The 102,694-nt window shown below is 29.4% G+C and overlaps 10 protein-coding genes across 22 annotated transcripts; 5 read left to right on the top strand and 5 right to left on the bottom strand.

The window, feature by feature from the left end:
• Positions 1-6,535: 6,535 nt before the first annotated feature.
• LOC113872379 (fructose-bisphosphate aldolase 6, cytosolic-like) lies at positions 6,536-9,101 on the bottom strand. Its single transcript, XM_027509891.1, has 3 exons — positions 9,007-9,101; positions 7,703-7,930; positions 6,536-7,453 (listed from the first exon to the last, which is right to left on the bottom strand). The coding sequence occupies exons 1-3, from the start codon at positions 9,032-9,034 to the stop codon at positions 6,633-6,635; spliced, it is 1,077 nt and encodes a 358-aa protein (XP_027365692.1). The 5' UTR covers positions 9,035-9,101; the 3' UTR covers positions 6,536-6,632.
• A 3,156-nt stretch (positions 9,102-12,257) lies between these two features.
• Positions 12,258-15,261, bottom strand: LOC113873051 (peptidyl-prolyl cis-trans isomerase FKBP17-1, chloroplastic). 2 transcript variants are annotated; one of them, XM_027511015.1, is made up of 4 exons: positions 14,842-15,261; positions 13,947-14,069; positions 13,323-13,439; positions 12,258-12,586 (listed from the first exon to the last, which is right to left on the bottom strand). In XM_027511015.1, exons 1-4 carry the CDS (start codon positions 15,133-15,135, stop codon positions 12,464-12,466), a joined length of 657 nt encoding a protein of 218 aa, XP_027366816.1. In that variant the 5' UTR covers positions 15,136-15,261; the 3' UTR covers positions 12,258-12,463. The 2 variants fall into 2 exon arrangements, with proteins under 2 accessions (XP_027366816.1, XP_027366817.1); XM_027511016.1 differs by having other exon boundaries at positions 12,291-12,575; positions 14,842-15,232.
• A 4,479-nt stretch (positions 15,262-19,740) lies between these two features.
• Positions 19,741-20,483, top strand: LOC113873694 (putative phytosulfokines 6). The gene is made up of 3 exons (XM_027511945.1): positions 19,741-19,840; positions 19,938-20,011; positions 20,345-20,483. The coding sequence occupies exons 1-3, from the start codon at positions 19,741-19,743 to the stop codon at positions 20,450-20,452; spliced, it is 282 nt and encodes a 93-aa protein (XP_027367746.1). The 3' UTR covers positions 20,453-20,483.
• A 4,801-nt stretch (positions 20,484-25,284) lies between these two features.
• On the top strand, positions 25,285-27,298 carry LOC113873142 (ribosome production factor 2 homolog). The gene is made up of 6 exons (XM_027511139.1): positions 25,285-25,482; positions 25,569-25,772; positions 26,025-26,270; positions 26,371-26,613; positions 26,701-26,766; positions 26,904-27,298. The coding sequence occupies exons 1-6, from the start codon at positions 25,414-25,416 to the stop codon at positions 27,018-27,020; spliced, it is 945 nt and encodes a 314-aa protein (XP_027366940.1). The 5' UTR covers positions 25,285-25,413; the 3' UTR covers positions 27,021-27,298.
• Positions 27,299-31,437: 4,139 nt separating this feature from the next.
• LOC113872392 (dolichyl-diphosphooligosaccharide--protein glycosyltransferase subunit DAD1) lies at positions 31,438-35,021 on the top strand. The gene is made up of 5 exons (XM_027509914.1): positions 31,438-31,639; positions 31,720-31,767; positions 32,554-32,641; positions 32,850-32,893; positions 33,160-35,021. Exons 1-5 carry the CDS (start codon positions 31,556-31,558, stop codon positions 33,241-33,243), a joined length of 348 nt encoding a protein of 115 aa, XP_027365715.1. The 5' UTR covers positions 31,438-31,555; the 3' UTR covers positions 33,244-35,021.
• Positions 35,022-35,775: 754 nt separating this feature from the next.
• LOC113872690 (heat stress transcription factor A-3-like) lies at positions 35,776-38,169 on the bottom strand. The gene is made up of 2 exons (XM_027510439.1): positions 37,833-38,169; positions 35,776-37,106 (listed from the first exon to the last, which is right to left on the bottom strand). Exons 1-2 carry the CDS (start codon positions 38,136-38,138, stop codon positions 35,994-35,996), a joined length of 1,419 nt encoding a protein of 472 aa, XP_027366240.1. The 5' UTR covers positions 38,139-38,169; the 3' UTR covers positions 35,776-35,993.
• A 113-nt stretch (positions 38,170-38,282) lies between these two features.
• On the bottom strand, positions 38,283-61,414 carry LOC113872689 (serine/threonine-protein kinase CTR1-like). 12 transcript variants are annotated; one of them, XM_027510433.1, is made up of 18 exons: positions 61,379-61,414; positions 50,252-50,930; positions 48,956-49,257; positions 48,728-48,872; positions 48,485-48,588; positions 48,051-48,259; positions 47,784-47,792; positions 46,012-46,425; positions 44,879-44,919; positions 44,102-44,170; positions 43,887-43,987; positions 43,703-43,787; positions 43,494-43,592; positions 42,847-42,915; positions 42,617-42,748; positions 41,086-41,180; positions 40,802-41,004; positions 40,131-40,493 (listed from the first exon to the last, which is right to left on the bottom strand). In XM_027510433.1, the coding sequence occupies exons 2-17, from the start codon at positions 50,840-50,842 to the stop codon at positions 40,902-40,904; spliced, it is 2,568 nt and encodes an 855-aa protein (XP_027366234.1). In that variant the 5' UTR covers positions 50,843-50,930; positions 61,379-61,414; the 3' UTR covers positions 40,131-40,493; positions 40,802-40,901. The 12 variants fall into 12 exon arrangements, with proteins under 12 accessions (XP_027366228.1, XP_027366234.1, XP_027366230.1 ...); XM_027510429.1 differs by lacking the exon at positions 47,784-47,792 and having other exon boundaries at positions 46,012-46,404; XM_027510431.1 differs by lacking the exon at positions 47,784-47,792 and having other exon boundaries at positions 46,012-46,404; positions 50,252-50,909; positions 61,379-61,401.
• Positions 61,415-71,726: 10,312 nt separating this feature from the next.
• Positions 71,727-82,494, top strand: LOC113870890 (protein ROS1-like). The gene is made up of 20 exons (XM_027507417.1): positions 71,727-72,068; positions 72,188-72,779; positions 73,267-76,188; positions 76,265-76,663; positions 76,862-76,952; positions 77,035-78,361; positions 78,449-78,528; positions 78,668-78,752; positions 78,824-78,915; positions 78,992-79,060; positions 79,199-79,235; positions 79,315-79,397; positions 79,756-80,229; positions 80,469-80,505; positions 80,598-80,655; positions 80,826-80,965; positions 81,317-81,382; positions 81,478-81,592; positions 81,680-81,718; positions 82,018-82,494. The coding sequence occupies exons 2-20, from the start codon at positions 72,365-72,367 to the stop codon at positions 82,227-82,229; spliced, it is 6,741 nt and encodes a 2,246-aa protein (XP_027363218.1). The 5' UTR covers positions 71,727-72,068; positions 72,188-72,364; the 3' UTR covers positions 82,230-82,494.
• A 2,969-nt stretch (positions 82,495-85,463) lies between these two features.
• LOC113872806 (delta(14)-sterol reductase) lies at positions 85,464-94,121 on the bottom strand. The gene is made up of 13 exons (XM_027510634.1): positions 94,051-94,121; positions 93,842-93,959; positions 93,528-93,598; positions 93,298-93,354; positions 92,445-92,536; positions 91,766-91,813; positions 90,539-90,659; positions 90,405-90,451; positions 87,189-87,270; positions 86,338-86,414; positions 86,036-86,155; positions 85,724-85,798; positions 85,464-85,617 (listed from the first exon to the last, which is right to left on the bottom strand). Exons 1-13 carry the CDS (start codon positions 94,096-94,098, stop codon positions 85,464-85,466), a joined length of 1,110 nt encoding a protein of 369 aa, XP_027366435.1. The 5' UTR covers positions 94,099-94,121.
• A 1,193-nt stretch (positions 94,122-95,314) lies between these two features.
• LOC113870889 (delta(14)-sterol reductase-like) lies at positions 95,315-99,197 on the top strand. Its single transcript, XM_027507416.1, has 8 exons — positions 95,315-95,504; positions 95,593-95,721; positions 96,016-96,087; positions 96,260-96,315; positions 97,064-97,155; positions 97,787-97,834; positions 98,941-99,060; positions 99,146-99,197. Exons 1-8 carry the CDS (start codon positions 95,315-95,317, stop codon positions 99,195-99,197), a joined length of 759 nt encoding a protein of 252 aa, XP_027363217.1.
• The last annotated feature ends 3,497 nt before the right edge of the window (positions 99,198-102,694 follow it).

The following is a 102,694-nucleotide window of genomic DNA, read 5'->3' as shown; positions in this document are numbered from 1 at the left end:
TTTATTAAAACAATTTAAATACTTAAAAAAATAAAAAGTTCCATGTTAGCAATGCAATAAATATATATTTTTAATAAAGACATCTGGCTTTCATTTTCTTATAACTATTATCTTAAAGATTAAGGATAACAGTTAAGCTTTTGCCTAATTAATATATGCATATTTTTATTATAAAATATTTTTGAAAGAATAAGTACTTTTTGAATTAATGATTTCTAAAAATAATAATTATTTTTTTCTAAAAAAAGTTAAATTAAACAGACACATATTCTTAGTGATGAATAGCCCGGAGCCTATATATTGACACATAAGTGGGATTCTGACTTCTTATACATCCTGGGTATGGCATAAATATGTGAATCCACCATTGATCCATTACAAAGTCATGAAAGCGAAATCCCACCAAAAGCCAACAATGAGAAATAAATAAATAAAAGTTAAATTATTAATTTTTTCAAATAATAGAGAGAGAGAGAGAGAGAGAGAGAGAGAGAGAGAAGAGTAGCAGGACAAAGTGGGTTTTTTGTGCAGTGCAATCTTTTCTTGTATTATAAGGCTGAGTATACTGCAAAAGGGCACACCAGTGACAGCACCACCATCACCACTACTACTACTATGCAATGCATTTGCAATTTGCATGTATCTTACACTTCTGGACAGCCAGTGTCCGTACCTGGGAAAGAGTAAAGAAGCTTCCTGCAAAAGTGAACCACAGCCCACTGGGCCTTTCGGACACATATTGGCACCATTATCATCTTCACACACCTTTCCTTCCTTCCTTGTCTCTACGTTACATTTAATTAATTAGCCAATCAAGGAACCCAAATCACTTTCGAATATAAATTCTTTTCAATATGTCCAATCTAATACTAGTATTTCTCATTAATAGGATCCCTCTTTTTCAAATTGAGTACTCTTCTTTAGGCCTATTAACTCGTTCAACTTATACCTTACGTTTTTTCTGTTAATATTTTTATAATATTCACTAATTCGTTAGTTTATGTTATGCTAAATTTACTTTATAATTATGCTCTGATACTAAGGTTTATTCGTAAAATTAGAGTACTCACCTTTACCATATAAAATAAATAAAATTGATCTAGTGAGCGTTTGGATATAGGAGGTTCGGCTAGATCAAAGAATATATTAAAATAATGGATTTGCTTTATTATTTTTCTCTCTAAAAGAATCAAATAATTTATTTAAGGTTTAAATAATTATTGTCCTATAAATATTTTGATATTTTGAATAGACAAAAATATCTTAGAATATGATTTTTTATATATTTAAAATTTTGAATTTAATTTAGAACCCCCCCCCCCAAATCTTTCAAATTAAAAGTAAACCTGGTCCTTAATTTTAAATAAAATTTACTACCGAAACTGATTAATTAATAATGGTCCAACCTCAAAAGTATCTTATTTATCACTGTACTGTTGTCTTACATATGCATTTTAATCCTTATAAATATCTTAAGAATTTGGTGGTGCATGTGATTCTTTTAAAAGAATAATTTTACTGTTACTATCAAGTGATGTATGTTCAATGTTCGTTAACAATGATACAAAACACTATTAACAATTATATCTTAATAGAATTTAGTTCGATTCCTAAATTTAAGGTTCAACTCTAGTTTATTTACTTTATGCAATATTTTTAAAACCATGATCTAGTTTGCTTAAAAGTTTGGGTTGGCATAAATTTATATTTAAAAGCTTATTTTATGGTAATGTTTTTAAAATATATTAGAAAAACACCTCTAATTATGCTAATTAACCTAAATTTATATGTACCTTTAAATAGATCAATAAATATATAATATCAAAAATTGAATTAAAATTTTAATATATTGTAACAATAATAAAGATTAATATAAATGATATTTAACTTTTTATCAAAATAAATTTGTATTAATTTAATCATAAGTTACAAAATTTTACATAATTTAAAAACTAATTAATAATTAATTGTTAGGTCATATTTTAACAATTAATATTTTATTGATTATAAATATATAGATATTACTAGATTATGTATTTATGATTGTCTAAATTATATAAAGATTTCTATACATTATCTTTATCACAATATTAAAAGAATCAATAATTAAAATAATAAAAATTTCTTGTGTTAACAATATATTAAATATGTTATTTCTGTTAAGCTTGACATATTAGTAGGATAAAAAATAACTTTTAATATTAATTAAAAATAAAATTTTTATTTGATTAAAGAATTGATGTATATACAACCGATATTATAAGTCTAGACTCATTATTAGAATATGCTTAAGATGATTTTTTCTACGCTTAAAATGAACACGTCTTTATTTCTCGGACAATATAGAAGTTAAAGCTAAAAAAAAAAATTAAAAAGGAAAAGAGAAAATTAAAATTGCAATATAAAATAATTTATAAAGTCATAAAGAATAATAAAAACAATTTACACAAGATTGTAGTATACGCAGAGTGTAGAAGCTCATCACACTTAGAATACAAATTGAAGGTCAAGAATGCAAATTTTGTTATAACTTTTTTTTATCATCTTTGAATTTGAAAATGAAGAATAGACAAATATAATGTCACCGTACCAAAATATTTATGGGTTAAGAAAGAAGAAAATATAAAATGAAGTGAAATATTTATTATTGACGTACTTAAACCAAAATAAAATTAGAAGCTAAAAATGTAAGGAAGTTTATCATCTTTGATTTATGTTGTTTCATTTAAATATTATATTTTAAATTATTTAGAAAATAATTTTATAAATTGAATAAAAATATAATTAATTTAAAAGTTACATTTAAATTATTTTTTATATTATTTATAAAAGAATTAATATAAAAAGTATAACAATATAAAAATATTTTTTATATTGATTATTTAGTAATTAATTTAATTTTTTTTATGACTCAATTTTTGCAATTTTTAGTTTTTATAATCATAAATTTTGAATATATAACTTTTTACATATAATTTCAATTTATATAAATTATGTGTTCGTTTTATATAACTTTTTTAAATTTATTCAACCAAACGCTTAAATGAAGTTTGATACAAAAATTTTAAAAAATTAACTCATTTAAAAAAATATAAATTTTACATCTATTTAAATTTAAATAAATATAAAAAGTAGTTTTTATATCCATTCTTTTAACCACCAATCTTAAAAAGATTTTGTTTACATTTTTTCAAATTAATTAAATATTAATCGATAGAGAAAGTCAATATAACCTGTGCATGAAATCGTTTGATCTTTATATATTATAATTATAAATACAAGTTATATATTTAATAATATTTTACTAAATATTTTAACTTAAAACTAGTTGTTGAATTAAAAGTTTCTATCATATAAATTTTTTTAATAAAATTTTAAATAATTAAAAATTTAATACATCATTTATATATATATATAATTTGGCAGGTAAGATAACACCTGAACATGTTTAAGGGAAAACTATTTATTTAATATGCTAAAATTTAATTTGTTTTAGGTTTTATCATAGTTATTTAAATCAACTACTAACCCATGTAATGTAATGCATCAGCTTCAAAAGTCTCAATTTTACTCTTTTTGAAAGGCTGATAGTTATTTTTCATTAATTTCTTCAGAGGATTGCCATTGCCATAGAACAAAACTGTTGCGGGAATATTCACTTCGATTAATAGAAGTATATTTGGTAGCACCCGATTCTACTCAAAGCCATGTTGCAGTTCTGGATTCAAGTTATTTTGCCCCTTTACTGCTACCTCCACCCAGGTTGTACTCTTTCCCAGCAAAACATTAGAGTATTTAACAAAGAATGGTAATTGAATATAGAATAATTGACGACTATTTGAAGAAAAGATCATGGCAGAAATGACAAACCCAAAATAGTAGGATCATAATTCAATTTTGACGTTTATGCTAACTGGTGCTTTATGAGAATCATGAAGTGACTTAATTAATGAATAAATCTTAGCTTTGAATGAGAGAAAAATTTTGAAACTTGATATCAATTAATCTTATTCCTTTTCAATGTGTTTGAATTGCATTATTTTATGTTAAAGAACTATTACCTTTTTAATTTTAATCGAAACTAAAAGTGTTGTTAACTCAATTGAGGTCAGGGGAAAAAAAATTTATTGTACCCAGAATCCAGAAGGGAAACATTCTGGCTTCTGCAACTAGCTTTAAATATTGTTGGCCGTAAAAGGGAACCATTTTTCGTCACAACTCACCCAATAATGAAATTCTGCAATCAGGTTCTGAGTGGCAGGGAAGAGGAAAGGGAGAGAGAGGGACTTTTCCTTATGGTACTGTCTACTGTCTACTGTCTAGGAAAAGGTGATCGCTTACATTTGCGAATTTAGAAAATAAAAAATTGGGATGATGAAATTTTTCTTTTTTCTTTGATTAAAGAGTAAAGTAGAGAAAAAGAAAAATGAAAAAATACTTTTGATAGCAAAAACAATAGCCCCAAAAATGTTTCTGGGCCGTCTTCGAAAAACACTGGGCTTATTTGGGACACGGGACCCCAAGATTATCAATCAATTGAACGCTTCACTGTTAATGGTTTTTTTATTTGTCAACAATTTTCCAGCAGTTTTTGGTCAACTTTTCCAGTACTAACTACTTGAAGAGCCACTGGTGATTTTTCTTGACCCAGAAAAAGGGTAAGAAGAGGGTTTGGATTTTTGGACCCCCAGTTTTGTTAAACTATCTTTTGTTGTCCACAATAGTGGGCTAAAACCCAACTTAACTGGCTACCAATTTGAAAATCTAGAATGAATATTCATTTTAATATGGACAAAAATATTCTTCTAATTATTCAAAAATTACAAATACATTAAAGAGAGCAGTGAATTAAATTTATTTCATAAAAACAAAATCGATAGCAACATTGTTTATTAAATGACTAGTTTGATGTAATTTATATATATATAAAAAAAACATTAATGTGATGTAGAGTATAATGAAGAAACTTGTGTGGTCACAAAGGATAAATCTGATGTAATGAACACACTCAATAGTACTATCACAGATCATTAAAATTTCAGAACTTATATAAAATACAAGAAATTTGTATTCCCAATTTCTTCATTGTCTCGTAGCCCATTTTTCTCTCTCCTGTTACAAACTTTCGCGGGCTACACTCCCTATTCTTCTAGTTCCATGTTTCTTGCTCATTTTCATTTTTTTTAATTCTAAGTTTGTTTTTATCATATTTCTTTCGTAGAGTTCGGATTAAAATATATAAGTTATATAATATTAAAAAAATTATACTTTTTTAAAAATTATCATTTAACTTTTCAAATCTTATAATCATGCTTATTCATGTATATTTGTATGATTTAAATTTATACATTTCACTTCTATATAAAAAAAAGCTCATCACATTGGATATTATATATATAATCCATCCAACATCTTTTTTTAAACTATTGGGTCATTGACAAATAAAAATCATTAGTTTATACATAATAAAATATAGTTTCAGCACTCAAGCATTGGAACTAGCGAGTACAACTTTTGATTTCCTGTTTTCATTGCGGATCATTCTTAACTTTTCCTAATTCAACATTTCGTTTAAACGTGATCATAATGAGACTATTTTTTCGAACAACTTTTGATTAATGACCGACCTTTTTGCTCTCTTAATTTATAGAGAAGCAGCCAAATTGATGGACAGAAAGAGAGACTCAGAGACGTTATAAAAAAAGAGAGAGACGAGAATTAAAAGAGAGCAAAAAATTTAGCGAGAGAGAGAGATAGAGAAATTATCGAGAGAAATTTTGGAAAGGGATTTTCAATTATATACATCAAAATAAAAATAGTATTAAATGGACTTTGATTTCCAGCCATGTATAAAATTGATTAATGAATTAATGAGTTAGATGATTTTAATTAAATGTATCGTGAAGGGATTGATTTTTTAAATACAATTTTAATGTATTATTAATGCATTAATGAACTATTTTTAATTATCTATCATAATCAAACTCCATATTTATTCAAACCATCTATATTACGCCTAAAAACTACAGAAGAAATACATTGTTACATTTTTCAACGTTTTCGAGACATTTTGCTAGCTTACTTATTTTTAAAAAATAAAGGAAGAAAACATATAACTATGTATCCTAAACATATAACTTTTGTTAACTCTCGTTTAAGTTATCAACACTAAACCAATTTAGATCTTTTATTTCCATTAGGAAAAAATAATCTTATAACCATCCTAAATTTTGTATCTTCTTCGAATAAACATTTTAAGTTTTCATCCTTCATTTTGATAAATTCTCAATAAAGGTGAATATAACGGTATATTGTAACAATAGTAGGATTTAAGCATTAATGAAACACAATTTAGAATGATAGTTTAAGACAGAGAGAGAGAGAGATAAAGAGGAGGTGGGAAGCCAAGAGAGACAATTAAGGTGTATTGAGAAGTGTATTTCTCTTGTTTTATTACCAAAAACATATTGAAAAAATAAACGCCCATGAAGGCATTGCAGCAGAGGCCCATTATTCTTTCTTTATCATGGATCCTCCAATGACTAAATAAATAAACAAACTAACAAAAGAGCACCATAGCCTCAATGCCAAAGTGCAAATGAACGACTCCAAAACAAGTTAATAAAAGCTTCTCAGTACTTGTAATCCTTAACATGGAGAGACTCAGAGGCACCCTCACCAAGTTTAGCATCACCTTTGTAAGTCCCAAGAGTAGCTTCTGAGTTAGCCTTGCACCTAGTGAGCAACGCAGCTTGAGCCTTTGGAATATTCTCATTCTTCCCAGCCCAGGCCTTGATAGTGCTCTGTTGAAGTGCCCTTCCATAAGAGAAAGTAAGAGACCAAGGCTTCTTCCCATTAAGCTTGTTCATAGCATTAAGATTAACCGTTGCTTCCTCCTCACTTTGCCCACCAGACAAGAACACTATAGCAGGAACAGCAGGAGGAACGGTTCTCAACAAAGCCCTAACAGTGTGTTCAGCAATGACCTCTGGGCCAACCCTTGCTGAGTCAGCACCAGGTGTCACCATGTTGGGCTTCAAAAGGGTACCCTCAAGAAGAACATGATGGTCATTCAAGGCCTTGTAGCATGCCGCAAGAACACGCTCGGTTACATCAGCACACTTGTTTATGTCATGAGATCCATCTGAGAGAATTTCAGGCTCCACAATGGGGACTAAGCCGTTTTCTTGGCATATTGCAGCGTAACGTGCTAAACCGTTTGCGTTTTCGTGAATGGCCAGTGGAGATGGCTCGTTTGCACCAATCTTTAAGACTGCACGCCATTTGGCAAAACGTGCACCTGCTTCGTAGTACTTCTTGCAGCGCTGTCCAAGATCATCCAAACCCTGTGTTGTGGTTTCCCCGTTTGTTCCAGCCAGCTCGATGGTGCCCTTGTCAACCTTTATGCCCGGAAGAACACCACCTTTCTTTAGCACGTCCACAAAAGGTACTCCTATACAAGACAAGAAAAATAAATGTTTAGAGTTCATGTCATGAAAGACAAAATTTAAGTATTATTCTTTTGAATTTATTTTATCTTAATTAAAAGTTGATAGTCTATTAAGATAAATTTTAATTTTGATAAATTTTGTTAAATATTTATAAATTAGAGTTAGTTTGATAAAAATGAATAAATGATGTATTGAAGTTAAATTTTGAGCAGCTAGAAACTAAATAAATTAGCTAGGGAAATTGTGAATACCTGCAGCAGTTTTTTGGTAGAGGGTTTCCTCAAACAAGATGACACCACTGAGGAATTGAAGACAACCAGGAGCAGTGAATAGGAGCTCACGAAGAATGCGTCTGTTTGTTTCAACATTCTCCACATTGATGCTGGCTAGACGCTTCCCAATTGTACCCGTTGACTCATCAGCAGCAAGGATACCCTTTCCAGGGGTCCCAATATATGCAGCATTGGCAATCAGCTCATCTGCATTCCATTCCATTTTCTTTTTAATCATTTACTAATTCGACATATACAATTTTAATCCTTCCTTATTACCACACCACAATTGTCTCAATTCAACTTCAAACCAAAGACAGGACAAAACAAACTAAACTAACTAACTGGTTTCAACAATTTTACTTTTTTTATACACAAATTAATATTTTAAAATATTAGTTTTTTAAAAGTGTGTTGAAGGACATATACATAAAAAAAAAAAATTATAATACTTTTTAAAAATTATTCCATTTAATATATTAATGTTATGATATCTTATTATTTCTAAGAAAACATGCTATATATGTTTGGACACTCAATAAAAAACAGTTGAAATACTTTTCCAACTTGCATGTTACATATCTTTTGAACAAGTTTGTGCAACGTGTTTACTCAACAACACATATCTGAGTCGTGTAACAGATTGGTTCTCATCGCCGCACGTGTCACCAAGATCAAACTATTACTGAATCTTTTGCTTAACATAGAGAAAGTTTATGATTTTACATTTTCGGTTCCTAGAAAGTTGATCTTGTTCATTCATATTTACATAGATAATCCCATCCAAAAGGCATAAAGTGAATTTAGTATCATGAACGAAAAAAAGGAAAGAAGAAAGTTTTCAAGGGGATACAGATACACCCATAAAAAGATATTAAATTGACATGTTTTGCGTGTGAAGAAAACTCACAAATAGTTCTCCAATCAGAAAACACAGTTAGGAACAAAAGTTCAATGTTTCCATTCCAAAATTCTTAAAACGAAGATCTAGATCATGTCTACACAAGTTTCTCCCTCCATCTGGTATCATCAAATGGTGTACCCGGATTCAACGGATAACAAAACAACCATCCCCAGAAGAAAAAAAAAATCAAATTTTTACGTAGAAACCGCACACCCAGATGAATTCCACACTAAGAAAAAGTTCCATGGAAAGGAAGAGAAAAAACGATTCAAAAACCATGAACGCATGTCTTATAAGGAGTAACCGGAGAATATAATATAACATGTAACGAAGAAGAATATTGTGGAAATGAAAACGCAGAAGATGAGCGAATATTAACCTTGGTACTTGCTCTTGAAGGAAGACATGGTGGCTTGTGAGATCACGAAGGAAAAAGAAGGCCTTGTTTGTGTGTGTTGTTTCGAAAGCGGAGAAGACAAGTGAAAAAAAGAGGAGAAGTTAGAAGATTTATAAAGCAGTGTTTGAATATTTAAAAATAAATAAATGGAAAAGTAAAAAACAATGGGCAAATATAGACCATAGATGTGGAAGAAAACAGAAAAGTAAAAGTGGAGAAAAGGAGGCTAAACAATCGCTAGAAGCTAGAAAATGGCGTGAGGAGGCTTTGGTTTTGAGGTCTTTGATTGAATTTGAACATTGTGAAGTCCGTAAAACAAGTTGGACCTTTGCATCTGTCTGCAATTCACGTCCCACCCGTGGTTCCCACTTTACTAACTCTCATTTCGTTGTCAAATTTTCAATTTCCACTTTTTTTTTCAGAATAAAGGAATAATTTTTTTTTCCTGAAAATATATCATTGATCATTAATTCGAAGAATTATAGAAAGGGATGAAAGTGATTAATGATAATATATATATATATATACACGTTCATTTTCTAGCATTTTTATGTCTTTTTTTTTATCACACCATCAATCTTCTTCTTCTTCTTCTTTTTTTTACCTTTTTTAATTTTTCTCTTTCTGTCACTCACTGCACACCCAAAAATGGCCTATTTAAACTAACTTTTCTTACATGCTTTTATAAAGTGTTTTCTTTAGGAATCTTAAGTTAAAATTGTTAGATTGCATGTTGGGTTTGAATATTTTAAAAAATATTTCAAGAAATAATATTTTTTTTGAAAAAAAGTAAATTTTTCATTAAAATATTCTCATAAAAGGAATAAAAAATCCTATAAAAATGAAAAAATTATAATATAAAAATGCAACTGTATCTTTTAATATTTTAAAATTTAAACTTATTTTTAAATTTTTTTTTACATCTTATGGTCCTATCTAAAACCTTTATTTATATCTCTATTGCAGTAAAAAAGAATATTTGAAGAGTTAGTTATAATTGAAATTTCGTAATTTTCACTGCTTGTGAGATAACTTAACTAGGCTTGTGTGATATTAATTTTTTTTTCAAACTTTTTTATGTATATAAATAATGAATTTGATTATTTATATAATTTTTTCACACAAACATATACATGCACACACTTCTCAATTATAAATGTGTTGTATTTTTTTATTTTTAAAATTTTAAATAAACATACATTTAATTAGTAATATAAATCAAATTATGAATTGCAATAATAAAAAATAAAGATATGTTTTAAAAAAAGGAGCTTTTTTTTAAAGAAACACTAATATTTCTAGAAAGTAATATTTAAATTTCAAACTACATAAAGATAGAAATATTTCCAAAATAAAATATTGTATAATTTTTTAAAAATACTTTAAACAATTTTAAAATAAAATTCTCAAAAAATTGAAAATAATTATGTTAACCAAATATCTCCTTAATGATATTGCTCTCACACAAGGCATATGCATGAGGACTGGAACGTCATTACACACTTTCAATGTTTCTGGAATTTTTTGCTTCAACTTATAATGTCAATCATTGACTTAAAATATATTTAATATATTCAATACTGATGACGGATTAAGACACGCCTAATCAACTTATTAATAATAATCATCAATGCATGCATCAATGGTCAATAATGATGACATGACAACCAAATACACATTCAAGGGGAGATAACAACTATTTGTTCTGTCTAGAACAAGTATATAAAGTATGACCTTCGTTCTTCATTTTTAATATATTAATATCAACATTATACTATATATATATATGCTTTTGTCACTGTAACATGAAAGAAGCATTCGTTAATTATTAGACAAATTACAAATAAATTAAAATAATATGAAGTCGTAATCGTCATTCATCACCATCTGACGCTCTGTTCCATGCCATGATACGAACTTGTAAACTGAATCTGCAATTTAGATTGGTTAATTTTTACGAGCAAAAGTCATCTAAAATAAATTAAATATTTTTTAATTATATTTTTACTTCCTTGCAAAATTTTCATTTTCTAATAACATTTTGGGCGAATTTGATTTTTTAATTTGATATTTTTAAAATGTTGTTATGATTGTTTTATTTTTAGGTCTAACTCCTGTATTTTATAAGACATTATTAACATTATCTTTATCAAGGCCGCGTATTCTTTTTTAAATGCATAGGTTATTTTATTTTAATATAGAAATAATATTTTTTAGTTAACTCGTAGGTTGAGACCAAGCAATCTTAATATTTCACAAATTTTTATAAATATGTTATGTTTATAAATATTCATTGAGGACTTGTTTAAAAAATCTATAAACAAATTATAAAAAATATTATTTTATAATTTGTATAAGTTGTTAAAATAAACTTTTATACATACATACATATATAATTTACTAAAATAAGTTATTTTTAATTTATTTTAATAAAACTTATTATTAAATAAAAAAATAATTAAATAATATTCTCTAGCATAGCCAATTCTATGTAATATTAAAGAATTTGATAATTTGTTGATATTTTATTTGCATAAGATGCCAAGATACCGTTAGAAATGACAGTAGGTTTTTTTTACATATATATAATGATTAAGTTTATTTAGGTGCTATAATATCGATCCTTATATATACATTTAAATAAATATTTTGAAAAAATATATTCCTCTAGACTGTAGCAACTAGCAAATCTAGACTAACATGTTTAATCATTACAAAATTCACATATAGGAAAGTAAGCAATCATTCAACAAAAAGAATTAACAGTCAAATGCAACTTTAACAAATCAAGTTCAATTTATCATGCCAAGGATTTCCTTCCACCCTTCTTCAAAAACCCCATGCCACTCGTATAACAGAAAAAGCATCTCTCGAAACAGCTATGATCACGCATTGCCATGTGAATGGTACGAGTAAAAGTGAAAAGGTTATTGATGTGAATTTGACAAGGGTGGTCGTCATATAAGTCTAAATAACATCTCATTTTCACCAATCAATTTTCCACTTTTCCATTTTCTCCCTTACGAAGTATTACCCAAACAATAATTCAAAATAGGGAGTTTGAGAGACTATGCGGTTCATCTCTTCAAAACTAGATCCGTAAATTACCCATGATTGAAAGGGGCATTGTTTATTTTGAGCAAAAAATCAAAGCAAATTACTAAGCAAACCTCATGATATAACCACATAAACTATAACAGATCAAAACTAATATGATAATGCAAAAATCAAGCAACATGGAAATCAGGATTATTCTTATCATTGGCAGAGATAAAAACTGATCTTAGCATTGCATAATCAAGTTCATGCATGGGGATTCATGAGTAATACCCTGTTATTTACAAACAGGTAAATGCTGGCTCATTTAGACTATTGTAATATTCTCTAGGAAAAAAAAAACTATTTTTGTCTTCTGGATGTTTGATCATATTTGCTGACTTCACAGATGCCAGAGGCTAACCAGTTCAATATCAAATATAAGTGTCCCTAAAGTGGAGCCTTCTCCATTTGCAAGGCGGGTTGGATTAAAAATTGTAGTGAACAGCCTCTGCCTGTCAAAGAACTGGTTTTTGTTTTTGAGGAGAAAGGTTGAAGGAACATGACAAAAATTAGTACTATAAGAACAAAAGAGATAGATAATGTAATAATATCCTATCCATTTGCAAATTTCTCATCACACAAAAAGGGAGAAAGAAAAATGGATCACAACTTCATCCAAAATGAAAAACAGTTAAATGGGCTAACATTTGTTTACTTTGTATATAACTAGTACTAATTACTAAGTACCAACTACCCCTTCATTTAACATTTATAACTTCTCAATGTAAGGAAACATAATCACAAGATATAACATGACATTTTTTACATTCTATAATCTTTTTGTTAGATAAGCTTGATCCTTCTAATATCAGTCCAGTGTCCCTTTATTCTGTTGTTTCTTCTGTGAAAATATTGTAAACAAGCACAAACATACAACCACTGGATATATGTTATTTTTAAATTTCCATCTAATTTGTAATGTTGAAAAAAGTGTGCGTATATCAATAATTATAATCCATGCTGAAGCTGGCTTGGTTTTACAGTTTACAAAGAAAGAGCATTCTTTCTAGATAGTAGATACATAAGAACCTTAGAAAAACAACAATGAAGTGGAATATTAATCAAAGCTTTACCACAAGTTAAGCACAACTTTCTTTCTAGATAGTAGATACATAAGAACTTTTTTAGAACAACAACAATGAAGTGGAAAATTAATCAAAGCTTTACCACGACTCTGAAGCAGAAAAAAGGTTTCTTACATTAGGTGGGATGGGCTCTTGTGATGTGTTTTGATACCCAAGTGATGGAGGTATGATGACTCTACGAATACCACCTACTTTCATTGATCTCACTGCCACGTCAATTCCAGCAATAACCTGAACATAACATTATTCCCATATGATTATCTTTCTTAAAATGACATACAATGAAAGCCTAGGAAATAATTTCATAAAAATATCATATGAAGTTTGACATTCTGACAATCCATCTACGAAAAAACATAAATGGCAGTTTTATAAAACATAAAAGTTTGATTACAAAATTTAGGTTGTAGAAACATTGTTTTTTATAAGAGCAAAATTAGAATGACAGATAAAACTTCAGTCCATAATTTATACAATCAGATCATATCACATTTAAATCTGTCCATATAGGACTAAACAGTGAGAGATATAGATTGCGGTGAGCTAGAGGTAATGGAAGGTACAAATGTTACGACTGAACAATTCTCACAAGTGCGTACAACCAATCAAAAGTTTAATTCATTAAAATGATAATAATTCCATGCTAACATTTGTACTGAAAATATTTTAACATTTTGTACTATTCTAAACTTTTGATTGGCACTTCACTCAAGCAAGAATTGTTGTATCGAGGCTTACCTTGCCAGACCCAAGGACAAAGACAAATGGATTAGGATCACCATTGTCATCTTTGTGGTCATAAGTTGAGTCAAAGCGCCATCCCTGTTTTGCTGCCAGTCTACCATAGTAGTGTATTGCAACCTTAAAAAATAAGAACCTATATTTATAATGATAACCAAGCCATAATGAATAAAATAAAATGAAAAACTTTAGCAGCTACACGTTAAATTATTCTATAAGAGAACCACTACTGATTGATGATCTACCACACTCTTTCAATTATATTTTTATTATTAATTAAAATTGATTAAAAATCACAATAATAATGTGAATTTTATTCCTAATTTAATGATTCACACTTGTAGTTTTATAATTTTTAGTAAATTTCAGCTAATAATTAAAAGTATGTTAGAAAAAATATGTTAAACTCATTCTATACAAGGTTTCGCTAACCGGTGTCTAAAAAGCATTGGTTAAGGAATGGATAAATAATAAATTTCTATTGAAAAATATATTCAAATGTATACAAAATAATGAAAGTGATTTTTTTTTTCAGTAAAATATTTCTATTTTTAATTCTTTAATCATTGTCTAGCACTTGTTAGCATTTTCCTTCTATCAATAGAAGACTTTATAATGTCTTAATAGGGCATAAGTTTTTATATTGCCATTGAATCACGAATTATCATGTCATTAAAATTGGTTAATTTTAATAATTATGACTGTAAAAATCATATCTTATTTATGATACTCACCCGGTTAATAATATAAATATCTTTTCAACTCTACGTTAAAATTAAACTCTAAATATAATCGTACAAGGCTACTAAATCTCGAACTCTATTAACAAAACAAAAAAAAAAAGAAATCCATGGAAGATTGGGGATTGTTATTATTTAAAGGAGAGAAATACCTGGTCCCCATCTGCGGGAACTTCACCGGAGCCATCAAGGAGATCCAAAGCCTTAACTCCACCGGAATTGGGGATAACAAAGAATTCTGATACGGGGAATTTTGAAGAAGGAGAGAGAAAAGAAGAGGAAGAAGGAGGAGGAAGTGAGAAGATGAATGCGGAGAAACTAGTTGAGACGAGAGACAGGGATAAAGGTCTTCTTGTTATTGCTGAACAAGTAGCGAACATGTTGTTGTTACATGGATAGACACGTGTTGCACTTGCAGGGACACAGCATTCTATTATCATCTTCATTTTCCAAGTTGTCGTTAAAACTCCCAAACATGTTCTCTTAACAACAACTTCCGTCGTAGATTACCTTCAATCCTTATGTTCCTTCTCTGCCCCCTTTTTAAGATCAGAAATGCCGTTTTAGTTAAATAAAAAAGAAAAAGCAGCAAAACGTGTGTGTCTTATTTCATTCGATATTTCAGTAACAAAATTATATAATGTTATCTTGTAATGCATAAAAAATTGATAATAAAACATCAGTAACAAATTTACTCAAAATTCAAAAAAACAAAAAATCTGCTGCAAAAGAAGGGGTGTTTAGCCCAAATTTACGAATATACATGAAGCCCAATCATAATGGGTTAAATAAAATGGCCCATGATTAGAAGAAAAACATTGACCAGAGTAAAAGGTCTAATATTTAGTCCTTTACAGTTTTTTAAAGTCAATTATTTTTATTTAAAAATTAAATAAATTTGCTATCTACATTGATTTTCTTCTATCTATGACATTGAAAATATCCGTTTTTGTTTAAATATCTATATGTCTTTACGATGAATTTGGGATATAAAATGATTTTTAAAAAAGCAAAAAATTAATAAAAATTTGAGGGTTGAAATAAAATTCACAATAGTACTAAATAAATTTGTTTAATTTAAAAAATAACTCAAGGAAAAATTGATAGATCGAAATTTAATTATAATCTAAATTAAAGTGAAGAAAAATACAATTAATTTAAAAGAATGGAATACAGCATATCCTCATGAGACAATTTCCGATTCATATGTAAACTTTAAATAAAAAAAAAGAGTGTCAGTTGTATTGCCAATCTCTCTGATTTTAGCATGGCAGCTTTGAGAGAAAATATATATTGAATTCAAATTTATTATCTCATTCGATCAGGCACTTGATCCTTTCACCTCGAGTATTTGGCAAGGTAATTAACACCAGTTCTAGTACTGAAAAAAAAATGAGTATGTTTCCATCGGTCCAGTGACAATCAAGTATATATATGGATAGAATATTAAATTTGTTTAATTCTTAAAATATTATATATAAATTTATTATTATTTTAATTAAAAGTATTAAAGATAATTTGGTATTATATTTTTTTTCTGTGAAGAGATATGTGATCTAACTACCTGTTAATATTATTTTATATCTTAATTTATAATTATTAAAGGGTTTAGTTTTTCTTTCTTAGTGATGTTATATATACATAAAGTAATTATCTTTTTTATGTAATATTCTAATTTTTTATTCTTTTTTTTTTATTTAACACTCATTGTGAGAGTCATTTATGTTTGATTTTGAATACACAAGTTCGAGTGTATTATTGTGTTGATTTAAAAAAGTAAAATCAACAACTAAATTGTACTAAAAGTCTATTAAAATTTTACTTTTAAGATATTAGTTGTAGTTAGGGTACAATTACTTTTCTATTCATTTTCAATAATTTGAAAGCAAAACTCAAACTAATTATGACCATAGATCAATATAAGTACTGTAGTCAAAAGATAATTTGGTAAGAAACACAATTATGTATGAAGTTTATGAAAGGATTAAACCTTTGATATTTTTATTATGCTTGATTGCCATTCTATATAAGTATTTTATGTGTGTATTCTTTTATTTATTAATTTATTAAATTTGAGTTCTATGGAAAAAAAAAACTTGATCAATAATATATTAATCTTGTTGCTAATAAATAAATGACAAAATACAATCAGTTTAATTTCATTATAAACAAACTGTAAAAATAGTTCATGACTTCTTTAAGTTCTCTTTAATTTACTTTAATATGTTTCTTGATATAATTCATTAAAAGAAGTTATTTAAACTTGTCTTGATATATATATTTTTATTATACTTATCATACAATTAACTACTTAAAAAATATTAAATAAGTGCTTGATTAAATTTTGTATCTAAATACATTCTTGATAGCTTTTCTATTTTTGAAAGTTCAGTCATTTTGTAACTTTATATTTTTTTTCGAATTATGTCTATATAAATAATTAATTAAAAAATTAGAATAAAGTGAAACTCGGAGAAATGAAATAATTAGAATAATATAAATAAAATAATCATCAATTATATAAAAGTGCACATTAATAAAGTCGCTATAAAATCTATCAATATTCATTTGTAAACTTGTTATATTGATTGGATTTCAAAATTAATCTATTTCTTTTTTTTAAAATCAAGTTTTAAATTTAAACTTGGTTCAAGCTATCATGCTATGTACGTATTATTATTTATTGAGAAATTTTACTTGCTTTTCATTTTTCTGCTTTTTCTTTTTAACCTTTTCCCTTTATTAGTTTTGGTTCTCACATTCAATTTTTAAAATTTGGATTTACAAAATCAATCCAATCAGACATATTGAACTAAAAAATCATTTAATAATAATTTAATTTTTTAAAATTAATTTCACTTTATCATAGATTAGACCTTCATGACTAGATTTTTTGTTCAGTACTAATTACGATTAAATGCCATGATTAATTACAATCAATTGATCATTTCTACAATTGATGAACATAGAAGAACCATACGTATCATAAACATACAAATATAGAAGATTCTTATCTATTCACATCGAAGATTACTTTTTTGCTATTTTAAAATATCATTTCATTGTTTTTACCCTTTCTTATCAAATTTTAAAAAAATAAAAATATTGTAAGATTGTGTAGTTCTTTAATAAAAGCATGAAATAAAAAGAGCAATGTTTTATTCAATTCACTTTTGCTTTCCACTCCATTTAAGTCTTAAGAAAATGTTAAGTTACTTAACAGTAACGGGGATGAAAGTGAAAAATGAAAAGAAAAAAAATAAAAATCAGAACTCCTATTAACCGTACCTTACATGCATGTTATGCTTTATTATAATGGGCTGTACTCAACTTTACATATATATTTTTTTAATCTGAGATTCGAACGAAAATAATTGGTACCTTAGCTATTGAGTTCATATCTGAATGATTAGAGCCAACAAGGACCCCCATCCCCTCTTTGGTTGTTTATATTATTTGTAAATATTCATTAAAAAAAAAACTAAATAGTTAATGATCAGATGTTATTTTTTTTACTTAAGAATGGTATTTAACATTTGAAGCAGAGAAATTTATATTTCTTTGCTTTTTTATTAAATGCCAGTAATATTTAGCTAATCAGAATTATTGTGAACATAATATTTTTCTCTTACATCTTTTATAGGGCTTAAAAGCTTGATTTCTACATAAACTCACATATTTATAAAAACTTGTAAAATTAAAAATTGATGATATACAATTTTTTTTGGGAAATTAATGTACATTGCTCATGATGCATCTCATCGCAGGTTTCACATGATTTTACAGCCTTATCGATAGATAGGACTAAAGTATAAAGCTTACACTACTTTTACGTGGGAATAAGAATACAACTTTACTAAAGGGAAACACTCCCTAATTGAACACTTAATCAGCGGTCCAGCATGCCATCCATCTACTAAGTTTTGTTTAACTTATTTTATATTTTTCGTACTACTTGTAGTTTGGTCACAAATTTCATATCATTGGGTAGATGCTGTCTGATTCCTGCTAAAGACTTGTTTGGGACACAGAAAATCGAAATGTCATGTATGTTGATCATGAAAAGGATTCAGTGCATAAAGGTTTGCTTTCTTCATATTGCTATAGCACTATTGATACCATAGATATATTTTAAAAAATTATTAATGCTCTCTGATTTGTTTGAAATGTTTATGTGTGTGTTAATTTGTATACAGTGGAGATTAAATTGCTTAAATTACATTACGTTAATTTAAATTTATGGAGATTAAAATTAAATAAAAATTAAAGTTAAATGAAAGTTAAAAGTCAAAATAATATTAACAATACACCATCTAATAAAGTCTTTATTATCAGTTAAAATTTATTATAAATCATAACAAAAAATATATAAATATTTATATGTATTAACAAAATATATTTCTTACACTGCCAAAAATATGAAAAATGAAAAACAATAGGAAAACAGATGTCGGCAGACCATAGATGGAATCATAGTAAAATTTGACGTTCACTAGAAGCGTAATATATATAAGTATGTGTGATCTCATTGTTTTCACACTAGCTAGATTTTTCATTTTTCTATTTTAAAGATCGGATGAAGAAAGAGGGTGTAGAACCGTATGAGTAACTCATCTTTCATTGTTGACCATGTTCACTTTAATTCATTTTGTTTTTTGCTCCGTTTTGGACCACTATGAAAACGACAACCCTTTTTCTTTTGTGTCTTCATACTCAGATAAATTGGAGTTCGGTACATGGAAATGATGCGATGCTCTTATCACATGAAGAATGAAGAGGCTACGTACATCACCAATGTTGGTGCCATTGTTGGGCTTAAGTTAAAGACAAAGATTGTAAATGGGTAGGGCCAATGAAGGTGCTTCCAAGTTGTGGACTATTTGGGTCTCCACGTGACTCAAACCCCCCCTTGGAGCAGCTTTATGCAAAGCTCTATTGGCTCTTTCATTTATTTATTCCATTCTTCCACCTCCTTAGATGCATGTTTGCTAAGTGTTTTTTTTTTTTGCTTTGGTTCCTCTCTTGCGATCTCTCGTTCCCTTAATGAACCAATGAAGCAACAATTTGTTTTGCTTTTATCTATTCTCCTTCTTTCCTTTTTCTTATCTTCTTCACGTTTCCTTGAATTACCGAAAGGTCCAACAAGACAAGGTATAACTACGTGACATGGTATTATGATTTTTATATATTATGATTCTTTTTAATATTTGTCTTTGTTCACCTCTGAGCTTGGAACAACTTGATATAGGTGAGAAGGAAGTGAAGGTCAATGATAACTCCATGGTTCAGTCATCCGCTGAGCTAAAAGTTGACATGGAAGAAGTAAGATTACACATAATAGTGTTTACCCCATCTCTATTTGCATGTTATTTTCTCACATTTAAGGGTGTATCAAAACACAAGTTAAACGTTTATTTAATAAACCTTTCCTACATGAATGTTTATCTTGTAAATTTGACTGTAAATTGTTTTAAAATAAGTTTAAAAAAACTTAGGAAAGCTATAAGTTATTTTTATAAATTTTGGTTTGATTTTTCTAAACGCTCCTTAAAACTAAAATAAAATTGTTTCCCTGATTGGTTTCTTCAGTTTATATGTTGTTTTTTTCTTCTCTCCCTCTCATTCTCCCACCTAAGTGGATGCTATGTCATATAGTTGATGGGATCAGAGGAGTGCTGTGAAAAGGATGAAGAATGCTCTAGCAGGAGGATGATGGCGGAGGCCCACTTGGATTACATCTACACCCAACACCATAAGCCTTGAATTAATTCAACTTTTCAAAGGCAGAGTACTAAGCGTGGATATATATAGAGAGAGACAAGTAAGATAAATCTAAAAATTCTTATATTAAATTTTAATTTTTTATTTAATTTATATTTAACGTGTTATAATTTATTATTTTATTAATCGTTAAATATAAATTAAATAAAAAATTTAAATTAGATATAAGAGTTTATATATATATATAAATAAGAGGTTGTGATCGTGTTCTGTTTTTCCGAATTCGAGTTTTGTGCCTGTCATCAGCTAGGGAAAGGTGTTGATATCACCATCACATAAGGTTTCGAGATATATGTAAACTATGATCAGGTATATTTACAAATGATATTATTAATTTAGCCTTAATCAATCTTTTTATCCCTTAAAAATATATGATTTTTTTAATTTTTTAATTGGGTCCTTTGTAAAATGTTTTTGCTACAAGATGACCATTTCTATTTATTTTTTCATTTAGTTTCTTCAAATAGAGTTTTTTTATTAATACATATACGAATTAAATAAAAATTATAGTACCTAAAAGAATTAAATGAAAAGCTTTGTAATATTTAGAAAGATAAAACCACAAAACCCCTATTTAATAAAAATATATTATAAAATATTTTAAAAAATAGAACTAAAAAAATCAAATAAAAAATTATCATCAAATACATAAATTAATTGATAAAAATTATTATAATTTAACTTATAATGTAAATTCGAGACTTAATAAATGTAATTATATATTAAATATTCAGTTCTCAAATTTCCCACTAAATAAAAGTATTTTCGAAGTTAGCACCGTCATGGCCATGGGACTGTGCTACTTCCAATTTTGTGCTTAAGAACACAGTGAATGAATGTTCAACTAGGTAATAGCTTGTTTAGGCAAATGTGAAACCTCCTTAACCCGTTAACCGTGAATTTATTTCAAGTACAGTATCTCATTAAAACAGAGTTTAGCGTGAGTTTATAAGCATTTCAAACACGCACGATAAGACCATTCATGCGTTGTTTACATGAAATATTGTGCAATTCTGAATCTTATCACCTTCATATAACACGGTTTGGTCCGCAAAATGTAACATTATATGTTAATATACAAAGATAGGGGTTTAAGTAGAACACAATAGTTGATTATTTTCTTTTGTCGTGAGTGATACATAATTAAGACAACTACTTATCGCTCACCAAAAATAAACTGACAAAGAAATTTGTCTCTTAGAACTCATCCAACCCATCTTCCACGATGTTTAATTATTGGACCATGGGAAAATTTTAGCACTCATTCTGTCGCTCATGATCAACGAGTTGATGTTACACCTGATCATACAGTCACCTAGTTTAACGTAATGGGATAAACACTACTCTCTCTCTCGCTCTATATATATATATTTATACATTCTACTAAATATATTTTTTATATTGACTGAAATGTATTATATAAACTTCATTTCTAATTTAACAAACATCACTTATATTTTTATAAATTTTTAAAAAAATTTAGATAATAATTAAAATTATTAAAAAAATATATGGTGCTAATACTCTTTATATAATTGGAGATAAAAAAAAAAAATATGCTGCCAAAGTCGAAAAAGGCCATCCCAATCCTTGAAATAACAAAAAGGTTGTTATCCAAGTACCTACGACAACAAAATTTAGATGGGAAGTGAGTTGGGGTTTATTTTTTTATATGAAAATTTAAAATTATATATATTAAAATATGGTGTTTTTTATAAAAAAAATATATAAAAATAATAACAAACCTTTAAAGTATAAAAAAAATTATTATTAATGATTTTTTAAAATTTTCAAAAATATCATATTTGCGCAAAATAAGTCCAGTTGAATCAAACCAAACGACTGGACAAAAAGTTTAAAGGCAAAAATTAACTTTCCTTAACTTATGCAAAGACAATTTGATCGTTCCTATTTTTAGTATTTTGTAAATGAAGTTTTATTATTGTTGTGAATTTTTTTTATAAGCTTGTTGTGAAATTTAAATTTTGAAATGTAATTTTAGGATAATTTTGTAAGATATCAAATACACACTTAAGCAAGATGGAGACGTAACTGTTAATTAAGAAAATACATCATTGCGACTCTTGATAAAATAAAAACAAAAAGTGTCAATAAATTTTCACATTTTTTAAAATAATAAAATTTATTCTTTAGGCGTTGTCAATATTATTTACTAATTAAAATTATAAATTTAATAAAATAATTATATTTAATTTTATTATAAATTATTAACATAGAACTTAAATTTTAATTAATAAACATATTGAAAAAAAATCTACTTAATTATTCTTTCAAAGATAAGTATACTGCAAGTCAGAATTATTTTCATGTCTTGCTTTTACTTTTATTTTCTGGAACACCCAAAACTTATAATAACAACAAGAACATGCCTGATTAAATTAATAACGGCTAAGGAAAATAACTATACATGAACACTAATTATAATATCCGCGCATTGGATGAATTTACTTTAATTTAAAAAAATTAACTTTAATATATAAAATATGTTAAATGAAATTATTATATATTATAAAATAAAATACTTAAAATTAATAAATTTATATTTAATAATTAAAATAAAAGTATGATCTTATAATTTTATAAGAAATATAAAATTATTATTTTTTTGTTAAACATCAATATTTTATTAAGGATAAATTCAGAGTATAAATAATATTTCAACCCGTTATAACTCTAGAGGGAATTAACAATACATGTTAAAGGATTATCAATTTAATTCATATACATAATAAGGAATTGTCAATCTACATTTAGTTAAATTTTTTCGCACTATAATTGCATTAAGTAGCAATCATCAAACGAATACTATACTACCTTTTGCAGCTCTAAACCGCTGTTTACAGTAACGAAATGATAAATGTAGTAATAAGTAAATTGCATATTATATTTCTTATTACTATCACACTTCTACATCAGCATATCGTTCACATTTTCTCTCGACTTATTATCCTCTATAGTCTCTCACAATTGCTATTGTAAATTTTTCTCTCATAAAAATAATGTCTTTTTTAAGGAAATTTTCACACCTATTGACCAATCTTAAATTGTTCATTATTTATCACTCACGCCTCTTTATAGCTATTGCTGAAAACAGCCTTGAGTATGTTATTTGAAATAATTTTATAAAAATACCCCAATTAGGAAATAGGTTTATACTCACTTACCTTCTGGGGATTTTTTGTCTTCAGAATGAGAATTACAAAATAAGAGAATAAGCTACATTCATATTAAATTCCACAAGTATCTGCATTATTTCATCTCTTACTAAGTCCCAAAATGATTTTACAAATATGAAATTGAATTTGTCGAAATCTAGACTCTTATCGTACTCGACATCTCTTCTACAATAAAAGTCTTCTCTAATTCTTTTTTATGTTCATTCGATATGGATGATATATTAATATTGTTAATTGTTGATCTGTCTCATTCACGAGTAAGAAAGTCGTAAAAAAAGAAAAAGAATATATGATTTTACCTCGTTTATACCTTCAAGCCACTTACCTCCCATCTTCTAGTGTTAGTATCTAATAAATTTAAAAGTTATTATTAATAAAAAAATTGTGATAAATTTAATTTTATCACAATTTTAAAATAGTTTACAATTAATTATTTAAAAATTGTGTATTTAATCATGTTATAAAAATGATTATAATATTATTAAAGTATATATAATATTTATTGAACAAAGATTTTACTATTAAAATGCAATAGATTTTATATATAGATATTGATAGGTATATATAAAAATTAAATTTATTATAATAAAAAAAGAAAAAAGTATGTTGAATTAAAAAAATGTTAACGTTGAATGGTTAAATATAAAAAATTAAAATTATATTACATTTTATATGCAATATAATTATATATTTTAATTTATAGTTAGTTGATATATTATTTGATACTGTAATATAATTAATTATTAATAATTTATTGTGAATAAAGTGTAAATTATAATTTTTATATTACAATAATTTTTTCATATTTTTATTAATTTTGTTATAAAATTTTAAAAATTTAATTTATTTAATTTTTTATTATCTTATACAAATTTTATATTTTTATAAATATTTATTCCTAAATTTATAATTATTTTTTATTCTATTATTTTAAAATTTAAAACTTAATTCTGTAAATTTTATCTTTTAAATTTGTAATAATTCTTATATATTGATTATTGATATTTAATTAAATTTTTTACATTATATAATATAATTATTATTTTAAAACAGGTTTTTTAATTATATATTATATATTATATTTAAAATAAAATATAAGTGCATTACCCAAGTTAGAAAACTAATATATCTAAATTATTAATTAGTAAAAATGTGTCTATTTGATTTAATTTACAAAAGCAATTACTTATTGTATTAAAAAAATTAAAATAAAATAATAACTGTTTTTTCAAAAATTTTAAAATATAAAATCATATTTATTTTTTAAATAATTTAACTAAAATATATTGACAACATATTATTTACATTATTAATTTAATCATGAATTATCGTACTGACAAAAAATAACTAAATTTAGTAATAATTAATTAAAAATAGTATTCGTTGTAAAAAAACGTTTATGTACATTAAAATTAAAATTTTTAATATATATTCTTTAACAATTGTTAAAAAGTTAAAACAAATTATATTATAAATATATTTTAAATAATGCATTGTATTTATAAATATAAAAAATATATTTATAAATACATAATAAAAAACCAAATTATATTTCTTTAAAAGAAATCGAAAAGAGTGGAACATAAAGGTGGCAATTTACTCAATAATAAAGGGAACAGAACAAAACCCCTCTTTCCCTCCTCCACGGATTAGTCAAAACCCTAAAACTCGAAAACTCGAAGGTAGAGAAAAACACACACACTACACTGCTGCAGTATACGCAGTTTGTGTTTTCGTTTCGTTGCGATGTTGGAAATTAAAACCGCTAAGACCCGCAAGGGCAAACGGGAGCTCGAGAAGCGTGCCCCCCGACTCGTTAGTATCCATCCCTTTGTTTCCCCAGAAAATTAACAGTTCAATTTTTTGGGAAATTTTTCTCACCGCTGGTTTCGTTTTCGCAGGTCGAATCGGGGAAGAAGACGTTGATTCTGCACGGCACGAAGACCAGTGGCGTATTGAACGCAGTGCTCACTCAGATTTATCACCTGAAGAAGGACAGCGCCATCAAGTTCAGCCGCAAGAATGAAAATGTTAAGCCCTTCGAAACTGGCGGCGAAACATCTCTCGAGTTCTTCTCTCTCAAAACGGATTGCAGCATCTTTGTGGTAATTACTCATCTACTCTTCGTTGTGCTAGATTACTGAAAAACGAAACATGGATATGGTACCGTTTATTATTGTTCTCTAATCACATTAGGTGTTTTATTGATGATAGCAGTTATTATTGATGGTAAGTAATACAAGGCATTTTTTTTTAATTATAGAGAAAGTGTTTTACTGTGATTACAATTGATATTTGAGAGTCTTAATATGTTTCATTCCAAGCAATGTCTTTAAGGGTTTTGTATTTTTTTGCAGTATGGATCTCACTCGAAGAAGCGACCTGATAACCTTGTTATAGGGAGGACTTATGATCATCATATATATGATTTAGTAGAGGTTGGGGTTGAGAATTTTAAACCCATGGAATCTTTTAGTTATGATAAGAAGTTAGCTCCTAAGGAAGGGTCGAAGCCTTTTATTGTTTTCATTGGAGAAGGGTTTGAGGCCGTGGAAGAGCTAAAGCATTTGAAGGAAGTTTTACTTGATCTTCTTCGTGGTGAGGTGTGTAGCTAGTGCTTCTTGTAGTCTTGCAGTGTGATTTTTGTTGTTGGTTGGGATTATATATTTACATCAACAGAATTGATGCGCTTGAACTGTGCAGGTTGTGGAGAATTTAAATCTTGCTGGAGTGGACCGTGCATACGTGTGTTCTGCTATCTCTCCAAATCGGGTGTTATTTACACACTGTGCATTGCGGCTGAAAAAGTCAGGCACTGTTGTGCCAAGGATGGAATTAGTAGAAGTTGGCCCTTCAATGGATCTGGTTTTTCGTCGGCATCGTTCTCCTAATGAAAGTTTGAGGAAGGAAGCCATGAAAACTACGAGGGAGAAGCCAAAGAAAAAGGTTGGCAACCCTAGATCTCTCTGTTTTATCTGTTAACGTAAAATGAAGATGTATGTCTAAATTGTGTACATGTTCTGTTGCTCACAGGAGAAAAATGTTAAAAAGGATGAATTACAGGGAAAGATTGGAAGTATTTATATTCCAGATCAGAAGGTAAGACTGACTATTTTCATGCATCAACTGTTTGAGTTAGCTTCTTTCACTAAAACTACATGGCCTGTGCATATGTTACTTTCCTTTTTCAGTCCTCTGAAGGATATTTAACCAGTTATAACAATTTGATTGTTTAGATCGGAGAAATGGCTTTACCTAATAAAGCAAAAGGAGTGAAGAGGGAGCGCCGAGAAGCCAAGCGGAAAAATGAGAGCGATGAACATGCGTCAAAACGGAAGAAGGAAGATTCTTAATATATTATAAATTTACACATGCCTATCCCCGGCTTTTGATTATGAAGTGATCCTTGTAGATCAAATTATACTAAACTGCATGTTATTTAGGTTGACATGAATATTCTTGATTTTCCCGTGTGGGGGGTTTTGTCATCATTTTATTTTTAGTATAATTTTTCTTCTTCAAATTTTGCCATATCAAAATGACCTGTATCAACTAGTTCCATGAACCATGAGTCGTAATTTCTGTTAGTAAATTACTTTATGTTCAAAATTTAGATGGATTTCTCCCGTTTCTAATTAGGTAGTGTTATATTATAGCATTTTATTGTTTGCAGCGCCTATCTCCAATTTAACTTATGTTATTTTAAAATTTGGATGTTTTCATACGGACCCAGATACACTGGACCTTAACCCATTCTCCCGCAGTTTTGCATAGTGGAACAGTTTCCCACTTAACGTTCTACTTATATTCTGATTCCTCTGGGGAAACCATATATGTTTTGGATTATATTCAAGGTGTAAGAAAATAGGTTGGAAAAGAAAGGGGGCTGTAGTGAAGTAATGAACGTTTGAATCAATATCACTTTTTAAATCTCCATTCAGGTTTCTTGTATGTTTGTACTAAAAATCATCCACTCTCCTTTCCGTATATATGAGTACCAAGTTTGGAATCGCATATAAATGTTTTAATATCACGTTAATGCAGAAGCTATTAGCCCATACAAAAGCAGATTTTATTATCTGAAGACGTTGTGATTGAAGTGCACTGTCAAAGATGCAACTCAGTAATACCAGTTTCAAGATAATGAAATGCATATAAACATTACCTGAAGTAGGATGTTTAGATTATACAAAGCCAAATACTTGAGAGCTTAATTTGTGTCATATATGTTCGTAGATGACTATCAATTGATTGTTAAAAGTATTCCTGACCAATATGTCTTAAAAGTCATGGCAAAGTAGTTGGTTTGTACAACCAACAAATTATTCCGATAATCTATAAGAAGATAAAAAAAATTGAAATTAAGATAAAAAATTATATATAAAAAATATTAAAATATCCTTTAAGGCTCATTTGGTGCATGAAATAAGAATTGATATTCGTAATTTCAATTCCAATTCTATCGGAATTATAAATTTTTCAGAATCACAATTCTACGTTTGGTATACTCAAAGAATTAAAATATATAATTAAAATTCTAAGTTGAAATCAAATTCTATAGTGTAGGTAAGATCTAAATTTTTAAAAAGTAATTCAATTTTTAATTAATTTTTTTTAAAATAACTTTTTCAAAAATAATGTTAATTAAAAATATAAAATGATTATTAAATAAATTGTTAAAGATGATAACTTAATATTTTTTTTCAAAAATCATAACACGATAAATTTATTTTTTATGTTTAATTTATCATTAAAATTTAATATTATGTTATAAACTATCTTTTTCATAAATTAAATGAAAGTATACGAATAGTTACAAATATAATTTAATTCTCAAAATTAAAAATAGAAATTGAATATAAGTGTTCTTTATAACTTTCGTTTTGAGGTTATGAGCTAAAATAAGTAGAAACAATGCAATTAGAGATGAAAATAGACTAGACTTTGCATAAATAGACTTAACTTATTTAATAATTTTAAAGTTTGAAGCTAACTTATTACTTGTTATAAGCTTTTTATGAAGCCTAACTTGACTTTTTTAAAAGTCTGATTTGGCCTATTAGCCTATTTAAAGGCCTACTTGGTATTGAAATATTTAATAAATCATTAAGCTTCCTTATAAACAGGTTATTAAATTATCTAAATAGATATGTCTTTTAAAAATTATAAGGCTTATATCTAAATGAACTATTAAAAAAAAATTTAATACCTTGAACACGTATAATAAAATTACATATTTTTATTTATCACTTTCAAATCACATATTTAATTTAAATAAGTAAATCACTACACATACAAAAAAATAAAATAAAATGAATATTAATTTATAAATCATTAAACAAATCTAGTAGCATAAAGTCTTACACATTAAATCAACAAACATAATATAATTAAATAAATTTTAGACTTAAAATTTAGCAAATACAACAAATTAAAATATAATTTAAAGGATTAGAGTTTTTAATTTAAGATTTAATTATTTTAAAATTTAATTGATTTAATTATTATTATATTATAATTTTTATATGAAAGTATTTAATATATTATTATAAATTTTAAATAGGCCATCATGACAGGTCTAATAGGTTTTTTCTTAAGCTCAAGTCTAGCCTATTAATTAAATAGGCTAGATTGTAGGCTCTTCTTAAACGGCCTGACTTATTTTTATCCCTAATTACAATAGATTTTTCCACGCTTACATGGAAAATAAGTAATTTTTTATAACAATTTTTATCAGTCTCATGGTATAATTACCTCAAAAATATACTTTTTACTGTGTCTTTAACACTCTCTTGCATCTAGCACTATTTTTTTCTTTTTTGTTTCTTTTGTACTCTCAATAGTTCTTGAATTAATTTCAAATATTTACTGAGATCTAACAATTTAAAAAAATTATTAAACAATTTATTATACAATTAATATAAATAATATATTTTGCGGCAAGTGTAAAATATGTAAAATAGCAATATAATATAATTTGCAATATAAAATAGCAATACAATATTGTAAGATAAACATATTAAACATGTAACAAATATAAAAAAAGAAGACTTAAAAGAAAAATAGGAAAAACAAGAGGAAGAGAAATAAAAAAAATCTCTTTTATTAATAATTAATGTAAAACGAGAAAGAAGAGAATAAAAAAAAAATAATACAGTAAAAGAAGTAGCATTAATAAGTAACGTAAATATGGAGTTAATTAAAAAATTTAATATTTCTATTGCAAGAATTATAAATATTTATAAACATCTAAATATTTTTATAGAATTTATAGCCAGATAATTAAAAAAAATAGAGTTTTGTTTTGTAAAGTAATAAAAAAAAATATTAAATCAACTGAACAAGCATATATAAAAAGTGTGCAAGTACAAATTATATAACCGATTGATGGAAAAGAAATTGCCCGTATCAAAATGAAGAATTGCACTTTCAATTTCTCTCGTTACAATTCATGAAAGCATGCTTGTTAGATCTTCACTTTTGGCAACATTTTTGGGTTTTGATATGTTTAATTTTCTAAGAGATTCCAAAACATTTGAGCAAGTCAAAACAAAAATCTAATATTGCCTTTGACATCTTTAACGGGATCAAATTAGGAGTACCAGGATTGTAGTTTTTTTTGTCATAAAAAAACTAACAGAATCATTTATAGAACATGGTCCTTTTATTTTTCCCAATATGAACCGATGTGACATGAGCTATGGGAACAAAAGCAAGAAAGAAGAGATCAAAACATGGTTAAGGATTATTACTTTAACATTCAACACTGCCATCAACTTTATTCACAGCATATATGGGCAAAACCAAAGCCAAAATACTCCGAATCTCATCGTTAAAAAAAAAAAAATACAAAAAAGAACAAAAAAGGCAAAACCCATGTCTTGCTGTGTCTGCAGGTATAACACTCCAAAGTCAACTTATGATTTCCTGCTGCCTTATACTAGTGTGGGAAAATTATTAGATATTCTGAGACAATATGATATCGGTCACTCATATTGTATCATATGTTAATTTTATAATTTATGAAAAAAATGCATACGTGTCACCCACATAAGTGATTGAGACCATATAATCTTAGACCAAAAAAAATTTCTCCTTTTTTGTGGTTCTAAATTGTGCAGAGAAAAATCTCTTTTTTAAACTTCTTTCACAATGTTAGAAGGCTGAAACACGAGACACAAAATCACTAAAAAAACTAACATAAGTGAAAAATAGAGTTCAACTTATCTACCTAATCCAAAATGCCAAATTCACATTGCCTTAATTTCAACTGAATAAACACAAATAGGAGTGAATCACTAAATTTGTCCCTAATATTTACCAAACACTTCAAGTTCATCCTTATCATAATAAAAATTAGTTATGAGTACAAAGACATCATTCAAGTTCATTATTGATATCAACTTATCTCCATTTTTTTTTAACAAGTACGTATGATACATTAACGTTCACGAAAGAAATTGATAATTGATGTTTCAATTTTACCACCAAAATGTTTGGCAATTAGATGAAATCAATTGAGATCAACGTTGGAATAGAACTTTGTTTTAGATATAGTTATACAAGAAGAATTAAAGTTACTTTTTAAAAAATTCAATAAAGTAATTAGTGTTTTTTTTGTCCAAAAACAATAACTAAGGTTAAGAAAAGAGTTTTGGGCATCTATTTGCCTCTCCAAGTTTATATAGCCTCTGGGCCTCTTGCCTTTTGGGCTTTTATATACTTTAGATCCTACCAAAAAAAATTGTTGCTGATGTGTTGAAGACTTGAAGACCAGTTAAAGATCTTGACAAAAGCAAAATAGAAGACGAGTTGAAGCTGAAAAGGGTGTAGAACGGAATAGAGGAAAAGAGGGTTTGTAAATTGGGAAATTAAGATCTGACAGAGAATGGGTCGATCTAGCAGCAAGGATGCCCATGACCTCTTCCGTGCACTTTGGTCTGCATATTCTGCAACCCCAACAAATCTCAAGGTCCCTTCTCTCTTTCATTCCTTCTCTTTTTCTCCAAATTTCTTCTCTTTTTCTTAACCCCACTTTTACTCTTCTTTCAGATCATTGATATCTACGTCGTTTACGCTGTCTTCACCGCTCTCATTCAGGTATTTTCGCTGCATTTCTCTTTTTACCTCTAAATTGCATATTCTAATGTCAATTTTCAGTTAGTTACCAACCCTTTGTTTGTTTCAATGGATTGTTTATCGATTGTACAAGTGCAATGGTCTGGATTTGAGCTTTATGCTGTTATTGGGCATGTTATCTTGATATTTGGAAACAACTAGTGTTTTCAAGGGAAAACCCTTGAATTCAGAACTCAGAAAATCTGATGTCTCTAAAACCCTATACTCTCTATTGATTTTTGGGAAGTATTGTTTTATTGGAACTGTTTTTGTGATTTCTATTTGGTTATTTCTTGATCTGCTTAATGGTAGAATGAGGTTGGGAATTTGGTTACCTTTGACCTGTGTTTACTGAATATAGAAGCAGAATTTGATTGCCTATAGGAATACAAGATCTCAAATGTGTTGTTGTCACAAAATTTTCATATTTTGTAACCTTTTAGATGAGGATTGCCTTTGTTTTGGTCTCGTGTGTGCAGCTTAGAGGATGGACTAAAACCCCCCACTAAAACAGATTGATATAAGCCAGTTCTTGCCTTAGCTATTCTAGCACAGCTGTTTAGTGATAGAAACAGAGTTAGAATCAAGGAAGTGCCTCCAGAAATTTGTAATATTGTTTATTGAATATTCTTTCAGTTTCTAGTTTAATGATCTCCTTGTTCAAAGTTAAAATAAAAATGTACGAGCGAATTTTTTTCTTAAGGTTCTTGGTTGCTGAGACACGTGTGTTAAAGTTTCTTGCTTTTGCTGATACTTTTTAATGAACAGGTAGTTTACATGGCTTTGGTGGGATCATTTCCTTTTAACTCTTTCCTGTCGGGAGTGCTTTCTTGTGTAGGAACTGCAGTTCTGGCTGGTAAGTATGCAAAGGTCAATTACATTTTGCAGGCAAACTAGTTATGCATATTTATATACTCATATGAATATATATCAGTACACTATGAGACTTCTAAGCCTTCTAGATTTATATGCATGGTATGAGACATCTAAACCTGATAGGTAGTTAAGCATAAATCTTGTTCTTGTCTTTCTTATCATTGTTATCCTCCTTCATTTTGGACCAGTTTGTCTCCGGATCCAAGTGAATAAAGAGAATAAGGAATTCAAGGTAAAATTCTTTTCTCATCTCTTTTTTTATCTTTGATTTGATTTATGAAATTGAAACCTGCAATTAACCCATGTGAGTTGCAGCCGATAATATATTTAGTTTTGCATTTTTTGTTTTATTCTCATGTTATTTCAACAATCTAGCAAGATTTAGTTTCAAACTTAGATCACTGCATTTATACCCTGACAAAACAAAGCAAGAAGGAAATGAATTTACAAGTTATCTGTATATTGGTTTCTCACTTTTGACTTTCCATCCTGCTGCAGGATCTTGCACCCGAGCGTGCTTTTGCAGATTTTGTTCTCTGCAATCTGGTGCTTCATTTGGTGATCATGAACTTCCTTGGTTAAATTGGGTTTGTGCGGCTTTTGTTTTTCCAATTTGTATCCTTGGATAATAAAATGGATAATAGTATTATAACTGGAGTTTTGCAATAGTATTTATAGACAGTCATGTTGATTTTGCCCCTTCCCCCCTCCTCGTTTTGGGTCCGTGTTTTGAACATAGAGATGCTAGATATTTACTTTGTCAACTTTTAAGCCTCATATGGATGATTAATCACCCAAGGCTTTCACATGGATATCTGAATATGATTCCCCCAAAGCTCGTAAAAATTACAAGATGTAGTCTTATTTTGAAAAGAAAAAAAGTTATGATCTCATAATACTGCTTGTTTGCCCAGGTCTTGATCACAAGAAATTTAAAATTTTAGTTCAAATTTCTGACGTGACAGAAGACCTAGGAGTAAAAGATTCCAAAGGGGGAGAATAGGCGGGTATGGTAATGTGTTGTGGTTGATTCCATGCTGATGCCTCCAAAAGAGTAACAAAGAGCTGTTTGTAGGCTGTAGCATATGGCATGGCATGAATACCAATGAAAATGAAAACAAGTCTCATGTGGGTGTACTGCCCGCCCGCGTGGCCATGAATCAGTATCTATGATATATTTACTTTTTTTCAACAAAATGCATGTAATTATTTCTATCCTTTATCAGTTCATCCTTCCTTGCCCTAACTTATTGCGTCTCCAACATATCATTTATTGATTCAACCATTGGCTTCTCCACCTTCTGTTTCTTCCCCAAAGCTGAACCTTCTTGCTATGGAGTCTCTATGACGAAGAGGACGTCATGAAAAGAATGTGTAGTTAAGGAATTAATAAATTATCAAAAAATACTTCGATGTGTGTGCATTTAAAATTATGGTGAGAATATATCAATACTTATGCTAAATTAGTTGATTGCTCTTTTAACTTTTGCTCAGTTCTCATGATTAAGGCATGTTTCTTTAACACCGCTAAAAAAATTAGGATTTGGGAGTTGAACCCGGACGAGCATCACTTGTAATATATGAAAACGTGAAATGTATTGAGGACATGTATTCTAAACGCGGCACAACTAATACCTAACTACTTACCCTCTACCGAAGATTTGACACGTTACAAGGCAAAGAGACTTGCCATCAACAACATATAGCAGTGATGATTACAGAGACGGAAATTACAAAAGAAAGCGCCTTCTATCAACAAATGTCAAGAAATATTGGGAAGAGGGAACGAACCAAAAGCCTAAAGTTAGAAACAGAATCTCCAGACGGATACCAACGGAAGATTTCATTCAACAAGTTCTCGTGTCCCAGATCTTGAACTAGATTATTACATTTCTAGTATCTTCTATAGGTGACTTGACCAACTTGAGACTTTTCTTGAGAAAAATCCATTATGTACCCCATAAACTAATACTCATCGGTGATTTTATATGAATTTTGCGCCTTTACCTTTTGCTCCTTAAATTCTTGGTAAGAACGTATCTGAGCTTTCAATTTATCCTGATTTTTTTTTTTTTGCCAAGAAATCAAGTTTCTAACGAAACATATTGATTTTAACATTAAAAGTTCTATTTGGGTAATTTTCGAATGTTAGTGTGCATGATTGAGAGAATCATACATTTTTAATTTTTCCAATAAGTAAAATTGATTAGTCTTAAGTGTATTTTTAATCCTTCCATTTTAGTAATTTTTTTGTTTTTATCCTAAAGTATTTTTGTTTATATTTTTATTAATTTTCTATTTTAGTCCCTATCGTTGATGTAATCTAACAACAAATTGATGCATAGCTTCTTAATAGAAACTGAAAAAAAAAATAAAAAAATTGTTGAAATAAAAAATAAAAAGGTTTAAGGGGACTAAAATTAAATATTTACTAAAAATCCAAATATATTTAAACTTTTATTATATGAATTTGTTTGTTAGGGTGGTGAAACTAAATCAGTCGCCGCAAAAATTCTTATTGCCATTAGATTTGTCGCGCAATCCATGCCACAAATAATGTGTGCCATTAATTTTTGTCTCGCAATTCATATTATATTGGTCAAAATGATATCCAAACAAGTACTATAAAATTTCTAACAGGCATACATCTACTAATAAAAAATGACTCTATCATATTTTTTTTAAAAAAAAGTCTTCCAAATGCTTTTATAATTTCATTATCGTTTTTTAACATAAATTACTTCAAATCATTTCTATCAACATCAATATTATAAAAAACTCAGCTAAACAGACTCCTTATAATCGTGTGTAGAATATTAGTACAATAAAACAAATAAGAGTATAATGATAAACAGAGGAAGCATAAACAAACAACCTCTTACATAAAACATACGCGTAGAGAAGGGAAAAAAAAGAGAGATTAGCCAATTAATTTAAACAGCACAGCTTACCACTTACATCAGCAATTGAGGATTATTTGCAACAGAGGGCATTTCAGAGAAAAACAAGTTCAAAACAGTTGTTTAATGATACTTACCTTGTTTGGTACAGACCTGTGAATGTTTACTTAAATCATTCATCAGGCGAAAGGAAAAATATAATTTACATGAATGGAAGTTGCCAATAATTACACGATTACAATTTACAAAGAAAAATATGGACAATCATTGAATTAATCCAAAAGAATAAAAAAATTGGGAAGTGAAGTGAACAAACAATGAAAGCAGGTGAATGAATACTGTTTATAAATTAAATTATGCATAATATAACCCCTAGGAACCACAAACATAGCAAGTACCCAAGGGCAACAAGTGGAGGAGCAGATGAAGCCCCTATGGATCAACATTCTTAGGCCTATCATCTTTTGGTTGACCAGCTTGACCATCTGTTTCACCAAGAGAAGGTTCATCAGCTGGCCATGCATCAATACCCCAACTTCCTGAGCCAATATCCCACATGTCTGACTCACACATATCACTTGTGACTCCAAATTCTGGAGCTTCATAATTGATAGGATTGCACCACATCTCATTCCCAGAGCATGAAGCAGCACCACTAACATTGAAGCCAGGGTTCCATATATCTTCTTGATTGACAATGCCTTCAGTTCCAAGGGCAGAAAACTCAAGAAAGCCTTTTTCCTTAGTCAAAACCTCAGGGAAGGAAGCAAAATATTCTGAAGGAATTTCAAGATTTGGGCTCACAACACTTTTCCCTCTGAAAAGGGTGTCTTCAGGTCCAAGGCTAGATGATACTTCTCCAATGATTTCTGGAGACGACATGATCCCGTGCACTGCAGCAAAATCATCTGATACAATGTTCTCAATCTCAGCAGTAAAATCTTCTGCCCCTACACTCATTTCTCCTGCCAAACCCTGTGAAAGGTAGTTAGGGGACTGCTCAATGGAAACTGGACTTGGTTCTTGAGTTTCAGAAGACATGGCTATATTTCTCCAATCAGGTTGGTACCTCACTATCTGCCCATCATTGGAAGTTTCAGCTGTTCCTGTTTCATGTTGTTGCTGCTTGACAAACTTTCTTATCACTCTTGGAGAATCTATTTCTCTCGGATCCTTCTTATGCTTAAGGCGCGCTAAAAAGGCTGGGTTTTGGAACAACTTAGCCAAGAAAGAAACCATTTGTTTCTGCCTTTGTTCTGCAGATTGGAGCCTTTGATTCACTTCTCCTGCATGGTGAACCGTTTTTCGCTGTTGTTGCTGCAAATCAACCACCTCTTGCATTAACATACTTCTCTCCTTCCTAAGCTTTTCTATCTCAACCTCAACTCCAGACTTCCCAGCATCAGTAGAAAATCCAATGTAGCTTCCAACCTGCTGGGATTGAGTTGACCTGCGCCGTTGGATGTTCTTCAGTAAGTGCTTCTTCCCTCTCTGAAAAGCTTCATTAAAAAACTCCCACTTGTCGGCGTCAATCTTGCGGAATCCCTGGAGACAAAGACCAAGTTACCTGAGAATGAATGGAGCATAAAAACAAGGCCCCAAGGCAAGGACAACGAGGAGGAAAAGGGGAAGAAATATTAGCAAAGCAAAACAAGATATGGTTTAGGTACCCCAATTAGTTCTATGGGAGAATGCAATCAATGAATCCAAAACAAACTTTTTCACAGACACAAGTAAAAGTCAAGATGACACAAACACCACTCAGAACCCTGAGTACTACCTGGGGAAGATGAAATCCCTTCTATTGGAGGGGGGAATATTCCTCCTGTTGCCAGTTCCAGTAGTAGTAGTCTCTCATGTCTCAACCCTAACTACAAGCAATCAACAAACACCTGAACCATATTCTTATTACTCAACTACATTAGTAATAGGCCTAACAAAAAAAAAAAAAAAAAAAAAAAAAAAAAAACAGGACACAAACAATACACCTAAAGATATCAAATTAGCAATTACAATATGATGATTCAACTAAGTATACACCAGCAAAATGCCTCAAATTTTCAAACACTCCCATTAGATACATCAAATTGTTCAATCAAAATACAGACATTAACAAACCCGCTCTCCACCAAACTAAATTACAAAAACATCCAACCAAAAAAAAAAAAAACCCTTACATATGTACAGACCCAAAAAATACACAAATAAAGTTACATAAAGATGAAAGGAGCCATGAAGGGCAGCGTGAAAGCAAAGCAAAGCAATACCCACATAAGTATTAAGCTGGCGAACGAAGCTGGAGAAATTGTTGTGCTTGAAATGGCGAGGCAAAACGAGTCTCGAAAACTCAAGAGGGTCCCACACCACGAAGCTCCCACCATTGGAGCCCCACGAGATAATCGGATCGAGAAACGGGTCATCCACCAAGTCGAAAGTCTTGGTCAGAAACGGCGGAACAGGGCTCATTTGCAAAATCTCCAGTGGCTGCGGCGCCATTGACGACCCTTCAAGCTCCGTGGGAGCGGAATCATTGAAGGGTGATGAGAGTTTGGGAGAGTTATCATCGTTTGGGTTCATTGTGAGAAACAAAGGTTTGGATTTTGGAGGGTAAGAGGATGGGGTAAGGTAGTGGAAGCTGTGAGAATTGTGATATTAAAAGGGTGGAAGGGCGGTGGAGGGTTGAGACTATTGAACGATGGCGGTGGCAGAGAAGGGCCATTGGTGGGGTTGCACAGTGAGTGCTTCAAGTGCCGACTTTGATTTGAGGTTGTTTCCTGGCAGTTACGTTGGTTGGTTTGCAAGTTGCAACTGGGGCTGGTTAATTTCATGGTTGTTTGGGACCACGTGTGAGCTTAGATATTTTTTGTCACACAAACTGTTCTGTTGGGTTGGATTTTCTAGTTTGTCGCGAGATTGAGTGTGACTTGTTCTGTTTTCTCTTGTGGCCAAGTCTAAATACTTAGTGGCCAAGGTAAGTATGCCATCCAATCACGAACCAGTAAACTTGCTTTTCGTTTTCGGTTTTGAGTTGTCTTGTCTTTTTCTGAGGATTTTCGTGGGCCTAAGAGATTTTAATTTATTAGAAAATAATTATTATGGTCACAAAATAAATTAGAAAGTAGCGATTTTTTAGGGTTTATTCTTTGGACATAAAGTACTGTTAAGCAGATTTTTTGTTTTGTTTTTGTAACACTCCTTGTGCGGGTGGGTTTTTCCTTTTTCTTAGTATCTTACATCAACTGATTGAAGAATTTAGAGAAGAGTTTATTAAAGTATCTCAGTACATAAAATGACAATATAAGCGACAAAAAAATCGTTTTATGATTTTTAAAACTCTATTGCGTGGTTTTTTTTTTTTCAAAGTAAAAAGAAGTTCGTTTGATGAATGACATTCCTAACGAGAATACAAACAGGATTTAAGATTTACCAATGGAAAATTCGATCCAACATATTCCTCATTCTGTAGAGCAAAATTTAAAATCACACCACATTCTTTGCTGTATTTAGCTGCTGCGTCGATTTTTTAAAATTTTGTTAACGTGCAAGATTTACATAAATGTGAATTTGTTCAAATCCAATGTAAAGAAGGTTGTGGATTAAAATACAAACAACTTTAATTGTCAAACTGGGTCATAGGTAGTGAGTTAATTCAGTATGCGGTGAGTTTTAGATGCATGAGTTTGTACTCGAATTTTATTTTTACTCAGCTCACCTAACTCACCTGTTATACTGGTCAGCCTACGCTAAGTCAACTTGTGAATTTTAATTTAAATTACTATTTTATTATCAATATAACTCTAAAAGATTAAGATATTTATCCAAATCAAATTAGTCTATTGTGTTTAAATCTCTATTTCAATCATTTATTATTATTATTACTTGGTGCTGGGTTGATGAATTAAACCGAGTTAGCATTTTTATAGCTCAATTCAAAAGTGAGTTATGTTAAGTTGATTCACTATTGAACTCGATCTGTTATAAGCCAACTTGGGTGAACTGAGTTAACGTATTTTGATAGTTATATCAACAACAAAACATTTAAAAAGTAACTCTAGGCCAAATGTTGTACTTTTTCATCAATATTTTATCTCCGGTGTATCTATCACTTTGACTTTTTTTTTAAAAAAAATTTGAAAATCGTTTTTTTTTTTTTATATGTTCATAATATTTCGAATAAGTCACTCAAGGGATGGGTAATCAGTGTCGGATTTGAGAACAAGCACGTGAGTGTCTATGCCTACCCTTCCATTGCTGATCTTTTGCTTCAAGCTGTTCAACTGATCTATATTCTATTCCCCACCCCCTACTGTTTAAGTTGTTTGGGCTTCGTCCATCTCATGTACCTAACGAAAAATGAAATAAACATTAGCTGCATATTAGCAAATATTTTCTTTATGCATCACTTTAGTGTAAAATGAATTTTATTTAAAATTATTACACTATATGGGGATTTAATTTCAATATTATAAAATGACAACCGTTAATTGGGAGTACTTTGTAGTGTCAACAAAATAGCTTTTAGCCTTTTATCTAAAAACAAATGTCAGATGTTGGGGGGGGGGGGGGGACCATTTGGTTTGAAGGGATTTTATCAATTATGGAATGGTTGATTCAGATGTAAACAATCTCTAAAAGGCAGCGAATGAAAGCGTCACCGTGAAACTCAATTGACTAATGGAATCAACGAATCCAAGCAGGCAGAAAAATACAGGATGTACACCGCCGGTAAAGCTGCTTATCATTTACTGAATGTAATTACAATGGGAATGATTTTTACATACAAAATTATGAAAGAAAAATAAAACATTTCTTGGTGAAATTACAAGATCGCCTAATCAAACAATTTTGTTGGAACAACAAAGATGAAGTATCCTTGCTCTGCGTCGGAAATCAGTATTCTTAAACCTGAATTAAAGAAATATACAATTGACTCTGCAGCCAAAAAACATGAAGCAGCATTAGTTTGACCAAAAGAGGATAGATATGCAATAAGCCACAATCATCAGGGACACAATAATGAAAACATGTAACACATTAAAGCTTTTACTGAGTTGTAACTGCGATTCAAGCAGATTATAACTTATTTTAACCAAAGCTTGGGTACGTTCCAACCTCCAGTTATAATAATGCGAAGATCAAATCTCCGCTAGAAAATAAAAGACAAAAAAAAAAGTGAGAAATACTACGCCCAAGCTAGATCTAGTGCTGGCAAGAAGACTATTATGGAATTTGGCACGTACCTAGTGCAACTAAAACAGTGTAATCCTGTTAGACATCAAGACCAATAAAATCCTGTCATATGTGCATGAATAACAACTTGGTGTTCCAGCCATTCAGGTCTCACAGTGGCATGTTTGGACGACCAGGTTGAGGTGTAGGGGGTTTGAGCAATGACCTCAAAGAATCCATAATATTTGCAAAAGAAGGGCGTTTCCAGGGCTCACTGTAACAGACCAAGTACATCAACAAAATTTTATGACACAATATGGAAGCGAAATACATCAACAAAATTTTATGAACTCACTTGGCCCAGCAAGCATCAATTAATGCAGCAACTTGGGGATTTATATCATGTGGGATCTCAAGCCTTTTTCCCTTAAATCCAACAGCAGCCACAACCTACAGGACAACGTGCATTTTTGAATATTAAGTAAAATAAATAAATGTGGTAGAAACTTAGTGTGTGAAAAGAAAATGTAGTCTACCTCCTTACAAAAGAGGAGCCTTAATTGCACTGAAAATCAGAAGAAAAATAAAATCCCCCCCCCTCACCCGGGACCTCAAGTGCCTCTCTCCTTTCCTTCTGTCACTTTATTTTTCCTCTTCTTTCTCTTTAGGTGTGATACCAGAATTCTTTTAGGCTAACACCACTTTTGATCCCTTTAGTCTAGGCTGCGTGCAATTTCAGTCTCTAAAGTTTTTTTTGAGTGAAATAAGTTTTTCTATTTTTAAACTTAAGAAATGTGGTCCTGCCATCAATTTCTTGCTACTTAAAACCCCCCTCACATTATTATTTTCTATCTGAACATTTGGGATATGAAAGAATTTTAAAAGTTTAGAAATCAGAAATTTATGGTTTATTTCAAAGGTGGAAAGAAAATAAAGAAGACATAAAACACACATAATGAGACATTTTCTCTTGTTTGGTTGAAGAGAAAAAAATAAAAGAGAAAAATGAGAGAGAAGTTGACTTTCAGGAATAAAAATTCAAAATTTTCTCTTCTTTTCTCTTCAATTTAAATTTCAGAATTCTCTTTTCCCTCGTTTTTTATTTCCTTTATTCCAAACATAGTTAGTAAAAATTTGATAAATTTGAAAGATTTTATAGTATGTAAAAATTAGGACTTGCGGGAAAATTTTGAGATTTTTATTTGGATAAAATTTGATGTTTTGGTTAGTATGTTTTGAGCATTAGGTCTATAATAGTTTAATCAGTTCAATTTGTAAACATTTTGAGTAGAGAATGAAACTTCAAAGTAAAAGAAAAGTGCTGGTAGGACCAAATTACTTTAATTTTAAAAATAAAGACTACCTAATTATTCTCTTATTCAGTCCTAGTATAACAGCTGGTCACAACTTTCTCTTCTCTAACAGAATCTACCCCTTATTTCCTCCTTTCATGCACCTGCAGCCCATTAGACCCCTTCCTCTTTTAGAATAAACTTGGGCCAAAGGTCTAACTATATTATGCATGAAAATTTAACCAAAGTAACCATGATAAGTCAATGATAGATCAAAGCGATAAAGAATACCACTCAGTCAAAAATACTCAGCCACAACCTTAAACCTTCAACCATATACCCATTATCACTGGTTTGTTAGACACATGCTTTGACCAATATACATTTCTTGCATACATACATATATAGGTTCTTGCAATCATTTTCAGATTTATATCACCAGCTGCATGCTACTTTAATTTCATACTATATTCTATATTCTTATGATCATTAGTTTCATATCATAAATCTCATAAAGCTGAAATAATATAATTACAATAAAAACCTTAAGCATAAATATAAAGCAATATCCTGTATCACAGGTATACAACAAACCTGTGCTGGATTTAAATTAATCCATGGCTGTTGCAACGTTGCAAGCTCCCATAAGATTACACCAAAGCTGTACACATCAGACTTCTCATTTGATGGCTCATCACGCAGAACTTCTGGAGCCATCCACTCAGGCTAAGGAAGGAAAAGGAAAAAATTTAAATATGTAGTTATAAAACCTCTGAAACATAAGAAGTACAAAACGGAAATATCTGCAGTCAATATAAACTTACAGTCCCAGCAGCTGACTTGGACGAGAGAAATGTATTGGCCTTCAGACGTGAAAGCCCAAAATCACAAACCTAAAAGGCATTATTTTATGGGTGAAAAACTCCATTAATGTCCAAGAAAACAGATTACCAGCCCCTTCCCAACCCAAAAAAAAAGTGTGTTACTAACACTTTGGAAATGTTATTTTCATGTTAAATGGCTTTCCAACAACATTCCAAAACAAACACAGCTAATCAGCAGAAAGCTGAAAATTTTATCAATGTAGACAGTAGAGCAAGTTTTGCAATAACCTCAAATAGTTCCATATCCAATAAAACTACAAATCATTACTTAAATGTACCATTAAAAAGTATCAATTACTGTTTAAAGAAAAATCAATTAAATCAATAGTTTATTCATTTAGCTTCACCTTTCTAGACAAGCCAGAAAGAACTTTCATATTATATAACAGCCTACAACTTTAAAGCCATGCTAGAACAAAAAGGAGGTGAATCTTGGTTTATAGGCTTGTATCAGTACAAGGCTATTATTTGCAAGAGCTAGAAATGAAAAATGAAGTGAAATCCTACAGCCATGGGTGACAAATGACCTTTATAAATATATGAAACTCCTAAGACTAGTCAGCATACTAGAGAATCTTTATATTTACCTTCACCGTATATTTCTTGTCAACGAGAAGGTTTGGAGATTTTAGATCTCTATGGACAATGGGGGGATTGCGTTTATGAAGATAATTCATCCCCTTTGCCTGCAATTGATAAAATGACATTTGGTTGATCAAAGAATACCAAGATTTTGACATCACAAATTCAAAAAATACAAACAAGAAGCAATAATGTTTATTTTCCAAATACATACCACATCATAAGCCATACCAAGCCTACGCCTCTCATCCAACCCCTCTTTGGCACCAGATCTATGCAACAACCTATATAAGCTACCCCTGCACTTAGTCAAAGAACTCTTAATATCTAATATCAAATAACCTTGAAAAACTGCCCTCTTTTAGGGGTAAATAGTGAAACAGGTAGAGGAGGACAACCTTGATAAGTATTCCGTGACAATTGATAAGTTAGGAGGCTGAGTGACTGCCCCCATAAACAATACAATATTTGGATGCCGCAAACGTTTCATTATTGCAACCTTGCAAGAGAAGTGAAAATACAGCTCAAATAAACAGCACACAAATATCTAAAAAGCAATTGGTACTTTCTCTGCTTTCTCTGCATAAAACATGGTTAGAACTTTTGAGCTTACCTCCCTCAAGAATTCCTTGAAGCGTTCGGCATGAAAATCTTGTTCCATCAAAATTTTCACAGCAACATCCTGCAATTATCAAAGGATGTAAAAGCAGAAAAATAAATGCGCGCGTGTATGAAGCACTATTTCTGTTTTAAACTGAAGAAATCCCGAAGTTTCACAATCCTCTCAGAAGATGTATATGCCACAACATTGCATTCCAAATGATAAGACAACTACAGCTTAAAAAACTTGAAAACACAGAATTGGAGAAACATAAATGCCTTAAAGATATGCCAATTTTGTAACATTAAGGCTCCATTTGTTTACAGAAAAAAAAAATGTTTGATGGAAATGGTTCAATCAAATATCTACTCTCGTGGAGGATGAAAACTTTCAAATATACTCCTGGTATCCAATTGTAATGCAGTCATCATTGTAAATCAGTGTAACAATAACCGGGTTTGGATTTACATTGAGCTGCGCTTATTAGGATTATTATTAGTAATGTTATGTTAGGGGTAACATTGGGCTAGACTTGTCCACTTGTATAGTTATACTACAGTTGTCGTTGGCATAAAGTATTGGTATAAATAGGAGTCAAGTATTGGCATAAATAGGAGTCAAGGGTCAGAGCTTCATATCACAATTTATCAACTATTCAACATCTCATTACGCTCTTCTCATTTTCCATTCATTCAATAAAATTTCAACAGAAACAATTCAAACAACCATAAGTTGATCAATTTAGACAGAATAAATTTGAAAAATAATTAAAGAAAAGGATTGGCTTACCGAGCCATTCCACTCAGCACGATGTACAGTTCCAAAAGAACCTGAAATATGACAGGTTATTTTTTGTTAATGACTACCAAAACTAATTACACAAATCATATGCCACTAGAAGAAGATTGAGTTAGGTAACAGATTAATTAAATAATTAGGATCAGATTTTATTGCACAACTTTAGAGGGCATGGTAGAAGCAAGCAAAATTTTACCATGGTGAGGTATTTTTCCAGTGGTATATGTGATTGGATGTAAAATTTTATGATTTCGCTTTGGTGCTCCAACCATGAATTCTTTAATGAAACCTCCCTGTCTAGGCTGACTGTTCACATGTCAGTTCAATTTGAGTTTAGGGTAAATTAAAATCCAAACCGATCAATTTTAACTGGGTTGGGTTGGTTTGGTTTGGTTCAGTTTTTTTAAATCTTTTCAGCTAATCAGAACCAATTGGTCCAGGTCATCCGTTAGGGTTAAAAATAAATTATTATAATTTAGTTTTTACTCTCGTGTATTGTTTATTATGTGAAATTTTAAATTTAAGATTACTATAAAATAAAAAGATTTTTCATTCTTCAATAACTTTAGACAACAATTAAATCAACTTCAAACATTAATATTATTTTCAATTAATATATAACTTTTTGCACAATTATAATTTTATATATCTAGATCATTACTCTTCATTGCCTAGAATATCATAAAGAAGTTGGATAATAAACATGACAAAAGACATTTAATAATATTAGATAAGAAAGTCAAAAGAAAGTGGGAGAAGGCAAAACTAAAGGAAAAGTCTATATATACTAAAGCCTAAAATTATATATTTAAATATTTAAAAAAGAAAAGTTGATCGGGTGATTGGGTTGATTCTGGTTGGAAAAAAGAAAAATCTGATAAATAAACTTATTGCAATTAATTGTGTTCAGGTTTGAACACAACTCTGTCATGTGCATATGGATTAGGAATATTTATTGGCACTAACAAGCTGGCTTCGTTTTCTTGTTCTCTTCTTTCCTACTATCATTACTAAGGACAACATCCGTTTTAATTTTAATCTATTCTCTCTTTGATAGTATGTCTCTTTTTGTCCCCCAAGACTTTTTCCAATAAATTGCAATTAATAAAGGAGGAGATATATACCTGACCCTATTTTCTCTCTTAAAATAAGATCACTCCATGGTATGTCCAAATCCTCCATGTCAAGGGCAAGCTCTCGCGTAGATTTGTTAGGAATCAGTTGACTTCCTTCAACAAACCTCCTGCCCTCAATAATGTCGTCATTGGAACTTGTAAGTGCTAATGGGGTTTGTATACCAACAGGACGCTTATGCTTTATTGGTGGTGGATACTTTCCCACAGTTGTCATGTCTCCAATGTTCTGAGGAGGGTTACATGATACATATGCTTCAGAACCTTGATCTTGTGTGCTTGAATGAGAATCTTGGGGATGCAGAGGAAGGTGAGAAACTCTATTGCTGTCGGTAGAAATTGGCCTAGGGTTAATCCTGTCTTTGCACTTCCCATCAAACAGTTCTGAAATGGAGAACCCAGAATCTCCATTAGCAACAGCACATGTGATACAAAATTTAGCTTAACCTATACTTGCAACTAGTTAAACTTAAATAATAAATAACCATGCATCCATAATTGCATACCGTATTACAAGATCACATTCAAAACTACTAATGTCCAACATACAACAGGAACATCTACAAAAAGAACATGCTTTTGGAATTATTCCAGAGTTGACCTACTTAAAAATTTAACAAACATCAAATTAAATATAATAGCCGCTCAAATTTCATTCTGTAAACAGACTAAATTATATTAAACCCCTGTTCACCCCAATACTTCAAGAATTTGATACTCGACCAAGTATGTGGAACTGTTGACTGTTCTCCCAATTCCATAATACAGAGCACAACTTAATCATCCACAATAATCAACATGGAAGACATATTATAGCAAAACCATCACAGTGAAGAATCACGCTCTTTTTTTTTATTCTAATAGGCAACCAAATTCTTGCAATTTTCAAGTTTAGATAAATCGACAACTAATTAGAATGAATATATGAAAGAGAAAAGAAAATAGATGCCTGCTATGTAACCTCATCCTAGTGCTTATGAAAACAACAAATGGATAGTTCAATTAAAATAAGAAAGCTGCAAAAAACATTTTATGACCATATCAAGTTTGGTAGATAACCAAATTAATCATTAACACATCCCACACTGGCTAGGAATATGACCAAAACTCCCGTTATAAAGTATGGGCAACTCTCTTCCCCTGTGCTAGCTTTTGGAAGTGAGTAATTGGAAGTGAGTAATGCGTGGCCAGTTTCTAATATAATTTGGTCAAGTCTGGGATGCGCAGTCCACTAAGCCAAAATATCACTGAAGCCTGACTATTGGAGGAGCTCATATGATATTTGAAAGGATTTATTTATAACAAACATAAAGCTTAACTAACTTTACCTTGATGGAGAGTGATGGCATAGTTCCTAATAACAATATTATATCATAGAATTATTTAAATATAGATTGTATCCTAGAATATTTTCTTATTTTTTTACTTTCCATATTCCTAATATCTCATGATTTGTTTCTATAATTTAACTAGCACTAGTAGTATAAATAGAAGATAGTGCATTATGTTTTATATCATTACAACATATCAATTGTAATACTACACAAGTAAATATATTCAAAGTCTCTCTTCTCCCTCGCTCTATACCTGGAAAAACCTCATAATTTCAACATTAATTATAGTGTTAGGAACCAGAGATTAAACACCAGAAATTGATAGTTTTATTCTCCCCCCAATCCAGGATATATACCAGTACACAACTAACTCTTCCAACTTGGATAACCTCAGGACGCACTTTTGTCTTCCTAAATTCCAGTATAAACCTTCCAAATCTAGAGCCCCTTTGGGTCCAAGTCCAATACATGGTCCTGCTCTGGGCCCTCAACCCCGTCAGAGAGTAACTAGCTTAAAGCCAAAAAATATCCTCGTTCATTAAAGAATGGAAACAAAAACATGTTTGAAACACTTGGATCTTAAATTCCAAAGAAATGCAAAAATAGGCCTTAACATATTCTTCACAATATGTGAAAACAACACCACTGCAAACCCAGATTTAAAATATCATAAATTAAAAGAAATATGAATATCACCTGCAGAACTGTTGTCAAAGACAAGCTCAAGAGACATACAATCCGAGAAATACTGTTTGGCCAGTGACCTGAAATCAATGGTAGGTTCAGCTGGTTTAAGTCGTGGAAAGCGCAAGGGTGAAGAAAATGAGATGGAAGATGGACCATTGAGCAAGGAATCAGGCTCGGATAAGTTTCCTGGCTTTCCAATTAAATCAACAAGATATTCCCTGTATCAGGAATATTATTATTAAGAACATTTATTTAAAATGTCCCCATACAAAATGTTCACAGAATGTAAACCAATGGCTTAATGTCCTTTTACAATTTTGCATTTCCACGACCAACATAGCTCATTGAAACTAATCATTAGATTGCAGCTCCGCTAGAGTTGCAATCTAAGTTATAGACCAAAAAGCATATGTAATTTGCAATAAAAAGTTAAAAACATATACCTCTCAAGCCCAAATCGAACAACACAAGATGTTGCATCATCCCTCTTGCAATATTTACATCCCTTTGCAATTCGACAAGGTAAATCAATGGCATCAGCTAGTACCTGAAATATTGAAAATAAAATAAGTCATTTCAAAAACAGCTCAAATACAATCCCATTCACTAAACCAGCAAGCAAAAACAAATCAATTTTACCAACATGGAAAATCATAACCTTAACCCCCCACAGAATAGAGCCTTACTTTGAATAATATAGCACGATGCCTGCAGAGGCCAAGAGATAGACTACCTATAGGAATAACAACAGATCCTAAGCAATCTTTCAGATCATTACTGCAATCCCTCCAGATGGAGACAAAGTCATCTTCCCCAACAGAAGCTGAACCCCTTGTTATAGCAATAAAACACAGTTAGACTGACATGGCCAGACAAAAAACATAGGTCAAGCAAGGAATGCCAAGTAGGCTCACCCCATTCGGTTGCAAACCAGCTTGGAAAGATGATCTACAACATCTGTTGGTGTTATGCTGCTACAAGAAATGCCATGAACTCTATTTTGAAGTTCTCTTAAGCTGGGGTCACTGCATCGATCCACCAAAACTACTTCGAGTGACGAAACTATGCATGGATTCACAGACTTTAGTATGTCAACTGATGGAATTCGGCCACTTTCCTGCAGATCAGTGCAAACTGTCCAGACATAGGAATCCATCCCATGAATTAGGTAAAAGCCATCTGGAATTTTATCGGAGTATGATACGCAGCCATTCACCTGGTGCACATTATTAACAAGACACAATCAACAATTGCATACCTACCAATAAGTGCAAGAAGTCTATAACATTCAAGAACTTCCAGTGTAAAATAGAGAAAAAAATTTAAAAAGAAAAATGAAGTAGAATAAAGACGGGAGGAATATTTTTTCCTCTAAAACTGAATTCATGCAACACTCGAGAATCAGGCTTCATCTTCATCTCTCAAGAAATTATAATTATACCTCCTGGTGACAATTTCCTCAAGTACAACCAAGCACATTGCCCTCACACACAATAATACCAAAATATAAATTTCACATTTTGAAGCTCCTAATAACATTATATTTTCCAATACTGAATTGTTATGCAGTGCAACAAAGAGAAACGTAACTCCAGAATTAGCAATATGGAAATAACATGTAAACCTGCAATTTTCCCAGGGAGCAGACGCTAAAAGGGGGGGGGGGGGAGAGGAAAAATGTAAAACGGAACTCTGATATCCGGATTACTCCCTACTAGACTTGTCCTTTGGAAGAAACAAAACACAAGGTTTCTGTACTAATGCAAATTCCTTGATTCAAGTCAAACTACACTTCTCCAATCACCCATAGCAAAGAACCAAACAGTCTATGACTCTGAATGAACTTCTAAAAGTTTGTCTACAAAATTTGCCATCATCAACCACAATTAGATCTTCCTATTGATGCAGACTAGAAGCCACACAAACGTATATAAATTCAATATTTTATAAGAAAAACACATCAATCACAGAAACGCAGCTGCTACACCTCATGCAAACATTACATTGCACTTAATCTGACTTATCAACAAGTAATCACAACACCACAGTCAAAGCACACCTATCTCCATCCGCACGCTCCGTAACTATTTATACCACTAAGTCATTAACACTCGATTCAAAAAAACACCTTGCAATGAAAGCCGTCACCAGAATTCGCAATCATAATCCAATCCAAGGCACTCAAACGAAAGGCACGACGATCAACATACCCAGAATCTATGGGAAACCGCCTCCGCCGTGGACGACCGCCTCAGAGCGGAATCGTCCGGCAACGGATCCAGGAAATTAGGATCATCAGCGCACGTGGCGTCCGACGAGAGCCTCAGCGCCAGCGCCAGCTGCAACTGGTAACTCTCCTCCGTCTGCTGTGCCCAGCTTTTCCCGGAGGAGCTGGCAGTCCTCGGCGGAGCCTCGGAAAACTTGCTCCTCACCTCGCTAATCTTGAATCCCTCGTCATGCAGGTATCCGAAGGCATCGACCTCGCTCGCAGCCGCCGTGGACAGCGTCGGAGCGTAGTACTCGCCGCCGCCGGAGAGCGAGCTTTCGCCATAGCTGCTCCCGCTGGACTGCCTCTGCAAGCCGATCGAAGAGTACAAGTTTCCGATCCGATTGTTCCCCTGCTGAGCCGCTCTGTGATCGGCGACGAGGTCCCAATCGAAGGCTCGGTCCAACTTGCCTGGTCGGCCGGTTTTACCGTCGCCGGAGGAGGAGGGAGGCGGAGGACCGATGGAGCCGGAAAACTGGTCGTCGGGAATTTGGCTGAGAAGCGAGTAGTTGGATCTTCTGGCAGGCATTTCCATCGCACTCTGTTCACAAAACCCTAAAACTCGCCATTGCTTTTTGGGGGTTTCTGTTGTGCTATTCTCTCTCTTCTCTCTCTCTCTCTCACTAGAACTACAAACAGGTCACCGTGAGTGTGAATGGTTGAATGAATCTTCCCTCTCTCTCTCTCTCTCTCTCTCGAATTGGATTGTCGGAGAGAGAGAGAGATCAAATACCCAACTTTTTTTTTTTAATCGGTGGCGCAATCGTAATTACATTCTTTAAAAATTAATTAGTTTGGTTTTCTTAGTGGGAAAAAAAAAACCGGTTCTTGGTTCACACGTTTAGTCAGCCGGTTGCAGATGTCATGCTTTTCTCTCCAATTTTTTATTTGCAGGCATTTCTTTACTTTGTTATTTGAATAATAAAATAAAAATATATATTCAGTGTATACTCGTATGCTCTATTTATTTTCTAAGTAAAAAGTATAGAATAATATTAATATGAAAATAATAAAGTTTTTATCTATACTGCCAACCTATGCTTATCTTTATTTCTCAACATCTTAATATACTCTATTTGTTGAGTGCATATAGTAATTTACATTGAAATATTATAAAATTATGATTAATTTTTTATAACATAATTTTGTATAAAATTTTAATGTTTAATTATTCTTGATTAAAATTAATTTTATTTTTAATTTTACATTTAAATTAATACGATAAATTGTAACTTTTGTATTTATACTAAGTTTTATTACATTTTTTAAAAAAATTACAAATACAAATTACATCATTTTAAAAAAAATTATTCTTATAAAATTATACTCATTCGAACACTTTCAATTGGCAGCTGAAACTGAAACTCCATGCAGGCATAGGCTATTTGAGATATGGATATAATTGTTAGAGAGATTGAGCATATCTTGCATGGTTTATTTCAACTTTCGCATGTGACCTTGGGGATGTAAAAATTGTATCTAAGATTGGTGTTGGATGAATAAATTTAATACAATTGTTTTAAGTATCTCTCGTATGCGTTAATAAATGTAAGCAACTCAATGTAAATTTTAGTTGTATTTAAATTTTAAATCGCATTAAAATTGTCATTAAAAATTATATTGATTTCTAAGTTGAATGTTAGATTTTTATTTTCTTGACAAGTCTAGTATTTCTCATAATGTTATTGGATGTTCATAGGAATACAAATAGTGTTGCATACAATTTTTTTTTATATTGCATTTTTCAATTAGTGTATTTTTGTTCTCTCTTTGTATTAAGTAGACAAAGTGAAAAAATATATTAGCTTGTGATGTTTTATATATAACATTGTCTATGACAAACTTTTATATAAAATTTATATTATCATCTATTAATTATTTAGTTCGGAATTTTATATATATTTTTTAGCTCTTATCTTACGTTCTCATGTTTCCCGAGCGATTTCTGGATAATATCACTTCATAATAGCATAATTTTTAAACTGAATATATAGATTTAATTTTAATTTCCGGTTTGAAAGTCACGGTATAACAAAATAGGATTTAAATCAATTTGTAATAATAAATAAGGGTCATACATTTAAAATCAAAATTGAATTAATTCCTTACAAAATCCAACTAAATATGAGCGAGTGTCTAAACGCATATAGATTATATTAAATGGTTAAAAAATACAGTTAATTTTTATTTTAATACATTCCAGACAATGGATTTTATGTAAAAAGTAAACCAAATTTTGAACTGAATTATTGTAAAGCACACTAAAATAATGAAATTGCTGTAAAGTAAACCTACACAGATAACCTAATAGTGGAGTTGCTCTAATAATGAAATTTGTAACTTTGAAATCAGTTTAACAATGGAATACTGTTTTACTAGTAATTAATTGACAAGTATCTAGTTATACTTAATATCAATAGAAGAAATTTAAACATCAATTGAATAAAGTGAATAAACAACTAGATAAAAAAAATATAAAGTTAACTTTATATCTTGCAACTAGTGTAACAAAACAAGAAAAACAAGCATATTTAACTAGGAATGGGAGTGGGAGTGGGGAATGAAGTCACCTCACCGCTTAATAATAAGAGCATGAATTTGTGAAATACAAAATTAAACCCATTCATTTCTTATTTCACCGTTAGTAACTTGGATTAGTAAAAACATTGATCAAGTTTATTTGGTTACAGTGTGTATGGAAAAGATTAATAAAAACATTGAAAGACAAACCTATCTTTGGGTAGTTAAAATATATCTTAGCAGCCTTACAAGTAGCATATATTTTATGTTTTAGGCCTGCATTATGCCTGGGAGACATACCAAATTGGGCAATTATATTTTTCTCGGTATGGTCCCCAAAGCTGAGCCAGTCAATATTCGCATCAAATTGATACATTAAAGATACCCACTATGCTTTTCATAGTTCATTACAGAGAGCCAATCAACGCCCTTAAGCACAGCATGCCCCAATGGTACCCAAGAACACAAATAGTAACATCTAATAATCAAAGTGGCTTTACAAGTGGGAGTTGTATGGTTGAAGAAGTTTGGAGCTTCCATCACACCCCTTTTGATTTTCTGAAAATTCTTAACTAAAACAAGTCCATTTCTCACTGAAATAAATAAATAAATCATGCACATCAGCTTTCACAAGTATATCATCTTTTTTAAATGAAAATATCAGCTTGAAGATATATAAAAATAATATAAGATTTTTTTTAAACATTAATATTTTATTAAAAATAAATAGATTTTGTTAACTTCAATTTTAAAGTCAAATTTAAACATCCACAAATAATTTTTTTATAAAAAAATACATAATTATTATATTAAAATTATAAAAATATAATAAATAATTTTTTAATAAAATTTTATTATTATTAACTGTTTATTTTCAGTCTTGAAAGATAAGATTAACAAAATTTAAAATACAAAAAATACTTTAATTTGTTATAATTTAAAAAAAGTTTAATAATATATGTTAAGAATTATTAATATAATTTTCATGCACAATCGATGAATAATATAAGATTGATTACACTTAAATAAAAAATAATATAAATTTGAAACAATTATTCTGTAATTGTGTACAGATAAACATAATTTAAAAAATATAGTCTCTTTCTTTTCTGAAGTCACGCAAAGGGGGGTTTGAGTATTAATTTTAAAAATAACAGAAAGGGGGTCGCGTTCTATGAATCTGAAAGTGTACTTGTCATGGATGTGATTACTCTTGAATTCTTAGTATTTATTAATATTATTTTAATATGGGATTACGCTTTCATATAATAAAACCAAAAAGTAAGATTAGACCGAAGCATCTGGTCCGCAACCAAAAATATGTTGTTGGAATGATGAGTGATCCAGTGACCAGTCGGTGAACCCCAATCTACTTCAAGTGACAAAATTTAAGCAAAAAAAACCAGATTTCAATCTTTGAAAATGAAGCGTAAGGAGGTGGCAATCTTTTCATTGGATTATAGATTTCACCGGTTAGGATGTATATTACATATTGTCTGAATATTTTAAATATATCTTCTTCGTTCAAAAATTATAAAATAATGATTTACTCAAAGAAAAAATTATTAACAATAAAATAAAATATAAAAGCACGTAATTACCAAAAATATATAAATTTATTTTTATAAATGTTAAATAAAATAGTTAATATTAGTTATAATGATTTTAAATATATTTTAAAATAAAGATTTAACTGTAAAATACTAATTTAATTAAATATAAAAATTTGAAACACATAATTTACCGGAAACAAAAAGAGAAAAAAGAAAGAAAAATCAGAGTGAATTTGTGCAGTGCATTTGCACTGTGTTAGTTTTATCATTACATTTGTCTCCAAAATCCCATGCTTTTGATGAGATTTTAGATTTTCATAGGTTTACGATGTATCTTTTATACTGTATGAATATTTTATATATAAAATTTTCATTTAAAATTATAAATAATGATTTAGTTAAAGAAAAAATATTAATAGTAAAAATGAAATATAAAAGCATCTAATTACAAAAAATTATTAATTTATTTTGATTAGTATTAATAATTTAATATAAATAATTTAAAATATATTTTAAAATAAAGAATTAATCGTAAAATATTAATTTAATTAAATATAAAAATCCAAAAAAAAATCATTATTTAATTAACTATAATTTTATCATTACATTTGTCTCCAAAATCCCAATCTTTTACAGAAAAGTTTATATATAATTTTTTTTACAATACCTTTTTCAATACAGGTTTTTCTTTATTTCTCTTCATTGCATCATATATCTTCTCTCCCTCTTCTATTTATCATCCCTTTTGTAAAAATTATTATATAAAAATTAAGTATAACTATTATTTCTTCATCCAAATCCATCAAAGTTGTTGGCAATATGTGTTCAATACTCAATATTCTCTACTTTGATATATGTTATAAGAATATCTGATGAGAATTTTTTATTTAACTTAAATTTAACTGTAAGTAAAATAATAAATTAAAATTTAAAAAATTTAAATTAAATATAAAAGTTTTTAGATTATATATATATAATTAAAATTAAAAATTAATGCACATGATTTTTTAGAATTATAAATTTATGCATACCCATAATCCCAACATTTTATTAATGATCACATGCTTTAATTTATCACACAAAAGCAACTTTTTTTTTTTCCAAAGCAACTAAAAGTTCAACAAAGTAACTTGGGCTTTCACCCAGAAAATACAAAAAATGAATGAAACCCATCCTAGCTTGAATAGAACACCATAAGTGTATATCAAACTAAGTTAAAATTAAGGTTTTAAAATTTCTTTACTTTACACAAAAATAGGACTGTTCAGTTTATTTTTATTTAAGTGAATTAAGATTTATTTAAATAAAAATGTTTTCAGCTCAAATAAATGAAAAAAATAATTAATTATTTAATTTATTTCAAGAAAAATGTCATTTTCCCTCTTCTAACGGAGACGTTTTCTTTTTTATAACTTCAATACTCTTTTTTACATTGGAGTTCTCTTATGTAGTGATGTAGTTTGTCTATCTTAAGCACACAAAAAAAAAAAAAAAAAACCCACATATAATTGACTAAGACAAATGATGCTCAACCCATGGTAAAGAAGTCTATTAATATTTCAAAATGATAGAGAAGAAAATAGGTCCAAAAACTCAAAATAGTATTATTTGGTTGGATTAGATTTGCAAACAATAGTTCCAATAATCAAAAGCAAACAATTAGATTTAAAAGAATCTCCCTTTTCCTCTCTATTTCTCGTTAATACACTGTATTAGACTATCATAAATAAGGAAGAATAAGAATAACAATATAAGTAATCATCAAAATGGGTAGCATGAAACAAGTAACATGTGACTGCATTTACATGAATTTGACATGCCAAATTCTACTCTTTTCTCAGTTATTTGAGTGAAGGACATTTTTACTTAAAATGATCTCAATTTACTCAAATAATAATAAATTAGATAATCAAATTTTTTTTTCAACTATTTGAGCATTTTTATTTAAGTGATTTTTATTTTACTTAAGTCAAAATAAAATTAGATGATCTTATTTTCGAATAAACTAGAGATGATATGAATTCTTAATTGTTGGTCCTCTTTGAAATATGGATCATCTCCCATTGTGATGGGAACTAGACCTTCCAATTCTATTTTTGCTTAAATAAATTTGAAACATAAACATTAGAGTTTATGTATTTATTTTTATTAAGTAAAATTGAGTTAGCTTAAGCAAAAGTAGCAACCACGCAAGGTCCATATCTATAGAGGATAGACTGATTTTACTTGTGAAGAATCTTTTCTATGATCAGACTCGATCGTATCCTGTATGAACAGGCTCCGTAACATCCAATAAAAAAAGTGATATAGGATAATCTGAATTATATTTTATCTATTTCACTGAAATTAATAGTATAGGAATGCATTCATATCCTATACATTGACTCGATTTATGATACTATTAGAGTAAACCAAGTGGATCTAAAGAAAACAGGAGTTAGATTATATTAGTAACAAGTAAATCATCTGTACATAAAAAGTTTCAAGATATTTTTCAATAGAGGGTGTTTTTCTAACTATTCCACAATATCAATAATTGGCCTTTAGCATAAAAGTGGGTCATTTCCATTATGTGTCTATTGCTCCTCCCATGTTGATTCAAAGTTCAACATTTTTTAAATGAAAATTTTAAAAGAATTCTCCTAATCCTTCCACCAACACCAAGGTATTCTCAAAAGCACAATACAACTCTTGTGCTTTATCTTAAAGCAACTTGAGTTGAGAGTTCTTATGTTTATCAATAAGCACCACTTTCATAAAAATCTTGCTTGGTTCAATATTTTTAAGCATTGTTAAAGTCAATATCTTTCTACTTTCTTTCATGTCATTTACATCACCTGCAAATAGAAATTCATCCCTAATATGTTATAAAATTCATTAGATATATTAACTATGTATGACAAAGTACCATAGAAAACTACAAATTCAAAGTGCAATTTCTATGAATTTGAGAAGAGGTGTTTATATACAATAATTAAAAATAAGACGCTGATTTGACAAATGGGAGGTTAGATATTAAGGAATAGAAATAGGTAGAGGCAAATGTTATTGTGTGAGGTGTGGTTGAGTGGATGATTGTGATGTTAGTTGTAGTTTTAGCAGCATAAAGATATGATTATATTCTTATAATTATCATTGGACTAGAAGTGTGATAAGATTATTCAAGTTTAAATGATGAAAAGGAAGATTATATATATGATGTTATAATAAAAGCAAATAATTTTCTTATTTTAATTCCTTAAATTACTATTGTTATTGTCATTGTTATTATTATTATTTATTAAATTTTTGTTTTTTACATTCATTTGAAAATATATTTTTTAGAAAACATATTTTTTTTAATAATGCATCAACCATTTTTCAAAACAAAATAATGCTTTTGTAGAATTCTTTCTTTTTTTATTTTTCTAAAAAAAGGATAAGAAGTCGCATAGGATTTAATTTTGACTTTCTATTTTTTTTACATTGCTCAATTATGTAGCTTTACCTGTGGTAGTTGAGTAACGAGTGTGTTAGAAACTTTAAAATTTAAAAATGAGATAATATAATACTTTAACAATTAAGATAACTTTTGTTTGATATATTTTTTTTTTGTTATCTTAAGCGATTCATAGGTTGAACATGTTATAAATTTAGTGAGTGAATTCAAATAAGTGTAAGTTAAAATTTGACTTAACTTATTTTTTAACTATATTTAAAATGGTTTTCACTATTGATAAAGTAAAAATCAAAGCACACACAAAGAACAATGAAAGAAATAAAGATTTGTTAAAATTAAGTATGTGTGAAGAAATTTTATATTAAGTAAAGAATAAAAAAATTGAACATTATATAAATAACAAAGATCAACAACTAAATAGCTTTAAGATTTTTGGGTTGAGTGTAATGTTTAAATTTGCTTGTATGGTTACTCATGGCCCATTAATGGAGATTTTCCCAATGTTTAAACCCTTTTATATATCCAAATAAGGATTGCTTGTAAAGTAAAAAAATACGATGAAGGAAGGAATTGTTGAGTTATTCATCCAAGTCCAACATTGACAAACTTGAAGAAAGAAGTAGAAGAAAATTATTTTAATACAAGATTTTATTTTATATTTACTCACCACAACAATATGTACTCAAGGCTTGGTTAGTTGTGTGTGGATGTAGTCATGTAGGTAAGAGATGTCAAATAGCTTTAAAGTAATATGTGTACTTTTTTTCTTCCTTTTATGGGATGTGTTTTCAGAGATAAAGAATGTAAATGACTCATCTTTTTTCTCCTTCAACAAGACTAGAGAAAAAGAGAAGTGAGAAAATAATAAACATCATAGGAGATAAAAAATCATTAAAAATACAATATTTGATCGACATTATTTTTTGTTAGAATATTATACAATACTAAATAAGTCAATTTAACTTGTATTCCTAAAAACAACAATCTTAAACTAAGTATCATACACACAATAAATTTAGATTGACAATAATTAAAAGAAAGGTTGAAGGTTGATTAATTATTAATTAAAATGGCGAACAAAATAAATGAATTGAAGTTATGACTAATATATTAACTATTCATTCAATTTATTAAAGAAGTTATCATAAGCTACTAATTATTAAATTTAAAATATATTTTTACTCTTAAGATTTAAGATGATTAATTAAACATTAATTATGTTAGAAAATATTTCTACTGTAAATCACACACAGAATATTCATTAACCTTAAGTTAGACAATCAAATATTTTTTAATTATTATTCAGTTCTCATCGATCAAAATTTATTTAAATTCATACATAAAGTTAAAACAACACAAATATGATTCTTTTAATTCTAATTTAATATATAAAATTAAGTATTATTGTGATTAACTTTTTTTGTTAATTATATATTAAGGGTTAGAATGAAATTTAAATATCATAAAGTATGTGCATTAAAAAAATTATACAAAATCTAAGAATAGAATTGAAAATAAGCGATCAAACATATTCACATTTAATTAACAACAAAACTTCAAATATAAAAAGATGAAATATAAAAGGAGAGTACAAATAAAATGTATAGAAACAAGATTTTTTTAAAAAAAAAATTCAAACCCTGATTCTAAACACAGCCAACAAAATTCAAAACATAAGTGAAATGTATAAAAAGAGAAAAATTAAATTATTTATAATAATCCTAATTAAGTATCTGATTAATACAAAATCAAAATGTAATAATTTTTCAATAAAATAAAAAATAATCATTTTCATTATTCGTTCCTTCAATCAATAATTATTTTTAGGCTCCAAAATTTCTAGACACGACCCTGAGGTATGAACCAAAACTAAATACCTATTTGTAAAGTTGCAGATGAACACACACCCGATGGCCAATAATAGTTAAAACTTAATGGACGTGTGAGTGCATTAATATTATCCTTATATATTTTTTCAGCAGTAGTAAAAAGTCTCTCTCAAGAATTAATAGACTCTTTTGGATCAAGACCAAGAATCAAAACTGGCAAGATAAAATATGTACAACCTAGGCAAGAAAAATTTAGTTGATCGGGAGAAACTAGTCCATGCTGGGAGAATAGATCTTGGCTTTCTTTTATGGTTGACAGAGAGTCTGAAATTCAGGTTCTAATTAATTCCTAGGTTTAGACAACGGTGAATAAATATGAATGGGTGGTGGCTTAATCATGCAACTGCAATTTTATCACAATTAAACTAGTAAACCATGAACTAATACTTTCATATCAGTTCAATAATTAATCTAATTTTAAAAACATTACTTTTTCCATGTAAAAATGTGAATTTTCTCGACAAGACTAAAAAGTTAATTGTTATTAGAAACAGAAAAAAAAAAGCCATTCTGGAGCAGAAAAGAATAAAAAAGAAGATCTTGGTGTGAAATAAAGCTATTAGGAATACCATGCTGGCTGCAAACCACGTTAACAAACAAATTGAGTAGTTGTAATTGCTATAAGATGTGAAGAAAAAGGCATAAAATGCATGACCTTAGAAAAGTATGTTAGAAATTTTTGAATTTAGACTTCACTGATAAATTTGTGTTTATGAAAAATGGGTTGTTTGTGGGTTGTGGTTCCATTTGTTGACAAGTTAAGAATGGGGCCGTACAAGTTGTGAACTTGTGAATTGTGATATCCTTTTTCTTGTGGTCCCACACAAAGTTTGATAGGGTTTTTCTTAGAGTTAGAAATCAAAATAGTTCCAAAAGAGTTTTTAGCCAGAAACATAGAATTAGTTTGTCGTAAAATTTTGAAGTTATTAAGAATAAAAACGTTGGAATTCATCACTTTACCATATAATTAAAAAATATTTTTCGTCTCAAATCTTATTTTGACACTTAAATCAATCACTCCACCATCAATTTTAAATATATGTGATCACTTTACATTAATGTCTCACGCATTTAATTCACTCACTCATTTCGTATTAACGAATTAATGTTGTACTTGATAATTTTTTCAAAAGTAGCTAAGTCTTTAAAATATTAAATTCTTTGATTCATTTTAACGTCGCACTGTCTCTTAATAAAGTGGTTATATAACTTGTTTAAATTTCAATGTTTTATATATTTTAGTATAAACTTTAAAATATTATGTCCCATAATAATACTTTATATATATAAAGAGGATAACTTGCATCAGCATATGAGATATCTCACTCTTACTTTTATATCACTTAATAACTTTTTACTTAATAATTTAATTGTGAAATAAAATATTAAATTAAAAATTTCAATCACATTTATTATGTATATATAATTTGAAATTGATTTAAAATAATTTAATACTTTATTTATATACATCAAGATTAATATAATATATGCTTTTAAAATTTATGAAAATAAAAAATATTTGATTATAATTTTGTAGATGTTCAATTTTGATAAAATTTAATATAGATAATCTAGGTAACATATAATTACAATTCAATGGTTAGATTGATAAAAATTAATTTTTAGATTAAATTATTAATGATGTAAGAGTAAGTGTAATTTAATTCAACCTCCTCTCTCTCTCTCTCTCTCTCTCTCTTTCTATATATATATATATATATATATATATATATATATTCTAAATTTTTTATCTTCACAAATATTTTTCTCAAACTTAATATATTTAAGTTTATATTTTTAAAAAAAATTCTATTGAGTATTTCTCAATTCTATGTTGTATTCATTCAATCTTTCTTATCATATAATGTAAATCGGTTTAACTACATGAAAATAATAGATAAATTAATAAAAATATTTATATGTATAAATGGTATGAAAGTTTGTTCATTTTTATTGTTATCGGTCAATTAGTTGATGATTTCAAGATGAATGATTGATAAATAGATAATTTAATAATTTTATTGATGTTGATTTATAAGATGATATGAACACAATGCTCCATATAGGAATGACCAATCCACCTTATTTTTATGCTCGATCACTTCAAAGAGTAAGCACATTTTTTATTATATTCATCCTCTATTTTGCATGTACCGTACTACCAATCCTGTATGTGAATGATTCTATCGACTGCAAGTCATAAAATTTATTCATAAAAGATCACACCATTCTTGATTTGCACATTGGTTTGACGAAGTGTTTACATATTCAATTAAAATCCTAGAACTTAGATGGCACAACTCTTGATCACCTCGTTACTTTAGCACCAAGTGTTTACTATTTTTAATCTTGGGTTTGAGAGGATATGATTTTACTTTTTTTTGTGTTTTAGATTTAAAAGGATATTGTATCCTTTACTGTGCTATGGTTTCTTTTTTCTTTTGTAAATAGATTATTGTAAAGAGATCGATCGTAAGATCCATTTATTGAGAAAGCTAATAATGGTTGATGAATTACATCATTCTACATGCTCCATCTACCATATGTATGTTTATGATTGTTTGTGAGAATATAGCAAATAAATCATGCAAATACTGTCCTCCCGTTACCTTATTTAAGCCTTATTTTATTATGATTATCATTAGTTATACTTTAATTAAACATTAAAATTGTTCTCTTATTAAGTAAATAACAGGTTTCTTTATGTATTCTTTAAAATATTACAAAAACTATCTTACAAATACATGACTTTTAATATAACTTGTATATTATTTTATAAATAATAAAAGGCTTAAATAATTTTTTAAATTTCTATAAATGTTGTTTGTTAACTAGTTTCTATATAAAGAAAATTGTTAATATTTAGTCTCTAGTATACACTAACAATTTTTTTTTATAAAAAATTAATTCAGAAAATAACACATTTACAGAAATGAAAACTTATTTAAGCCAATAATATAATATCCAATGTGACAACATGAATATTAGCTAGCTTTTAGAATATAGTCATGTTTGATAACATTTACTTTTTATGATTTTTTTGCAGAATTGGTAAAAAAAAAAAATTATCTAAGATATTCTAAATTAAATACATGTTAAAATATTAGTTTAACTAAAATTTTTATAAATTTTTTTAGCTATATGTTTACTATATAATATTAAATTATATTAGGAAAGTAAATTTTAAAACAATTAATGAAAATTTTAATTAAGAGGATATTGTTGTTCTAAACGGAATTTGATTCGCATGTGTACAATATATATAAAATATGGCTAGTCCAAAGTAAAATATAACATGGGTTAATCTATGGTGCATTTGATTTTCTTATAAAATTTCACCTCTTTCATTGATCAATCAAGTATTTTTATTTTATTTATATATAAGATTTTCTTGTTTTAAATAAATAAGAAAAGAAGAAAAAAACTACAAAATATGTAAAGTATTTAGAACTATAAATTTAAAAACTATATTTAGAAAATCATCTAAAAAGTACAAGAGATTTTTGACATAAATTATTATACATCTCTTACTGCTTTAATTACTGATTATTAATCATTACCTCTTATAATTTAAATTCAAACTTAAAATTTATACTATATCAATACTTGTGACTTAATTTGTCATTCTTATTTTTTATTTATATTTTCAGTTTATTTTCCTTTTCTTTTTCTTCTTCGCCTCATGAACAAAATCATTTGTTCCTTATTTTTGTATTTTTTTTAATCTTTTTTAATAATCGACACAGCATGTTTTCTTCTTTTACTAATTTTTTTTTCACATCTTTTAACACAATGTTCTCTTCTACAATTTTTTTTTCATGTTTTCCCTTCATCATATGAAATGGTGCCGTGAATAGTACAAGGCAAATAAAAAGGGTAATTGAAAGGGTTTTCATTTGCAATCATTTTATTGCTTTGTTTTCTTCAAATTATGAGCTTATTATGGTAGTTTGAATTATATATAGTAGCGAACAAGTTTTGAAAGAGTGAGAGGAGCAGAGAATTGTTGATTGAAGTAACGTGACTTCGTCTTCAAAAGATTCAAGTCAGACATCACTTCTCTTCATAAATGTCTTGAAAAGCTTAAAAAGTTGTTTGCTTAAACTTTCATCGACAATTATTCTTTTGATGAAGGTAGGTAATGAATTTCACCACAAAAGGCTTCCCAATGATTTTTCTGAATTTAAAATGCACATAAGAGGTAGAGAGGTGATTTCGAACCTTAAGTCTTGCTTTGTAAATTTTGCTGTAAGTTTCAAGGTCTTAAATCTTTTAAAGATTAAAAATGGTTGAATAAATTTTTTGACCTATTTCATGAAGTATTGTTATGTATGCTTTCATTTCTTTTGCATTTCTTTTTAATTTGCAGTGAAAGAATGAATTTCTTTATCAAGGACGTAAATTGAAGATTCTACACTTAGATCTCTATTCTTGAAGAATGTTAGTGAATTTAATAACTTCATACTCTTTTCACCCTTAACTTTTCTAATGCACATAAGTTTGCCAAAAGTCATTATTACTTTAAATATTTTTATTTAATTTGCTTTTCCTTGACGAATAAGTTAAGAATACCTATCCAATTCCTTTACTGTTTTTAGTTAATTTTTTTATAATAGTCTCTTAATTATTTGTTTTACTACATTGAAGTGATCAGATGTTTTGGATTTAATAAGCTTCTTCTTTGATAAAATATGATCTTCATTTCAGCTAGTATTCTTTCTTTTCACTTTTAAGGGTGAATAAACCTATCACAGTCCTGTCATGTAATTGTTGATATTTGGAGACTACAATAAATTGTAAAATGCAAATTAAAAAAAACCCAACTATTAAGATATCAAACTAAAAATTGAAATTGAAAATATTAACAATATGTATTTAAACTTTAATTTTATAGTAATATGTTCTATTATTTGCGGTAGTATATATTCATTTTTCTATTTCTGTACATTCTCTGGCTTTAAAGCTTTTGAGTTCTAATAAAATTGGTGCAGTTGAAGAAATTTTTCTTACATAAGTTGTTGTCATGTTTATAGAGAAACAAGGACCGGTAGTTTGTTTTTTTTGAATGATTATTATTAATGATTATTTTCTTGCTTATATTATTTTTCATTTTTTTTCTTCATTGAATGAGTATTATTAGTGATTGTTTTGTATTTTCTTTTGCATTAATCATTGACAAATTTGGATTTCACTTATAATTTCACAATAATGTATGTTTGAGTATACGATTGTCCAAATGTTTAGCAATATATATAAATTCGTTTAATTGTTTTCATCAAATCACAATTTTAATATCATACATTTATTGTCCTTTATTTAAAAATTGATAGTTTAATATCAACATGTATTTTTATGTTCCATTGAATGCATGTAACACTTTCATTTCTCTATGTTGCTTCTTTTATTATTCTCATCCTTCCTTTCTAAGTACGGTTTCTCTCACTGAAATGTTTACTGTTTCTTCTATTGTTCTTTCTGGTGTAGTCATTGAAGAATATTTCGCCTATTTTTGTACAATCATGTATATTTTCCATTGGTGATTGTTGCAAATGTCTTAATGATTGGCTTTCTTAATCCGCAAGACTTTCTATACATAGCTTTGTTAATAGATTTTGGCCTGTATTGTGTACTATTAACCTTTAGATTTCTTAAGTATTTATTAAATACGCTCTCAATTTGGTTTTCTTTAAATTCTCTCATAAAAAAATTGGTTCTTCACATTATATATTCATTGGGTAGATTAGAATTTTTTTCAATAGGAAATTTCTTCACACAAGCAGATCATGTCATTAAGTCATGGTATAGCACTCCACTGTGACATAGTTTATATTGGTTTTGTTATTCGTCATTTAGAATAACTAATTATGAAGTTGCCAACATATATTCTGAATTTTGTTCTTTTTACCTAAATTGTGCCATTTTTATGTATATTTAGTTGACCCAAAATAGCTTGTTATTTTCGTATTATAGCTTGGTACAATTAGTGTTAAACACGTGGAGCAAAACTAACTTATATGAGAAGAATATAAATGTTTTTTTTTTCTAGTCTTTCCTGTAATTTGTTTTTTAAAAAAATTTATAATCTAAAATATGAGAATCCTTTAGCATTAACCTACAAAATTAATTTCAACTTCTTAAGAAAAAAAAAACTTAATCTTTTGAAATCATAATATAAAGAAGTTACCAACTTAATAAAAAATGTGTATTGTCTTCACTTAAAATATGTCTTATGATGATTTATTAGTTTTGTTTCAATTACTCTTTTATATCTTAAATGGAGTTAACATATATAAACAATTTTAATAAAAAAAATTATAATTTTTATTACGTCAAAGTAATACAAAAGATGTTTTATATTTAAATTATAAGTTTTTTTCAATTCTAAAATATAACTATGAGTTTAACATAAATATTGTCTAAAATAAAAATAAACTCATAAATTTTTTTAAGTCATTTTTTTTATTTTTAATAAGAGTACTAAAGTTAATTATTTATGAGTTCTTTAAATAATCTCGTCAATATTAAAAATTTAAAATTATGATTAACTAGCTCAATACTTTAGACGGACTTAAAATAATTACATTTGTTTATATAAATAGTGTTGTTTAATAAAGTTTATATAACATTAAACATAATTTATAAATTATAATTTTATTAAAATATTTTTTTAATTATTCTACTATGAATTAATTTAAAGCTACAGTGTCTTAAAAAATTTAAAATTTTTGTTAGCCTTTCAACAAACTTAACGTTATTGGTGAGTTCTCCAAACACTCTATAAATTTATAATTATAATTCTTCATAATTCTTAAAATATCAAAATTATTTAAAACACTTATATCAAACTAAAAGTTACTCATCAAGATCTCAACATCCAACAATTTCACAAATTAATATAAAAATATAATATAAACATGTTTATGCTTATAAGCCATTGGTTCATAGATAAATTATACTTTTTTATTTTAAAATAAATTACTTTTTAATTTAAGGATTTACTGGAGAAAGATTGACCATGTTAGACTTTTGGACACTTAAAATTAATAAATAAAACTAAATTAAAAAAAAACAGTAGGCAAGAAAATTAAGGTAAGATAAAATGAAAAGAAAAAGAATCTTTTAATAAATTACTAAAATTCTTATAAAAGCTATCATTAATTGAACACACGGGTATTACTAAACCTTAAATGTTATATTAAACTTTAATTACAGTTATATAAACTGTGAGAAAAAAACATAAAAAAAAAAAAATCAATCCTTTCTAAGTCTTAATAACTTAGGTGCCTGTGATATGGATGCTTATTTTTTTGGTCATTAATATTTTTTAATGTCAATTAACTTTAATTTATATATAGCGGTATTTAGGTAACGTTGTCTTGAAGCGATAAGAATTGGATTTAAAAGTTTAAGTTTTAGATTATTTTTTTTTCTTGTTTAGATGCTTGCATTTATTTCTATGTAATATATTGAAGGCGTATGGCATATCAAAATAACAACCTGAAAATGGGAGAAATTACTCTTGATAAAATAATTATATATATGAATAATTACTCTTAATTTTATAATAAATATTTATTTGTCTCGTAAAAGTATATATGTTCACTTGATATACATTATTCGTATGTTCTGATAAATTGTATATACATTTCAAATAGACCGCATAAAAATTGTTATGCATGTACCTCGTCGAATATGATTATTAATTAACATTTAAGAATGTTTTTCAAGTGAACAACAACAAAAACATATCCATAGACTCTAATTTAAATACATTTGTTAAATCTTAAGATGTTGAATGTTTTCAAGTTCTAACTAGTTTTGATGAGTTTATAACCTTAAAATAATTTAATGAATACTATATTGAACTAATCAATTCGTTAAATGTGTAAAATTAGACACGTCTATAATGTATAAAACTCATACAAGACTGTAATCAAAATGAGTAGAGTCTATATTCATCTAAAATATAATTAACTGAAGTAATTTTCGTGTAATCAGACTCATCTAAACATTCGTTAGTAATTGCTGTTCATACTCTGACAAAGTCAAATCCAAAAAAGAGTATGAAATAAAATATTTTGAGCATTGCCCAGTGGAATGAAAAGAAGTTTTACTTGTTGCAGTACTCTGTACAAGACGAGAAAAAAAAAATAATTGTATGACAGTTAATCCTTAAAAAGTAGGGTTTTTATGTAAATATTCAATTTTAATCTTTAAAATATATAACTTTGTTAAAATCAATTATCTAAAAATTAAATTTTAAATATTAGTTTCTAAAAATATTAACAATAAATCATTTTAATTTTATCATTAAAAACCATTAAAATTGAATAATAAAATTATAATTGGTTACGTAGATAAAAAAAAATTTAAGATTGAAAAAAATAGTACTTTACATTTGATATTTTTACTACTAACTTTTATTTATTTATTCCTTACGGTGAATTTTTCTTTCTTTTTACATGTTATCTTACGTAATAAAGCATCATTTTTTTTATTTCATGCATGTAGTGATCAATAATTATTCTTTGAAGACTAAAGTTTTAAAATTAGAAAATTAACCTTACTGAAAGATATATATTTAAGAACTAAGATAAAAGTTTATTCAATTTTTTTAAGGATATTAACAGTTCTTCGCAATACATGTAAAATATATTAATATAAAAGATGAAGAATAATTGAATCGGTCATTTTTAATTATTTGCAAGATGATTCCAAAAGCTTATCACTAAAAGAAATTTTTATGTGTCAAGAATTTAAAATTTTGACATTACTCATATTATGACCACTATCCAACCATCTTATAATTTTTCTTCACTCTAAAGTCTCTGCCACTGAACTCTTGTTGCCACTTGCCGCCCTCGTTCATCGAGCTCATGTCATAAGGCCTCATCATCTTATTCATTGTCGATTACATCTGCATCGACTTGATGAATTCATCGTTGTATCTTCTCTTTCATCAAACCTAATCTCACGTTTTTCTAAAACGATGTGTCACCCTCTCTGTGCATCTGGTCAATGCTCCGGCGATGCAACAGCGCCAACCCAATGCACGGCCGAAAGATAACCAAGAAAAAGGCTGCCAATTTTTCTGAGCAAAACATTGAGAACTTCGTATCATTTTTATTACATTTAGCTTGTAGGCTAAGGTGTGATTTCTTTTCAGGATTTGTAATGTGGGCTTGTGACAAAGTTGCATGCTTTCTGATCCTAGCATTGGATTTATAAAAAGTGTTTACATGAGTAGTAAAGGAATTGACAGAAAGTATATATTTTTCAAGAATCACCATGCAAGTAACTCAAATGCAATTATCTTTGTTAAAACTGTGACAAAAGTCTCGATCAAATATAATCTTGACTTCCACAGATGAGGAAGTTAGCTACATTCCTGGCAAAACTCAGCCTAGAAGTAGCCTGCGAAGAAGGAAAAGCCAAGTTTTCAGATCATGTAAGTCTAACGTTTTCATACATTTAACGTAGCTAGGTTAGAATGTATATTAACTTTGTTTTCAGCTATTACTAAAACTACAACATTCATCTTCCATTAAGACATATAAATAAGGATTATAAAGAGTAAGAGAAGTTAAAAATTAACAAACTGCATTAATACATCTTTTAATAGAGAAAACTTAAGTTAGTACCATAGAAATTATTAATGTTATTCTTTAATTAGAGTTAGAGTTCACCTTAATAATATGTATTGTATTAATCTTTAATATAAATTATGCATATTATCAAAAGTAAAACTTGAACTATAGTTAAAAACATAACTTGTTATACTGCATTTAAGTTTTTTCCTTTTTTTATTCTTTTATTTATTTTTCTAAAACTTTCTTGTATCTATTGTCTACGTGCAACGAAAAAAAAAAGTCGATGATAATACTTCAAATTAAAATGTCATGTTATTTATAATCAATTATTTCTTATAAAAATAAATCTTTGATGGTATGTTAAAAATTAAATCTAACTCACAAGTAGTTAAAAGATGTGAGATAAATACTATGTAAGATTTTGTGAACTTTAATCTCTTTCATTTCATTTATTAATCTAACTTGAAAAGTTATTCTATAAATATTTTAATACATTTTTTTAACTCAAGCTTTACTTTAAAATATGTATCTAAGAGGACAATCCAAATGATCAATTAATTAGTTTTCAAACTTTTAGACAATTCAATTGTACGTCACTCTTGATCAAAAACAATATTGAACATTTGTTTTTGTAAAATATTTTCAAAAAGTTTGTTAAAGTGAAAAGAAAAATACAATTTAACTTATTTTTATGTTTTCTTATTATCTTTCATGTTAAATAAAAAAATTACACTATCATTCTATTATACGTTATCACATTATTTAAAAAAATTAACATTTTATTTTACATTAAATTTATTAAATGATGTTATGAGACACGTGGTTGAATGATGCTGAAAGTACATTCACAATGCATCAAGATCAAGTTAAACTCTACTTTTGAGGTATGACCTATAAATCTTCAAAAAATTTAATAAAAAAAATAAATGAAAAATTAAAACATATACCAGCGAGTAATAAGTTATATGATATTTTTAACATTAAAATCCAGTTTTTTTCGCTTCCAAAATGTTTCTAAAATAGATACATTTTTAGTCTAAATTAATATGTTATTATAAAAGACAATTTTATTTGAGTAAGTGGAACTGCGTAGTCTTCAAAATAATAAATTAAAACTAAATTCTTTTTATAGTTAATTAAATAATTGTTCATTTTTAATATAGAATCTTAATGAATAATATATCAAATAACACAATGCAATGTAACTAATACAATATATGATAAAAGTTTAATCATAATTTAACATTAATTAATGAAAAAAAATCATCACGTCAATTAATCGTTCATAATCTATGGCTAACATTCTAAAGATTACTCTTATCATAAAAAAGATATAAAATATCATAAAAATAATTGCATATTAATATATCGTCATGTTAAAAGTATTACAAATTTTTATCGTAACAATAAAATTATTAAAATATCATAAAAATAATTAAAATTATCCTTTGAAAAATAGCAGATGAGATTTTAAGCGGAAGATGTTTTACTAAACTTAGTCTCCGCCTCTACTCACTTCCAATCCCACACACACTCCAAGTATTCAACTCGACGAGCTTCGAGTCCCCATAAAATATTTTTATTTATTAATAATATCATTTTAAAATAAAAAGTTAAAAATTATTTAATAACTAAAATTAATTTATCATAAACAATTAAATACTTTTAAAAACCTCGTTTTATTAATATTTTCTTTTTCTCAAGTTTTAATATGTATTTAATGTAACTTATTTTAAAAACTGATTATTTTTTTTTATTAAAATGATTATTTACAATCAGACAGTTGTGTATTCATTCTATTTTATTGTTTAAGATTTTTAAAATAATTATTATAATTTTTAGAAAAAAGCATAATTTTAATCTTTGTTTTAAATCTAACTATACATACTCTCAAAATATAAGACTTGAAATTAACTTTATTTTATTAAGTATTAAATTAAGTTTTAAGTCATTTATAACTATTTTAATTTTAAGATTTTTTATTTAATATAATAAAATTATTTATTGTATAAAAACTCGTACTAACCAATTATATTTAAATATTAATATGTAAGGTTATATTAAGTGAAAATGTTATTTTTTTAACTATATTCTTAAAACATTTTTAGTTATAATTTTTTATTTTTTAAATATTTATAAACGAAATAAATCTTAAAAAAATTTATTTAATAGAAAATAATTATTGATAAAAGTAAAAATTAAAAAAAAACATTTTACATACTTATAATATTTAAAAATAATACATCAAAATTAAACTCGATAAATTGCATGCATGCATTACGTGAAAATAATATGTGTAGATAATATTATTCTTAGTCTCAGTCAACAAAAGACTTAATTATGAAGGAGAAAAAATTCATTTATTCCATCTAAACTTAAACTTAAACTTCGATTTCCTCAACCGTAACCGAACACATAAAAGAAATTAACCTAGCTCTTGAATGCACACACAGTGGCACAGGATTATGTTCTTTCTCTTTTCCTGCTCTCACTCGGTGGGAGAGCACACAGCATTTACAACCGTTTGTACTTGGCCCACTTATATGTCACATAAAATCTCTCAAAATTGACTCCATGTAACCACCCTTCCCATGAATTTCTCTATTCCAAAGAGAAGAATGCCAGCATTTTGTTTCTGCTCGTTGCATTCCGGTCTACCAGTTTTGGTTTTCTTCTCTTAATTTTAATTGGACATCAATGAATTCTTCAATCCCTTTTGCAACTGCTGAGTAGTTACAGGCTTCATCACTCACATGTTCTTTCACCAAAGGTAATTACAAACCCCCTTTGTCAATGTTGCTTAACGCATCAGCTAGAAAGGGCATCTATGATTCTGTTCTTGAATTTTTTCTGTTCATTAACATTTGTTTTACCATCTTTGTATTTCAGGTTCAACGTGTAGATGTTCCAGTGAATGCTTTACTGGAAAAGATCAAGATTCAACAAAGTTAAAGTTGTGACCTTTATTGGAAAATTGAGCTTCTGAGTGTATCGTGAGAGAGTTCCACCCAGCAATTTTGATTTTTTTCTCATTTTCTTAACCTTTTTCACTGAGGATTGAAGAGAATGGAGGTTGGGGAAATGGACAGAAAGGAGCCACAACTTGAGGTTCCTTGGATCCCCACCACTCCTGTTAAGCCTGGTCCTCCAAAACCAGTGCCGATCTGCACAACTGGGGAAGGAATGGGCCATCATGCAAATGGAGCAGTTGCATGTGCTGAATTCTCACTTGGTGAAGAGAAAAATTGCAGGTCACGTGATGGGTCAGTTGCAAACATTGCAGGTGACAATGGAAAAACTTATAAACAGACAGCTTCTGATGCTGTTTCCATCTACGGTAATCCCGGCTTTACGGAACATTTGTTCACGGTAGTGGCAGAATCGGCAAACTCAAATGTGATCCAACAAGAGGGTAACGATGGATTGAAGAATCCATTTATTCCTTCGATCATCACCCGCGACAATTCCCGGGATTCTCAGGGTAAGTCATGCTATTTTGGTGTTTTTGTGGCATTTTATAAAATTTTCTCCCTGCAACACACTGGACCTCAATCAGCTAGTAATGGGGGGTGTAAAAAAAGTAAAAGGCAAAAAGCAGCTGGAATGAGGGAAAACCCAATAGATTTGAATGAGATATATTTTATAGCATAGTAGCTTCTATTTGCTCCAAAGCAAAGATAATATATTGGGTATACTATATTTTCTCGTTGTCACCTGTTTTGCACTGAAACGAGGACATTTGAATGGGAAGTTATATTTTTTAAATTCTAAACTTTCATTAGAAGAACTAGTCAGCGTGCATGTTTTCCCCTGAAACTTGTCAATCTTGAGAACATGTTGCTATATGGCATTCATCTAACCTTTTTGCTCCACAGGCATTCCTTATCAACAAGTTTTTGTCTTAATTAATACTTGATCAATCTGGGACCATAGTGCTCTTACTCTTGTTTGCATACTATTTTTGACAGAAATATCATACATTGCATGGTGTAGCAAGAGAACTTCCCAAGATACCTCATTTACAGTTGACACCAACAAAGTAGAAACCAGACAAATAGCATCAATGCAAATCACTGTGGAAGAAAAGGATCCTGGAGGGGAAGAGAAAAATGTCCCAGCCAAAAAGTTTGACAACAATGTACCACCAATCAATAAAGAACTCTGTGACCCACTCACAGAATTCACTTCTGTTTCTTCTCCATTCAAGGACAATGACAACCTAGACAAGGGAAGCAGCCACGATACTGATCTGAATAAAACACCTCAACAAAAATCAAGGAGAAGAAAACACCGTCCCAAAGTCATCAAAGAAGACAAACCCAAAAGAACTCGGAAGCCTGCTACCCCGAAGGCTGTTCAATCAAAAGACAACCTGACTGGCAAGAGGAGGTATGTGAGAAGGAAGGGATTGAACAAGACTGCTGCTTCTCCAGCAGAAGTGACTGGAGAATTAGCTAAAGAAATGCCTGGATCTGCCAACATATCTTGTAGAAGATCCTTAAATTTTGACATGGGAACAAAAGATGGAAGTTCTGTAGACATAGAAAATGCAACACTTCTTGGCAAAGAAAATGGAGTAGTCGTTCAACAAACTGATGTAGGCCTAGCCAATGATCTGAACAGTTACATGAAGCAGGCATCAAACAGTCACATGTCATTACCAGAAGACACACAAGCCCCCAGCACACCGTCAAGAAAAAGGTCTGGGACAAAGACAACAGAAAACTCAACTGGCAAGAGGAAGTATGTGAGAAGGAAGGGATTGAACAAGACTTCTACTCCTCCAACAGAAGTGACTGGAGTATTGACTAAAGAAATGCCTGGATCTGAGAAAATATCTTGTATCTCATTAAGTTTTGACATAGGAACAAAAGATCAAAGTTCTGCAGACAGAGAAAATGAAACTGCACTTTTAGGCAAAGAAAATGTAGTCATACAAGAAACTGACGTAGGCATAGCCAATAATCTGAGCATAGCCAATAATCTGAATAGCTCCATGAAGCTGGCATCAAACTGTCACATGTCATTACCAGAAGACACACAAGCCCCAAATACATCTACTTCAAGAAAAAGCTCCGGGACAAAGACAATGGAAAACTCAACTGGCAAGAGGAAATATGTGAGAACAAAGCAATTGAATAAAACTTCTCCAACAGGAGTGACTGGAGAATTGACTAAGGAAATGCCTGGATCTGTCAAAATGTCTTTTGTAAGCTCCTTAAATTTTGACATTGAAACAAAATATCAAAGTTCTGCTGATTTAGAAAATGCAACTGTACTTTTGAGCAAAGAAAATGGAGCAGTCATAAAAGAAACTGTAGGCCTAGCCTATGATCTGAACAGTTCCATGAAGCAGGCATCAAATAGTCACATGTCATTGCCAGAAGACACACAATCCCCAAATACATCTTCAAGAAAACGCTCTGGGACAAAGACACAGGAAAACTCAACTGGCAAGAGGAAGTATGTGAGAAGGAAAGTAGTGAACAAGACTTCTCCAACAGAAGTGACTGGAGAACAGACTAAAGAAAAGATGCCCGAATCTGCCCAAATGTCAAGTATAGGGTCTGTAAATTTTGATGAAAGAGCAAGAGATCAAAGTTCTGCAGTGAAAGAGTGTGTAACTGTGCATTCAGGCAATGAAATTGGTGAAGTCATGTGGGAAATGAAGCAAGTACCTTATGATACACAATTTCCAAGTACATCTTCAAAAATTAACCTCCCTGGGGCAAAGACAGAAAACCCTACTGGCAAGAGGAAGAATGTGAGAAAGAGAGGATTGACTAATGCTGCTCCTATTCCTCCAACAGAAATGAAAGATTTGACTGAAGCAATGATGCTTGAATCTAATAATATGTCATGGAGAAGGTCCTTAAATTTTGGCATGGGAACAATAGAGAAAAGTTATGCAGGCAGAGAAAATTTAGTTTTGCACATTGGCAAGGAAAATAATATTGTGTTAGAGGAAACAAAAGTTGGCCTTGCCTATAATCGAGACACTCGAATGAAGCAGGCATTAAATAATTACATGCCATTACCTGAAGAAATGCATGACCCAAGTAAATCCATTTCAACAATCAATCCCCTTGGGGCAAAGCTCAATGCAAACTCTGCAGAGAACAAACATAAAAGAAAAGGCCAGTTAACTACTCAGAATGGAAACATTAGTAATAGTCAAGTTTCAACAATAAGGTTGCAAATGGATGGTTCAAAGAGACAACACTCTGGTACCATTAAATGTGCAGATGATAGTGACATGAATCTGATTGGGGCACACTACAATGGATTGCCCACATACCAGACAAACTTTTGGGTTCAATTTCCAAACTTGCAGAAGAAAAGAAGAACTGAAAAGGGGAAGACTTCCAACACTTATGTTACATCTTCAGTGACTACTACAGAAGTCCAACCAACACACCCTCATGAAGATGCTCAAGTGCATCCATGTGCATCAAGCTCCAACTGCTGGATTTATAGTTCTGGATATAACACAGAACAAGTCCCAGCCATGTGTGAATCAACAGAAAATGTTATTGATAATTCTCAAACATTTGAAGAGTTCCTCTTGTCTTTGAGAAGACTGACAGAAAGATCTCAATCCCCTACTCAAATTTATGATTTTGGTTCTCTAACCAGAATTGGAAATTGTGATGCTGAGCCGAGTTATACTGCAAAACAACTAGGCCTGTCTGCCCAACAAAAATGCATTGATGCTTTGGTTCCAGAAACACGTACATCACTCACAAAAAAGAAGCGGAGTAGAAAGAAAGGTGCTCTTTCCAGTTCAGCATATTCTAGCACCAATGAGATGCAACAGCACCATAATTTTACAGGGGGAAATAACCACCTACCAGTGCCAATGGGCCAATCAATGGGTATTTCAACTGAATTCTTGTTTTTGTTTCAATAACATTATATACATCTCAAAGGATAAATTATTCCACCGTGACAATTTTTGCATTGCAGATATTTTGCATGAAGTTCTATGGAAAACCATCAACAACGTAGATGCATTAACAGAGCAATTTAGACAACTAACCATATATGCAGAAGCCAGAGATCTTGTCTTATATGAGCAGAATGCAGTTGTCCCTTATAACCAGCAAAATCAAAACAGCCTTATCCATGGAGACGGTGCCATTGTTCCCTTTCAGGGACCATTTGAACCCATCAAGAAACAGCATCCACGACCAAAAGTTGACCTTGATGATGAGACTGATAGAGTGTGGAAGCTTTTGATGTTAGATATAAACAGTCATGGGATTGATGGAACAGATGAAGACAAGGCCAAATGGTGGGAAGAAGAACGAAAGGTGTTCCGTGGACGAGCAGACTCATTTATTGCACGAATGCATCTTGTACAAGGTATCAATAATTGACATACATTATTTACCTTTGACACACACCTCTAGAAAAGGAAAGAAGATACAAGACAAAACTACACTTTTTGAGTACCAACCACTATCTGTTTTCCTACCCCTCCAACAACTATAACAAAAATGTCTACTCAATGCAAAATATACAACATAAAAATCTTTTGATAATAGAAATCATAATCAACAGGAGACAGGCGATTTTCTAGATGGAAAGGATCAGTTGTAGATTCAGTGGTTGGGGTTTTCCTCACTCAAAATGTCTCTGACCACCTTTCCAGGTATAAACTCTACGTTTAATCTTGGCAAATTTATAATTCAATGAGATGTCATATAGCAACATATTTTTTTTTTTGTTGACAGCTCTGCATATATGTCCCTTGCTGCTCGATTTCCCAAACAATCAAGCAGCACGTCTGAAACATACCATGCAGAAGACATGAAGCTGGTAGTCAACAAACCACAAGTGCATATAGTGGAACCAGAAGAGAACACAGAATGGGATGTCAAATTATTGAATCAATCTGTTTATGACCAAAGTTCTATGACAGTAGATATAGTTGAGCATTCTGGAGAAAAAGCTGTCAACAGCAATGATTCCTGCAGAACTGTCAGCAGTGTAATTAGCTTAACAGATGAATCAAACTCCAGACTTTCAGAATCATCTCAAAGAAATATTAAGGAAAATTGTAGTCCAACAAGACGTGAACTACTTAGTGCTACAATTGAGGAAGAAGAAAAATCAGGTTACAATGGTGATGGGAAAGAGTTAAATGACATAGTTTCATCCCAATGCTTTGTTGTTTCATCTCAAATCTATGGAGATTTTTCAAATGATCAAAATCCTGAGAAGATAGGATCATGCTCAGATAGCAACTCAGAAATAGAAGATCTGTCCAGCTCAGCAAAGTACAACCATTTTGATAGCAGCACTTCCTTCTGTAAACTTCTAGAAATGGTTAGTTCAACCAGGTTTTATGATGATAACAGTCAAAAAAGCAGAAATGAGAGTTTAAGAGATACATATGATCAATCTATATGCATGCAACATGACAACCCTACAGAAAGCTTGAAAAAACCAAATGTTACTCCAGGCCCTTCAGAAGCATCAATCATCACATCCCATGGATGTACTTTTAAACTCACCCCCAGCTCAGGAGTGCTTGAAGATAATGGCTTTGATCCTTTCAAAACAGAACCCTCATCAAGTAGCATCTTAAAGAATAAAGATGAAAATGATATGAACAGACCAAGTTTTCAAACAGCAGAGCCTGCAGGTCAAGTTGCAGTTATCCATTCTCAAAGTATTGTATCTCAAGTCCATCCACAGGAACAAAGCAAACACGCGCAGCAAAGCTTTTTCAACAATGCTGGACAAGCTCAAGAACTTTTACAGAAAGAAAGGGGGTTAGATCTTGGTGACCACAAAAATGATGCGAGGAACGAAACCAATGAGATAAGTTCTGCCCCACTAAAATTAAAGAGCAGAGGACAAGGAAAGGAGAAAAAGGACGATTTTAAATGGGATAGTTTAAGAATAAAGGCACAAGCTAAGGCTGGGAAAAGAGAAAAGACAGAGAACACCATGGATTCCTTGGACTGGGATGCTGTGAGATGTGCAGATGTTAATGAAATTGCTAATACAATCAAAGAACGGGGCATGAACAACAGGCTTGCAGAACGTATTAAGGTATAATCAAACTTGCACAAAAATTTTCTTATAACTTTCTGGAGACAGCCTATCAATTCAGCTCGTATCACATTATATGCTATGCAGAATTTTTTGAATCGATTGGTTGAAGAACATGGAAGCATTGACCTTGAATGGCTGAGAGATGTTCCACCTGACAAAGCAAAGTAAGTCCGATGGTTAATTTAACTACTTCATTCAAGTACTATTTCTCACTGATGATACACACACACAAGCAGTAAGACCTATTTCAACTTTCAAGTAAGGGGAATATATCCATAATAAAAATTTATTTCATGCATGCAGAGAATATTTGCTCAGCATAAAAGGATTGGGATTGAAAAGTGTGGAGTGTGTGCGGCTTTTAACACTGCACCATCTTGCCTTCCCAGTAAGTTGAAAACAGAAGCATGCAATTGTGGGAATATGGAATAAATCTGATAAACTATTGCCATATAACAGGTAGACACAAATGTTGGACGTATAGCAGTAAGACTGGGATGGGTACCTCTCCAACCCTTGCCTGAGTCACTACAGTTGCATCTCCTAGAACTGTGAGTACTGGATAAATAAGTGATATAAGGCATTAATTCCCTTGATAGGAAGAACTAATACCATTGTCTTATGTAGGTACCCAGTGTTGGAGTCAATACAAAAATATCTCTGGCCTCGACTGTGCAAGCTAGACCAAAGAACATTGTAAGGATTTCTTTTCAATTTACTGTAGCAAAATATCAGGCTACAAATACATTATATGCTTGTGCAAGTTTAGCATGCATAATTTAACTATTGATCCTTGCTTTTTTCATTTTGATGTTTTGTTGCAACATATTACAGATATGAGCTACATTACCAGATGATTACATTTGGAAAGGTAAATGCATTCTCTTAAGAGACTGACCCTACATAATCAAAACCCATTATGATTGTGACACAAACTACAACAAATGTAGGTCTTCTGTACAAAAAGCAAACCGAATTGTAATGCATGCCCTATGAGAGGAGAATGTAGACACTTTGCTAGTGCATTTGCAAGGTATGTATATTAAAACCCTGCAAAAAAAAGTCACAGTTATGCATTGTCATTCAGAACTCCTTTCTCATTAATTAGTACTCTAGAAGGCAATGCAAATATTATTATTGGCAATGTAGATAAGGAACTTGAGGGACAGAATACTAGTAGTTCATATATCGAGCATTATAATACTTGGTACCTCATTATAATGACAGCACTATTGTGTTCTATTGTCATGACACATCATAACAGTTAAATTAAGAAATGGTTACCTAAGTGATAGCTGGAAATGATCTTAATATCACACTGAAAACCAACTATATGCATGTGTTGCAAGTTATAATAGATCAAATACTAAATAAATAAATATTGCATGTAGTGCAAGGCTTGCCCTGCCTGGACCAGAGCAGAAGAGTATAGTTAGCACAGCCAGAAATAGTGTGACTGATCATAACCCATCTGAAATCATCAGTTCGTTGCACTTGCCTCCCCCCGAGAACACAAGCCAAGCAGAAGAAATTCAACTAACAGAAGTGAGTAGGCAATTGGAATCAAAATCTGAAATAAATATCTGCCATCCTATCATTGAAGAGCCGACTACTCCAGAGCCAGAATGCTCTCAAATATCAGAAACTGATATAGAGGATGCCTTCTATGAGGATTCATGTGAAATTCCTACCATCAAGCTTAACATAGAAGAGTTCACTCTGAATTTACAAAATTATATGCAAGAAAATATGGAACTTCAAGAAGGTGAAATGTCAAAGGCTTTGGTTGCTTTGAATCAAGAAGCTGCCGCCATTCCTATGCCCAAGTTGAAAAATGTGAGCCGATTACGAACAGAACACTGGGTGTAAGTAAAATAACAATCTCATCTCCAGCTAAATAACATTCAATGCACTAATGAAATTTCATAATAATTATCACAAAAGCAAGACTGGCAATCAGCAATTATATGTTCAGAATGATTAATCTAGGAATATTCATAGATAGAAGTAACTATAATCTGGCATGTCATACATAGGGTTTAATGAGCATCATTAGTGAAAATTCCTAACAATTTATGCTGATTTTTAGTTTACTTGTATACAGTTATGAACTCCCAGATATGCATCCTCTTCTTGACGGGGTTAGTTATTGCTACATCCGTAAATCAAAGCTACCTTTTTCCCTGTATGTCCAATTGTCCATCTATCTTTATAAACTATTTGTGCATTACAGTGGGACATGCGAGAGCCTGATGATCCAGGCAAATACCTTCTTGCTATATGGACGCCAGGTACACAAAAATATCAATTTCACTACTCTACCTCCTTCCAGATGAATTACGGTTGTTAAATCTTAGTCTGTTCCATGCAGCACAATAAGTTGAGAAATTTTAAGATACATGATTTATTTCAGCTTTCTGGTGTTTTCTAACTCATTTTGCCAAATAAATTATTACATCAGGTGAGACAGCAAATTCTATACAGCCACCTGAAAGCAAATGCAGCTCACAAGAATGTGGCCGACTCTGCAATGAGAAAGAATGTTTCTCGTGCAACAGTTTCCGCGAAGCAAATTCGCAGATAGTTAGAGGGACAATCCTGGTCTGAATGCTTTTCAAAATCATTATTTTAACCAAATGTTTCTTACTAAGTTTTATACATTATGGGGGCAGGGAGGGAACACATTTTCATATTGTTGAGAGAGAAAATAATGAGAGCATGTGAATGAATCCATGTGCCTTAGGTTACACACTAGAGCAAATATTTATATTGTGTCATTAATATAGAACTAATTACAATTAAATACTAGAATATACAGTACCTAATACACATAATTACAATATGAACAGATAGTGTAAGCAAATATTTATATTCTAGCATTTCTCTACTTTCAACACACGGAGTCAAGCATTATTAGTATACTGACTTTGAAATCATGATAAATATGAACAGATACCATGTCGAACAGCTATGCGGGGAAGCTTTCCACTAAATGGAACTTATTTCCAAGTCAATGAGGTAAAGTAATGTGAAATTTTCTATTGCTTAATTCCTTTTCTTTTTATACGTGTATGTTGCTAATTTAAGCAGTACTGACGTATCATTTGAAGCAGGTATTTGCTGACCACGACTCGAGTCTTAATCCAATCAGTGTTCCCCGAAGTTTGATCTGGAACCTCAATAGGCGAACAGTATATTTTGGAACCTCCGTCTCATCAATATTTAAAGGTAAAGAAAGAATTCCTAGTGATATATTAACATATAAATTATTATATGTCAAACAATGATGTTGAATATATGAATTTTGTCAATCAGGCTTATCAACACAAGAAATTCAACAATGCTTTTGGAGAGGTAAGATTTAATTCACTGAATGTAATCTTGCTTTGTTATTTAAATATCCTACGTTAGCCAGTTTTTATTTATGTGATGATCATCTCTAATTTGCATCTTTTAGAAATACTACAGGATCAAAGGACTAAATAAACACACTTCTACAAATTTCTAGCTCTTACTGGTTTCTTTTTTATCCTCTTCAAATAAATGGTTAAGAACCATTCTTTCCTATTGGAGGAAACCATGTGATAACTGAATAGAAAAGCAGAATCCAGATTACCATACCTATCTAAAAAGCTGAACAAAATGCTTTGCAGGGTATGTCTGCGTGCGAGGGTTTGACAGGAAATCGAGAGCACCCCGTCCTCTGATGGCTAGACTACATTTCCCAGCTAGCAAGTTGGCCAAGACCAAAGAGAAGACCAAAAAAGAGTCGAGTTCAGTGAAAACACAAGGATTGAAACCAAACACAGAATACCCAGAATTGATTTCGAACGGTAGCAACCTTCGGGAGACGGGAAGAGCCTGAAGTCAAGTCAGTAACATTCGTCCCATGCTGTGTTGCCCTAGTAGCATGTATATATCGACGAAATCATTGTTTAATTTAACTTTGAGCTCTTCTTATCATGCTCTATGAGCAGTTTTTCTAGATTAGGACCCAATAATATGGCATCGGTGCACGTAGGCTCTAGCTCTTCTTTTTGCATCAAATAATCATTGCATGAGGAGAAGGGTGAGCAATGTCTGCTGAGGTACATGCAGGAATATTCTAGATTTGAATATCATGCCCCTCCTTTCACCCTTCGCCTGCACATTTATCAGCTTTCCAAGTTTAAAGCCTAACAAAATTTAGCGAAAAATTCTAACGCCAACAAAAAATGAACCCTAACTTGTTGTTATGAAAAAATTCGTAAAACTAGCAAGAGAAAATAGTGTTCGAACAAATCGTCCACAAAAAGTTCAATCGTACAAAAACCTAGCAAATCTAGTTATATTTAACTAGCTATACTGAAAAAATGAACTTGAATATGCATTGTCGGCCAGTTGTGTGTAATTTCCAACCTTTGCGCGCCATTTTTGTACGCTTTAAATCATTAATTTATTAATTCTCTTAAAATCTATTTACTAAATTAGTTTTTGAAAAAAAAATAATTCATCCATAAATTAGTCTCTATTAAACCATTTCATTTGCTTTTTAAACATTTTTATATATATAAATATATCTTCAATAATTATATATAATTAATAATAAATTTATTCTCACAGTTTTAAAAAAAAATAATATTTGAACAATATTTATCCAATTTAATTTCTGTATGTTTCATTAAAAATATTTATTTAATTAAAATAATTATAAATAAATATTCATGGATAGAAGAGAATAAAATATAAGAAATAAATAATCAATCTATCAAAATTAATAAAAAAAAATTATACATCGTAAATTTATACCTTATTTTAGAAATATTTATACTATTTAATTGTTAAAATAGTGATTTATACATTATATATATATATATATATATATATATATATTTACTCATGAATAATGAATAAGTGTTTAGTTAATGTTAATTTTATAATAAATAAGGGTATTAAAAGATTAATAATTAATATATTTGAAAATAAATCTTTTTTTTTTAATGACTAGAAACGAAAATGCAGGTAAATTCTTATAAAAAAGTAAAAAGATCAAAGCGATTACTTTCAAATTAATATTTTTCCTCTAAAATTATACTTTAGGCCTTATACTTTCGCTTATATGTAATTTTAGTGTTCTTTTGGTCTTTTTATTTAGTTAATCATTTAAATTAATATTTCACTTTCAAAATTTATTCAATAATTAACAAAAATTTATCAAACTATGTAACATTTTATTAATTTATATAAATATGTGATATATATATATATGAAAAAAATTATTTTTATTATTTTTTTGTTGATTATTATATATGTAGTGTATATATATATGTACAAATAAGTTTGTAAAATAAATAACTTGTTAAAATCTTAAAAATTATACTTAATATTAATTTAATCTTTTTAAATATATGATATTAAATAAACTTATTTTGATATCATAAATCTTTTAATACTCAAATGGATAAATTTTTAAATGTTAAATTATTATTATTATTATTATTATTATTATTTTAAAATAATATACAATAATTCATTTAAACAATAAGTATATGGTTTCATTTAATTGTTTCATTATGTTGTACATTTATTTAAATGATTGAGATACTAAACAAAAAAGTGTTTAATAACGTGAAAGAGTATTCGGTATTCTTCTTAAATTGACAGTTATAATTATTTTAATATTTTAAAAATTAAAAAATATTTATATTTTTTTAAAATAAACCATTAATCACTACTATTTATTATATATATTTAATATATTATTAATTATATTATTACACGAAAATAGAATATCTTCTTAATCTTAAAGCACCATACAAGTATTTGTTGTGCAAAGACTCTGACTCGAGTATGAAATAGTTAATTTAAAAGCTTGGTATTTCACAAAAAGAAAGAAAAAATAATACTTTTTGTCAAGATATTGGTCGGTTTATGGGCCAAAAGGTTTAAAATCATTTTAGCCAAAGTATATGTCAAGATAATTTATTTATTCTAAACTATATTTTTAACGTTGTATAAGTTACTTAAAAACTATATGTTTAATTAATGTGTTATAAATAATATTTGCAATATTATAATAGTATATATAATAATTATTTGACATAACATTTAATACTTCATGTAAAGGGATATTTATTTTTTTATTATTAAAAAATTAAGTATCTCTTTTGCTGACATGGTGTTATAAATATATTATTTTAAGAATTTATTTTTTAATTAATAGTATAATTTGGTTCAGTATCCAAGTTCTAAATATACTGACTAAAAATTAGTATATAAAATATTTTATTTTATAAACAAATGCCTGTAAAATTTAACTATGGAAGAAATGGCATGACTTGAATTTGAGCTTTATTTTTTTAAATAATTAAGAATATCAATTTTCACTTATTTATAAAAAAACATCTATATCAATAACAAAATATATAATTTAAATTAATTTACACACGTAGCTTAATTTCATCGAAATCAATTCATACACAATTTTAATTCAAACCTACAGTTTAGAGAAAAACAACAAAATATAACTTTTAAGGACACCGAATAAAGTCAACCCTTGTTCTGCATTGACAATGTCTATGTCATATAATACATAATTTTGAGTTAATCAACCTGAAATTGAAGATAGGATTAACTACATTTTATAATTCGTTGAATTTCATTTCAAGTTTAAAACTTTTAACAATTTCTTATTTAACAAGAATTTTGTGGATTAAGACTGAACGTCAAAATTCATTCCAATAAAAATTGATAAAAGTCAAATAGTTTAAAGGGCATTTCAACATCCTATATGAAATGCGGAACTTAATACTATTTTGATTTGACAAGAGAAATGTTAACAGTACACTCTCCCAAACATAATTTTTTATGGCTAAAATTTATTAAAAATTAAAAATATATAAAAAAATATTAATTTAAAAATAAGACAGAGTTTAAGAATTTGTACTATATTTTATTTTTAAAAAAAAATTATTTTTAAAACAGAAATCAAATATACTCACCTACATAATTTTTGTAATTTTTAATAAATTTTAGTTAATAGTAAAAAGTTTATTACAAAAAGTGTGTTAGAAAGTATGCTAAAAGATTATTATTGATAATAAGCCTAGGAGCTCAAATGCTAATAAACATAAGGCAATATTCTCCATGGCACAAGTCTACGATACTCGGCCCATATCTCTCTATACTTCTCTGCACAACGTGCTTCATCCCTTCTCTCTCTCCAGATTAATAGAATAAGAAGATAAATTGGATAGAAGTATGGAAGTGGTGAACTGAAACAATGAATAAATTATAATAAATGTTTAGCATTGTTTTCGTAAGAAAAATCAATATCCAAACTCCATATCAACATAATCAAGCAAGGGTTGAAGAGATAACCTTATTCCACAAGGTAAGCTAAAGGAGAGAGCAAGAAGCAAGTCCCCCAAGTAATTACAGTGTCTAGCAACACCCCTTCAGCATAATAATAATAATAATAATCATGATGATGATAATGATAATGGCATTAAATACTAATTCTTGTAAGAAACTTGTCACGTATTGTGAGATGAAAAAAATAAACCACATGCATATGAAAATCCATATAAAATATGAATATCTTCATTCCTTTTACTTCATAACATCCGAAGATGGAAAGATACGAAGAACAAGGAAAAAAAGACATTGAAATGAAATGAAATGAAATCTTACCAATAACCAGAAGCAAGTAGCTTGCCTCCAATGACTATTGGAGGCTTACCCCATAAAGGGGCCTTAGGATTCTTTTTGAAAATGTGTTTTTGCTTGTTTGCTCCTCGGAATACCATGTATCTGCACAATTATATTCAACAAATTACAGTATAAGAGGCTTACTGACAGAACGTTTGTGATTTTTAGATTAATTTCAGTCTTCACAAAAACTACTTTCAAACTAATTTCATGAATTCATGTCACTTCAGGAGTGTATGTGGTGCACTATAAAATTCACTTTCACATATATATATGTAACTTACCCAATCAGGAAAACAAAGCAATTAGCAACAGCAGCAGCTGTAGTTAACTCCACCTTGTTCCTCAATAACCACCAGCCCTAACAGCAATTGCAGATTGTCAATACAAGCAGGATTTTAAAGCACATACATGCTTTTGTTGGTCAAATTTTATTCTTTGACCATGGCTTACACACACACAAATGGTAGGGATCCACTTACTTGAATTAAGTATTAACAAACTTATTTTATTCAATAACTTTTTGTAAACATTGAATTTCATCAATTTAACAATTAGATTGAAAGCTCTCATTAAGGATATAGTCTAAAAAATTTCATATAATTTAAAAATTAATATATATTTTATCAATCAACTTTATTTTCTTTCCAAAATATAACTAAATATTGACTACAAAATTACATATTTTTAAATGTTTAATTTATTTAAAATTTAATATGCATGATAATTAAGATAAAATTACATAATTCAATGATTATATTTGTTAGATTTATATTTCTAGAAAGTTATTAAGAGAAACAAGTATCAAAAACTTATTTCTAAAGTAAGTGATCCCTTCTCATAGATATACACACACAAGATATACAAAATGGATTCGGCATGTGGGGAACTTTCTTGCTAAATTAAGTGAAAAACATGCATGAGCAAGAGAGAAAGAGAGACTCTTCGAAAGTGATTTGAAAATTCCACTAGAGCTTAAATACTTTTGTAGATGAAACAAAATTCCATAAATAGATACGTTCAGTCTACAACAGTATGACTTGTGCACAAAACAAGTAGCATCTCTGTGACTATGCAAATAAATAGCAAGTTGGAATATCTTTATTTATCATCCAAGCTTAGTTATAATAAATACCTGTATGCTAAAAGTGAAAGGAATCCACACTAAATCTCCAAAAACCAACATGAAGCCCAGTCTCTCTGCAATTATGTCCCATCTGCAGAAGACAAAAAAGGATGAAAAGGTTAGAAAAGAGAATTAGATCATAAGTGAATGATTAAGTGGATATCTCAATCATGGTTTACTGAAAATATCAGGAGAAATGATGTTCTGTTAAACCTTTGTAGATTTTAAGATGAAAACCTGTGATGCAACATTGTTTATATTAATTTAAACGTATATATTGTTCTGAAATTAGATTTTCAAAAATAGTTGTATCCATTGTTTTGGACACAGTACTCATACCTGTACCTTTACAACTTAGATTTGACTATCTTCTTCCTTGAAGGGAATTTTAAAAATCATATGATCTGCCCAATAAACTTTTAATTCTGATCCATTCAAAACTGCACCTTATCCAACAGGAAATTGTGCACATGATGCATCTATTAATCCCCCTAATGCAGCTACAACATACAAATTCAATTATGTCAGTTTATCATCATAGGGGTTCTATGATGGATAGAATTAGGACTTGATATTTCTTCCCTTGCTGCAGAAAGATGTGGTAATGCATAGATTGTGGCTACAAACTAGACCATAGCCAATAAATAGGTATTTTACAGCCCAACAACATTAGAATGAGTGCCCCAACCTGCCCTATCACCATGTCACATACTTCTTCCCTATCCAGACACTTGCACCTCCAATGTACCCCCCAAAATATTTAAAAAGAAATGAAGGCCTGCCACTTTTAAGGTCAACTTTGTTAACAATATGTTTTTTAAACTGCTGTCAATTGTTATTGTTATTTTAGTTTATTATATTAGTATCATAATCAATAAGTAATTTTGATATTTTAAAAATAATTTAGTTTGTTATCAAATCTTTTAGTTACATAATTAATTTATATTTCTTTGACTTATTGTTATTATTGAATAAAAGTTAAGTTCTTTTTCCATTCATTCTTCTCATAATTCTGCCATTTTTTTTAATTTTATTTTACTTTTTTGCCATAAAACTAACAAAGTGGTATCAAAGAGCTATCTTCTTACGGACCTGTGAAAATAAATGTTGAATTAAATTTTTTACAAGATGCTCCTCATGTCTTTTATGGAAAAATTATGATCTTGAGGCTATCAAAATGGAGACTTACCTAGAGGCTTTAGATTTTTGGAAAGCTGTTGAAAAAGAATTTCTTCCTCTGCAGCACGATCTTACCATGGCCAAAATAAAAAGTGACAAGGAGAGGAAAATACAAAAGATAAAGGCAAAATCATGTCTTTTTCTTGGTATTTCAACAACTATCTTCACCGAAATCATGACCTTAAAATCAGCAAAGACAATTTGGAATTATCTTAAGAAAGAATATGCCGAGAATGAAAGAATTCAAGGCATACAAGTGTTGAATTTGATGAAAGAATTTGAACTCCAAAGAACAAAAAAGTTTGAGATAATCACAGTATACTCAGACAGATTGTTTGGCATAGCTAACAAGGTAAGATTACTATGTACTGAATTTCTAGATTCTAGAATTGTAGAAAAAATTCTTGTAACGGTGCCTGAAAGTGTAAGGTACAAGCACAAGAGCAAAAGCATGCAATGAGACAAGAAAGTGCTATTGAGGGAGCCTTCCATGTTACGCATCATGAAAGTGTAAGATACGACAAGAAAAAATCTTATCCTCCATGTCATCATTGTGAAAAAAATGGTCAATCTCTTTTCAAATGTTGAAAGAGACCTGATGAACAATGTAGTAAATACAACCAAATGAGACATAAAAAAAATATATGCAAAAATAAAAAGTAACACTAAGATAAAGAGGTTAAGATTGTTAATCAAGAGGAAGATCATTTATTTGGCAATACTTGACTCTCAGACTTTAGATCAAATGAAGGTTGGCTAATTGATAGTTATTGCACTAACAACACGACTAATAACAAGAAACTATTTAGAGATTTGATGCCGAGCAAAATCAAAATACATAATAGTGATTTCATCCCCGTCAAAGATAAAGGTACAATTGTAATAGCAAACTATTCAGACACGAAGTTAATTTATGATATTCTTTTAGTTCCAAAAATTGAACAAAATTTGTTAAGTGTTAGTCAACCGACTAAAAGAAAATTCAAAGTTATTTTTGAAGACAAACATTGTTCAATTAAAGATGAAGTTGATCAAGATATTTTCAAAATAAAAATGAAAAAAAATTACTCTGAATCTATTGAAGAAAGAACAAACAACTTTCTCATGTAAAAAAAAAAAATCATATTTCACCCTAATATCTTGAGTGCTGAAAGTAAATTTTCTAGTTTTATCCATAGTGCAAATAAAAGACATCTCAAGGTTGCAAAAAGAGTAGTAAAATATTTCAAAAACACTTGTAACTCAAGCATCAACTTCAAAGAGTGAAAAATTCAATTTGACATATTTCTCTAATAGTTATCAAAGTGACTCAATTAATTTTTATTTTTTTTCTGTGACAAAAGAAAAATTTATTTAATTTTAATTTGAAGCAGAAAGCAAACACAAGATTCCTATTAACAACAAATTCACCTTTTGTTAACAAATTTAAACTGCAGAAAGATAGAATTTACAGTTTAAAAAACAAAAAAAGTGTTAATAATATACTTTTGAAACTAATGTCAGTTATTTTTGTTATTTCAATTTATTAGATTAGTATCATAATCAATTAGTTTTAATATTTTAGGAATAATTTAGTTTGTTATCAAATCTTCCGATTACATAATTAGTTTGTTTCTTTGACTTATTATAAATGTATTATTGCTATTGAATAAAAGTTAAGTTCTTTCTCCATTCATTCTTCTCACAATTCTACACTTTTTTTTTCTTTATTTTATTTTACTTTTTTTCCATAAAACTAACAAACTTGATATTTTTGTTTATTTTAATTATTAAGTTAATTTTAAGACATCTTAATTGCGCACCCAATAATCTTGAATTAATGTGAAATTTTATAAGCATGATGCGGATGCTACACCCTTCCACCAAGTCAAAAGTAGATTTATTTAAATCTCATCATGTGGAAGTTTTTCATTGGTGTAAGAGTTTTAATTCACAATAACACAAATGGATGTCATTGTCATAAAACATAAAACAATGCATGCATCCCATGAAGAAATTTATAGGACCCAAACCCAATAGTCTTCTAGTGAAATATATGTAACTCACGTGGATGTCATGTACTCTTCATGTACAAAATAGTCCAGGACATATAGCTGGAGCAAGAAGGTAAAAATTCACAAATCAGACACAAAAAATAATACTTTTTAATAAACAACAAACAGGCAAGGTTCAGAGATTACTGCACAGAATAGCTGATAGAGAATCATTGACTTGCTCAGAGAACCATTTAGAATGCTCTTCATAAGAACTGATAGATTGATAAGTAGCCACCCCATCATTCCAGCTCTAACAAAGAAAAATCTGCAATTTGAAATTCCATTAATTGTATAGCAACATGCCAGATTAATTTTAGTCATTGTTCACTCCTCCTTAAATATGCTGATAATGTTTATATAATGTCATTTGAAAAAGTCAGTTCTGTGAACTATACATACAAACATCATCAAGAAAAACATTAGCTAATAGGCTAAGAAAATAAGGACAAGATACAATTCCTAAATTTGATCAAATGAAGCAATACGACACAAACATTAAAAGACAGAAATTTTAGAATTTGGACAGGACATCCGGGTGTGTGATGACACATAACCTTTAAAATAGTTATTCATGTGTTTAGAAACATTTGAAACTTGCTTGCCATCCCATTTATGGTGACACAGATATCCCAGCTTTTAAAAGTTAACCATAAAAGTTAATATAAGCATTTGTTATTGGACATCTGCACGGGTGACCTAACAGAACTAGGCATCTGTAGATAGTCTAACGTTCAAATTGAATAGACTATAATACCATGTTAAAAAACTTGGACCTAACTCATTCTCAAAAGCTAACTCATAGGAAGAGAATTATTTTAACTCTTAAAAGGAATATTTTGACTCTATTATTAGCCAATGTGAAACATCTTAATAGTTACCAATGATTGCTCTATAGAATGATTACTAGTATCAAGTAACCAAGAACCCAATTTGATTCCTTCAAATGCATAAACATGTTCACAACATTTTTATGACAACCCAGGTTGGATAGACATAGTGTTACACAAGTAGGATGTGAAAACATGTGACACACAGATATGTGATAAACCTTGCAGGGCAAGCACACAGACAATTTTTATAAGGGGAGAAAGAGAAAAATTTATAGATGATATAACAACCATAGTTTGATATTCAGAATAATCATGAGAACATTCCCAAAAGAGAAACACATTTTATTGGTAGAAGAGGGGGACAATAAACCATTCATTATAAGTTTATAAATCACAATTAACAGACAGTCATGTTAAATGAGAAGATACATATTGCATTGACAAGGCTGGTGGAAGACAATATTATTTTATTAAAGTTCAAAATTAATAAATAGTCTTCTTAAATGAGAATAAGCAAGAAAATAATGGACAGATCACATACTTGAGGTCAATACCCATGAACTGGGGATTTAGTTGTATCCCAAACCACCTATTTAAGTGAAATAGAAAACAAAAATCAACAAGATTAATCATAGAAAAGGAATTTCTTCAACATAGTAAGGTCAACAATATTGCCAATAATTACCAAAACCAGTACTTTGTTCCGAAACGGAGAACATGGCAAATGCAAATACACAGTACTTTGCCACTAAATGCAAGTAACACAGTTAGACATCAAACTTGCCCAATCTAGTTTGCCCAGATGGTTTGTAGCATTCAATCATCATGTCCATTACTTATTTGACACAACATCCATGTCATGCCACTTTGCATGCTATGCATCAGTATTTGTGCTTAAAAACAACGATTTTGATTTTATTGATATAAACCCTTGAAGAAAATAATTTTTTTCTATGGGGCCAAGAAAATGGAAGAATCAAGAAGCTTTTCGTGTTTAAATGGGGTGTTAAATGTGAACATTAAGGAGAAAATTAAGCTTGGAGAAAGAGGATGTGGATCATGGACTAACTCATTGCATGGGCAAGTTCTTTCTGCTATCTCTCTTTGGGATAGAGAGTTAACAAATAATATATGATACTTAGAACTTCCAAATTATGACCCCTTAATACTCTTAACTAAAACAACCATCAGTTAAAGTAATCTTAACACTTAGAACATACCAATCATGTATCAGGTTTCCACTGATATGAGGTTTTAGTGATGAACCTTTACTACGTGATTTGCAACCGGAAAAACAGAGTACCAGGGTCACCTGCCATTTATATGCATGAGATGAACCAAACCAACAACCAAAAGGGAAGATAATTATAATGATGTGGATGATTATAAGGATAACAAAGATCATAATCCAAATGAACCATGTTGTCAAAATAGCAAGAGAATAATCAAACAGCAGGAGATGATACTGGAGTCCAGAAATTGATCATATATATATATATATATATATATATATTATATTGTTAAATTTAAAATTGGACCAAATGGAATTCTTCAATAAAAGGGGTAAAGGAATGCCAAATAAAACTTCTTGAAATTAAAAAAAAAAAAATACATCACATGCTGACAGGATTTACTAAAACTTTGGTTTTTAACAAAGACCAATGACATGTCAGTCCATGTAGATGACACATATAATAGGATAAGACTGGATTGGTCGTTGATTAAGTAAAATGAGATATTTGCACATGTTTTCAAGTATAATATACTGGTAGGATTGAATCGAAAACTAATTCTTAAAAGTATAATGGTGTTTATAACTAAGTTCTTCAGTATTGGTTAAGCAATGACTTCTGCAACAACAAAATTGGTGCATGTAACTAATTGAACATGACAAACAAACAAGTTTGGCAAGTAACCACATAACACAAAAAATCTGCAGTGAGTCATGAAGAAAATGTTCATCAAGGGAAGAGTCATTAAATTACTGCGAATCCATGCTTAAGTAAACATGATCAGTATGTAAAATCAAATGTCATATTTGGCACTATAAATATTAATTCTACGCATACATACAAGAAAACTGAAGATAAAAGTTGTGCACAGCAGCTCAAGTCCTCTGTCTGATATAGCCTGCAAGAATTTCAACGAAAGTGCATTAAAAACTATGTTCTACACAACCCCAATCTTTATTCAAGAAACTGCTCTAGCCAATCTAGTTCCATCCTAGCTAACATTTCATGAGCTCACAAATGCATCTAAAAGAAATAGGTAAACATCCATAGATATATTCAATGAACACATACAGTAGGAGATACAAAACCCATCTTGGTACTGATCCCAAGAAGTGCAACCAACACAAGAAGCGAAAGCAAACCTGAAAGATGCCAGTAAAGTTAAATCTCCAACACAGTTTTATTTTACTTTCGCTGTAGTCAGCCTTTAAAACTAAATTTAAACATCTAAAAGTAGTAAACTTATATTAGTAAATAAATATTCATTAAGCTTTTGTATTTTCAATATAATACATTTTTTTCTAAAAAATTATTACTTTAGATATTTATACTTATATATATATATAAACAACATTGTAAGGAACAGGGTATATATTAGAAGTCACCATTGCAGCGATAGTGAAGACGAGTTGCATCGGGTAAAGGAACCCCAGGAACGAGTTTTCCAGGGAGAATGGATCCAGCAATGGCTAAGTAAGTGAAGAACCCGGCCAGTAATGCAACCTGACCCAGATTTTGAAAAGGAAAAAAATTGAAAATTTATTATTATTTTCACAGAATCAGAGAATTCATGAAGAGGGTGATGAGGACTAACGGAGTTGCAGGAGGGAGTAAGAGCGTGAAGGATAAAATCCAGATCCATGCGCAACTCTACCACTCTTGAGTGAGTGAAAAATGGTGACTTCAGTATCAAATGGTTGAGGTAGAGATTATTGAGTTTCAGATACTCTCACACTCCTTAGCACACTTTCAGTCGCCGCTGAAATTTGACAGAATAATGCCTCTAGACCCTAAATCTCCAGGTAACCGCTCTCAGAAATTACTTTTGGAGAGCGGTGAATCAGAACCGCTCTTCACATCGAACTTATGAGAGCGGTGAATCTGAACCGTCTCCGAACTCCCACTTTCGTTTTAATTTTTTTTTTATATAATAAAAAAAGTAATATGTAATATTTTATGTTTATATAATTATATATTGTCAAATTTAATAAAAGTTTGAGATTGTTTTAAATAATAAAATAAAAATTATTATTTGAATTATATTTTTATTTTATATTATGTAAAAATAAATATTTATATTATGTTAATTTGTGTGAAATAATAATTATATATTTCTATTATGTGAAATAATAAAGAATATTATATTGAATATGTAAAACTGTGTTATGAATTTTTAATATTAATATGAAAATATTATTTTACGTTGAGGTGCAGAATTTGTATTTCAAAAAAATGAGAGCGTCCGCTTTTAGAAGTTAACTAATGAGAGCGGTTCCCAGATAACCGCTCTCGGAAGTTAAATTTGGAGAGCGGTTCCCAAATAACTGCTCTTGGAAGTTAAATTTGGACCGCTCTCATCAGTTTGACATACGCATTCTACACATCAACGTAAAAGGGTCTGGTTTGGTAAATATTAGGATAAGTCTATTTCAGTATTTTTATTTATTTTTTATATTATTTTCGTAAAAAAGTTCAGTATCTATGATGAAGTATATTTTTAAAAAATTAAAAATTAAATACTTTTCATTTCTGTCATGACAAAACTTATGCCAACATGGCAAATTCATAACAGACAAATAAATAGTTTGAAAAAACTAATAAATAAAGAACTAGTTTTTTAATTTATATTATTTAAATAAATAAACCTCAATTGTGTGACAGTAGTAAATAAATAAATAATAAAAAAAATTAAAAGAAGAATTTTTGTAAGATCTTGTTAAAAAATTAAGGAATTTAAAATTTATTTAAATTAAAATAATAATAATAATAATAATAAATACTTGAAGAAGACAAAGAAATGTGAAATGAAAATTTTAATTTTTAAAAAGGATTTAAATTTTGAGATTCAGGATCTAGAGATGCATTATTCTGTCAAATTTCAGCGGCTGAGTGTGCTAAGGAGTGTGACAGAACATCTGAAACTCAATAATCTCTACCTCAACCATTTGATACTTAAGTCACCATTTTTCACTCACTCGAGAGTGGTAGAGTTGTGCATGGATCTGGATTTTATCCTTCACGCTCTTACTTCGTCCTGCAACTCCGTTAGTCCTCACCCACCCTCTTCATGAATTCTCTGATTCTGTGAAAAAAATAATAAATTTTCAATTTTTTTCCTTTTCAAAATCTGGGTCAGGTTGCATTACTGGCGGGGGGGGGGGGTTCTTCACTTACTTAGCCGTTGGTGGATCCATTCTCCCTGGAAAACTTGTTACTAGTGTTCCTTTACCCGATGCAACTCGTCTTCACTATCGCTGCAATGGTCACTTCTAATATATACCTTGTTCCTTACAATGTTATTCTTATATATATATATATATATATATATATATATATATATATATATAATGGATTGTATTAAACTCATTCTTAGAGCTGAGTATGAGTATAAATATATGAAAAAAATGTATTATATTGAAAATACAGAAGTTTACTAAATATTTATTTACTAATATAAATCTACTGCTTTTAGATGTTTAAATTTAGTTCTAAAGGCTGACTACAGCAAAATTAAAATAAAACCGTGTTAGAGATTTAACTTTACTGGCATATTTCAGGTTTGCTTTGCTTCTTATGTTGGTTGCACTTCTTGGGATCAGTACCAAGATGGGTTTTGTATCTCCTACTGTATGTGTTCATTGAATATATCTATGGATGTTTACCTATTTCTTTTAGATGCATTTGTGTGAGCTCATGAAATGTTAGCTAGGATGGAACTAGATTGGCCAGAGCAGATTCTTGAATAAAGATTGGGGTTGTGGAGAACATAGTTTTTAATGCACTTTCGTTGAAATTCTTGCAAGCTATATCAGACAGAGGACTTGAGCTGCTGTCCACAACTTTTATCTTCAGTTTTCTTGTATGTATGCGTAGAGTTAATATTTAGAGTGCCAAATATGACATTTGATTTTACATACTGATCACGTTTACTTAAGCATGGATTCCCAGTAATTTAATGACCCTTCCCTTGATGAACATTTTCTTCATGACTCACTGCAGATTTTTTGTGTTATGTGGTTACTTGCCAAACTTGTTTGTTTGTCATGTTCAATTAGTTACATGCACCAATTTTGTTGTTGCAGAAGTCATTGCTTAACCAATACTGAAGAACTTAGTTATAAACACCATTACACTTTTAAGAATTAGTTTTTGATTCAATCCTACCAGTATATTATACTTGAAAACATGTGCAAATATCTCATTTTACTTAATCAACGACCAATCCAGTCTTATCCTATTATATGGGTCATCTACATGGACTGACATGTCATTGGTCTTTGTTAAAAACCAAAGTTTTAGTAAATCCTGTCAGCATGTGATGTATTTTTTTTTTAAAATTCAAGAAGTTTTATTTGGCATTCCTTTACCCCTTTTATTGAAGAATTCCATTTGGTCCAATTTTAAATTTAAGAACATATATATATATATATATATGATCAATTTCTGGACGCTAGTATCATCTCCTGCTGTTTGATTATTCTCTTGCTATTTTGACAACATGGTTCATTTGGATTATGATCTTTGTTATCCTTATAATCATCCACATCATTATAATTATCTTCCCTTTCGGTTGTTGGTTTTGTTCATCGCATGCATTTAAATGGCAGGTGACCCTGGTACTGTGTTTTTCCAGTTGCAAATCACGTAGTAAAGGTTCATCACTAAAACCTCATATCAGTGGAAACCTGATACATGATTGGTATGTTCTAAGTGTTAAGATTACTTTAACTGATGGTTGTTTTAGTTAAGAGTATTAAGGGGCCATAATTTAGATGTTCTAAGTATCATATATTATTTGTTAACTCCCTATCCCAAAGAGAGATAGTAGAAAGAACTTGTCCATGCAATGAGTTAGTCCATGATCCACATCCTCTTTCTCCAAGCTTAATATTCTCCTTAATGTTCACACTTAACACCCCATTTAAACACGAAAAGCTTATTGATTCTTCCATTTTCTTGGCCCCATGGAAAAAAATTATTTTCTTCAAGGGTTTATATCAATAAAATCAAAATCGTTGTTTTCAAGCACAAATACTGATGCATAGCATGCAAAGTGGCATGACATGGATGGTGTGTCAAATAAGTAATGGACATGATGATTGAATGCTACAAACCATCTGGGCAAACTAGATTGGGCAAGTTTGATGTCTAAATGTGTTACTTGCATTTAGTGGCAAAGTACTGTGTATTTGCATTTGCCATGTTCTGCGTATCGGAACAAAGTACTGGTTTTGGCAATTATTGGCAATATGGTTGACCTTACTACCTTGATGAAATTCCTTTTCTATGATTAATCTTGTTGATTTTTGTTTTCTATTTCACTTAAATAGGTGGTTTGGAATACAACTAAATCCCCAGTTCATGGGTATTGACCTCAAGTATGTGATCTGTCCATTATTTTCTCGCTTATTCTCATTTAAGAAGACTATTTATTAATTTTGAGCTTTAATAAAATAATATTGTCTTCCACCAGCCTTGTCAATGAAATATGTCTCTTCTCATTTAACATGACTGTCTGTTAATTGTGATTTATAAACTTATAATAAATGGTTTATTGTCCCCCTCTTCTGCCAATAAAATGTGTTTCTCTTTTGGGAATGTTCTCATGATTATTTTGAATACCAAACTGTGGTTGTTATATCATCTATAAATTTTTCTCTTCCTCCCCTTATAAAAATTGTCTGTGTGCTTGCCCTGCAAGGTTTATCACATATCTGTATGTCACATGTTTTCACATCCTACTTGTGTAACACTATGTCCATCCAACCTGGGTTGTCATAAAAATGTTGTGAACATGTTTATGCATTTGAAGGAATCAAATTGGGTTCTTGGTTACTTGATACTAGTAATCATTCTATAGAGCAATTATTGGTAACTATTAAGATGTTTCACATTGGCTAATAATAGAGTCAAAATATTCCTTTTAAGAGTTAAAATAATCCTCTTCTTATGAGGTAACTTTTGAGAATGAGTTAGGTTCAAGTTTCTTAACATGGTATTATAGTCTATTCAATTTGAACGTTGGACTATCTACAGATGCTTAGTTCTGTTAGGTCATCCATGCAAATGTCCAATAACAAATGCTTATATTGACTTTTATGGTTAACTTTTAAAAGCTAGGATATCTGTGTCACCATAAATGGGATGGCAAGCAAGTTTCAAGTGTTTCTAAACACATGAATAACAATTTTAAAGGTTATGTGTCATCACACACCCGGATGTCCTGTCCAAATTCTAAAATTTCTGTCTTTTAATGTTTGTGTCATGTTGCTTCATTTGATCAAATTTAGAGATTGTATCTTGTCCTTATTTTCTTAGCCTATTAGCTAATGTTTTTCTTGATGATGTTTGTATGTATAGTTCTCAGAACCGACTTTTTCAAATGACATTATATAAACATTATCAGCATATTTAAGGAGGAGTGAACAATGACTAAAATTAATCTGGCATGTTGCTATACAATTAATGGAATTTCAAATTGTAGATTTTTCTTTGTTAGAGCTGGAATGATGGGGTGGCTACTTATTAATCTATCAGTTCTTATGAAGAGCATTCTAAATGGTTCTCTGAGCAAGTCAATGATTCTCTATCAGCTATTTTGTGTAGTAATCTCTGAACCTTGCCTGTTTGTTGTTTATTAAAAAGTATTATTTTGTGTCTGATTTGTGAATTTTTACCTTCTTGCTCCAACTATATGTCCTGGACTATTTTGTACATGACGAGTACATGACATCCACGTGAGTTACATATATTTCACTAGAAGACTATTGGGTTTGGGTCCTATAAATTTCTTCATGGGATGCATGCGCTGTTTTATGTTTTATGTTTTATGACAATGACATCCATTTGTGTTATTGTAAATTAAAACTCTTACACCAATGAAAAACTTCCACATGATGAGATTTAAATAAATCTACTTTTGACTTGGTGGAAGGGTGTAGCATCAGCATCATGCTTATAAAATTTCACATTAATTCAAGATTATTGGATGTGCAATTAATGAAAACATTATTTTGAATAAGTATTTGAATTTACATATTCAAATAATATTCTTTATTATTTCACATAATATAAATATATAATTATTATTTCACACAAATTAACATAATATAAATATTTATTTTCATATAATATAAAAATAAAAATATAATTTAAATAATAAATTTTATTTTATTATTTAAAATAATTTTTTTATTATTAAATTTAACAATATATAATTATATAAACATAAAATATTACATAATACTTTTTTATTATATAAAAATAAAAAAAATTAAAATGAAAAAAATTAAAATTATATCTAAAATTCGGTTGCTCCAAAACTGAATTCTATCAACAAATGTATCTTAGAAACATAAATTAGAATATCAGAATTCGGTCCCTAGAGACACGAATTCTGTATCTCAACGATAAAAAAGTCTAATTAAGTAAATATTTATAAGATAAGTTAATTTCAGTATTTTTATTTATTTTTTTATATTATTTTCGTAAAAAGTCTAGATACTACAAAATCAATAAAATACATTACATGTTAATCATAAAAAAAAAATTAAAATGAACAAGTGTAAAGTTTATCGTATCAACAGGTGACAACGCATGACATACATACTGTTTATGGCAAAATTAAATTTCATCGTACCTTTCTAAAAACTAATAGTTTGCTAACACATGTAAGTAAACATTTCGTATCCTTTCTTCTCCTTTTTTTTTTTAAATTTTCATCTTCTTCTTCCTTTGACGTCCGTCTCCCTTCTAATTTTTTCTCTCAACATTGTGTATGGTGTGCAAATTTTGTGGCTGGAATTTCTCAATTTTTAGACTTTATTGGAGGTATTAATCTTGTTATATGTTTTTATATATTATTTTATATTTTATTTATTATTTAAAAATTGTGAAAAATGAAAAAATTTAATTTTATAAATTTTATAATTTAATGTAGGTAATTACATGGTGGTGAGTAATGAAACAATATAGGTGAAAGTTAATAAAGATTAGTAAATTTTTTTTTGTTATTTTTAAATATTTTTACATTAAATTGTGTTTAGATTAACATGGTTAAAAAAATTAAGTTGTAGTATACTTGACTAAAATTTAATTTTGTAATTAGATGTTAGACAAAAAAAATTAATTTAATGATATTTTTTAATTGAGGCAAGATCTTCTTTCATCGATATGAGTATAAAAGTTCTTACACTTAATCTGAGCCTTTTATTTAACTTAAATCTAATGGGTTATAATTTATTACTTTATTTACTGTTAGATTTAAGTTAAATGAAAAACTCAGATTAAGTGTAAAAATTTTTAGACTTACAATAATGTAAGAAAATTCTTTATCTTTTTAATTATATATTTGCATAATATTATCAATATGATGTCATATATTATATTTTTTATATATTTGTAAAAATAGAGAATAATACAAAAATAGTTAACTAAAAAAATTCTATAATAATAATGAGCTATATTTATTTAATTGTAATAAATATTTTTAATCCATTTATTATTTATTTAAGTATGGTTTAGTAATTGTAAATTTTATACTTTAGTAATAATATAAAAATTAATTTTATTTAATTAAGAAGTAATAATAATTTGTATGCAGTTCGTGCATATATAATTTATAAATTTTACCATTTTAATATATAATAATAACAATTCCATTCATTTTCTATTTAAAAAAGTATTTAATATTTATTTTTTTAATATAAAAAATAAAAAAATTAATAATCATTCACTGATTAATTAAACTATCTAATTGAAAATAAAATGACAATAACTAAATTCATACTTTTAAATTAAATTAATAACAAATTATTAAATAAATCAACTAAAACTAATTTGGTAACACTCTAAAACTTATTTTGAATCAAATGGGAAATGACAATGATGATATATATAGTGTAAGAGTTTGGACAAAAGTATATACTTGAAAGTTTTGTCATATTATCCATGTATTCAGTTAAAATCGTATCACATATCAACTCTTTACAAGTTATGTAATTTTTACAATAAAATTTACTTAAATCATGACATTTGTCATTTGAAAGTTTTATATTGTTCATGGTAAAATTAGCTTCTAATTTTGTCAAACATATTACAAAATTATATAGATGTTGACACATGGCAATATCATAATTATTTCGTGCTTCTAATAACAAAATTTATTTAAAAAAAATAAAAATTTAATATTTTTTTACTTCCATTGTAGTAAAATTATTATCACATATACAAATTTATCTTAATAATTTTTTTTAAAATAATATAAATTAAAAATTTAATTTTTAATTTATATTATTTAAATAAAAAAACCTAAAATTGATGCAAACAATGATGTGTTGTGGGATATTTTAAAATATTAACTTAAATTTTTTTAATTTATTATCTAAATTTTAAAAATATGAAAAATATGATATTAGTAATGATATATCTTTATTTGTATTATATTTTAGTTAAATAATATAAATTAAATCATATAAAATAGAATTAAACAATGAAACAAGTATTAATAAAAGCATAGATTAATTGATAAAAAATAATCATTTAGTTTAACTTGTAATTCCATGTTCCAGTCACAAATGATAAGATCTAAGGTGTGTTGAGATTGGGATTTAAGGAGACATAAAGAATCTATCCTAAATGTATTAAAGATAATTTTATGTTAAAAGGCTTATTATTATTTTTATTCTTTCATTAATACTTTTAGAGTTATCTAATTATTATTGTTAGATAATTATTTTATTTAAAATTTAAAAGTTAATATCATCTACCCAGTTGCCTCTCTTTTCCAAACCAATATTCCTGTTCCATATGGACCCATGCGAAAAACCCAACGAAAAAAAAAAAAAAAGTGTAAAATCATACTCGCCACGGGGAAGGTTTCATGCCCATTCCCAAATCGTACCTAAGAGGGATCAAAATTATACCTACGTTTAACTGAAAGTTCAAGCTTTGAAAAAAAAATAGTAATGTACATAAAAACTAGTTTATTTACGTGAGTCAACGCTTAAAAGACTATCATCTTTCTATATTTCAAGAGATTGACGAAAATTTGACTTGGGTTTAGAGAGGGTTTTCGCATTATTAATGGAACACAAAAATAGAGGTTATAATTACCCTTCTCAAGATTCAGAAAAAGGACTGATTTGGTTGGTTTATGCTTCTGTTGCCAAAATAAGCCTGTATATGGTGCCAATTAGGCCCTAGCAATAGAAAATGAAAAGAAAAGAAAATTAGAAACA

This window comes from Abrus precatorius, unplaced genomic scaffold (assembly GCF_003935025.1).
Source record: "Abrus precatorius isolate BTA unplaced genomic scaffold, Abrus_2018 Scaffold7, whole genome shotgun sequence".
In the NCBI taxonomy this organism is placed as follows: Eukaryota; Viridiplantae; Streptophyta; class Magnoliopsida; order Fabales; family Fabaceae; genus Abrus; species Abrus precatorius.
This window is presented reverse-complemented; position numbering and strand designations above follow the sequence as displayed.

Coding starts and splice junctions, on each gene's coding strand:
- LOC113872379 (XM_027509891.1), bottom strand. CDS start 9,034: ATGTCTTCCTTCAAGAGCAAGTACCAAG. Junction 7,931..9,006: donor CTTCAAGAGCAAGTACCAAG/GTTAATATTCGC, acceptor AATGGAATGCAG/ATGAGCTGATTGCCAATGCT. Junction 7,454..7,702: donor CTACCAAAAAACTGCTGCAG/GTATTCACAATT, acceptor TGTCTTGTATAG/GAGTACCTTTTGTGGACGTG.
- LOC113873051 (XM_027511015.1), bottom strand. CDS start 15,135: ATGAAGATGATAATAGAATGCTGTGTCCCTGCAAGTGCAACACGTGTC. Junction 14,070..14,841: donor TTCCCGCAGATGGGGACCAG/GTATTTCTCTCC, acceptor TTATTTTTTAAG/GTTGCAATACACTACTATGG. Junction 12,587..13,322: donor AAGAGCCCATCCCACCTAAT/GTAAGAAACCTT, acceptor AACAAAAACCAG/TTCTTTGACAGGCAGAGGCT.
- LOC113873694 (XM_027511945.1), top strand. CDS start 19,741: ATGAAGCAACAATTTGTTTTGCTTTTATCTATTCTCCTTCTTTCCTTT. Junction 19,841..19,937: donor GAAAGGTCCAACAAGACAAG/GTATAACTACGT, acceptor AACTTGATATAG/GTGAGAAGGAAGTGAAGGTC. Junction 20,012..20,344: donor TAAAAGTTGACATGGAAGAA/GTAAGATTACAC, acceptor TATGTCATATAG/TTGATGGGATCAGAGGAGTG.
- LOC113873142 (XM_027511139.1), top strand. CDS start 25,414: ATGTTGGAAATTAAAACCGCTAAGACCCGCAAGGGCAAACGGGAGCTC. Junction 26,614..26,700: donor GGGAGAAGCCAAAGAAAAAG/GTTGGCAACCCT, acceptor TGTTGCTCACAG/GAGAAAAATGTTAAAAAGGA. Junction 26,767..26,903: donor TTTATATTCCAGATCAGAAG/GTAAGACTGACT, acceptor TTGATTGTTTAG/ATCGGAGAAATGGCTTTACC.
- LOC113872392 (XM_027509914.1), top strand. CDS start 31,556: ATGGGTCGATCTAGCAGCAAGGATGCCCATGACCTCTTCCGTGCACTT. Junction 31,768..32,553: donor TCTTCACCGCTCTCATTCAG/GTATTTTCGCTG, acceptor TTTAATGAACAG/GTAGTTTACATGGCTTTGGT. Junction 32,894..33,159: donor AAGAGAATAAGGAATTCAAG/GTAAAATTCTTT, acceptor ATCCTGCTGCAG/GATCTTGCACCCGAGCGTGC.
- LOC113872690 (XM_027510439.1), bottom strand. CDS start 38,138: ATGAACCCAAACGATGATAACTCTCCCAAACTCTCATCACCCTTCAAT. Junction 37,107..37,832: donor TTCGCCAGCTTAATACTTAT/GTGGGTATTGCT, acceptor CTTTGTCTCCAG/GGATTCCGCAAGATTGACGC.
- LOC113872689 (XM_027510433.1), bottom strand. CDS start 50,842: ATGGAAATGCCTGCCAGAAGATCCAACTACTCGCTTCTCAGCCAAATT. Junction 43,988..44,101: donor TCAAGGAATTCTTGAGGGAG/GTAAGCTCAAAA, acceptor TTCTCTTGCAAG/GTTGCAATAATGAAACGTTT. Junction 42,749..42,846: donor CCAAGTCAGCTGCTGGGACT/GTAAGTTTATAT, acceptor TTCCTTCCTTAG/CCTGAGTGGATGGCTCCAGA.
- LOC113870890 (XM_027507417.1), top strand. CDS start 72,365: ATGGAGGTTGGGGAAATGGACAGAAAGGAGCCACAACTTGAGGTTCCT. Junction 72,780..73,266: donor CAATTCCCGGGATTCTCAGG/GTAAGTCATGCT, acceptor TATTTTTGACAG/AAATATCATACATTGCATGG. Junction 79,398..79,755: donor TTTGCTAGTGCATTTGCAAG/GTATGTATATTA, acceptor TATTGCATGTAG/TGCAAGGCTTGCCCTGCCTG.
- LOC113872806 (XM_027510634.1), bottom strand. CDS start 94,098: ATGGATCTGGATTTTATCCTTCACGCTCTTACTCCCTCCTGCAACTCC. Junction 93,960..94,050: donor TTACTCCCTCCTGCAACTCC/GTTAGTCCTCAT, acceptor AATCTGGGTCAG/GTTGCATTACTGGCCGGGTT. Junction 93,355..93,527: donor TGGGTTTTGTATCTCCTACT/GTATGTGTTCAT, acceptor AAATTCTTGCAG/GCTATATCAGACAGAGGACT.
- LOC113870889 (XM_027507416.1), top strand. CDS start 95,315: ATGCATTATTCTGTCAAATTTCAGCGGCTGAGTGTGCTAAGGAGTGTG. Junction 95,505..95,592: donor TTCGTCCTGCAACTCCGTTA/GTCCTCACCCAC, acceptor AATCTGGGTCAG/GTTGCATTACTGGCGGGGGG. Junction 96,088..96,259: donor TTTTGTATCTCCTACTGTAT/GTGTTCATTGAA, acceptor AATTCTTGCAAG/CTATATCAGACAGAGGACTT.